Here is a 144,179-nt window from a genome sequence, read left to right as displayed (position 1 = left end):
TTGTAATCCAGTGGAAACGGGAGGTCAGTTACACAGTGTTACAGGTCAGCCTCTGGACGGTCAGAGCTCGTCTGCTTCCTCTGAGCTGAAGCTGCTCCTGCTCTCTTTGGATGCGGCAGGCGATCCGGCGGAGAGGAGCGGGTCGGTCCCAAAGGGCGAGAGAGGGTCGTCCATCAGGATTTCGTCCAGCCGTTGCTCTTCTTTCAAGGTGCTGCAGAAGAAGTCGGTGAAGTGGGAGAGAGGATCGGAGTAGGTGTTGGAGCCGTCGGTCTGTTCTCCGGCGTTCCCCATAACGATGGCCACCGGTAAGGGTGTCCGCTGGGTGTACTCCGGGTTGCTCATGTCCTCCTGAGGGTAGATGGGTGGCTGGCCTGGCTGCGGTGGGGCCTGGGTGCTCGGAGGGGCCGGTGTGACCGGCTGGTGCTGCTGTTGTTGCTTTAGGAGATGGGGTGAAAGTTCAACAGCTCCCATAGAAGCAGCCATACTGGGCAAACCATGAGCGCGAGCCTGGATTTCCAATTCCTGTCAATGATAACACACAGGCAAGTGAGTTAAAGATGAACTGACCAAAAAAATAATAATGAAGAACACTCTAATTTGGTCTCTTCCCTTCTTCTTTGTTGCTCTAGGCCTTCATCTGCCCCAGAAACACATGAAGGGATGCATTCAACTTCAAAACTTATTCATCACAATGCTATATTCTGAGGTAATGTCCAGCCAGCAGGGCTTCCCATTAAAACAGGGCAGCTAAATGCCACCATTGAGAAGGTTTTTGGCAAAATCATTCTTAAAAGCTCAACATTTCATAGTCTCATTTATTTTAGTCAATTTTATAAACTAAAATGGCATCTAATTATAGTTGGTGGAGAAAAAAATACTTATTTAAAAAAGAAAACCAAGTATTTCACATTTTCTACATTTATAAGACCTTTTGGTCTGAAACCATCACAAGGGTTTTTAGAGAAAAATATTAAATTAAACATTAAATAGGCCAAATTATTTGTAAATTTTACTCTGATTAATGTAGACTAATTTTTGTTGACAATTAACATCTAAATAATGTAAAAATATAATAAAAAATTTAACCAAATATTTTATACATTTATAAATATCTGATATGTATAGTATGCATTTGGGTGGGTTAATTTGCCTGATTACAAAATTAATATTATATTAATATTCAGAATTTTTCAATAATATCAGGCATCACTGTTGGGTGTTATTTTTATTTTTTAATACTAATTTATTTTTATATTTTAAAATATACTTATTATATGGTATTATTTTAGTCTTTATTCATATTATTTGTTTAAGTATAATGAAGATGTGTTTTGACTCATCTTCACTATCATTGATAAAATCCAAAAATAATAATAATGAAACAACACTTTTGTCACTTCCATTGTGGATGAGATGAGCACTGATTACTAACCTAGTACTCTTGTAAGTGTCTACACTAACAGCTATAGCTTCATATCTTTCTCTTTTCATTACTCCCACACATTATCTGTAGCGGAGACAGTTTAAATGAGCTATTGCATTGCCTCTTAACGTGAGTATCTTCAGACACTCAATTGAGGCATTATTAGCATTAGCTTTTGGATAGGGAGCCTCGGGGTAATTACTTTGAGGGCTAATTGCGATGTCTTCACATGTGTGAAGAAAACTCGCGCCCGGTCTGCGAATATGTCAATACTGTGGAAATGTAATGCATAAATTCAGAAGAGGAGCCCAGCTCTTCAAAGTTATTAGCCCTCATAATCTAATTCCAGGCCCATTCCGCTCCTGACGAAGCTGTAGCTGCTATTTATTAATCAGGTAATTACCTCAGCTCGGCATGTTTCAAGCGGGGCCGGATAGGCCGTTACAAGCATCAATAGGAGCAGGCCAGGCCGTTCAGCTGTCAGGTACATGGAGAGCTGTTTTGGTACCTTTGTTTTCAATAGAACCTGGTTTAGATGGTGATCAAGTGACCAGTTAAACCCACTAGTTACAATTATAAAGTATATTTGAGTAAATATAAAGTAAATATTTAGTTAAATGCTGCTATTTCTGCCACTGTTTTTGACTCAGTTATATAGTCTTTTTTTTGTTGTTTATTATAAAATTAAGGTTAATTCACTTCTGTCAGCCCAATTTAGATGTTCTTGTTTCAGATAAATGCTCCATTTGTAGAATTAAACTGTTTCATCTGCTAGTTTATGAAGTCTTCTAGTTGTTCTACTTTTCTGAAATGTAAGCTAGTCTTTTTTTCAGCGTTACATCCTCGTCGCTCACTCCTACAACCATCTTTTTCTGCCGTCTCTCATGTCTACATCTCATTCTCGCTCTCTCTCATGGCCATATTCCCCTCGTTCCCCTTGTTCTTTTCGTCTCTTTACCTGGATTCGTAGCAGGAGTCTTCTGTTGGCCTGTTCTAGTTTCTTCTGTCGGCTCTCGAGATCACGGGCGTGCTGCTGCTCTTTCTGCAGCCACTTAATGTATTCCACCGAGGCCTTGAGGATCGTCCCTTTGTTCCAGCGCATATCACTGCCAGAGAAACGTAAAAGATAACCTTTCTCAACACCGCCTTTGCATCAGCAGAACTTTCATACAGAGAGAAAAGCCTCACAAGGGTCTCCTTTTTTCCCAGAACTTAGAAACTGTGATTTACATGGCCAATTATTCATTCTCGGACATTACCTTGCCTTTGAATGGGGAATTTTAATGGAATAGTTAAGTACGTCTGTAGAAAGACCATTCTACGGCCCCTTGTACGGTAAAATTAATCCCCGAGCAAAAATAGGTGTCGGAAGAGGTAGAAAAAAATTGGAAGTAAAGTGCAGTCATTCCCGATACCATTACTTTTTAAAAGGAGGAAAGTGTCGTCAAATTGTCTCTTTCTTTGGAATAAGATGTTGGCCTGATCGCAGCTAATAATCTCCTTTATCTTGTGTTAATGGCAAGGTGACAGCACCAGCCTTCCATTTAAATTCGATAAAAAGTTCAATTAAGCTGGGGCAATGGACTCGCTGTCTGCACTGTACTTCATCTCTGGGTTCAGTTGTGCTTAAACTTTAGTTCAAATGCTCTATACTTTGCCTTGAACCTCATTTTCATCATTCAGATGGGGGTCTGTTCGCTCTGTAGGTATTTCCTTGAGAAATGAGCACTGTACTGTCATTTTCTCTGTACTTCAGTGTCATTTTGCCCTGTCTTCATGAGTCTATCTCTGATATGATTGTTTTTTTTTTTTTCTCAGACTTTTAGAGTTCAGCTCGACTGTTATTGCGTGAATCAAGGAACATTTTGACTTACGGGTCGTTTGACTTTGGTATCAGGGTTCCGAGCTCCTTGATCCTGTAGTTGATGTTGTATCGCCGTCGTCTTTCAACTGGCAATCGTGAAAAAAAAAAAGTATGTCATACACCACAAACCTAATATTAATATAAATAATGGATACTTTATTAAAGCATGAATGGCATATTAGTAAATATAAATAAATTAAATATATAACCCTCATATTTTCTTAAGAATTACTTGACTGTCTTTAAAAAAAATATATAAAATTAAAAAATTATTCTCAGAATATTAAAGGATATTTCTCTGACCTAGTCAGAATCCATTTGAGAAATTGAATATTTATTGTATCACAAAGCAACCAAGCATTTTTCAGGGACTGAAAAGCAGCTTTGCTTCATTTTGGAGTCAGTTTGATCCCCATTAAAGCAGAAGAAAGAAACTCATACATGTTTGGAATGACGTGGGTGACAGAATTTTAATTTTTAGGTAAACGAGCCCTAATTTTAAGCATTTTGGAAGCATTTACAGGACCTCTAAATAGAACATAAGGGTTAAATAACCATTTTTTTTTTAAGTGTATAAAATCCTTACTTAGATTGTGGTTGTCTTTTTTCTGTCTTTCTTTGGCCAGGAATCTGGTGTCATGTTCTGTAAGAGAAGAAATATGGGAAGGTTATTGCAGAAACTCATAAATGTATATCCAAAGGTAAGTTGAACACCTTGCTGATGCAAAGTGTGTCTTTAAAGAAAGCCGTCAGATTAATGTCATTAGTTTTGGCAACTTCCTCCAGATTTCTGACCCCTGCCTAACACTCACCAAACAACACTAACCTCTGTTGAACCCATTGCATGCAGCCACGCATCAATACAAGCCCTCTTTTTTTGTGAATAAGCTGTTTTCATTCACCCCAGACTCGTCAACACCAGATCTCTGTCTTAATGAAGAAAAGCTATGTATCTTCTTTTAATCCTTCCTGACCTTACCATTAACCAATCTGCTGACATCCCGGAGTGGGTGAGAGGAGGAAGGCCAAATGTTTCTGCATTCATATTCACATTCTTCCAAATTATATAATTGGGGAGCAGTGATTGGATTTCTCAATTCATTTCTGCTGATTCAATAAGGTCATTTGAGCCACGCATAACCAAACAAGAGCGCCGTGCAGCACGCTTCTGTGGAAAAGACAGTAATGCACTTATTTTCCTGCCGGAGTGAAGAGTTCTCCAGGCATCCTTTCTATTTCCTGAATCAATTAGCTTTACTTGATGCATGACACTCATAAGAAAAAAAGGCGCCCACAAAGGAGGCATTGTGCCGTGTCTATCCTGCTAAGAATACATGCTACCATATTCCGCTCATTGAAGCATTGATAAAGAATGAGAGCGACACAATGGTGAGCTAAACACAGAGCGCGCTGACTCTTAAAATAAGACAGCTGGATAATAACATGAAACATACAGGCTTGTGTTTGGCTGGGCCTTTTGGAATAGCACATGTGGAATGAGCCCATCTGGGTTTGCTTTGCTAGATCTATTTACAGTACGCTTGTTTTTTTTGGTTCCTGAATTTCCAGAATGGAAGACTATATTGTGTTGTTTTGATTTTAATACTCTTGCCTACATAAATCTTAAAAATACATTGTGTTTGTGTAAATTGCATTTACATGAGTGGATTTAGCGTATTTTTATTTTATTTTTTATCATTTTTATACTGAATTTCATTGTTTTATCAAATTATACTTTGTTTAAAGTGTAACCAAGAAACATATTTAGTAGTAGTATTGTTATATATTTTTATATTTATTATGGAAACATTTAATAATGTAAAATAATTATTTGAAATAAAAAAGAAAAATAAAGTATGCCAAATGCATGAACATACACTACAATTTTGGTAAAATAAGTACTAAAATGCTATTCATAATTTTAAATACAGTTCAGTTTATACATTGATACATGTTTTATAAATATTTTAAAATGACCTAATTATATAATATGGAGTTTGATATAATTAGTGATATTATAGGTAATTATTTTTTAATTACTGATATTCTCCAAATATTTGGATTATGATTATATTTCTTTTTCCAACATAAACATAGAAGCTGCGAATTTTAGAAGAAAATTTCAGACGGCACTTAGAGGCTTTTGCATCTGAACTCTTCATATATATATCTATAATGAAAATAAGTTAAATACGCCACTATGAGACCAGGTGATAATTTGAAATCCCAATAATCAATTTATTTAAATGTTATTTTATTTTTGTGGACTTCAGCTTGACATTGTCATTGCATACTCTACCAGATGTCTCAAAACTGCAGTTTTGTGGTTTAGATACATTTAATCATTTAGCAGATAAGATAACAGTAACATAACATACCCTTATACCTTATATCTATAACATAAGATACCCTTAACTGATTTCTCTTTAATGTGAAACTAAACTGCTCTTGTAAATGTTTCTTTCTGAAATGCCTTTGCTAGCAGCACAGGTCCTGTGCCCTTCTGTGCTCCGTACCTGTGACTTCCATTTTAACTGAGAGCTTTGTGGGCAATGAGGGTGTCAGTCCACCATGAGGGGCAGTCATACCTTGGTCACCGCCGTACACATCCAGCATGCTATTGTTCAGGGACACCTTCAGAGGAAAGACAGAAAGTAAGTCTAGATTTACACACGGACATTAAATCTTCACCATGTGTAGTTCTTCTGTGTGTACGTATCCAGTCTATTTTGCTACATGATTTTTTTGGATGCAGACTTTCTGTATATTCAGAGTAAGAACCTAAAACACCACCAGACATTATCTGTTCAACAGGCTTTATTTATAGACTGATTCTGAGGAATGTGTTGATTACAGCTGGGAGTGCTTCATTTTTCCAAATGAAAGCACAATCAAATTTAAAACATAACACAAGGATGTGTAGGGTGTTAAGAATGATGGGCGTTTAAATTCTGGATATATGCAGCGCTTATATGCACACACTGTAATTCAGTTTTATTCAAATTTGTAAATAAAACAAAGATTATTGGAGTGTATTTTTTTAGTGTAGAAAACACTATTTCAGTTTTTCTACTTCAAAATTTCACATATATATCAATGCCATTTACTAGCATTACTATTACATTTCTGAATTCATAAAATTGTTTCCACACCATTTTTTGTGCAGATTCTGGATAAGTTTTAAATGAGCAGAGAAAATCAGCAAAAAGATGCAGCACTTCAAGAGACAAGAGCAAGTGATTTTTTTATTTTTTTTTACTAAACAATAAATAAGTGCTATTTTAGTAAAACTGAGAAACTATTATAGTTTGTCATACTATTTTGAATTACTTTTTCTTTTTTTGTGTGATATTCTATTTTCATTTTAGTAAACGTTTTAGTCATTTTGTTGTGGTTTTGTAGTTTTTATTTATTTTATTTTTTTTATATCTATATAGTTTTATACATTCCAGTTATTTTAGTACAAGTTAAACTAAATGAGAAATACTGCCTTGGCAACTTTATTAAATTTAAGTTTAATGTTTTTTTAAATATATAATACATATATATTAAGGTAATGTTTATTATTATTATCCTTAACTATAATAAGCCTGAATTGAGTTTCATTTTTTCTTCCCTGACTACCAATCCCACTAAAGCCAGAGCTGTGGAAAGCCCATTTCTGTCAGCGTTATGGATGAAAAAGCGAAGTGTACAGGATTAAAGAGGAGGTCAGAGCGTTACAGGAAGACAGAGACGGCACGCGTTATAGTGTTTCCTCCGCTCGTACATGCTCTCCATTATCTCAGTGGGGGAAAGAGCTCGCTTATCAACATGAAAGATTGCCACGGCCCCTTGACTGTTAGCGTCGTAATCGCTTCAATCCATTCCCATCATGTTAGCAGATATGTTGACACGGGGAAGCGGCTTGATGCGTCGTGCTGTATGACTAATTAGAACGAATTGATCCGTTTAAGCATGCTATCATTTCTGAACAAGTCCACTGGGAGAGAAGATATTAGCTCAATCCGATGCTTGACTGCTTACTCGGATGCAAAACTCTTGCTCGCTCTTTCTCTCTCTCTATCTGCCTTATTCGTTCCCATCATGCTCTTTATTTTGTTCAATAGTATCACATACCTCTCTAGTGAGTTCAGGTGTTGCTGTAATCACGACTCAAGAGACCCTTTGTCCCTCCACAGACGTCAGTATGACCTTAACAATTTCATGCTGGTCTCACACATACTTGGGCCACTTGTGTGCGCACATGCTTACCGAAGGCTTTTCTCCTTCTGTTTTAGAGGAGTGATCACTCATTAACATAGTCGGGCTCTTCTAAGACATACCTCTCTGCATGCCAACATCATTACCAGACTAATCTGTATTGTTCCACTGTTTAAAGCCTGAGATTTAAGTCTGGTTCCCCTTTGACTCTCAGCAGGACTCGGTGTGACCTCACGCAAAGACAAACCCCTTTTCACAAGCATACCAAAAACCAGCACGTGTTTGTGTTATTAATGTGTTTAATTCATTATATATGAATGTAGCTTACATTTTGGATTCAGACATGATTTATTAATCTAAATATGTGTATATTTATCTACTTAAATGTACTTGATTTTGGCGTTTTCATTTCATTACATGTTGACACTTTAACGAAGGTTTATATGATGCATTTTTATAGTTATTATACTTTCTTCCAAAACTTTATGAATGTTTTATAAATAAAATAAAATGACAATGATATAATCAAGTATTTAATATAATTATTGATATTGATATTATTCTACAAATGTTAAAAAATGTATACTTGCAACTCCTTATGATTTCAAACAAAGTACATATTTCAGTGGTCATCAAGACTAAAATTATTTTAGTGATAAAATATTATTTCTTCGCAATAATATAGAACATTCTAACATTCTAGAATTAATATTTTAGAATTATTATAGAATTTAATACTTTGTCTACTTTAACAACTCTATATATATATATATATATATATATAGTAATATTTACTTGATATTTTGACTTTTAGTTCAGTAAAATTTATATTTAAAAAATTTAAATTTCAAAATAAATGTAAAATAGTTATTAATATTCTAGAATTATTCTAGATATATTAGATATAGATATCTTATTCTAGAATATTGTACAACTTAATGTCTACTTTGAGTTAATAACTCATTACTATATGTTTTGTATGATTTATATATATATATATATATATATATATATATATATCGACTTATAATAATTATAATTCCTTCCATACTTTTTACACCTCTATACACAGGTCATTATTTAAAACACTCGACGTAACAGTTCAACACAGTGAAGAGATGAACTTGACCTATACTTACATTATTTTGCATTATGATGCCTGGCTCCATACAATCCAAACCCCCATCTTTGAACCCGGTTTCAAGGCTAATAAGATCATCAATAACTTCATCCATTGGAAACTATAAGAAAACAGTGATTATAGCTGAATGTTTGAAGTTATTGATGAGTAAATACACAGACAGGTATATGAGATCACAGGAAGTACTCACCTCGCTGTCGTGGTTGTTGGCCAGCGTGAGCAGGGTGACGGGGCTTCCTGGCATGCTGCTGTCGCTCATGGGCGGCATGTGTCCGTTGCGCAAGACGGGCACCTTTCCCAGGGCCTGGCCCGGGTGAGGATGGGAGACCGGGTGGGCCTGGCTAGCAAGCTTGCTGCCCAAAGTTAGGTACTGCTTGACCTGCTGGGCCTGAGTCTGGTGGAGGTGGAACTTGGAGTTCTCCAGGTGATTTTGAACCTTCAAAATGAAAAAAATTGCATTTTTAGGTCTTATTTGTCTATAAATAATGTCTTTATGCGTAAGTGTCTTTCATATCACATTTTTCCCCCCAACATCTGTGCAACCAAAACCATCAAGAAAAAGGCAGTATTTTACAAAAATGTGCACTTAATTATGTATATAACAAACCCAACATCTCATTTTAAGCACATTACCTGCTTAAAACATTTTTAATCCGTGACTTAAAGGGATAGATCACCCAAAAATCTAAATTCTGTCATAATTTACTCACCTTCAAGTTGTTACAGAATTGTATGAGTTCCTTTCTGCTGCTGAACACACAGGAACACAAGAATTTTGGTAGCCAAACAGCTGACGGTAGCCATTGACTTCCATAGTATTTTCCCCCGCATACTATGGAAGTCAACTGTTTGGTTACAAACATTCTTAAAAATATATTTCATGTTCAACAGTTGAAAGAAACTCATTCAGGTTCAAAACAACTTAAAGGTGAGTAATGATGACAGAAGTTTCATTTTTGGATGAATTATCCCAGTAAAATCCAACATCAGCCAAAATAAAGCAGGACAGTTGACCCCAAAATCATAATTTACTCACCCACATGTTGTTCTGTACGACTGTGGAACACAAAAGATGTTGTTTTTTTGTCTATGCAATGAAAGTCAATAAGGCACCAATATTGTTTTGGACCCCATTGAGTTCCATTATATGAACCAAAGATCTTCAAAATGTCTTATTTTGTGTCCTGCACAAGAACGAAAAGGTTTGGAATAACATGAGGATGAGTAAATAATGACAGCATGTGAACTACCCTTCAACCAAGCGCCAAAACGGCCCCCGTCTTGCACAAGTCAAAGCAGAACATAGCAAGTCCTTACGTTGGAAACTCGAGCTCCGTCTCTCATCTTGTAGAAACTACAGTCAGTTAAATGTGGCATGCTCAATCCCTGTATGTCCACTAAAATAGGATCCCAAGCTGTGGAGAGGAAAGCGAGTGACTGTCCCCTCTTGTCCCTGTCAGGACTTTATAAGCAAGCAGGAGGATCTCAGTGACCTAATTAGCATTAAGGCCAGGCCTTTCCTTTTTATTGCAGGTCGTAGTAATCACCTCAAACGGAGAGATTACTGATCTGGCAGGTTTGATCACCACAGGGCCGAGGTCTTTCGCCTATATCGCTAATTTGCTGGGACCGCCCAGTTCTGTTTGCGTGAAGCGGCCAATCCCAGACTTCCCCCTTCTGCCACTTCTGCTTCAGGGGGTCCGAAACAAATACTGCTTGTTCTGTGCGGTTTCCAAATGACCCAGGGGCCCATCTCTGGATCAGACTCACTAGACAACATTGTCTTGTATCTTGTTCTCAAAAACTAACTGTCGTGAACCCGGTCGCTCCTCTAATTTTAGTCTATAAGATATCGTAAAGCTAAATATAGGAGGGAATCATTCATTCGGGGTGATGGAGGCGACCTCTAGTAGTCGTTATTATGTTGTCTACGCTCACAAAAGCACAACTGTTGAGTTACTTTTATGGCACTCTGTGTATTTTCGGAAAAATCCAAAAATGAACTTTTGCTGACCGCTGATCAAAAAACGCTCAATTGTGTGAACTAAAGTTGTGTTTAATTTGATCAAAATGGCTGTTTGCTGTAACAAAAGAGATGTTTATTACTCTTACTCATGCTCGTTGAATTAGAAACACTTATTGGATGGCAGATTGCATCACCCTTCAATGGAAATCTTAAATGGAAAATATTATCCCATACGCACCGAAATAGTTATTTAAGCCCTTGAGGGATGAATCCGAAGACCAAATCGGATCTTCTATACCCTTCTGACTGCGCATTCAACAGTTCAGTGGAGGTCTGTGTCCGTTTATCAGCCATTGCAAAGCTCTTTTCATTACGCACACTGGATTTGGCTTCAAGAGCGTAACTTCTCTCTTATCCCAGGCAAAGGTGAAAGAAGCCATTGTGTGTCTGAGGGCTCATCTCTGCAGTGTGGAAGGGTTATCCTGGTTGTGTTAGAGGGCCACGTCCTTGACTCGCATCTCCCCTGTCTGTTGTGAACGCAGGATATACGACTATTAACTAATTACAGCCTGTAATGTGATTGAAGTTGAAGTGATTTTGATCACAAATGCAGTGTAGACAATGAAAGCACTATGTGTGAAGATGCAATAGACACCATACATAGACACTCTAGGGTTCATTTACTAAACATTCAGCATGCAGATTATGAGCTGATTTTACATTAACACATCATTGATACAGTTTTCAGGGTAGGCTTTCCAGCACCCCCTGGTGTAAATGAGACTTGATAGTTTATAAACCTTTTGTTTTACTTATAATAATGTTAATAAAGTGTATTCATTATAACTTTAAATGTCTCTCTGTGTGTGTATATATTAAGATAAGCCCATTTAGATAAGAATGGCACATAATAGCAACATTAAATTAATAATTGTATTTTATATTATATTATTCAAAGGCACAATGACAGTTGACAAGCAATGACAGTATGGAAATACATAAAACTAACAAACAATTTCTTCTCCTTTTGCATATGGACACACAAATCAATTTAAAATTAATATATTTAAAAACAATTATTTACCTTAATTTGGACTGTAAGTGTGCATCTTGCTTAGAAAACCTGTAAGTGTGTCTTGAATGGCGATGTATAATCTATTGTGGTTGTTGATGTTGCTTAATTTTGTTTCAGGATTAGCCAAGTTCTGGTTTCACTTCAGAAAAATCTACATTTTGAAACAATGGGGAGGGGAATGATTTTTACCGGCTGTACAAATTATGGACAAAACCTTTTCCTGGCTAAAAGGTCAGGTGCTATAGTAAGTTGGAAAGAGGAGTTAAATCATTTCAATATAAACTTTTAGGATATGTTTTTACTTTGACAAATGGGAGTCAGTTTTTTTTACTTGTTTTGTTTCTGAAGAAATGAGTTGTGCTATACTGAATATTCCTCCTTAGCATCAATGCTGTTAGACCACAAAAGTTTCTGAAGGGAAGAGAAAGTAAAGCACACACACACTCACTAAAAGAGCAGAATCACATTCACATCAAGTATTGTTCTTTTACCTTCAAAAAACAGGTTTCATTTGTGAATTTATAATTTGATGCCGTCTTCTTGCTATTTTGATGTATGTTACAGCAGCAATAAACTTATTTGGACAATTTAGTCTAGACTCAAAGTTGCAAACCATCAAAGTACCATTAATTTTACATATAGCTTTTTTTGTTTTATATATATATATATATATATATATATATATATATATATATATATATATATATATATATTTTATATTCATTTTTTATATTTATTATTAAAATAATACATGCCATATTACATTTTTCTCAATAATAATTTTAAGAAATATAGCTCTAGCGTTATATTGACATGGGTTTTCATTCACAAGATAACCTACAAAATATTACAGATATCTATTAATATTTTACATTTTTCTTATATGCTTGATTATATAATCTTTGTCCATTTAACAAAGAACCATCCTAAATAAATTATATATATATATATATATATGTGTGTGTGTATATTATATAATAGATAAATACATTTATGCATTAAACAAAAAAAGTGTGCATTCAAGGTATAGATTTTATCAGTGTGTATTCACTGGGAATCGAACCAATGACCTTGAGTGCCATACTGTACTCTACAAGTTGAGCAACGGGAAGCAATCTCTCCAAAAAAACAATTTCACAGATTCAGAGTAATTAAAGCTCAACCTGAACTCACAAAGTTTTTCATTAAACTACAATAAGCAAGTTTCAAAACCATTTCCAAGCTTTCATTTAACACAAACAGTATTTGAACTTAAACTGTCATCCCAGTTTCTCTCTTCTGCAGCTACATACCGGCAGCAGTTGAATCTCAGTGAAAGAGATGACTTTACCACACAGCAGCGGCTCATGGTCCAAAAGAAGGCCTTCAGGTATCACGCAAGCAACATGCACATCTTGCCCTTAAACCACAACCCAAGAGGAGATGGAATCACTCAGTCCAGTGTGAATGCAACCCGGATGGGAAAGCAGAAGGATAACTAAGCGTGTGTGTGTGTGGCTTTCCTGAGCTGTGTGTGCAGAAACACTGGCCTGGAGAGGAAGGCATGACACATCAGCTTTCTCAGCTCTCCAGCTTCCTCTGTACGGGATCGTTCCTGCTCTAGTGGTCAGCCAAAGGCCTGACGGAGGCAGAATTTCAGGTGCTAGAGACTCTGAGCGTTTTGTTCTTGGTGTTTCCTGTCTGACCATCTTTAAAGCCTTACTCAGCACATTCCCCTGAGAGGTTATCTCTTTAGCGCACACACGATGTACATAAAGATTAATCAAACGAAACACAAGTGTGGACACCCTTGCTTGCATGTGCACTCGTAAGTAGTGTAGTGCACACGTTCACTACACCAACAAGTACACTCAAGGCCAAAGAAGTGCAGAGTGCTGCTTGCTGAAACCTCTTGGGTTAAAATTACTGAGCAAAACTTGGCTGAAGCACATTATTTTGACTGTTTTTCATTCAATTTTGTCTTCCAGGGCAATTTTTTTTATATTGCACCATGACTTTTTTTCCCCACAGTCTGCAGTAGTGTTTGTTTCTCTGTACAAACACTACAAATCTGCCATACTGCTAGTTTAAACAACAAAGTCAAACTCATGTTTAGCAGTGTCAGTGTTTTTGAGGCGAGGCAGATTAGAATTTAGAAGCCTATTTCCGCCTCAAATGAAAAATCAATAAATAAAATAAGAAATAAACATTGTGAATTAAAGTCACATTTATGAGATATAAAGTCACATTGTGAGATTTAAATTGACAATTGACCCTTCGCAAAACCCCGCCCTCCTTAGTTACTGTTGCTATGTCCGACAAACCATGCCACTCTCACAGTACGCATCATCTTCTCAAGCAATGAAAAATTGAGAAGCAAAGAGGAAACTGGCGACGCACCGACAGACAAGACAGAGCAGGTTACTTCTGGTGTTAAACAAGGTCTCCGCTTTCAAATTGTCATTTTTTTAAGAATTTCAAACAATAAATAATGTTTTGTGGCTCTTTAATGTGCCGTGACAGATCGCTGTACTGCCTCTGTTCAAGTGGCACGATCATCTTTTCATATTTACTTAAAGCACGAAATACATGAACATCAGGACGTATATTATTTCAAACGCAGAAAGATAGCAGTACACACATTTTCAAGTTTAAAGTCCACCAAAATTAATCTCCTCTCCTCTCTCTGATTTGTTTATTGGACAGGTTCGCCGTTATGATTGGTCAGAGTACCTGTCAATCAAGCTCTTTGCAAAGGGTCAATTATGAGAAATTAAGTTCCAATTGTGAGATAAAATGCACTTTTGAGATATGGAGTCATATTATGAGATATAAAGTTCAAATTTTGAGCATCAATTAGTACTTTTGTAATATAAATTTGCAGTTGTGTAATTTGGAGATTAAAGTCACAATTTGGAAATATAAAGTAACAAGTTGCAATTATTAGAAATTAAGTAGCAAATGGGAGATATTAAGTCACATTGCAAAATATAAAGCCACAATTGAGAATTATGGGAGTGGATATGGCAATTATGAGAAATGTCCATGCTTTTGTGCTACAATAATATAAACTAATCAGAAATATCAAGACCATTATAAAACGAGTATCTCAAATGCTGTAGATGGTTTGTGGCATCTGAAAGCCAGAAGATGCTTTGGAGAGTGTTGAAATCATTGCAGAGCTCTAAAGTAGACAGGATGTGTGTATCAGCATCCTTTTGTTGCCTTGTTTCCTGTGTTAAAGGAAATGCTGAGGAAAGTTTCTAGTAATGGACCAGAGTGCCTTTGAACCTGTGTGTGTGTGTTTGTATATTTACTCCTTACTGAAAGTCCTGGTTTGGCCATTGTTCCATGTTTTTCTCTGGGCCCGGTCTGAAATCTCACCTTTGTTAGTCCCACATACAGTATGTATAAAACATGACCTACTTCCTGTAAGAGTTGGTCTGCTTCTGAGACAAGACTTCAAAGTCCAGCTCACACATCTGAGAGCTGTTTTATCCAAGTAGAAAAGGAATGCATAATAACCAGAAGACTTTAATGATTCATATATACATTAAATATTACACTCATTTTAACTATGATAGGAGTGCCAAACTGTCCTCCCTGAGCTCAGTGCTGCAATCTAGTTTATCAACAAAAATAAAGTATGTGAAAGATACATTTATACATGAAATTCACCTGAATTCTCTTTCATTGTAGGAAACAGTGACCTCAAAAATGCACTTAAGCCGCTGTTAAAATTCAGATTTTTCATTAAGGTGTGTTATATATTGATATATAAGGTTGCCTATATTGATCTTTTCCTTTTCAAGAATTTTGAAAAAAGTATTGCAGTTTACACAAAAATATTAAGCAGAGACTGTTTTTAATAATAAAAGGAAGAAATGTTTCTTGAGCAGCAAATCAGCATATTAGAATGATTTCTGTAGGATCATGTGACACTGAAGACTGAAGTAATGATGCTGAAAATTCAACTTTGGATCACAGGAATAAATTATATTAATAAATTAAAAATTAAACAAAACATTAATTTAATATTAATTGTATTAATATTTCACAATATTACTGCTTTTCACTGTATTTTCAATCAAAAGCAGCCTTGGTGAATAGAAGTGACTTCTTTCAAAAATATTTAAAAACAATTAGCTCTCAAATCTTTAAATGTCTTTTTTACTTTTATGGTAATTAAAATGGTTATTTTATTGCATTTAAATATTTTCTTTTCTTTTAAAATGTTCTTGTTCTTGTGCTTGTATTCTTTATTATTATTCCTTAAAATAAATGCCGGTTGGTTATTTTATCAAATGCAATGATTTTCATACATTTTTTAGCAAGACTTCCATATCCAAATATTCACTATATTAACTATTCTAAAGGCACACTTTTGAATATAAAACTCTATTGTAAGCATCTTTACAAGACCTTGAGACAGGTAACGTCTTGCAGAAAAAGATTCAAATATTACTTGTTGGCAGTGCAAACATCCTCATAGGCTGCTAATAGGTTTGTGCATTTAAGAGTGGGATGAATACAAATTTGGTTCCCCCAGAAAAGATGTGATTATGTCTAATGCGATTAGCCTCTACTCCTTCAGGGACAACAAGGCAACCCGTTCACAGGCACACCTGAGAGGAATTCACTGTACCCCGTCCCATTCAGATCCACCGTCCCTGTGCGTGGGCAGATTTAATTGCAGACCCAATACAAACAGCGACTCTAAAACACATTCAAATACAAGCTATCCGCTTCAAATGCACCGAAAAGTAGCTGTAGTGAATCTGATCAGTTAACTGCTTTCATTAGAAAATTTATCCTCAATAGTTGGGGGCTGAACCACTTTTCGTACTCGTCTAACCGTATCTCATGCTCTTCTAACTCGGCCCCCCGTTTTGCACTGATCCCCTTAAAAACACAAAATGACCAAACCGAATCACATGACTTCCCTCCACACGCCAGACTCACAAAAAGGACCCAGCGCGCTCGGAGCAAGGGCTTATGGGTAAGCCATGATTTTGAAAGGCCTTCTTTATCTGGGTTTGGGCTAATCACTGGGATGAATCACCTAAATGGATTTGCCTGCACTGTTACTTTTTGGCTGTGGAGAGTTGTGTTATAACGACAGATCGTAAGTTAATTTCAGGGTTTATCACAGTGAGAGAAGCTGGGGTAAGGAATGCTTGAGGACATTTGTGATGCACAAAAACATCGCAAGCAAATAGAAAGCAATATAAGCATTAATGAACGTACATTATATAAATGTACATTACTGTTAAAAAGTTTGGAGTCAGTAAGAAAGTAATACTTTTATTCATCAAGGATGCATTGATCAAAAGTGACAGTAAATTCTGTTCTTCTAAACTTTATATTAATCAAAGAATCCTGACAAAATTAGGACAGTTTCCACAAAAATATGAAGCAGCACAACTGATTTTAACACTGATGATGATAAGAATATTTCTTGAGCAGCAAATCAGCATATTAGAATGATTTCTGAAGGATCGTGTGACGCTGAAGACTGGAGTAATGATGCTGAAAATTCAGGTTTGTATCACAGGAATAAATTACATTTTAACGTATTCAAATAGAAATCCCTTTTGATCAAATAAATGCAGCCTTGGTGAGCATAAGAGACTTCAAATCTTTGAACATTTATGCATTTTCCAATTTTAGTCAGATTTTTTCCACCGTTTTCTCATCCGCCACTGTAAACCGAACACTGAGGGATGTGTTACAACTCAAAGTTTAATACTTAATGTTAGTGATTTGAACAGAATCCTAAGCTTAAGTATGAGGAATATAGTAAAAGCAAACACCACTATTTATATTATTAATATATACTGATTTACCATGGCTGGAAAATATAATAGAGACTCCTCAATATCAGACCAGACTGCTTATTTTGAGTACTTAAGCTCTCATGTCAGTGTCTGGTCTATCTGTTGTAAAATAACTGAACACAATCAATCCATTTTACTTCAAATGTCATGAAAGATTGAAAGGGTACATTAAATTTGGCCTTTAAACACAGACTCTTATCTAAATGGAAGAATGTACATAAAGTGTCTAAACTCTTATTTATGAGTGCAAGATGAAAGCTGTTTCAAAAGTTTAACAGGTTGTCGCTCCAGATATCTGCACAATTGCTGAAATTTATCCTGAAATGTGAGTTTGTAATGCGAGTGATCGTATGGCCTGTGGTCTAGAGTAAAATATATTTCACTGTACAATCTTTTTTTCCCCAAGTGCACACAAAGTGCATTTGTGGGCTAAATTTGCAAAGCCCTGTTCAAAAGCTTTAGCTTGAGATATATTCATTACGGCTGGAATCTAATTGTGTAAAATGAAATAATGCAATAGCTGTTTAATGAAGACTAAGCAGAAAATTAGATCAACTTTGACCTTACCCAAACTAATAATACGCGGTTTGAAGAGTGACAAAGAAACGTTTGTGTCCACATCCTCTTTAAGTAAGTATCATTTATGAGTGTGTGTGTTGTGACTGTGGAGAATCTACACAGTGTCCATGTGCATGTGTGGACATACACAGAGGCACAAGTGTGTATCTGATTGTGTCATAACATGCGTGACACGTTAAAGCAGCCATGGCTGTCTCAAATAATGTAAAAGCCTTCAGTCATAACAATGAGGCGCATAAATCTACTGATAATCCACACACACACACACACATACAGTTCTGTTCATAATACACTCCATTTCTACTCAGACGTCACTGAATTGTTCTCAGATTCGGTTAAATTCAATGAAATGCACATTATTGCATTGCGTAGCTACTCGAAACAAAGGTTTATTCACAAAACCTATAAATATCAGCTCATTGACAGTGTTATCAAAGAGAGGGTGAACTTTTCATATTTCAGACCTCTTCTCTGTTATGACTTAATCAAATGAATTGTAATATCCAGACATTTCTTTAAAGATTAATATACAGATTTTGCGATTTAAATTGGATCATTGTAATTTCCTTCCATAGACCGAACTTTCCACTCTCTCTCCCGGGACAAATTGATTAATCAGCACAGCCTGAGTTGAATTTGATGGAGTAGAAGAACAGATGCTAGTACAAAGTGACCAGTATGACGGCCTCTCATGTTCAGGATTGAATGAAAGGCCTTGTCCGTCTGGCTGGAACTGAGGCTGATCTTCTGGACTGTCATGGAGGAAATGAAACCTCTGATTTGTGGTGTCAGTTAAGGTATTTTTGGGATATGTTGGGAAATTGGATACCGCAAGAAAGAGGTTTATTACGCAACAGGTGCATCAACTACAGCTGGCCCAAAGAGTATTTTAAGCCATTGTCATTGCATTCGGTAACAAAACATTAAACCAAGTGGCATCTGGAAAGAAATCCTAAAAGAGCTTTTCTCAGAATTAACTTCAGTTTTCAAAGCCTGTTTTTTTTTTTTGCATCAATGCTAACTTGTTTTCATTTACCAAATTATCAATCAAAAATACTTGATATTTTGTTTTCTAATGCAGTGAATTTGCATAGGCCTACACATTTATATAGAAGCCCATTTTTGCTTCAACAATAAATTCTCATAATTGACTTTATTTGTAGTAATTATATTTCACAATTGTGAATGCATGTCACAGTATGACTAATATCGCAATATAATAACTCTCAATTAACTGTTTCTCATTATAATGACTATCTCACATAATTGTGGCTTTATATGCCACATGTGCAACTTAATTTGTGACTGTTACTAAAACAATGCAAAAAAAAAAGGAATTTATTTCTCATAATAGTGACTTGTTCTCATTGCAATTTTATCTCACAATTATAACTTTGTATCTCATGATACGGCTTTTCTATCTTAAAACGTGACTTCACAGCTCGCAACTTTCACTGTTTCTTATTATTATGACTATTTCTTACAATTGTCATTTTTGTCTCCCATAATTGTGGCATTACTGTATATTTTACATTTGTGACTTACAATTACCATTTCTCAATTTTTTTAACTTCATTTCTTGTGATTGCAATTTTATAATTTACTAGTCTATTATATTAAATATTCAAGATGGAATACTGATATCATACTCTGCTCCGAAATCTCACTGAAATTCTTAAAGGGGTCATATGATGCGATTTTAAGTTTTCCTTTCTCTTTGGAGTGTTACAAGCTGATTGTGCATAAGATTCCTGAGGTTGCAAAGACTAAAGTCTCAAAACCAAAGAGATATTCTTTATCAAAATTAAGACTGCCACGCACCCCTAAAACGACTCATTCAAACACGCCCCCACATGTCTACATCACGATTTGGGGATATTTGCGTAAAGCCGCCCAAATGTTCACGCAAAGAAAGAAGGCGTGGTTTCAGTAACAGTGACAATCTGGTGCTTCTGAATCAGCGACTGTAAGTAGGCTGTTTTGTTATTAGTTTAAGTAATTACTATTGACTGTTCAAATGCGGAGTTTTTTGGAGAGACTGTAGAAAACGAAGTGTTTGAGAGAGGCGGGGCATAGAGGACCTATAATAATGTACAGTATTTGAAAAATAATGTGTTTTTTGCACATTAAAGCATGTCAACATATTCTGTTACACCAAATACACAACATAATGATGTTTAAGTAAACAGTTGAGAGAGAAACGGATGCGTGCAGCTCTTAAAGCGACAGAGCTAAATATGCTGCCGCTTGTCATTAGTCATAGAAATTAAATTTTTGGTTGAACTATGACCAAATGACTGTCATTATTTACTCACTCACATGTTGTCCCAAACAGGGCTGGACTGGGACAAAAAAAAAAAAAAAAATCAGGCCTGGCATTTTTTGGTCCAGGCGGCCAACCACTATATCTCATATATATATATATATATATATATATATATATATATATATATATATATATATATATATATACATACATCAATCGATTAAAAGATGTAATCGCGATTAATCGCACATTTTTATTTGTTCTAAATGTACCTTAAATTAATACTTTTCAAGTTTTTAATACTCTAATCAACATGGGCATGGACAAATATGGATGCTTTATGCAAATGTATGTATATTATTATTGAAACCATAGTCAACATAGAGCATGAAGAGTCGACATGTTTCAAACTTTCATAGATGTTTTTCAAAGAACATGTTCAGGTCTATTAGACACATGAAAAATTAAATACCAGGTTCCCATTACTTCTCTGTCTTTGCACTGAGCAATTTACTTACGCTAACCCGCAACATAATATCTGTGTTTAACTGAATTAAAGCGCTGCTCCTCTCTGGATTCTGGCGATTCTCAGAAACTAAATAAGGTTTGGGCGCTTTTTTGAAGGGAAAGTTGCTAAGTTGGCAACACTGTGCATCTCCATTTCTCCAACTACGGGTTGGGCCACGGGTCAAACAGAAAATACTCGCTGCGTTAATCGCGCGTTAAAAAAATTAGTGCCAATAAAATTAATTTGCGTTAACGCGTTAACTTTGACAGCACTTATATATATTTTTTTTATTTTGTTTTTGATTGATTGATAGATAGATACCAGTCAAAAGTTTTTGAACTAAGAATTTTACTGTTTTTTTTTTTTTTTTAAAGTCTCTTCTGCTCACCAATTTATTTGATCCTGAAAGCAGTAATATTGTGAAATATTTGTACTATTTAAAATAACGGTTTTCTATTTTAATATTTTAAAATATCATTTATTCCTGTGATTTCAAAGCTGAACTCGTCACATGATCCCTCAGAAATCATTCAAATACTGATTTGCTGCTAATTTTTTATTATTATTATTGTTGAAGACCGCTGAGTATAATTTTTTTTTTCAGGTTTCTTTGAATAAAAAGTTCAGACGAACAGCATTTATCTGAAATAGTAATCTCTTGTAACATTATAAATGTCTTTATCATCATTTTTGATCAATTTAAAGCATCCTTGCTAAATAAGTATTAATTTCTATAATTAAAAAAAAATATCCTGACTCCAAGCTTTTGAATGGTATAGTGTATAATGTTACAAAAGCTTTTTATTTCAGATAAACGCTGATCTTTGTATTTATCAAAGAGTCCAGAAAAAAAATTACTCAACTGTTTTAAATATTGATAATAATAATAATAATAATAATAATATGTAAAAATGTCTCTTGAACAGAAAATCACTGAAGACAGGAGTAATGATGCTGAAAATTCAGCTTTGGTCACAAGAATAAATTACATTTTAAAATATATTCAAATAGAAAGCAGTTTTTACTATTTATTTTAAATAGTAAAAATATTTCACAATATACTGTATTTAGGATCAAATAAATGCAGGCTTGGTGAGCAGAAGAGAATTCTTTAAAAAACATTCAAAATCTTAGGCTACTGTTCAAAACCACTTGACTGGTAGTGTAGATATGTAGCCTATCATTGCATCTAGTTGTTTTGGATAAGAATAAAACGTCAGGTCCGACAATATCATGTCTTTTTTTTTTATTTAAATCTAGATTTATTCACATTGGCCCATGGAAACCTCTATGAACACACTTGACTTGGCCAAAAAAATCGCGGGGGACAAATTTACGTTTTATTAAAAAGTGTTTGCATATTCTGCACTCATGGCGTGTGCACACATTAGGATAGGTCAAATGTCTGCCTCCGTTCCGAGTCCCTATCAAGCACTTTATCGATTCAACTGCTCTCCTCTCCTCTTTGGCCTGCATCACTCACAGAAGAGCAAGCCTGTTCTTGATAAAGCTGCTGTGAAAACGAGGGAAAAGTCGACGAGGAAGGAGTTGCGGTGAAGCGTTCTTTATATAGGCGGAGCAAAATACTTCATCGCTCCATCATATATTGCGCATTGTGTTTGGCTGGTTTACGGCAATACAGGAGACAAACAAATGGGTCACTGGCTGCTCACTGTCCCTGCGTGATGGTCCTTGGCAAAAAACCCAAAAAAACATTCTGTCGGTCCACTGGGAAAATGCCCGGTTACCAATCCAGCCCTGGTCCCAAACCTGTAATAACTTCTTTCTTGTGCTGAACACAAAAGAATATTTTGAAGAATGTGGGAAACCAAACAGTAGCTGGTCCCCATTGATTTTGATAGTAGGAAAAAATACTATGGAAGTCTCTGGGGACCAGCAACTGCTTGGTTACCCACATTCTTCAAAATAACTTCAACAGAATTATTCAGAATGTTCAACATAATGTTCAACAGAAGAACGAAACGAATTCAGCTTTAAAACAACTTGAGTAAATGATGGTATAAAAATAAAACACTGGCATTAATAGATGACTTTTCATTTTTGGGTGAATGTTAATAAAACAACAAAGCAGAGAAAAATCCCTCAATGCTCATGACTGATGAACTTTAGTTGCTTTAAAAAAAATGGAATTGATGTATTTAGTATATGTAGGGTTTTATTTTAATATTCAATAAAAAAATAAAGCATTGTCTGTTTTATTTGTAAATTATGTGTATTTGTAATGTATACCTTTGTTCTTATTTTCTATCAAAGATAAAATAATGACAAAAGATTTTTCATCTTCACCCACTTTGGCCTAAATGTCTGCCATTCTTTTTTTATTTTATAGTTTGTTACCTTGAAAGTGTTTTTTTTTTACAATAGGGAAATTAGTTTGGCTGTACTGCTCAAGCAAATTGAAATTAAATTAAAACCAACATGATATGGTGATATAAATGGTGATATGATATTTTTGCCATATCGCCCACCCCTTGTGCTACAACTGTTTGGTCTTTGCTACAAAACTTTCAACTTCTGTAGCACCAGCTATGTGCAAAAAAAGTTAACGTACAGCCCTGGGTAAGGATTTCACTCACTGTACAATCAGGCTAAAATCAGTTTCTGTTCTCAAAATTTGACTTTATATCTCAAAATTATAACTTTATGTCACATTTATAACTTCGTTATAAACTTCCTTATAAATCTGTTACTTTTTTATTTTATACTTTGAGGCAGACATGGGCTTTAATATTTTTTAACAGCTTTGACCCAATGAGATTGATATATGTTAAGTGTATTGATATCAATTATGATTTATGAATGCGGAGTCATTTGAGCTGAAGAACAATTCCTTTTCTAATTTCTTTCCTCGAAGTTCTCAGTTGGCATTTTCACATGCCCAGAAGTCTTTTGAATTCCTATAAACCGGTGTAATGGCATTAACGGCTGTCAAATGGTGAGAATGTAGCTTTCAAATCATGCCACCGCAATGACGAACAATAACACTCTCCGTTGGAGGGAATCCCACATTCTTGAGGGCTTTCACTTTTTGTTTCTCATCTCGTTTTTCTCTCAGCTGAGTACTCGGGTGACGTTAATATGAGACGATGCTTCTCTTTTCATCACTGCAGGGTGCTCCTCAAACCAAAAGCCTGACTTTAAGACCAATTAGGTTATTAAGTGGCTGATATGGCACACCCAGATATGGGAAAACCACCAAAGTCAATCCTGTACCGCGCTGTAGTGAGCTGGAGGATGTTTGGTTTGTAATGAACCGTTATGAGGTATTTTACCTCATCACGTGTTGGCAACTTTAACATTTGGACTCCAGCAATTGAGTTTAGCTCGTATGTGCGTGAGCAAAGCTAACTGCACGTGATAAGCAAGGACAACACTGGTCAGGACATTCTCTGCCGCTACAAAGACCATGAAAGCAGCGCTGCAAACGCACATGCTTTTATTTACACACTGACAAGCGATGCACAACATCAACTCCAAACATATGTAATATCTTATTTTCTCAGCTCAAAAACTTTAACATTCCCATCTGAATTCCTATCTGATTTTAACGGAAGGCTTTCATTAATTTTAAGATTAAGTAAATGATAAAGAGATGGCTTTTTTATTTTTGGGGATATTTATTACATTTATAGAAGAATGTTTGGAAGTGCTACTCGTCATAGTAAGTGTTTTGAGTATTTCTTTATATTTCTAATATATAACATCCAGTTACCTAAGTACCCCCTTTTTTTCAAAATGTTACGTAAAAATGCTCATCAAATTAAAGGACTGTAATCTTATGGCTGCTGTCACATTAGTTAAGGACATTTTTGAAGCCAGAAAAAATGAAGCGTAAAATGGGCCGTCACTGTACCACACGCAACACCAATGATACAATTATATGAATTACATTATCTAGATTGAATTTACTTTGTAAAATGTAGCATAACACTGACACATTACATATGTTTATCATTATACAGATAGTTTGTAATGCGATTTTTCATTGCAGTTTAATTTGATGCAATACAGGAAAGATTTGACGGATTAAAAAACGTTCTCTGTTCCCTGATGTTTGCACATATTGGCATGTTCTCCAAAATAATAAACTTTATATGACCAGCATATAAACAGTAACTCAATCTACTATGATTCTAGAATAGAAAGCATTAAATGCTGAATTGACTTACCGGACCGTGCCAGTTATATTCCAGCATTTTGATTTTACGAACGAGTATCGCTCTCAAAAGCCAAACTGTCGCTCTCTATGGCACAACAATATCACGCATTACTTGTGTAGACTCATCTGCGGGTACCTTGAAGCCATCGACACACACCCCGAGCCTGTTTAGCACTCCTAATCTTACTGATTAATAATGAACCTGAACCCATTATTTTGAGTCAATGAATTGAAAGAAATGTGCAAGGAATGAAAGCCACAGGGCCAATTACTGACGCGCTTTGATGTATTATTCTCCCTCACTCTCTCAAATGGCTCTGCACATTTTGTCTTCATCCTCTGTTTTTCATTAATTATTCTGTTGGGGTCAGAGTTCGGCCGGCTAATTGTGCAGACGGTCAAGCTTTGAGAATGGCAGCGATTCTCCAGAAGCTGACACCCTCTCTGCCTGTGCTCAGCCACCTTGCATTATGCCAATTAATCCAATTCTTTGATATTTTTTTCTTTCTTGTTCAACCTCTCTTTCTACCTCTTCCTTTGCAATTTATAATCTCTGAGAGTTATTGGGGGTCTTGGACTGACTGGGAGTTTGTTAGGTCAACTACAGTAACTAATAGTTTAGTGTGGTGACACATGAAGAGCTATATTATACTTACTGTATAACAACTCATAACCTGGAATGTTTAGGGAATTTATTAATTTATACTTATTTACTTTTTTTTTTTTAAATCAGGTCTTTTACAGAAATCTCACATTTTACTAAATATTCATCGCAAAAATTGCTGTTTGGGAGGACAACTTGGGGAAACATTATTAATAATAACGTATTAATTTTGCTACATTTCATATGAATATTTCATATTTTTATAAGACTATTGTTTACTATTCAATTCAATTATATTAATTAATATAATATTTTATAATTTACTGTTATATTCCCAATATTATATTGAATACTGAATATATTGAGCTATTTACAATGAAACAAATGTAAATAAATACGTTTTTAAAATAAATAAAATACTTATAGTAATGAAACTACTGATTCACAACTTTCCTAGTTTTACATTCATAATTACTGGATTATTCATTTACCATGAAATGAATAATACATTTTAATATCTTTGAGTGGAGCATAAATAGACATGTTTATTAATTAATTCCTTCATTGTTAATTAATTTTCAAGACCACTTCAGGCCTGGAAATTTGGATTTTTAAATATCCCTGGTATTTCTAGATTTGCATGAAACGAGGAACTCAAACATTTTAGGAGTGCTTTTAGATTTCAGATTTCATCACACCTGGATCATAAAGGACAACAGAATAATTTGATCGTAAATTTCCAGTCAGGTGCAATTCAAGATGCAGAGAGAATTGATGAACCAGTAAATGTGTGCTTTGTGTGCAGTTGTTGAATTTTTTTTAATCAGATTTGTGATCTAAACATGCAAAACACTGGCAAATAACACCAAATGGCTTTTCACACTATGCTTGACACCCTTGGTTAACGTGTTGACTCTGAGTTACAGTCACTTTTAATTAGCCATGTTTCACAACATTCACATCATCACAACAGCCATGCTTGTAATTTTGAAAGGTGCTTATCAAGGGGAGTAAATGGGGGGGGGGTGAGCCGGGAATGCAGTGCAACATGGAACAAGATAACCTCCATATTTCCAATCTCACTTTTTTAATGTACGTAGCCTTAAAACTACATGGCTTTTCCACAGTGTGAGCCAATTGATCACACATATTGACTGCTTTCACCCCTGTTATGGCTATAAAAGTGGCTTTTCTTCACACCAGGATAGTTCACTCTAAATCATTTGTATGGCATCTTCCATGTCGATCAAAACCGATCCCAGTTTCTCTCATCTCGCGTAAGACCTTTTCAAGTTTTTTGTAAGCATGGATTTAATTACTACAATAAAAAGCCTGTTGGGGACCTGTGGAGAAACTCACTCACTGACAAAACGGAGGATTCCACAAGGATTTAGAAAACAGAAATATTATTCTAGAGATTAACTTTGCTCAATGGGAAGAATGGAGTAATCTGAATGAGATTAGGTATTGCTAATGACATTCTCATCCTCAGATCTTGATTGGCATTTATCTGACTTCCTATAGGAAGCATTGGCCGTCTTTACTGGCTAATACTAGCCACTTTCCTGCTGGAGAATTTACACAAAATTCGAAGATTTATCACCACTATATGGTTTTATTTAACTGATTCAACAGAATAATTCTACTGTAATCATTCACATAATATGTTTTATTTTACATTATAATTGTATTTATTTTATGAACTTCATGGTCTATTATTCTCACAAGTGACTTGCTCAGCCTAACTGGAGACAAACTCCTGTGTCTCTTTCAGTCATTTTGTCCAAAAGACGCCGGCAACTAAACATTGTGGCCGAGCCATGACTCTGAGACGTCGCCCTGGGGTTTTTTTGCGAGGGCCCCTGGTGATACACCATATTAAGGGCCACAGTGGCCCTGTTTGATACATGTCTTTCCATCAAACACAGACATAGACTCACTCTGATCAGAAGCCAATGGTCAATCTGGACAGACCGATAGTATCTTTGAAGAGTCTAGTTCTCTTGCTTATTACCGTTTAATCAATACGATCAAAGCAATTCTATGTAGTGGAAAATCACAACAGACAACTATGCCACTGTTTTATAATTACATTAATGACTAATCACATTTTGTAATGTTATAATAGTTATTATTGTTATTACAATTATTAAAATTTAAAATAAAATAAATTGCTATTATTATTATATAGCCCTCTTAAATGCACGAAATAATTTTTTTAGAAGTCTTTTTAAACAATCATTTATGTGTGATATTGAGAAATTATTAGAAAAACAATATATAAAACTAAAGCTATTTATACATCATGGTATTAGGTCTATTTGTTAAAAAAAATTTCATGTTGCACATTATAGTAGAGCTTGAAATGTGATCTGCATGTTTTTGTCAGATTCACCCATTAAGAAATGATCTCCTGCTTGATTTCCGCTAAAGCACAAACACAAAAGTGGAAGTACACAAGTTTTATTTTCCTGTCAGGATTTTATTAAAAATGAAAATGTAAAAAAGTAAAACCTTTACTGCTTATAATTATCCCTGCACACCTAAATAGACCCCCTCCCGCTTAACGTCCCGTCTAGCCCTCTGGCCAGATCAGGCTCCGCAGGTGCCCCGGGGCACAGCGTTCTGCCCCGCTCAAGGCTAAAAGCCCACACTAGCATATATTCCATGCTCTGAACCTTTTTCCTTTGAATCCTATTAGTGGCTGAACTTGGTTTAACTGAAAAAGACTGCCGACTTCACTCAATTAGGCCTAATAGGATTACAGAGCTGGCATGGGATGGGCGGTTTAAATAAGACTGGAATTTTGGCAGACACCTGCTACATGTACTGCATTAATCTTATAAAGGAGAGTACGCTTGCTTGTTAATGTGGATTTCACATGCCAGGACTTCAGTTGCCATCTTTGAGGCAAGAATGAAGCTTGTGGTAAATTGACTGATCACTTTTTCAGGCCTTACTTGACACCAGTGCATCTGGTATTCAGGTATTCATTTTACGGGCATCTAAGCATGTGTGTAACATGTAATTAATAAAATATTTATTATCATTAACATTCATAATCATTACATATTTAATATTATGTATTCTATTGTTTTGCATTGTTCTAATACAATATTTAATTAGTGCTGTTGAATTAATGCATTAATTTGTTGCAATTACCGTACTCAACATTTGAAGTGGATCAAAAAAAGTTCATCACAGTTGTCCTAAGACAAAAACACATTTTGATTTTAGGACAACTTTGATGAAAGATTTTGATCCACTTCAAATGTTGTTGACCGTATTTTGGGAAAAAATAACGCATTTAAAAATTGAATGCATTTAACATTAATTCCCATTTATTATCATCAATGCTGATCTCATAACATAACTTTAAATTGTTTTGGCGGTAATTTCTCAATTTATTTCAGAAATTGCCAAAATGTATGTGATTAATTAGATTGACACATCATGTAATTAGTATATTTTTATAATCAGCCCTAAATAGAATAGAATAACAGATGCTACAGATTCCTTTTGAATTCCTTCTATTTCTTGAAGACGATGAAGGAATGTGTGGAGCATCTAGACAGAGAGGGTAATCCAGAGAGGTCAGACGGATAAACTGGTTTCTGACTCGAGTTTTTACACACAGTATATAGAATTTAAAAGACCGCTGGTTTAATCCTATTAGCAGGGAATGAGTCTGACAGATCAAAGAGACACATGGAAAGAACGAGCATCATCACCAAACCACAGAAGATGTCAGTCTTTGTTTTCCATTCGGAAATGTTGTACTTGATCAAGAGTGCTTCTGAGTCAGTCATTTCTAGAAAGGGAGAACAGTGACGATATTGGACTGAGTCACTCAGCTGTCCTGGAAAAACCCCATTTCATGTTGCAATTGATTGCAGGCTGTTTGTCATAATCAATGCTGCTAATTCAGTTTCCTCTCACTGCTGATTCACAACGATTGGATGAAGTGGATTTTGATGTTCATCTTCCTCTGCTTTTATTTCCATCATTCCTTCGTTCCATCTGTCTTTCTTTCGTTTCAGCCTTTTCATCTTGTCCTGGACGACTGAGTTCATCGGAGGTAGTTTTTGTGATGTATTTATAAACTCCACCATGTTCATGTGCTTCACCCACCCTGCTTTTGCAATGCTTCATTGCAAAATAGATTTCATACCGAGTGAGTGCATATATCAGTTTTACTTGCATATCATGCAAATATACAGTTCTATGAATGCATAATACCAAATTGGATACTTTTTGGTAGTATAAACATACACTTAAAATGGCACATGCGGACGTTGAATAAGCAGAAACGACACCAATAAATGCATTTATATAAATTAGTAGGAAAATACATAATTAGCAAAAAAGTAGGTGTTTAGGTTTGTTTAAAGTTGCAATGAAACATTTTCTTACATATTGTGACATCTCAGTGCGTTATCCAAAAAAAAAAATAATAAAATAAAATAAAAAAGTAGGATGAGGACAAGTGTTAGTTTAGAATCATTACTGTAGTTTGTTAATATTTTGATTTCCTTTTTAGATTTTCTCTTCATTTTAATTTCAGTTTTAGTCATTTTGTTGTCTTTTATATTAGTTTCTTATATTTTATTTAAACATGTCTATATAGTTTTTTTTATAGTTTATTTTTGTTATGGTTTCATAGAAAGGAGTAGAAAAAAAAAAGTTTGCATAAAAAAAAAAAAAAAAAAATAGCATTTTGCACAGAGCACTATTTTTCCAGTCATCCGCTATGCCTTTCACAGATATCTGTTACGAAACGCCCATGCTAATCTACGCTACACAACTGTCTGTCCCATTATACATCTGTTGACCTTGCCTCCTCCTGCCAGTGGCTCGCAGGATGTCAGACAGAGTTTGGGTCTGAGCCAGACGGGGTGGGTGGTCTCCCTCACAGTCTGCTTTGGTCCTATTAGTCAGTCAGGATCCAAACAGCACCCCCCCACATCTTCGTCTCCCTATAACACATCTTCCCATAACCCCTCAGCTCCACGATATGCCTCCGACACACTCAGGATAAACCTCATAGACGAGGGGCGTGTAGATACACGCTTATAGATTCTTGAGCGAAAGTGTGTGTGTACGTCTGCCGTAGCCTCAAGGGACAGCGCGCTTAAGAGAGATGAGACTCTTTCCTCCAAACACAGGTAGTGCTGCAGTGTTTGAAATACACAGCCCCACACCAAAACACAGATGCACACACACACTTTAACACATGAAAGGCCTCTTGTGGACCAGAGCAAATACAAGGCAGCTTTGATGTGCTCCAGCCTCTTCTATTCCCTTTCCACTCCCTAAATCTGACTGTTGCTTGGCTTTTCCGTCTGAAAACCGGATTTCTAGCTTTCTCCTTCTGACAGTTTTTAAAAGTGCAGCTGAAGTGTTTTTCTTCTGTCTGATCAATTTAAGCAGATCATAACTCATTGACAAATGATCACAAATTAGGTGTATTATTAAATTTTTTGTTAATTTTATATAGAAAGTTACCTGTGATAAATCTGAGTAAATTTTTATAATTAAAAAATAATAATAAATAAATAAGGGTTGGGCGATGTCTACAAAATTGGCATCGGACGATGTCTGCAGTGAAGCATCGCGATGGACAATGACATCGGGGGCGGGGGGGGGGGGGGGGGGGGTGCCCGAAGCATAAATCTGTTTTCAGAACGGCAAGGAAAACAAATCACGACTGGCAACGGTTGCCTGTTACAGTACATAAAATTTCACTTACCACATAAACAGACAGAGTAAGGGGAGATGACTGAAGCTGGTCACACACTGGACGAGAAGAGCAGCGTTGCACCACATCTTTAAAATTCAAACACATTTTCTATGAGTTTACGCACACCAGAGGTGCCATTCTGCGTCTGTTCACGGCACCTAGCAATGATTCCAAACAATGTAAAGACGTAGTGCGACGCGACTTATCCAGTGTGCGACCAGGTTGAGACGATGGTGAATGATTTGCAGATCCCGAGCACAACTGACAAGCATCTGATCTTGTAAAATGTGCGGTGAGTACTGCCGCTCCATAGTATAAACAGATCTTGAATTTCAAAAGTGAAAACTAAAAAGCGATCGCGCAAAAAGCAGTTTCAGTGCCAGGCATAATAGCGACTCCCTGATGCCCACAATTTAGGCTATATACAGTATAATTACCCAATGATATAACAGCCAGAGAAATTAGGCTACTGAAATAGTGTGTGGGTGGGGGGGGGGGGGGGGGGGGGGGAATCACGATGCCGGCTCAACATCGTGATGTCTATCAGCCAAACCCTAATTAATTAATTAATTAATTAATTAATTATATATATATATATATATATATATAATATCACTGTCAACTTTTGCCATTTCTTCATTTAAAAAAAAAAAAAAAAAAAAAAAGAAACCTCTGAGACAAAGTTGATGCTTTTACAAAACATAACTGAAAACTCAGTTAATCTTCGGAGCTATTCAAAAGCAAGCAACTCCCAAAACTGTCTTTTTCTTAATCCTTTGCAACAAACAAAGGTAGAAGTGACCAAAAATACATTGAAACAAACTCACACCCCAGTTCAGCGCCTTTTGCTTTTTACGGTCAAAATAAACACTTGTTGAAAGGCAGTAGTGTGGGTACAGTAACAGAGGTCTTGTGTTCTGTCAGCACATAGTGTGGAATTACGCTCCGAAAGAAAACCACCAGCAAATCCACAGCATCGGAATTCCAGACAAATGAGTCCTGCGACACAAAGGGCTGTTTGGGTGGTTTCTGACTCAAATGTGCGGACATAGGCATGCGTCTATAATCACATTACGGGGGTTAAGAATCAATCAGAATCAGAAAGGAGAAAAAAGACATTGATTTTGTACAATGCATTTCTCACACATGTTAACTATATACAGTATTTGCATGTGCAGGAGGTGCTGTTAATGAAATCTTAGCTGTTATTTATTCCTGGTATCTAAGAATTGTTTATTTAGATTTTATTGGAATTGAAATGTTTTATATCGCACCTTGGTTGTCACCCTGTCACTGAAATGACATTTATATTTTTGATATATTATTGAAGCTAATATTAATCATTGCCTTAATTGATTAAAATAGTCAATCTAATGAAACATTATAATAATAACATTGACATATGCCAAGTGATTAACACTCTCCGACTCTCTCTCTCAGATCATGTGTGAGTTCTTGCTCCCTCCAAGAGATCATTATAATTTGTGTTATGATGCATGCAACTAAATTAAGATCAGCTGTAATGATCCTGCCAGCACTCCTGTGTGCTAATGACTGCCAAATAAAGATTGATTTAATCAACACAAAACCCAAATCTAATATATGCTGTGAATGCCACTTAACTCACAGTTGCACTTAATATCAGTCAAGACATGTTTTCCGCGACATACTTGCCAAAAGCAAAACACGCTGCATAGCATTCAGTTTCATACATTGTAACAATGTTTTCAAGGAATAGTTGACCCAAAAATGACAATTTGCTGAAAATGTACTCTCCCTCAAGTCATCCAAGATTTAGATGAGTTTTTTTCTTCAACGGAACAGATTAGAAGAAATTTAGCATTGCACTCTCACCAGTGGATCTTCTGCAGTGAATGGGTGCCGTCAGAATGAGAGTTCAAATAGCTGATAAAAACATGATTCCAGTCCAACAATTAATTTCTTGTGAAGTGAAAAGCTGTGTGTTTGTACAAAACAAATCCATCAAGGCGTTTTAACTTTAAACTGTCACTTCTGCCCAAAATACCAGTCCATAATAACATTTCCCCCAGACCCTTTATCAGCTGTTTGATGGCACCCATTCACTGCAGAGGATACACAGGTGAGAAAGTGATTTAATGCAAAATTTCTCTAAATCTGTTGCAAAGAAAAAACAAACTATTCCTTTAAATGCCATCAAGAAAAAACAAAATGATGTGTTAGAGATTTTGCTTACCTCCCATCGAGTCCAGGGACAGGTAGAGGGCTGACTGCTGTGGTTGGGGCCCGGGTGTGAATTGGTGTTGTAGGAGTAGAGGCAGGAGGAGAACGAGGGCCCCGGGACCCACTGGTTCGCTGCAGGGGCCGACTGAACAGTGGAGAATGACTGGAACATTGCAGATCCCTAATGCTGCAGAGTGAAAACACAACACGAGAGATGAGTAAGCTGTGAAATGTGAATGTCACTGTATCTACACTTATTTATTGACTTTTGTTTAGTGTATCATTCAGTGCACATTTCAATCAAATTTAGTAACGTTCAGATCTTTTGCTTAGATTTGCATCTTGAATAAATCAGTGTCATGTGTAAGTCAAAATCCATAAAGATGTCTAAATGAATTTAAATAAGCCAGTTGAGCGTACTGTCCCTAGGGTTCATCTGAAATCACATTTGAGGGATGTTTTCTTTCAGTCGGTGATCATATTTTGCAATACATCTTTGTTTAGACTCACGTCAGCTCTGCATGAGATGACTGAAACAGATCTGAAATAATAAGAGGCAGTGTGTCGCATTTATAGTCTCTCAGTTCAACTGTCACACTCAATAAGTGATTTTAGTGTTTAAAAAAGCTCTTGAGCTAATTGGCCGTTTCAGTGTTATCTACTTTAACAGCAGCAATTTCTCATCTGAAAGTGACAGATGATTTGAAAGTGTTTGTATCATGTTGCACTGTCATTTACACATTGTGATATGAAATGTATTGCGATATGTTATTGAAGGAAATTAAGGATTTTTCTTTTATTATTTAATTGAATAACATTGTCATACTGTGTAAGTATTATTTACAGATCATATATGCAGACAATAATAGATCATATCAATACCAAGTCTAAATTATTGGCTTGGAAAACATGTTTACATTGTCTTTATTATTAGTTGCTCTGATTGTTTCAGTCTGTGTGTGAACATTTTTGGTCTATGGTGACGTAAAGAGGCCTTGCACAGAGCTGGAAAGTGGCTGCAAATAGTCTGTTGTTCTTCAGCGCCGATCCCACACTGGTCCTGAGGAGAGGACATTGTTCCTGAGACTGTGGCATGACCGGCTCAGATGGACACAGATGCCACTCTGAGCTCTCAGACGTAATGGGCTTATGAGAACATGTCTTTTCTGCAGGACAATGTGTGATTTGGGCCGTTTCTCCTGAATGATGAGGAACTAATGAACTTGACAGACACAGGGATGACTGGAGGGAGAATCACCGAGAGCTGGAAGTCTGAGAAAACTAGGTCACCAAACTAAAGTCCACTCAACATTTATCTGTCAATCTATCCATTTTACTATATGCAAATTGATGACGGTCTCATATTTATCTATCTGTATCTATGTCTGTCTGCCTATCTATCTATCTGTCTGTCTGTCTATATATCTATAAAACTGTCCGTCTATCTGTCTGTCTATATATCTATAAAACTGTCCGTCTATCTGTCTGTCTATATATCTATAAAACTCTGTCTATCTATCCATCTCACTCACTGTCTTTGTCTCTCCATCTATTTGACTATCTGTCGCTCTCACCCTGATGTAGCTACACTTCAAATGATACATTTTAAAAGCTGTTCGCTATCCATATTTGACCACGGTGCATATGCAAGGAATGATTCTTCCTTCTTGTTTGACTCTTCTACATGCTTTAATTTCAGATATTCGATATGTTACAATATGTAGGTATGATGTAGAGTTATGCAGCTTGAGGATCTCATTGTATCAGTGAGAGATCAGTGAGACAGTGACGCCTCACACAATCAGAGGGGCCACGCTGAGGAGCCAGACAGCACTGTGAAAGGAAAGAGCTCCATAATGGAGGAGCAGGAGGTTGAGCACAACGTAATTGGCAAGTCTTCCTCCTTTTTTGCCCACACCTCTCTACTTCCATGCATGGTGCAAGTGATGTTAAATTGCCTTCTCTCTCTCTGTATTCCCTCATTATTTCTCTCTTCCTGTCAGCATTGCCGAACAGTAGAATATGCAATCCTAGACACCAGTCAGATTCAGAGATGGACCGAAATCCTGCTAAAGAATGTTTCTGTCCATCTGTCAGCATTCCAGGGACAGAGCTGCTTTTAGCTTCCTTTATTTGAGACAATCGTTCCTGTCAATGCTTCACTTGGGTTTGTGTCCACATTTGGTCACTATTTGTGTGTGAGCCTCTCCATTATGAGGCGAGTAAGTATTCCTCACAAACAACAGGGGCATTCTATAAAGCTAATACTATAATGAGGGAAGGTAATGACACTAAACCAGGGCTTTTGTCACAGGCCTCTATGTCTGCAGCAGAGGCAATGTTTGACACATTCAGAGGTTAGAAATCCCAAGCCATTTTCCATTTACTACAATTTACCAAACAGTAGAACCCTATATTTGGCGTTTGGGATTCAAGGGGTATGCTAGCAAATGGGTTGTCATGCTAAACTGCAACCTGCTGCATTTGGCATTCTCATATCTTTCACATGTCGATTTAGATATTTTGTAAAGAATTTCTTACTGGTGTTTGCTAAAGCAATTGTTTTTGTGCATTTTGCCAGTATATCTCATACAAATCATACAGGTGATCAGGTGTTTTGCACTTAGGATTTAGGCCTTTTGGATAATAAAACAAAATACAATAAAATGCATTAATGAAAGATTCAAGCCATATCTAGAAACCAGAATCGCATGGGTGTAACTTGAGCCAGTAAGCAACAAGGTGACACGTTTTGCACTAAAAATCTGTTTTTTTGATAATAAATGTGGCTTTTTCCCTGTCAGTGATGTTGATTTGCAAAGGGGTCATTTTTGGATGTCACCAAGGTCAAGATGAGGTCAACGAGACACTGGTGAGCTTTAACTAGTGATTTACAGTGTATAGTAAAACCCTTCAGGCTCATTGGTTAGCTGGTTGTGTAGGTGGAGACCAGGAAGTATAAGATATACTTAGAAATTGTAGCCTCAGGTAAAATGCATATCAGTGCAAAATGCCCTCACAGGATAAAATCCTACCATGCTCTTTTTAAAAGTCTAGAGAAAGAGCTTTAGAGTATGTATATGTGAATGTATATTATATCAAATGTGTGTGTGAGAAAAAGAGAGATTTTAGAGGATGTGTCTCAGTCTGATGAGCTCTCCTTTCCCCCTGGGCTTCATTAAAAGCTTTCCCTCAGAAACGGCGCTTTGCCACCCCAGCAGCTCTGGGCTGAGAGACAAAACACTTGTTTCCTCTCTCGCTCTCTCTCCCTCTTTCTTTCTCATGGTGTCTCTCAGGTCCTCAAAAGGCTTTGTTACCGGCTTTTCAAGTAGAAGCACCTATTTATTTGCTCTTTTCACGGTTAATTCTTGGTTTTCTGCTTTCCTCAGATGACAAGCAGGGCTATGGTGCTTCTGCCTGTGCTCAAATCTTGAGTCACTGGGTCTGAATAATGGACTGACTTAGAGATGAAACAATGCATCTCAAACACACTCAAATAAAAGCTGTTGTAGCTGGGTCAGTCCTACAACGCAGTACATTTTCAACTACTCATCATATCTCTTAATATATTGGATAAAATATTAAACTCAGTTTTATATGATGGGACAAGTTTTCATTTATCAGAGGTGAACTTGTGGCAAATAGATGAACTAGTTTGATAGGATTTCAATATTTGTGTTTATTTGTTGTTGTTGTTTTTGGCAATTTGCCTTTTATTGTGACAGGATAGTATTTAGACAGGAAGCAAAGTGGAAGAGAGAGCGGGGACGGAATCGGGAAAGGTTCACGAGCCAGGACTCGAACTCGGGACGCCCAAAGAACATACTTATTATTAATTTATTTTGCATTTTTGTCTTTTGTCTAATCAAAAGGTTTCATGCAATTCATGTAGATACTTTAGCTAGTTACCCATGTATTCTGATAACTACTTTTTGTAAGCAAGTATTGTTTCAATACATACATTACAGAAATTGTATTATAGTAGATGTTAATTAACTTTTATGTTATTGCATTGCATTAACATGCATTTAAACGTTTCTTGATCTTGACTGCAAATGATCGAATAGTTCCTACAGTGCTCCCTCTGAGTTCGTTCTACATCGCTGTAGTTCATTTGTACAATGCTGAGGAGTTAGGTGTCCAGAGTGAGTTTATTTGCTTTGGTGACTTCTCATATTTAGTGTAATCTGGCAGCTGTAATGGAGCCTGTCTGGACAGTTTGACTGTTCAGTCTCAATCTCAGTTGTGTATCTCTGTTGTAATCCTGTTAGGAATACCCACTGAGCTGGCATGTGAAGTCACTGTTTGCATTCCCCACTCCTGATGAACCCAGAGAAGATTTCACACATTTTACTCACACTCGGGTTCACTACATTAGTGAGGACATCTCATAGAGGTAATGGGTTTTTGTATGTGATGTCACTTCTTGTTAGTGGGGCCATAAAATATATGGTAAAACAGTGAAGTACTTGCCATTTATGGAGTAGTTCACCCAAAATAAAAATTTGCTGAAAATTTACGTACCCTCAGGGCATCTCAAATTAATTTGTTTCTTCATCTGAACAGATTTGGAGAAATTTATTTCATCAGTTTTATTACATCAGCTCCTCTGCCGTGAATGGGTGCCGTCAGAATGAGAGTCCAAACAGCTGATATAAAAACATCACAATAATCTACAAGTATGCACACCACTCCAGTCCAACAATTAAAGTCTTAAGCAAAAAGCTGAGTCTTTGTGCTAAATAAATTCATCATAATAACATTTTAAGTCCTCTATCCTGGATATTGCTTTTTTCAGTGAAAAAGTCATCTTATCTGAATCTGGAGAGAAATATGCACAGATCAAGCACTGTTATGAGTGAAAACAGTTATAAACAAATATGTCAGTGGATTTTGATGTAAAAGGACAACAGGGGATGGACGTTTTCACTGGAGCAAGCGTTATTATGGATTATGGACTCGTACTTTGGATTTGCTTCTTACAAACACAAGATGTTTATTGATGGACTGGAGTGGTGTGGATTATTGTGATGTTTTTATAAGCTGTTTAGACTGTAATTCTGACGGCACCCATTCACTGCAGAGGATCCATTAGTGAGAAAGTGATGTAATGCTACATTTCTCCAAATCTGTTATGACGAAGAAACAAACTCATCTACATTTTCATTTTTGTGTGAACTATTCTTTTAAGTAAATTTTATAAATGCGATAAACTTCCCCCCCATTGCATATGTTTTCTTGTGCACCCCATTTAGGGAAGTTGTTCTTATTATCTATGTTGGCACGCATAGCTCAGATACAGAAGAAACAATATTAGCTGCTTTTCCCAAATGCACCAGACAGGGAAGTAAAGGCTTGTGTCTGTCTAGCCAGCGCTCCTCTTGAGTCGGTCTCATCTCAGACATGGAGTCTCGGTCAAACCCAAGAGCCACAGGCCAGGGAGAGAACAAACATTCAATGTCATCTCTGATTGGCCAAGGTTGAGCAGCGCCTCACCTTCCCATGAACCCCTCCGCTGTCACTGATTGGACAAGGTGAGCTGAGCCTCACTTGTGTCTGAACCCTGCCTCATGTGATACGAGAGCTGCTTTTTGGGCCTCAGAGATTCTGTAGAGGGACGGACTCAGGGTGGGTGGACGTGTTCTTGAGGGCTCTCCTACCATCGCTCGCTGTGGAGAGCTCCTTCATCACCACGCTGTCATGCTAGCACTACTCAAACAGCACAAAACCGCCTCTCTTCGACAAGGCAATTCAGACACCTTCCCTGTCATTAAGCAATATGAAGTCTGGAATGTGAATGCCAAGATGTTTGATTCCTGCCCTTTATGAACTTATCTGGGCTGGGTGAAGGTATTAGACTTGAATGTTGGAGGGGAACCCAGTGTATTACAGCTTTAACTGCAGTTCCTCTGATTCCCACAAGAGGTCACTGTGTAGACAGCATGGAAGTCGGCATTGAAAACTTGAGATGAGAAGTCTGACAGTTTGCATAACTTTCTTTTTTGCTTGCACAATGAAACTCAATCTATTGGGCAAACATCTTCAGCCGTTACACAATTTCTTAAAATGACTCATTTCTTTAACAGATTTATTTTTATTTTATTTTTTAAACATTTTGTCAGTAGTATCAAGACCATATCATTTTGAATATATAATAAAATGTGATGATTATGATAATGACAGTATATATGACCTCCATTAAACTAATGTGAGCAATTCAAAAAATTTTAACATTCAAATTTACTGAAGGAGCAGGTCAAGGTCATGTTTTTTTTAATAAATCATTCATTTATACTAAATATATCATAAAATGTGAAGATGATATGAAAGTATTATAATAGTATATATGATTGTTAAAACTTAATATAATCACATTATATTTTACAATCATTTAGATTATTTATTCAAAATAAATAATTACTACAACTACTAATAATAAAATTAAATAATTTATAAAAAAATAAATGTCATTTATTAAAAATAAAAACACTTTGTCAAACAATTAAACAAATAAATTACCATTATTTTTTTATTTATTAAAAATGAATGTCATTAATTTATTAAAAAATAAATTAAAACATAAATTAAACAAATATGGACTAATTTATTTAACAGATAATTTCTTAACATTTAAATTTATTGAAATGGGATGTCAAGATCATGTTATTTTTAATAAATCATTAGTTATTGTAATAAAATGTGATAATGCAGTAGTTCTCATCATTATTTGCATATTAATATAAAGTATATTTTAATATAACATTTAAATAATATATATAACTAATATATAAATATTAATATTAATCATTGTTGTCATGAGAGCTTTCATTTGCATATGTTATGTAAAAATGCACATCCTACATCTGTCCACACCTCTCTTTCTCAGGACCATGGTGATCTTGTGACCTCTCAGAGCTGGGTGGGTGTTGGTCAGATATTGAGCAAGCACAGCTGTGTGAATCAGAGGTGAGCAATGCCATGCTGGCCCTACACAAACACACCGCTCTCTGTCTTGCACACATCTCTCATCAGTTCTGTTACATTTCAAGTTGTTTCGAAAGAGGTCTTATACTTTTTTTTTTTTTAAATCATATATTTTTATATAATTTCTTCCCCTCATGTGGAACAGGACTGTAAAATAAAGTGCTACCAACAAAACTTTCATAAACTTTAGAATCTTCTGAAGGACTAATGGACTTATAATTTAATTGTAAATTGTAATTTTGGAGGACTTCTAAAAGTGCGCTTTTTTTGTACATCAAACTGAAAAACAAATCAAGATCAAAACAATTCAATTTCTAATAACATGATCACTTTAAAAAATATTTTGTCCTTTAATGGCATATTTTAAGCCTAGCTGTCCCTTTGTAGGATGTCTATGTGATACGGTATCCCGGAAAAAAAATAAAGAATAAATTTATGGCATATTATATTACTTATAAAATGCCTTGTTTTGTCAATTCAATTATTTTTTAATCATTTACTGTAAAATAATATGCTAAAATAATCTATAAAATGACATCTTAGAACTCTTAGCTAAATAAAAATCTGAACATGACATGCATAATATTTAATATTTGTATTTAAATACATATGTCAACTAGGGTACTCTTAACTCGTTAAAAAAAAAAAAAAAAAAAAAAAGTAAACTAAATGTGAAAAAAGTTAGTTAAGGAAAACAATACAGAGAAAATAGGACATTTTAGGGTTCATTTGGCGCTAAAGCCACTGGAACAATGGTGTTCTGTTCAGTTCATCTCCATGTCTCCTAACTTTATGCACACGTTTTTTCATTTTTCCCCCTCACACCTTGCGTCTCAGATTTTTTACTTATCCATTATCTCATTGTCATTCAAATGTTAGATACCTTTCCCTCTCTATTTTCACCCTCTGCGTGCCACCTGACACTGATCAACACCTGCGAATCTCAATCTCTCACTCATTCTCTCTTCATATAAATGGCATTAATCTTCTGCTCATCTATCTCTGATACCTCCATGTGTGTTCTTTCCTTTCTGACCATTTCAAGTAAAAGTCTGCGTCTTACAGCCATGTGCCTGTGGTCTCATGAAAGATTCCCATATGCTACTCTTCAGACGTTCAGCATTATCTCTCGTTCATGCCTGGTGTAGGGTAACAACTGCTAAATATGGGAATGTTTGATTTATACATTTTTATTATTTTTTGTTCTTTATTTTTATATTCATATTTATTTCATTATTTTATTCTGCTGTAAGCTTAAAGGCTAACCTCTAGTCCCAAAGTTTATGAATATATTATTATTTTTTATTATTTATCATCTTTGAATATATATGTTCTAGATTTTGTTTTTACAATTATTTTATATTTTATTGTGGTATAACATATAGTGGGGCTAAAGGATTTTTTTTCCTGGTCCCAAAGTGTAATAAATTATTATTGTTATTATTATTATTATTATAATTTCTTGTTCCTCTTTATTTTATAATTTTTTGTGTTTAGTTAAGTGAGGTGTACTCACTTCTGTGAGATACTGTATATATACACACATTTATATTACAATATATTATATACAATATATTGCAAGTAATACTCAATTTTAATTAATTTAAAATACATTTAAATTTTTTAACAACTAATAACACTGCACCCTGAACAAAAGTGAAAACCATCAGTATTTTGTCTTTAAATGCATGTGATAATTCTCAATAGTATAAATGTGCAACATTTTAGCATAAAAAAAAAAATGAAATGTTTGATCAGATTATTTCAAGCTCAACCGGTTGTCTTTGCACATACTGAAATTCTGCAATGCATAGCGACAGAGGTGTTTAGAAAAGGTTTTTTACACCTGGGTGTGTTCAGTCCATTGCACATCATTATCTTTGTACATGCTTTTCACCCACTCTTATACGGGTAATGGTTTTGAACAATCAGTTTAACTGGCAAATATAAATCAATGTGCTGTTTTTGCAAAGTCATACCCTCGTGTTGTGATTGTGACGGTCACTCATGTGCTCAATTAAAAAATGCCCCCGCCCCCATAAGTGGCACCCTTTAAAATGAGTGCAAAAGAAACCACATCCTGTACAAAAATCCCATGATAGATGGAATTTCCTGTATGTAAAACAATATATGTGATGAGCCCCAATAGAGGAAGTTTATTAAAGAATCTGGTGGAGGCTGCCACTTCTCCATTTTTGTTTTTTAATAGTTTTCCTTTTTTGCCATGTCACTTTGTTGCTGTAGACACTAATTTTGCAAACACAAAGCGATTGCTATAAATGCATTACTCAAGAGCAGATAGACCTACTTCAGAAAGCCCCTCTCAAAAGATCTGCTTCACATTTATACAGTCCGCAAAAACTTATCCGGATCAACTCTTACTATTTAAACTAAACATTTTATTAGTTTAAGCATTCTGGAAATTTAACCTATACCAACTGAGCTACACATACAAAAGCATATGCCTACTGCATAATAATATAAATGCTTCATTCATTCATTCTTTCATAAATGTAAATGTTTTAGTAACTTTGAGACATTTTAGTACCCTTTTGAGTACTAAACATCCACTACATTCAGTATACATTTTACTTATACTCAAAAAAAGACATTTTTGCCTTATAAAGTAACAGTAAAATGATAGTAAACAACTTCACTTTGTATTAAAGGACAAATCAGCAATACTAACTGAAATATTAAGCCTTAATGTGTCCCTCTTTAGACGTTGTCCTTAAGCAGGTTTGTTAGATTTGCTTCATGTTCTACGATGATTATTGTTTCAAAAAGTGATTCTGTGATAAACTGGCAAATCTGGATAATATATGTGTATTTACTGAAATATTGTTTAAATAAGACCATTAAATTACAGTATATCTCTGGTCTCTCATTACCATAAGCATGCCTCGTTACTGGACGTACACTTCTGTGTAACATTTCTTTATCATAAACACATAGCAGAAGTAGCCAGCTAGATTACTAGTTCTTGTGTGTGTGGCAGATTGAGTTTAATGAAAGATATAAATTACCTGTGATCGTCGGCTGCAGGTGTTTTTCTGTGAAGTCAGCGGTTGATTGATCTCTTGCTATTACTGTTGGCCAGCAAGACTCGATCCATTATAAATCTTTATCTATTTCCTCTTTTTCTTCGTCCATGGAACCGGGTGAAAATGGGAAGTCTCTTCACTTTCTGACATGCATCTTGAGCCTAAAAAGTGAGATATTGTTCATTTTTATAATATAAACTGATGTTCCATCATTATCAAGATCAAGAGTTGTTTCTGATTTTTGTGTTCAATGTACAATAATGTAAGTGTTCACACATTGAACAACAAATCACAACTGATGGAGATTTTATGCTTTTTGGTCTAATGAATAATAAAAAAATATTTTCTGGCATAAAAATATAAGTATTGAATTGAGTTTGTCCTGTGATGTCCAATGGACATCTTTATGGTGGATTGCGTTCTGACACCAGATTGTTGAGTGGACATGTCTCTGGTTTTCAAATTATATCCTTTTCTTTACTAATGATTTGTGGATGGCTTTGAGTGTTGATGTATATTATTTTAGTGCTATGTATATTTTTCTGACTGTGTTTTGTGTGCATGTGTTTGAGAGAGAACAATAAAACACATAATGTCCATATTAGTAATTGTTTTGCCTACTGTGACGACTCAAATGTCATATGAGTCGTTATTACTAATGTAACTTTATTTGCCACTTTAGAAACGTTTTGGAAAAGTCTCTTATGCTCAACAAGGCTTGATTTATTTGACTAAAATACAGTAAAAAAAACAGTTTTCTGTTTTAATATATTTTAAAATGTAATTTATTCCTGTGATGCAAAGCTGAATTTTCAGCAGCCATTACTTCAGTTTTTAGTGCTACATCATCCTTCAGAAATCATTCTGTGTTGACTTTTCTGCTTAATATTTATTTGAAAACTACGATAGTAGTAGTCAAGAACAGCTTGTATTTTTAAAACAAAAACCTTCTGTAACATTATAAATGCCTTTAGAGTCACCTTTGATCAATTTAATGTGTCCTTGCTTAATCAAAATTAATTTATTTTTAAAAACTCTTACTGACCCCAAACTTTTGAATAGTAGTTTATTAGTTTAATATTGATTTATTTATTAGATATTGTCCAATTTAAAAAAAAAAAAAAAAAAGGTTGTTACAAAATGTGTTAATGAACTAATTTACAGAAATATTTTTCTCTTTGAGGGACTAGATGTGAGCAGCTGAATGCAATCTTTTCTTCAGGTTGCAGTTTTTTCTATACTGTAATTTTAGTTTGACGGGCTAAATAAAAAAAAAAAACAGAATTGAAAGTTTTTAACAAGGTATTTGAAACCAGTGGAAACACCTTTGTGTACTTTGACTCAAACCTTGTATTTTGGTGAGACACTTCTCTTGTGACAGCTAGCCCCATCTATATACTTTGTGTGTGTGTGTGTGTGTGCGCGCGCGCGGGCATTGTCAAGAAATGAAAGATGTGTTTGACTTGAGACATCTCAGTGTTTAGAGGATTATAAGCAGGAAAAAAAAAAAAAAAAAAAAAAAACTTGAAGCGTTTTAAGTGTCCCTTTACCCAGTGCCCTCACCTCTGTCCCAGAATTCCCTTTGTCCAAAAGTTTCTGGTGAGAACAAACTTCCCCCCACATCTTCAAAACCTGATCACTTTGCTTTATTCTGATCAATGTGCTCCACGTTTCTCCTCTCGGTGTCAGAGTAGTCAGAAGATAAAAAAGCAGGAGGGAAGGAGGGGTGTGAGGGTAGACGGCTTACTTTTTTAGATGCCAATTGTATGTGTCTCTGTGGCTGCCTTACCTGTGTTCCTTTGATCATAGCGGAGCATGGAGTGGCGTTTGATTCCAGGGCTACTTTGACAGCTCGCAGGCTGGCAGAAGCCTCTCGGATGACTGGAGATCAGAGAAGATAGGCTGGAAAGCAGAAGTCCAGCTGAGAGAAGATCAGAAGAGGCACAACTTCAACCAGAGCTATTGTGAAGGAACGTAATGGCTTAGATAACTTTTCCCCCACCATCTTTTTTTTTTCTTGTGAAAACTTACCCTTCGGAATTTTGAATTGCCCACTTTAAGGTCTGTGGGGCTGTGTCTGGCTTTGACAAAAGAGTCATGTTTTTCTTTCCGCCTTATCCTGGAGAGCCCGATCTATTAAAACAGTGTCGCTTCTGCTTGACGTTCTCATGTTTTAAGCACCGCTGGTTCAGCCCTGTTCACGTGCTGTAGATGCACACACTGTGAAATATACAGTATAATTAAGTGTACAAACATGCATTGTTCATGTCTATAAATGTCTAAAACAGCTACATTACAGTCAAATGCTTATGTAGATTTTATTAAATGTTTTGGTTTATGCTGTTTTGTGTGCGTTTGTGACAAATGAGGACCATAAATTTGTATAAAGACAGGTATGACATATAGGTATTACAAGGTGAAGGTGACTTATGAGGACATTGCCCTATGTCCCCACTTTTCAAAACGCTTATAAATCATACAGAGTGAGTTTTTGGGGGGAAAGTAGAAATGCACAGTCTCCTGTGAGGACTAAGTTTAGGTGTAGGGCAATAGCACATAGTTTGTACAGTATATAACCATTACGCCTATGGGATGTCCCCACTTTTCACACAAACAAATGTGTGTGTGTGTTAGGAACTTTCAAATTAAAATTTTGAAGTTTAATTAGTGTTTTCTTAAATGTGTTCATTTAAATCAATTGTAAATGAATCCAGTGCCGTCTGTGATCCCGCAAAATATACAGAGGGCTCCTGTGGTGTAATGTCTCCCTCTGGTGGAGGATGTGATGAACATCTTGCACTTTATTAAAGACATTTTAAATATTAAAATGTTAATTCTGTTATCATTTACTCAAGTTGTTCTAATCGTATATTAATTTCTTTCTTCTGTTTAACACTAAAGAAGATATATTGAAGAATGTTGGAAACCAAACAGTTCCTGGTAGCCATTTTTTTTTTTTATTCCATATTATTCAAGTCAAAGGCTACAAGCAACTGTTTGGTTACCAACATTCTATTTCTATCTTCTTTTCTGTTCAATAAAATAAAAGAAACTCAAATAGGTTTGGAACAACTTGAGGGTGAGAAAATGACATAATTCTCATTTTTAGGTGAATTATCCCTTTGTGGAAGTGGAAAGCAACAAGTGGAATGTGTCTTAACATTAAATCTTATTAAAAAAAGATTAAGCTATTCCAAAAATGTTGCTGCTGTAAAACTGCCATAAAGAAATTAAATCAAATGTGATCCCATTTTGATCCCCTGATTTTTTTTTTTTTTAATTAAATATTTTTAGAACCCATATTCGTTTAATAATTGTAGTATGTTTATAGAATTCTAGTGAGTTCTTTTTTTTTTTTTTTTTACTTCGGCTAATCAATTCAGTACACTTTAAGCATGTATTCTCAGTGTTTTGGACTTAAGTTTATGATAATTAGACGTATTTTTATAATCTTCAAGCAGAAGAAACACAACAGATCCACATGTAGCATCACGCTGTAACAGAGACATTAAGAGTCTGTCGCTGAACTGTCATCTGCAGAATCTGTACTTTCATAACATTATACTACAAGAATGTGATCAAGTGTCGCTGATGTCACTGATCTAATGGTGTGAGGCGGATGGAGAACTACGCCTTTTTTACCATCCACACCACTCAAAAGAATTGTAGGTACAGGTGCACAAATATGCATTAAATAATGCTTAGCTACTGCACAGATAATCATGAGTTAATGTATAACTCATAATGGACTAAACCATTTATTAATGATTGCTGCATCAGTAACTAATGAACATTCGATACGATTCAAAGATTAAGTAATCAATAAATTGTTATCAGTTAAATTAGTCATAATGTATTAATTACCTAATAACTTATTTTATTAACTAATGAAGTAAATTCATATGTTAATTACCACATTGGGTCGAAGCTATGCCTTTAAACTTCCAGTTGTCTGCTTTAATTAATGATTTGCTAAGGTATCATTATGTTATGACTTTACTTGTTGAGGCACATAACTATTAACTAATTGTTAAGTAATATGTCATTGTGGTTATAGATTTTGAATTGGTTAGTTAGTCATGTGCCTCAAAAAGTAGTCACACCATAATGATACCCATGCAAATCATTAGCTAATAGCTAATGATCAATTAAAGCAGACAACTGGAAGTTGAAATGCATGCTTGAACCCATTGTGGTAATTAACATATTATATTAATTAATAGGCCTAGTGTAAATTCATATGTCATTAGGGAATTAATACTTTGTGACACATTTAACTAATAACAATATATTGATTACTTTATGAATCATAGAATGTTCATTTTTTGCTGATGCAGTAATTGTTAAAGGCAATCATAGAAAATAAAATGCTGTGTGTGTTTGTGTACAGGTATTACCTACATTATAGGGACCAAATGTCCCCACAAGTATAGTAATACCAGTAAATTCACTTTATGGGAATATTTTTTAGGTCCCCGTGATGAAACGAGCTTATAAATCATACAGAATGATTGAAAATGTAAACATGCGAGTGATGCCTAGGTTTAGGGGTAGGATTATGGAATATACAGCTGTGTATATTGTTATTTTTACTGTTATGTTTACATTTGTACTGTTTGCCATTTATTTTTGTAGTGTTAAATACTCGTTCCTGTTTTGTTTAACTGAATCTGAATTAAAGCAAATAAATACATTTATTTTTAAACTGTAATTTTGTAATTTATTGCATTTGTTATAAATGGTTAGCCAGCTTTAGAGCACTAAGAACGGGGGTCTCAAATGTACCATGCTACGGTTTCAACTGTACACCATACAGGTACAGTTGAAACAAAAATACACCATGTTTGAGCTAATTGTGGAAAATATGAACTATTTATGGCTATTATCAATTTATGATATTTTAGTACACAAACAAAAGAAATGTGAAAAATGACTTTCAGCATCTAGTTTTTGTGTAGTGATGAAAAAAGCAGAAAGTGTCTCTGTACTCAGTCTACTCTATCCACTTACATTATAAGCACAGACAGCTTGAACAGACACAGCTAATTAAATATTCATCTCCCAAAGCCAATCAAGTACTACCACATAATTCAAACTCGGATTTGTTTGAGTTTGCATAAACTATAGCATAGAATAAATTTCCTTTTGAGTTTGAGCCTAAGTAAAGCAAGTATAGGTCTCTGCAGCAAAGTAATGGGAGTTACCAGATCGGGGCGTTTTTAGACTATGTGTCCTGATTGGCTGACGTCATAGTGATGGTAGGTTTAGGGGTGGGGTTAGGTAAGGGGGATCATTTTGTTTGTATGATTGAGAAACTCCCAGCAGTTTGAAAACACCCACAAATTCAGAAACGCCCTCTTTTACTCTGCAGAGACCTCAATCTCAAGTAAAGTGGTCCTCCAGGAGCAGGATTGGATACACCTGCTGTAAGCAGACCATCCCTCTGAAGCCACAAATGTTCAATGACATGAAAAGTGTTCCTGCTCCCGGAGAGCCACTTTCATGTAGTGATAGCTGCAGCCCGGAGACCTGCAAGTGGGAGGAGCTTACGCCAAGAATAGCAAGTGGGAGGAGCTTATGCTGCAAGTAGACAGGATTTCATGGTAGTTTAGAATGACATAAATATAACATTTTCATAGTAGTTTAAACTGAAATTCATAGTTTTGTCATTGTGTTTGTCCAATTTCACTGTTAACAATGAAATTATGTCTTATTCTTAGTTTTGTCATTATTATTTGTATTCAATACCATTCACTGTCAAAATTGAAATCACGTCTTTACACCTTTTACCATGCTTCGTGATGGTGTCATTTTAAGTCCTTTAACTGTAGTAATTTAAGCATATTTCTGGTTATTACATTTTACTTCTACAATTCTTCTACAGTAGCCTTTTAAGGAACATTAAAGTGAGATACATAAAGAAAATGTTGAGTACTGTTAAGAAAATGTAGTTACCATTTGCCTGTACTGCACATTTTTATTTTTCATATTTTTTTAAAATCAAATTACAACACATGACAGACTAATGTTCTTCAGAACATGTTACACAAATCAATGTATTAATCTGAAATCTCAGGGTGGGTAAATTATTTTATTTCTGATGACTCAAATCATGTACAATTATTCATTCAGCACAATAGACTTGCATGCAGTGGACACTGCACAATCCAGGATGCATTGCTTCTGAGTAAATTCCACGGAGCCCGCCTCGCTTGTCCTTCCTAACATAACCTGGTGGGTACACAAGAAGCACAATGAGCATTAGGGTTAAACCAAATTTAAAACATTCTCCCCATGCCATCCAAGATATGCATGACTTTATTCTCTTGTTGAACATGTAACATTTCAAGAATAATTTCTCAGCTCTGTAGGTCAATGCTATGCAAGTTAATGGTGTCCAGAAATTTTAAGTGACGACATTAGGCCAAGTAAATTAGACTTTATTACTATTTTTATATGAAGTATTCCTTTTAAAAACCACTAGATAAAATGATAGTTTATTCACCATTAATTTACACAACTGATTATTGATTATTATTAGTATTAAATAAAAAAATGTTATTTAAACTATGTTTTAAATATATTACATTGTGGATTAGGATGTTAGGAGATGTGTTCGAATACTTTTGAAAATGTACCTTATTATTTAGAAAATTACACTGTAAAAAGTGAACAGTTGGATCAACTTAAAAAAACACTTCAATTGGTAACATCTAATAAAAAAAAAAATTCAACTTAACTTATTACCTTTATTTGTAATAAGTTAAGTTGAAAAAAAACAAGCATTTTTTTAGGTGTTACCAATTGAAGTATTTAAAAAAAAGTTTTTAAAGTTGATCCAACTGTTCACTTTTTACAGTGTATCTGTCATAGACTGTATAAAAACAGCTATCTATTTACAAACGTTTAAGACATTTACACTTTATAAATCAGTGCAGTCCAAAATGTAAAAAAGAAAAAAATTACGGTAACACTTTCTATGAAGCCCATATTTATAATACATTATAAGGGTATTCTTAAGGCATTATAATGAATGCATAATGCACTATAAACAACCTTATAATAATATGTTATATTGTCAATTTGAATACATTATAATGCTAACACATTTCTACATATAACTTAAGATTATAATTATTTATAACACAATGAACACCATATTAAATCTACTTTTACACTGATAATGGACTATATATCTTGACATTATTTAAGATCTGCAGTGTATCTTACTACAGTACATCTTGTAAGTGGTCAGGTGTGAAGTGTTATTTGTTCCCTGTGAGGCTAATATTAATTTTTATGTGAGCTAGTTAATAATTGCAACAGAAAAAAAAAAAAGCAGCAATGTTTATATGTTTGGTTACATTTTATTTTGATGTCCCCTTTGTCTATTGACTATATGCAACTTTGCAACTCTCATGTCAACTAGTATTAGTAGGTTTAGGTTAAAGTTAGGGTTGGTAGAATGCTGACGTACTCATAAAGTCGCTTAGATAGTCAGTTTGTCTGTTGGGGAACCATCAAAATAAAGTGTTAGCATATATTTAGCAGACAACATACTACTATACTCCAATGACTGCTAGTTGACATGTAGTTGCAGAGTTACTAAACAGCTGTCTAAAAGGTACCATCAAAATAGTCAAACTGATATTAAAATAGAAATAGTTCAAAGCAATCTGATCTGATATCTGATCTTATGGCTTTTTGAGAGAAAAAAAATAGTATTATTATTACTATAATTATAAGTGGTCATTGATGTCTTTAAGTAAAGTAGCATAAGAAAGGTGGCAAGATATGAGACTTATAATACATTATAACTGAGAAATATGAGCCATTGTAACTTAAGATGATGCAACGTGTTCACTGTGTGTTATAAACCATCATACTCTTAAAAGCTATAACCACTAATAAGTAAATATTATAATACTAATATAATACTAAACTAATCATTTAAAACTGTTCTTATATTCACAAGATGATATAACATAAGGTTGTTGTTGTTGTTTTTTTAAATAATGTATTATGCATTCATTATAATGCCTTAAAAATACCCTTATAATGTATTATAAATATGGGCTTTATAGAAAGTGTTAACAGAATTACAATGCCATGTAATTACATTACCTGCTCATGGTCTTCGGTATCCATAACCTGCAGAGAAATTAGTTGCATGTAGAAATAAACAAAGATATAGTCAGTCAGGCACATTACAGAGTGTAAGCTGTGTGTGGTATTAAGAAAACGTTGTACAAAAGCCACCAAGAAAATGCACTTTTCACAGCTTGTAATACTTTTTACAAAACAAAACAAAAAAATCATGCTTACCTCTTCCACTCATCCACCGTGCCGCCACTGAAAGTCATCTTCGTTTATTTGACGGATCGCAAAAAAAATGCACACTACCGCCACCAGGAGTGTGAACCGATACTACAACCTACACATTAAGCAAACCAATCAAAATCTTCTGTTGGTTTGTACAGCCCACTTGCAGCTTAAGTCCCACCCACCTGCGGCTGGCACCGACCTCCGTTTATACCCATCTCGCCACTTTCCTGAGTTTAGCTACAACCTTTGCAGAAAACACATCCGATGTCAGTTGCTGTTTCATATGGAAGGCCCTCTGGTGGTCACATTTGATGGCTGCGTATATCACCGAGGATGTCAAGTACTCCAGGGGACTCATTTATAAAATCATCTCTCGAATATGCGTAAGCTACGTTTGATTCATCGAATGAACGTATGAAAATAAAACGTGCGAATGTGTCAGATGTGAAATCTATGAATCGCAGATTTCTTGAACTTACACGCAATTGAATGGTTTCAGCTTTCAAATTCAGCTGTCAGTCGTTTACCTTGTAAAAGACTCCTAATTAATGTCATTGACGTAAAATCACCAATCATCGTAATTTAGAACAGCGAGCTGCAAGAACAGCTTACATTTTTAAAAACCTGCAATACTCCGACAATAAAAAGTGCGTAGGTTTGCTCAAACCCTGATGTGACGCTAAGCACTTTTCCACGTCAAAGACAGTTTTTATAAATATGAGCGCTGGCGTGGATTTGTCATTCTTTTCAGATTTTAATGAACTCAAAGGGGACCCATTATGCAAAAGTCACTTTTATAAGCTGTTTGAACAGTTGTGTGGCCGCAGTGTGTGAAAATAACCAGCCTATAATGTGCAGGATTTTAATGGTAATGTGTTACTAATGGTAACCGTTGAGACTGTGGTCCCAGCTCTCTTCAGGTCATTGACCAGATCGTCCCGTGTAGTTCTAGGCTGATCCCTCACCTTTCTCAGGATCACTGATACTCCACGAGGCGAGGTCTTGCATGGAGCCCCAGTCCGAGGGAGATTTACAGTCATCTTGAATTTCTTCCATTTTCTAATAATTGCACCAACAGTTGTTGCCTTCTCACCAAGCGGTTTGCCTATTGTCCTGTAGCCCATCCCAGCCTTGTGCAGGTCTACAATTGTAGCCCTAGTGTCCTTAGACAGCTCTTTGGTCTTGCCCATAGTGGAGAGGTTGGAGTCTGACTGATTGAGTGTGTGAACAGGTGTCTTTTATACAGGTAACGAGTTCAAACAGGTGCAATTAATACAGGTAATGAGTGGAGGATAGGAGGGCTTCTTAAACACAAACTAACAGGTCTGTGAGAGCCAGAATTCTTGCTGGTTGGTAGGTGATCAAATACTTATTTCATGCAATAAAATGGAAATTAATTATTCAAAAATCATGCAATGTGATTTTCTGGATTTTTTTCAAAATATTTTTGAGGTGTACCTACGATGAAAATTACAGATCTCTCCATTCTTTGTAAGTGGGAAAACTTGAAAAATCGGCAGTGTATCAAATACTTATTTGCCCTACTGTATACGCTCTGGGGACATCAGAGACTTATTTTACATCTTGTAAAAAGGGGCATAATAGGTCCCCTTTGCACTTAAATTGGTTGCACCCTCTTGTGGTGATTTTTGTGAACTACATTGCTGCAGTCGTGGCCTAATGGATAGAGAGTCGGGCTTATAACCCGAAGGTTCGAGTCTCAGGTCCGGCAGGGATTGTAATGGGGGGAGTGAATAACCAGTGCCCACAATACCACGACTGAGGTGAGACCTTTGAGCAAGGTCTTTGTTTGTTTTAGTTTTAGTTTTGAAGGGAAAATGAAGAGGAAAAAAACACCTTTATGTTCACTTACACAGCAGAGGAGGGGTTTGAACCCACAACCCTGCATCAGAAGAAGAGAGTACACTATGAGCTCTGACAACTCAGCCACACCAACTCACACATATACAAATATTCACTTACTATAAGAAATAAACACATTTACACACATTCAAAAAAGGAAAAAGAAAGAAAACATTGTCTAGACCAATTAAATAAACATTACCAATTTTAAAGTAACAATTTAGAATTACAATATTAAAATCTGTCTTTTTCCAAACGTTATTAAATAAATGCATGTGAACAATTATGCATTTATGTTGTTACACTAAATAATAAATAAATCTGAATAATATTACAAAAAAATATTTAGAATGATATTAGAATCTTTTTAGAGGATGTTAAGAAATAAATACATTTAAACCTTAAAAAGTTTGTGAATAATAATAAAATAACATCTATTTTGAATTAGAATATTAAAATTGATTAAGGCTGGTTATGTCTTGCATTACAAGCTAAACATGAAACACTGCAGCCCTACAAACCACAAACACATGGGTGAGTGTGCTCACATAGCATTACCTGTCTGTCCATGATCAGATTTTCATTATTAAAGCCATTATCTGTCCACACATCCTAACTAATCATTCCAACATCCCTTATTCTGTACTTTAAAGAGACAAATAAAAATCCTTATGCATAGTGTACTCATTTACAATAGAAATGTTGTCTTAATTGAATCACACATTTCAAAATGTTTCCTAAAGGCTTTTGGTCGAAGAGAAAACAGTAGAACAAACGCTTCATCATCAACTTACAGCATCTGTGTCACAATCACTTTCTGAAGGGATCTTGGAAAATCAGTGTCAGGGAATATGAAGATTAGAGTGTTTATGATTTTTGAGGCAGTAAAGAATACATTTTTTTCATTAAGTTTGTTTAAACTTTAACATTTCTCAATTTTTATGATGTTTATGATGTCTGGTCTGGTCCAGTTATGGTCACTTCTGTGTTTAACTGCACACGACCCACACTGAACATTCTGACAGGAGCATTAAGCTTCTAACTGTGGTCCTCTACCCTAAACTACAGAGCAGTCTTTCTGCATTGGATCATTTACTTGAGACCACTGTAAATTTTACAGTGTAATGTAGACAAGTGAACTCACCTGCTGCACTTCTAAATCTGGTGGTTCATATTCCAGATGTGTCAATAGAGAGCAGCATCAATGTGGAAAGACTGCAGACAAGAAAAGGAGACTGTTATTCTGAAAAATATACAAAAAATTTATATTTTTTTCAGAATAACAGAACTAGTGCTGTTGCTTGGTCATTTTGTAAAGAAAGTAATCTATTAAACAAGGCTGATTTATAATAATACTCAAAGATGACCTCTCTTTTCTCATGTTTTTTTTTTACTGTCAGCAGCTCATTATTTCATGCTAAAGCCTGTGCTCATGAATATTAATCAAGTTGCCTATGTTCCCCAACACGATTTTTTGAAATCAAAACATAGATGGTGAAAGCTGAGTATCAGCCAATGGGATTATCATTTAACTGCCTCTAAATTATCAACATGCTCAAAATTTTGCTGAAAAATCTGCATGCCGTCTGTTTAATAGATCATATTTTTACTTTTATATTTATATGCTTTTTATGTAAGTAGTCTGCTAAACTGATCTCAGTGATTTACAATTACAATTATTTTTTGGCCATATAAATATCAGCAGCTGCACCATATTCTCACAATATCAAACTATATGAGCCATAAAAGCATGATGTCAAATATGCAAACAAAAAATGTCTATAGGGTCAACAAACTATATATTAATTAATTTACTTATTTGCCTTGACTATTATTTACTATGTCTATAAATAACTGAGATGAGTAATTATTAATAAGCAAATAATATCATCCATGCTCAATACATTTATAGCAATAAGCGTTGGTGAAACATAATTACACCAGTAGGTGGTGACAAGTGTATTTTGTGTGATGTTACATAATATGATATGGTCCAGTAGCACAAACACTGAACTGGATGAGATGCTTCAAGTCATTAATCAAGCAAAACACCAAAAAATCATGCTTACGCGTTAAAAATCACATACATTTAAACTGCTTAAAATATTTATCCTGTTGACATGCCATAGAGTCAAGGCATGAACGTGTTCAATTTGACAATGCGGTTTCTGCAAAGATATAAAATAAAAAATAGTAGTCATAGCTTTTAAGTAAATGCATAGAAGTACAGCTGGGACATTACATCACTTTAGTAACGTTTAATGCACTTTTGTCAGCCGTTTGCACAAATGTATGAGAAAATTGCTCAATATTCTCAATTAAGCTGGGATAGGATAAAATAAAAATACACACAGAGGAAATTACATAATTCAATTTTTACCAAATGAATCAAACACATTGGCTGCACCCCAAATGATGTAGGCCTACTACTCTGCATTGTGCACACTCTATTTCTGATTTATTTCATTTATTTTGGATGAGTAGTGCATGTCATCTTGGACTTTCTTGGAAAGAAAGGCACATGAGAATGAGCAAATGCCAGTTTTCATGTGTGGTGAACTAGAAATTCTGTCCATTGAATTGTGAAACCTAATATATATATTATATAAATAATATTTGTTTGTGCTGTTCACCATGATACATTTTGTGCTGGATAAAAGCGCAGAAACCTCTTGTACAGATGAGTTTATTACAGACCATTACTTTGGACATGTCATATAAAAGGATATAGTGGATCCTTCGTATCAAGATATGCTAATTTTTTAACACTGAACTACATGATACTAAAAATGCTTGTTTTTTGTTCTAAGCCCTGAGACTGAGACATTAAAAAAAAAAAAAAGCAAGCTTTGGCCAACGAAGAGAAAACCATTCTACACAATAACCCGTCTGTTCAAGGTGTGATGTGCAGTTTTGTATCTGAGTACTACGTTGAAGCATAGAAACACTGCATGTATAATAAGATCAGAAAGCAGCATTTTAGCCATCAATTTTCAAATCTTTGGCCACCAGCATGGCTGTGACTGGGTGCAGCGCTCCACGGTGCTCCTTAAATGTCTTCACTGCCTCCTCGCTGTACTTGGAGAAGTTGTAAACTTCCCTAAATGAGAAGGAGAAAAGGAGGTCAGCAAGTGCACTTTGAAATGGTCTTGATGAGCTCTGGACACTTGAAAACAGAAGTGTGCACGGTTGCTTTTTTACGAAATTACAAAACTCTCTGTAACATCCGGTTCCTTTTGGTCCTTCTCAAAACAAATGAATGCATTTACTTGAAGAGTGGGCGAGTGAATTTCATTCTGCCCTGTTCAGTAGCCATCTTCAGCGCCAGGGGAACGGCTTCCTCCCAATGTGCCCTCACACAGATGCGCAACCACCTGCATAAATAACCAATTTGTTATCAAATAATAAAAATAAAAAAAAATAAAAATAAAAAAAAAAACACAACAGCAGGGTGCTTACCTGAAGCGGACCTCTGCATTTTTAACACTGTTCAGCTGGTAGACCTCCTGCATCTTCTTCACACGCGACAGAAGAAGGGGCTCCTGGTAATATGCAGAGGAAACAGACATTTCAAGACCACTTCTGCTTTCAGTTCCCGTCTTTTGATCTGCAGAGCTAAACGTGTTCATCATTTGCATAGCTCTGCAACACATACGGAGGCATTACAGACTAAATTAGATTTATACATTTGAAAAATGTTCAATTAAATGAAAAATTAAATAGTTATTTAAATAATTAAAAATAAGATTTATTATCTAAATATATTTGAATAATTATATTTGAATTATTCTGAATAAAATATATTTTTAAAAACCACATTTATATAAAAATGTAAATAGTTTATGCTTAACTGCTATGCACTGAAAATTATGTATGTATATATATATATATATATAGTACAGAGTACACCCCTCACATTTTTGAAAATATTTTATTATATCTTTTCATGTGACAACACTGAAGAAATGACACTTTGCGACAATGTAAAGTAGTGAGTGTACAGCTTGTACAACAATGTAAGTGTGCTGTCCCCTCAAAATAACTCAACACACAGCCATTAATGGTCTGGGGCACTGGGGAGCTACAGTTCATTGAGGGAACCATGAATACTAACATGTACTGTGACATACTGAAGCAGAGACTGGGCCGCAGGGCAGTATTCCAACATGATAACAACCCCAAACACACCTCCAAGACGACCACTGCCTTGCTAAAGAAGCTTAGGGTAAAGGTGATGGACTGGCCAAGCATGTATCCAGACCTAAACCCTATTGAGCATCTATGGGGCATCCTCAAACGGAAGGTGGAGGAGCGCAAGGTCTATAACATCCAACAGCTCCGTGATGTCGTCATGGAGGAGTGGAAGAGGACTCCAGTGGCAACCTGTGAAGCTCTGGTGAACTCCATGCCCAAGAGGGTTAAGACAGTGCTGGAAAATAATGGTGGCCACACAAAATATATTGACACTTTGGGCCCAATTTGGATGTTTTCACTTAGGGGTGTACTCAGTTTTGTGGCCAGCGGTTTAGACATTAATGTCTGTGTGTTGAGTTATGTTGAGGGGACAGCAAATTTACACTGTTATACAAGCTGTACACTCACTACTTTACGTTGTAGCAAAGTGTCATTTCTTCAGTGTTGTCACATGAAAAGATATTTACAAAAATGTGAGGGGTGTTCTCACTTCTGTGAGATACTGTATATATATATTTTTTATTAAATATTTAAAATCTATTATCAAATAAATATTTAATATTTTAAATACAAATGAAAATCACATTTAAGCAAAACTGTCATTTAGATTTTTACATTGAAAAAATAAAAATTTAAAATATAAAAATTGTAATTAATTAAAAATAAATATTTAATTAAATCATCAAATAAAAAAAATCATGTTTACATAAAAAGATGTAAGAATCAATAATGAAATTCCTTTTTTTTTTTTTTTTTTACATTAAAAAATGTGAACAGTTCTTGCTTGTGATTCGGTAAGTGTTAAGGTCATTGCTAGGATGTTCTTGACAAAAACAAAATATTGTGGTCCCTCCTTAAATTTAAGGAATTTTTCACCCATTTCAACTTATTTAGTACCTCTTGGAGCAACAAAGCCATAAACTCAATGAGCTGAGGAGAGTTGAGTTTCTTCACGTCTGCCTCAGTGAAACTTGCAAGGTCCTCTTCTTTTGCCTTGATAGATAAAGAGGAGACTTAGCCTTAAAACTTAATGTTATTTAGAGAAACTTTAAAACTGTGAAAGGCTTTGGTGTTCTTTAATAGGCGAAAGGCTCACTTTCACCCATCTCTGGCACAGAGCAGTGCAGGCGTCTGCCATAGTGGTATCATACCTGTGCACAAAGAGGACAAGTTAAAATCAAATCACACACACACACACACTCCAAAACATGTGCTCCAGTGCTCACTGTGGTTTGACGGGGGGCATTCCTGGAGTGTGCATCCATCCATTCCAGTCCACTTTATTCAAGATGTCCACCTGACATAGAAACAAACAGACACATTTAAACAGGAAATAGAATTTTCTTTAGAATTCTCACAGGATATTTGTTCGATCCCATCATGAATGGTTCCAAAATACTATTATTATTTTTTTATTTTATTTTTTTGACAAAAGCCTTATAACGAATATACAACAATGTGTGTTCCTATATTACTGGGCTTTATTTGGCATCGTGCATACAAGAATTATGCATGTATATGTTTAAGTAAAGAGTGCATTAGTTCTCACCTTGTCTTTGAAGTAAGTGAACAGATAGTTCTTCCATTCCTCTGTGGTTACACTGCCATAGGCAAACAGCTGAATGTAAGACTTCACAAAACCCATGAAGACCTCTATAATTAAAGGCAGAGAAAGACTATTTTCCTTATACATTATTTTTAAGTTATATATGTTATACATATAATTATTTGACATTAGTGCTGTTAAACGATTAATCGCATCCAAACTAAAGGTTTTTGTTTGCATAATATGTGTGTGTGTTCTGTATATATACAAATATGCACAGCACACATACATATATTATGCAAACAAAAACTTTTATTTTGGATTAATCGTTTGACAGCACTATTTGACATATAGAGTCATATAATAAATATTATAACAATTAACTTTTGGCTTACTTTAAGATATTTTTTAAATGCATTTAATAATATATTTTTGATTGTATATTTATTTAAATATTAACCAATTTTATTGTTGATAATATTGTAGTAGTAGTATATTTTTATGTAATGCCATGTCAGCATCTTAGGCTATTTTCATGACAAAAACAATAAAAAAAAATACAAGTATAACAACTACAATAAAAACCAGCAAACAAACAAACAAGTTATATTACAAACTATTTTTTACATTAATATATGATAAAAATTCAAAACCTTTTTCTGGCAAAATTATCTTAAATAAGTGAGTTCACTTCATAAAAGAGTTTTCTACATGCATTAAAAGCTAGACAGTCCAATAAAATATATTTGACAAAAAGGGGGATCTTCCAAAACATGCATTGAGTAGGGTCTGTTAATATTGTGTATACATTCTGTCATCATGGAAAAAATACTATGAAAGTCAATGGATGCCATCCACTATTTGGCTACCCACATTCTTCAAAATATATTATTTTGTGCTAAACCGGTTTGGAGGTTTAGAAAGTCATGACGGTGAGTAAAAGATGACAGAATCTTCATTTTTCACTTTAACTCTTGATCGACTTTAAGCAGTATTGGCACTTTAACCTGGGAGAGGAGAAATCATTTTGTGTGTGTACCTGGACCACCCATCAGTTCCTCCAGATGATAAAGCAGAGCGAATCCTTTCTCGTAGGGCACAGAGGAGAAAGCTTCATCCGTGTCTACCTCATGCAGATTCGGGACCAGGTTTGTGAGCACATTATTCGCTCCAAACTGTTTGACCTACAAAACGATACAGCAGTGACTTGCTTTGCCAGTAAATTGCATCAGGAAATCTAAACAGAAAGTCACCAAACAGACACAAAAGTAGTTGACACAGCAGCACAGTGCATAATTTGCATGATTTATTCGGATTTGAGAATAATTTGCTGTAATTTCCTGTGAGAATCAGATAACGGTTAAGTGTGAAATGTATGTGTGACTTACAGACTCTTGAAGCTCTTTCCACCCTCCGATGCCTTTAAACTGCCTGAGCTGTTCACTCTCCATAGACCTGGCAATCATTCTCTCAATGTACACCGTATGACCCTCATTCAACCTGCAGAGAAAGACTTCATTTGTTACAGCGGTTATATCATAGAAAACAGAATCTTTCTGACCATTTTAAAAAATAAAAAGTTCAATACAACATTGATCGATCATTACAGCCAAAAGACGCCTCTTTGGCATATTCTGATTGGCATATTCAGGGTGTCGGACTGACCAGAAATGCTCCCAGGTCCTATTAGTCACCAGGTTCCCCGTCCAGCTGTGGGAGATCTCATGAGCAATGACCTGCAGCCAAACCAAAAGCACAGAGCGCATTCACATTAGCAAAGGATATGTGATTTAGACCTTAGGTCATTAACCTAAAAATGTTTTGATGCACAGATGACTTACACCAGCGAGGGATCTGTCTCCAGCCTGAAAAACACATGAAAGAGTAAGACCATTAACAAACACAAGTTTTAAATATTTTATGTGGTTCTGGTATATTTTTCTGTTAATTAATTAAATAATTAATTATAAAAACAGATGTGTATTCTATAAACATGAACAAAACACAAGGTTATTACACTGTTTGACAAATGAATTTGACCTCTCCAGTTGAACAAGAGCAATATGTAGTGATTGAATATTTTATAGAAGAGAAACTTTACACAATTACTATAGAAATATGCATTGCTTAGCATTAAAATATTTTATACATAATAATATATAATATAAGTATCTTGCTTTTGGCTGCATTTTTAACAAAACAATCTAAAACAACTGTTTTATACTGTATTGTAATGTGTTTTCAATGTCCTGTGATGCAAAGCTGAATTTTTATTAACCATTACGCCAGTTTTCAGTGTCACATGATCCTTCAAGAATTTTTTTTAATTATTATTTGCTGCTCAACAAACATTTCTTATTATTATCATCATCAATGCTGAAAACAGTAGCGCTGCTTTATATTTTTGTGGAAACCATGATACATTTTTTCAGGAAAATAAATAGAAAGCTCAGATGAACATCATTTATTTTATTATAAAAGCCTTATGGTCTCTTTTGATCAATTTACTGCGTCCTTGCTGAATAAAAGCATTCATTTCTTTTTTTTCAAATCATCTTGACCTCAAACATTTAAAAAAAATAAGAGTATATAATGTTGTAACACATTTAAGTTTTATACTGCAAATTCACAGGAACTGTTCAGAACCTTCATGGACCGCGATTGAAAACTTGTTACTTTCAGTCTCTAAATGTGGCTTTGTATGTCTGTGTGAACACATCTAGTTGCAGATGTCTGCATCAATCTATGAAGAGGAATTTTACAGACCAGTACAGTGGGAGTGACAAATGTGATGCAGGGGTTCTCCATGCCCCCGTAAGGAAAAGATGGAGGAAGCACCAGGACATCATATTGGCCCCACACATACGGCCCTGCCAGACTCTCAGCCGTCTTCAACATGGTTTCAGTCTGATGACCAGAAAGAAGAAAACAGAGTTATCTGTTAGTCATATCAGATTGCAAATGCAATTAATGCGTGGTTACTGGTGTAAGATATGTTTATCACATTCAAAGTGCTGAAAACACAATCTAGTGCATCAGAAAAGAATCCTCTCACCTCTGAAAACTCAAAAGCTGCCGCATCTACATACTCCTTCTCAGACCAAACTCTGGATCGGGGGCCGATTTCCCTGTAAACCACAAACAAAGATCATTTACCCCTCATCTGGGAGGCGTGCACATAAATCTTAAATGTTTGGAATTATTAAGATTTCTCTCTTATGCTCACCTAGTGCAGATAAAAAGTGCAGTGAAAATAAGTGGAATATTTTTACGATTTAAAATAACTTTTTCTATTTTCATATATTTTCAAATCTCAAAGCTAAATTTTCAGTATCATTACTCCAGTTTTCAGTGTCACGCTGACCTTCAGAAATAAATCTAATTGCTATTTCTATTTGATGCTAAATAAACATTTCTTATTATTATCAATGTTGAAAACAGTTGTGCTGCTTAATATTTCTGTTGAAGTATGAACTCTAAAACTGTTCTTTTTATTTGGTAAAACATTTATGTGTTGAAACGGCTAATAATAAAATGTGACATTATGTAGTTTTATCTCTCATTCATCTTTTAATCATATTTGCAAATGTCTTGACTCCACAGCCAACAGAGCAATTTTGTCTTTATTGTTCCAATTCTTTTGGAGGGCACTGTAATCAAGAAACGGCTAAAGACACATCTCTTCCATCTAGACTTGACCCTCTAACACAAGAAACATCTATAAAATTTTCGATTAAATCTACTGATTTTCTATTTATTTAAAAAAAAAACATTGCTATATTATGTACTGCTAACCAGGACTTGTCACAACACATATATTGTTGCTCTTTTGTGGATTTGCTTCCAATCGCCCTCATTTGTAAGTCCCTTTGGGTAAAAGCATCTGCTAAATGATCAAATGCAAATGTTTCAAAAAAAGAATCTTCTTTCAAAAACATTAAAAAAAAACTCTATTCCAAACTTTTGATCACCAGTGTACATGACCATTTTTCCACCATTATATGGCCCTTTTGAATTAAAACAAGCTATGTTTGCTACTGTACCTTTCCATATATAAATGACTTCTGATTGGCCAACCAATGTGAATGTGAAATATAGCCACAACTGAATGCTGAGTGCTGAATATGTAAATATGGTTAGTCATATGAAAATATGAGCGTGGTTCTGAAATCGAAACAATGACAAAACAGAAGGAAGACAACAGAAAGAACAGCAGAAGAAGGATCACCTGCTTTCCAAAGCCCCAACAACAATAGCAATGAGGTAAGAGGGCATTGGGACCTGCAAGAATGAGAAAGGGTAACACTTTAGAATAGCGAACCCTTATTCACTATGAACTATGTCTTTTCCCTCAATAAATTCCTAATTTGCTGCTTATTAATAGTTAGTAAGGTAGTTGTTAAGTTTAGGTATTGGGTAGGATTAGGGATGTAGAATAAGGTATTAATATATGCTTAATTACTACTAATAAATGACTTATATTCTAGTTATATGCATGCTAATAAGCAACTAGTTAAGAGACCCTAAAATAAAGTGTTACCAGAGAAAGATATGAAGACAGCATTTGGAAAAAACAACTCTTCATTAAAATAAAAAAAGAGGATGTGATGCTGACCGGCTGCCTGAAGCGATAGATGACTCTGCTGGTATCACTCGGATCTGGTTCCTGACCATCACGCAATGCACTCATCAATGCCACCAGCTCTCTGGGGACAGACACCTGAGACACAGAAAAATGTTCCCAGTGTTACCGGCAGAACAACTGGATTTTAATTAGTTTCCTTTCAGTTTAGATTGTTTATCTTGGCATGCAATTCAGTGCTGCTTCGTTGAGTATATAATGAGTACTTTGAGCTATTCATGCATGTTACCTGGGCATAGTAAGTGTGCTTCACTGATGGACTGTCCTGACAAGGCACCATGGTCCTACAGTGAGTGGCCTGTACGGACAGTCAGAGTAGATGAAAAAAGTAAGAAAAAAAAATGGAAGAAGAAAAAAAACATGCAATAGTTTTAAATGCAATGTAATATGCTCATTAATTGAAAACAACTACTATAAAAACCCTGGCTGGAAAGTTTTCAGCCACAAGCTGGTGTGAAGTTCTTCCTAACAAGTAAAGGCTAGAAACATTTGTTTGACCACATTGCAAATGCATAAAAGATGCATTATAATGTAAGTCAATGTTTATTACACCAAATCTCAAGTAATGTAGTTTTCCTGGCCTTTAGAATTAAAACAAGCTGTTTTTGAAACTGTAACCTTTAAGACTTTTATATGTAAATGACCACTTATGATTGGCCAACCTCCTTCGAAGAGACCAAAATGCACATTTGATTTAAAATGTATATTGAATAGCACCCAAGAAAAGTGGAAAACCCCCTGTGGTTTCCTCATAAATTGAAAACTGCTATTCTGAGAACCCATAGGAAAGGCTGGAAAGTTTTAGGACTAAAAAAAAAAAAGCACTCAAGCTCTAGACGGACTCTTCATGATAAACTAGTGAAGAATAAGGACTGTGAAACACTGTGGTTAGTATTGTAAGATTGCACAAATGATAATATTTCAAGGAAATTGCACATGAACCACAAGTCTTCAGACACACATGCTGTGTGGTTGTGGAAAGATGAGAAATGGCCACGAGTAGGGGTGGGCGATAAACTGAATTTGAGATTTTGGATGATTGTGATATCGTAGTGCTACGCCATCACAAAAGTTTAGAATTTGCATTCACTTTTAAGGCTTGTGGTTTAAAATGAAGTTATTTGAAAACTACTTTCTGATGTGTTGTTGCACTTGAACAATCAAATGCATATATTTTTGTATCAAAATGCCATTTTGGCAAACGTTAAAGATGCCATAGAACAAGCAATTTTAATGCTCAGCATATTAATAGCGGCTCACTAATGCCCGCATTTTATTTACAGTATAATTACCCAACGATATAACTGCGCGAGAAAGTATTGAAATATATATTTTCCCTGTGTATCCTTCCTGCTGTGTGAGCTACTGAAATGAGCTGCACTGTGAAACAGCCAATCAGAGCAGAGCTCAACATTATTATTCATGACCCTTCAACATAAGGTAATAACAGACCATTTCATTCTAGGGAGAAATCCTAGGGTTGTAAATGGACATGTAAAACCATTTCTGGATACTTTTTGCCCTTACCTAAGCCAAATACCTACTATGTAGATATCAGAGAACAATTTAAAATATTGTATCAATGCATTCTATGGCACCTTTAACATAAACGCAGTCGGTTATGTCCTAAGTGAACATAAACAGCAGGGAGAAAATTGGATTTGTGTCAGACACATTTGTTTATCAAGTCTTAAAGTGACAGCAGCCTAATAGACCTGCTGCTGTTTGTGTCATTTAAAGCCATCTCTTTTTGTAAACCTGGAATTGCAGCTGTGTGCGGAATTATCTTCCTTGCATGGGTTGTGAGTCGGCACAGCGCGGATGAATCTAATGTTCTGAAGAGTATGTGTGGCAGTCAGTCACCGCACCGGTGTGGATATTTACTGTACTTCGCAATCACAGATTCTAGCCTACGTCTTGGAATATATGACCCAAATAAGAATTTTTCACCTTATATTGCCATCTGAACAAGTAAGTAACAAGTCTGCCACGTTGGTTCAGGCCAACTGAGAAAAAAAGCATTACCATAAATGTCGCTACCAATGGTGATAAAACATGTCTCATATCACATCAAACTGTGCAAAGTATTATTATTGTTATACTTTATTCTCAAATTGTTAAATGTTAACATCAGCATTGCGTGACTATGAGTGTGTATTAGCGTGTAGATTTCAATTTCTGTACAGTCTAATTTCTAATTGTCAAGCCATTTGAATTTCATTTAAAGAAATTATTTTAACCCAAAAAGCAAACTATGCTCTCTTCGAACTGGTTTTCTTTAAAATACAAATCTTTTGTAATCCAGGCTATCTGTAATCAGAAGCACATTTAAAACTGGAATATAATCTAATTTCATTCATAAGTGTTTCATAAACACATAATCCTTTCTGGATTACAATCCGCCATTAAAATGATACATTTAATTATTCCAGCTGCTGTGAGAAAACACTATAAACGAGCCGCCACCTACAGGATCCTCACATGCGATAGCCTAGTAGCCGGGACAGCTTCTTTATGTTTACAGATGTGACGTAATGACGCAGTGCCACGCTCGAATTTCCCATGAAAATCTACCCATACCATTCAAATTAGAAAATATTATTATAAGCTAACCTTTGTGAATTGCACTAAAAGTAAGGCGATAGTTTTGAACACTGGCAGGTAATGTACTTGCTCAAACACTGATTTCGGATCATTTTTAACCCAAAAAAAAAAAAAGTTACGGACTGCAGCTTTAATGTTAATCAAAAAACCAAAGACAAACAAACACACTGTCTAACTTTAAAAAGCATAATATTGTACATTAAATTTACACAGGTACATTATTGTTGTTGTTGTTGATTCTCTTTTTTCCATTTTACGTGGTATTTCTTATTTCTGGTAGACAAATAGAGCTTAAGGTTTCCAGTTAGGTCCATTTCATTTGTGTCTTTGTTCTATTGTATTTATTTGTCCTATTGCTTGTAATTATTCAAAATTGTAATTAAGTAATTCACCCACCCCTAGCAAGGACATACCTGGCACTGGCTGAAAAGGTATGGATGTTTTTTCCCAGCAGTCTGTTTGGGGGTCAACCACTGCAGTGCTGTTGCACTAGGAGACGTCTCATATTCGATTTCCACAATCACATGTTGCCCACTGAAACACACAGAGATCGTTTAAATACAAGTAGGAAACAATGAGGAAAAACTTTGCATTAAAATTAACAGGACTGTCAAAGTTTTTGAGATTATTTAAAGCAATTAAGTCTATTACAAAACCGCATTTTCTGCTGGCAAACTGCAAATAATAATAATAAATCTGTTATATTTTATTTAGATTTCTTTCCTTATAAGAAGTAAATTAATTAAATAATGATAATGATATTAAGCAATATTATGGATAGAAGAAACACCACAAAAAAACAGGTTTGAAGTTAAACACGGCATGATGATAGATTTGTTTTTTTTTTACAAATACACATCTTTACACAAGACATTAACTGATGGACTGGAGTGGTGTGGATTATTGTAATGTTTTTTTCAGCTGTTCTCTCATTCTGACGGCATCCATTCACTGCAGAGCATCCATTAGTGAGCAAGTGATGGAATGCTAAATATCTCCAAATCTGTTCTGATGAAGAAACAAACTCATCTACATCTTGGATGGCCTGAGAGGGAGTAAATTTTCACTTAATTAATTTTTCATTTTTGGGTGAAATATTCCTTTAAACTGAATGCATTAAATTAAAACATTGCATTTTGTATTAATATAATAGAATTTGCATAATTCATAAAAAATATATATATTAATTGTATAATAATTAAATATTTTTCCTTTGAGGAACTTTGTCAGATTTAGCTCACTGGTGATAACTTTGTTCGCAAAGCATAGCATGCATTTGTATGCCTCATGGTGCATTTATCTTGGCAGTGAATTACATAACAGAAATACCTTAAATGTTAGAAGTAGAAAAACAAACTGCTATCCCTTAGTACATAAGTTTGTGTCAGTACCGTGAGAGTTCAAAAGGCAGAGTGATCTCTAGTGGGGATCCCATAAATTTATGCTTAGTCCCCAGTGCAAACTGCGCAGCCTGGCCATTTGCAGAAACCTTAAAGATCTTCAAGTCCTTTGAGTCCAGCGTCTAGAAAGAAGGATCGAAAGTGAGAGAGAGAAAGATCAGATATAAATAAAACAATACATACCTAAATCTGTAGGTTTACGGTTGCAAACTTCATGTTTAAATAGGCGTGACTTTTGATATTTAATAGTAGGTATTTTACAATGGTTGATGTCACACATCTTGTCAAAACAATTCATGGAAATCCATGTTTGGTGTATTTGTTTTCACTTCACACCTCTGAAATGCAAACTGCATAGCAGTTATGCAAGCTTAGATTTATCTGAAATCTTCTGACAAGGTGCACCTGCACTACAAGATCAGGTAAAAGTCTATCGATGTGATCTGGAAGGCCCTGGAATCAAAGTTCAGGTCAAGTGCAGTAAACCAGGTACACATTACGTGACTAATAAACCTCATTAATGATGAGATACATTTTACATTATTGACAATATGACAAGCAACGCATACGCACATGCATTTGCAAATGCTGATGGTTAAATAAATGTATCAAATTGATAAACAACACACTTTGAATGCGATTACAAGTCATCAGGTTACGCTGCGGATATCATTACTGTATCACGTTCAAGTAAATATGTAACCCGGTCCAGCTGAAACTACTGTTACTGTAAAACGAGCTTATTTAACATGCAAATTAACATTGAACTAATGAACTAAAGCAATAAAACAATGTAAAAGCATACACCACACTGCATCTTATGCACACATAGGTGTGAACGTGAGGTGATTAGTCAAGCAAACGCAGATTTCACAGATTTGATGAATCAAATGAAAACTGTACCAGAGAAGAGAATTTATCCTCCAGAACTTCCACAGTCAGGGCGACTTTCCCTTTGAGCACGTGCCTGTCAAAGTCAACATGGTAAATGAGATTTAAGTGCTTGGTAGTGCACTTTGAGAGAGAGGAGAAAGAGCTGGGGTCTGACACAGGAGTCATGATTGAGACAGAGAACACTCCGCTCGCGCTGCGAATGGATTTTAACCCACACGCAGTCACGTGACACCGGCCGGGTGAACGGCATCATGGGAGTTGTAGTTTTATTTTCTTCTCAACGAGAACCATGGCGAGAACGATGAACTACTGTCCTCTAGTGGCTGAGGGTGTTCATACAACTCACAAAAATCAGTCAGACGTCGCACAGCAATATTTGTAGCAATAGCCAACAATACATTTGGTTGGGTCAAAATTATAGATTTTTCATTTCTTTGCCAAAAATCCTTAGGATATTAAGTAAAGATCGTGATCCATGAATAATTTTTTTACATTTCCTACCGTAAATATATCAAAACTTAATTTTTTATTAGTAATATGCATTGCTAAGAACTTAATTTGGACAACTTTAAAGGCGATTTTCTTTAATTTTTTTTTTTGCATCCTCAGATTCCAGATTTTCAAATAGCTGTATCTCGGCCAAATATCCTAACAAACCATACATCAATTTATTCAGCTTTCAGATGATGTATAAATCTCAGTTTCAAACAAATTGACCCTTATGACTGGTTTTATGGTCCAGGGTCACAAAAAGAAAAGAAAAAAAAAACAGTTGTATAATTTTATAATGATTTTTTTTCTATATCATAATACCCCTTCTATAATTATATTATTAATATTATTTCTACATTAATTGTAACTGTTAAAGATTGACAGGCGTCAGTTCTTGTAAAGAGGTTCACAGGCGCTTGTTGTAATGTCTTCACCCTCCACTAGATGACGGAAAATGAACAGACATTATAAATCATAATTGTTTTCATATGCCCCTTAAAATGTCAGTGTGAGAACATCTCAAGTGGACAGACTCAGGCCTTTTCATTAATCAGCCATTCAGTTATTACATAAACAACAGTTAAATCAGAATTTGAAGAAGAGGTTGAGACACTGGTCAATCGTGTGTGTGTGTGTGTGTGTCGGTGGATATCCCTGCAGGAAATCTGAAGATGGTTCCACCCCCTGTGGAGCCCTATGCCACTCATTTACTAAGAGAGAGCTACAGAAATATAGATATAGGCCTGCGTTTTATTATTTGAGAGACAGTTTATGTGCTAATATCACTTGTTTATTTGCATTGCACATGTCTACAGTCTTTTGATATGCCAATAAAGAATACTTGACAAGTCATTTACTCATTTATATAATTAATTAGGATATTATTTATTATAATTATTTTTGAAATGTGCATATTTGTGGAAAAATAACATTGTAATATTTTTAAGCACTTTTAACAAGCTGGCAAAGCATCCAGTACCGTTCTGAACCATTAACCATATTCTCACTACAAATTAAAAGGTATTAATTTAGCTTGCGATGCCACAATATAAATTATTAGGCTAACTTTTTTACAAATTGCAACACTTTTATTTATTTTTTATATTGTTTAAAAATTTCAAAAGGAAAATCCAGCCATTTCACAGAATGACCTATTTATTCTCTTTAAGATTTTTTTCCCACAATTTTTTTCTCCCTGATTTTGTAAAGTTATGAGGACATTTTCTAGCAACTTGATCCCCGAACGTCAGAATCACTCACACACACACACACACACACACATACACAAAATGTGTGTAGAGGAAGGAACACGGCTCCTCCCGACGGGTCCCGGATAGGAAGAGGGTGACGTCAGTGCGCTCCACTCTCAGCAGATTCAGATTACAGTATACTGCGTGCGCGCTTGTGTTCTTGAACGTCGGATGGTGGCTGGAGGAGAAAAAGCGTGTTTACACAGACGGGCCGAGCGCCTGGGGAATAGCGCACGGCGAGAGGAAGTGAGCCGGCTCGCTGTCTGCCTGCACCAACTTCCTGCTCAGAGAGAGAGAGAAAAGGAGAGAGAAAACAGTCGGGATCCCATTACAGTCCGACTGAGAGCTGCCGAGACGGCCGACAGCATGGAAAAACAGCGCATTATACGGAATTCTTTTTAATAAAGCGAAAAAGGACCCCAAAAGCCTGACCATTACTCACAGGTATGTGAATAATCCATCCACGCTATTCGGACGTTTTATACATGTTTTTAAATGTGTAATTACTTCATAATAACATTGAAAGGAAGAGCCCTTCCAAAGTACACGACTGAAACTTGATATCCCCCCCAAAAATGAACGTATCCAAACGACAGAGCTGTTTTTGAAATGTTCAGAAGTGATGTTTGAGACTTAAATGTGTACAGTTATAAAGTAATTAATGTTTAAAAACGAACAGATCTCTTTTAGCAATAACAAACACAGAAGACACTTCAAGTGCCCACCGTTCCCGTTATTTACGCGCAATTGACCCTTTACGCACGGCTGAGGAAAGTTTGAATACCTGTTGAGCTCAAGATCTCGGGATGTATATTTTAAAGATTTTGTCGGCGGTATTTTCGAAAACAGGGCTGCTAGGAAAGGCTGAAATTTGGCTCCTGGCGCTTTAAACGCACTAGTAGAGTTTCTGGTTTGTCTGGAAACAGCAGCAGACTAATTGCCATGCGCTTCCGGATTGAAACTTGCAGCAGACAGCATCTTGAAAATGAGTCATTGGGGCAAACAAAGAAACTTCAGTTCAGCCCTAGAGCTGATTTTACTCCTGCATCTGGATATGCCCTTGGATATTTAATATGATTGGAGGAGATCGATGCTTGTGAGCCCAAAATGTGTTTGGAGACTTACTGTAAGTCATACATGTATGGACTTCAGATAGCAGATGATGCTAGAGTTTCCTCAGATCTAACCCAAGATGTCCCCAAGTTCACCACAAGTGTCCTAGCATAGTAACCTGGTGTAGTTTGTCAAGTTCAAAGTCTACAGTCACGTTCCTCCTGTCTACTTCCTGTATGGTTTGATGGGTTGGATAGATTTCAATTATGCCAGTGTTAGAGTCTTACATAGACATTATTGCAAACACAACACATTTAAAATGCTCAGTGGTAAAACAAATAAACAATCAACTGTGGTTAGTAGGATTATTATTTGCCATTTCAGTATTTTTTAGCCTTAATATTACTGTATTTGCCCTGAAATGGGTTAAAAGAGGAACCATCTTTTTGATCAAACAGCCAGTTAGATTCAAAGAGTTTAATGCAAAGAGTACAATTTTAATGTAATCAAGGAATGCTTTCCAATCCCTTTTTGACTATTATATTTATACTTTTATGCCATAATATTTCTGTATTTTCCATGGAATTACTTAAAAGAGGAACCATCATTTCAATAGAACAGCCAACTAGATTTAAAAGTTTAATGCAAGCATTCCAAAATCTAGTTTAAAGTATAAGGAATGCTTTCTTTTTTGATATTTTGGAACCAAAAACCATGACATTTTAAAGTGTCCGCACTCTTTCTGAAGCCACTGTATGGACACAGACACGCCGCCAGACGTTCTCGGATCTGTCTGAGTAATTTCAAGAGCTGCAGCTCTCTCTGGAGAAATGTGGTCGTGGAGAGAAGTCCTTCACGGCTCTCTTTTCTCCCTCTCTTCGGCAGGAGCTCCCTGAATTTTCCACTGCAGTCTGTGTGCGCAGGAAGAGCGCACATTTAGTCATGGCGAAGTAATGTCTGCGCACACCAACTAATCTCATTACGAGTTTCCGCTGACACTACAGTGGAGGGGTTTCTGAGCACGACGGCAAGTTTGGTGTTTAAAAGCTGTCTAGGGGCCATTCAAAACACTGGGCTTGGGGTTTTGGATCCAAACTGTCCCTGCGTGTCTGTTGCATGAGTCTTGAAGGGTGTGAGCGTGTCATTTTACGCTGGAGAGAGCCTGGAGTGCATCTTCTCACCTGAAAGATTATCCTCTTTCCCCTGTTATATACACACACACTCACACATGCAGTGCGTGAAACTTTAAAAATCAGCCTTATCATACTGTATGTTGCCTGTTAAGCCACTGACAGACTGAGCTGTTGCCTGGTTCTGTGTCTACAGACATGTTCCTCCTGTCTACTTCCTGTATGCTTAGATGGGTTGGATAGATTTGATGTGTGCAGGTTTTCTTGGTGTTTTCCATTGGTATTATATGAAACAAGTTCCAAATAGAGTTTCTCACCTATGGCAATCTGGGAAAAAAAAGTTCACCTGTACACTGAATAATGACTCGAAAAGCGCAATTTTAAGTAGTAAATTTTGACTGTATAAAATGAAGCAAAATCTACTTTGTAAAATAATATTAAATGCGTATATTTAAAATTCAAATATATCCGCAACTGATATTGTTTTGGAAACTAACTACAACTAGCTCAATTTTTGAGCTAGTTACACAAAACACAATTATGGTGGGTCATTTTTGAGCAGTAGAAAATTAACTCAAAACGCAAAACAAGAATATAACAGCAAAATTAACAAAAGTGCAAATAAAACTGGCAAGTAGTGCAAAAACATGCCCGTAATGAATCATTCCCCAATGCATTATGGGAACAGTGCTTTGTAAATGTAGGTAGTTTGAGGTAGATTATATTAATGTAAGGCGTACTGTCTTTCTGTTGCACTGTAGAGCTTCTGTCACTATAACAATTTCCTCGTATGTGTAAACATACCTGGCCAATAAAATTCTGATTCTGATTCTAAATGTTATACTTTTTGAAACCTATTGCAAAGTTTTCTACTTTGAAACGAGACACCGTTATAGATAAATCAAAAAAGTAAATAAGGATTTGAGTAATTTTAAAGTTCAGATAATTTATTGGAGAAAATGATAAATCTTTCCTGCTGTATTTACTTCACAACAAAACATTTTTTTAGTGTATCTTCTACAATGTAAACTCAGAAATCGAGTTTTCTTTGGCAAATAATCATTTAAAGTGGTAAAACAGTTTATTTTCTAACTGATGCTAGGATTAGATGGTATCTGTAGACTTTTTTTTTTACATTTTCTGCACTATTTGGAAAAAACATGGTTAAACAGAACTAAAAAGTACTACTCTTATTGTTAAAATATTTAATAAACATGATTGATTGACAAGCGGATGTTGAGAGACAGAATCCCTGTGGACCTACTGATGCCATCTAAGTGTGAAAACTATGGATGATTCATTTATTTCATCCCAAATTTCATGCAGTGTGTTAAAACATCTTTAAACCCAATGACCATGAAGCTGATGCATGCCAGACAACGGCAGAAGAACAGAGCCAATGCAGCGCTATGTTCGAGTGTGTCTTTTTGTTTAGCGCACAGTCTATTATTTATTTGTGTCTTAGAAAATCCTGGCTAAGGATTCAGACTTGGCTTCTGCACAGTTTATGTCATTGCTCATATTGAAAGATAAAAAAAGAGACTTTGCATGTGCAGTTGTTTTTTTTTCCCATTTTTCCCCTCTTGCGATAATCTAACAATGACTTTTACAGCCACGTTCCGTGCAGAAACCTCTCCAAACTGCCAAGAGCTTTTGAAATCAGCTCCCTCTGTTTATTCCCTTTGATTAGGGCAGTAAATCTGGGTATCAGTGAGTCCATTGCTCATGTCACACACAGTTTGTCTGTCTTTAGACGTCCATATGGGTGAGAGGTTTGTGCCAGCATAAAAAGAGAAGAGGAAACCTCCCATTTGTGCCTTGTGTCCGTGTGGTCCCCGCGTTCCCGTGTTTGCTCCCCGCAGCAGGAATTCCTACCTTTCAATTCAGGATCGGCATTCCCAGGAAGACGCCCTTCAAAGGAGAATTGGAGGAAGTCCTGATAAAGACAGTTTTACGGTCGTTTAACGCAGATGCTCCGCTCAGAGGATGCTGGAGCAGGAAATGGTTTTATTTCGCTTCTTTGGGGGTTTGGAAAAAAATAACTGGGTATGTGGCGTACGGCGAGCTTTCATGTTTTGCCCAAGAGTTAAGTATGAGATCTGACTGTAAATTGCTACATGAATATGTATAATGAGATCTGTGTCACATATGTAGAAGAGTATTCAATGAGCATATGTGTGTGTGTGTGTGTGTGTGTGAGAAAGCACACAATACTTCCTGATAAATATCTGTAGCCTGTATTGGCAGCATTTTCTGAGCACTTCCTCCTTTGTCACAGGTTTGGCTGAATCTTGCTGTTTGTGTTTCTTTACACTCCCTCTGGCTGATATTCCAACCAAAAGCATCTGAAATGACAAAAATAAAAGTCTTGCACACCAACTTATGAAGCAGAAAGTCAACATAACATCAAAATCTTATATAATAATATATTCACTCATTTTGCAACCATTTTTAACATTACAGAGGCATGTGTCTCAAACACCATTTCATGCTGACTTCAAGTGTTTTAGGTTTGATTGTAGCCTGTCCTGTTAGAGTTTGGGGTTGTTTGCTCCTTTCGGCTCATTATTCGATCAATCACTCGATGACTTCCAGAGCCGGCAGTTTGATGAGCGAAAACCAGGGTGAAAGTTTAAGCTTGTGTGTCTTTGTCAAAAATATGACAATGACTTTCCCAAAATAAGGCCATCTGCAACCAGGGAGTTCCACTTGGCCAATAAAACATGCTCCGTGTCAGAGCTATCCACACTAGTGAGTCAGCCAGCCTCGTTTCTCCATCTACCACTCTGTCTCATTCGTTCCCTCCATCCGTCTCGGGAGAGTGTTGGCTCAGACAGCAGGAAGGCTGCAGTAAACGCCAGCCCGCCCTGTTTGACTGACTTACAGTTACCAAAGGGCATGATGTAACGCTAGTTAAAACTGAGGAGTGTGTTCAAACACACACACACACATTTGACAGCTTTGAATTGGAGTCAAACTGGTTTCCTCATGTCTATTAAATGCCTCTCAGCCCTCAACCTGAGGTCCTTTACTGTTCCTCCACCCAGGTCTTCCTGCTGTCCTGCATCCCAACACTCAACACCATCCCCTCAACTTCAATTCAGTCTTATGCACCAGATATCAACTGAAAACTCTGTGCTACAACATATTAAGAATATGCATGTTTCTTAAAGGGATAGTGAAAATGAAAATGAAAAGTCTGTGGTTGTTCATGAGCCATCATGATGTTCCAAAGCCGCTTAATTTTCTCTATTCTGTGAAACACAAATTTTGAACAATGTTCATGCTGCTCCTTTACATACAATGAAAACATGCACATATTAAAATGTGTGTTTTTATGTGATTTTAGAAGACTTGATAGTGCACAAATCATAGAAGAAAATGATCTAGACCAGGGGCGCGTCAAGTGATCACAAGTGAGACTATGGGTGCTCCAGAGCCGGAACAAAATGTCAAAAACAAAAAGTGGATTCCATCGCAAAACAAAAAAAAAACACATCCAGGCACTCACATAGCAAACGAAGTACAAAAACGTTTATTAGACAGAGCTAGATATTAAAAAACACCAACGAGTGCACACATTATATTGGATTACTTTTATGATCATTTTATGGTGCTTTATTTATTTGTTTGTTTATTTTTAAGCAACTGGTCTATTTCTATTTATTTATGTTTGTTGCCATTTTATTTTGATGATTTTTCATAATTAAAAATAGATAGACAAGTAAAAATTAAATAATTAGATAGAAAAATAGATAATAATAAAGTTATTAAACATATATATTTAAATTTTTTATATTTAAGTTAAAGATTTTATAACTGCACTTGAGAAAACATTTCTAGAAATATTTAGTAAGTGTACTGAAAATACTTATTTCTAATTTATATATAAATGTATTTATTTATTTTAGTTATTTTTCACTTGTTATACGTTCCTAATTATTTAGTTCCTAATTATTATTATTATTATATTGAATTTTATTTTCAATTTATTTGAACTTGTAACAGGTTAACTTGCCTGTTGTTTGAAAAGTAAACCGTTAGTCTTGTCACCATAAAAAGCTCAATAAAACAATGAAAATGTCGCATCCCCTGGTCAAAGTGTACAGGTTTTGTAATGTATATATAATTTCTATATTTCCTAAACTTTAAACAGGGATGTAGAGGAAGAGGTTATGAGAGTACACTAAGGGTAAGCATGTGGCTAAAGGGCATGACGACAGCGGTCACAGGAAGTGGCCCAAGCAAGATTTAAACTTCCTGTACTGTTGAGCTTTTAACATTGAACCACTTCCTGTTGGAGTCAATCACAGAACGCATGGATGAAAAAACTCACTCCTGTTCATTAGAAAATCATTCTTTTACACCCAATGGATCCAGATTAACTTTGTTGTCTAAATCTAAGCGTGCTGAAAAAAGAATTAATTTGTCTTTTTTGTAAGTTTTTTTTATTTGTCTTGTGCAGGACAGTTTAGCATCACTCAAATCATGTTGTCCAAACTAAAAATGTTACAATGAAAGGCTCTGCTTATGTCTAAGGTTTCTTGAAGGAATGTCAGCAGATCCCATTCACAAAAACTGGACGATCTATCCGTCTTTATCTTGGGCGGCCATGGTGTATAAAGATTAAGTATGTGTCTGTGCATGTTGAACTTGGCATTATTAAAGTCTGATAATAACGGTTTGGGTGGTGTTCAAGGATTACGTGTGTTTGACTTCATGTTTTTTATTACTGTTATTCTGGATCAGCTGTTATTTTGATCAAATGGAACTCAGATATATGCTATCGTTCAAATATTTGGTGTTTTTTAATGTTTTTGAAAGTCTCTTATGCTCACCACGGCTGCATTTATTTGATCAAAAATACAGTAAAAACAGTAATATTGTAAAATATTATTACAATTTAAGATAATAATTTTCTGTTTTCATATATTTTAAAATATAATTTATTTTTGTGATGCAAAGCTGAATTTTCAGCACCATTACTCCAGTCTTCATTGTCACGTGATCCTTCAGAAATCATTCTAATATGCTGATTTAATGCTCATTAATTTATTTTGGAAACCAATCGAAGGTACAAAACAGCATTTATTTGAAATAGACTTTTTTGTAACAAAATATTTACTGTCACGTTAATCTAATGCATCCTTGCTGAATAAAATAATTAATTTTCATTTTTGAGTTACTTATACCTTTAAGAATTCCCTTTCTGCTTGTTGTAGGTTTTGGCTCTAGGTTTGGGACATTTGAACTATTTTGTGCCCCCTTAACCCACTTATCTCTACCTGGTCACTCTAATCTATGTTCCTAAACAGGATCTTGTGGATGAACTCCATGTTTACCCTGTTAGTAATTTCTGTTCACCATGGGTGTATTTGCCCACCTTTGAGCGGACACCTCCGTCCTAGAGAGTTCAGCAGCACGGTCGATGCTGGAACATGTTGCTTATTTGCAATTCATTCCCATGTCAGTCTTTCTGGCTGATAGCTCTTTGTTGTTTATGAGCCTGTGCGTTAATGTACAACAGAACAGGAAATGCTTGCAGAGTTTGTGGGAGGGCACTCGGGAATGACGTTTTTTGTTCATGCGAGAGATGAAGAGTGCAGAGGGAAAAAGGGAAATTAAAGGAAGAGGATGAATTCAGGAGCGTTCTTTAATGTGGCCACGTTTGTATGGCTGATGCTCTGGCCTTTCCCTTTCCACCACTTCCTGTTTGAAACCTGCATGAATATGGTTAAAGGATGGTATTTTTACGAATGCAGTCAACTCCTGGAAGGATGTCGGATTATCAGATCAATTGAAACAAGGCGCCGGTCCATGCTTATTCACAGACATATACTAAATTTGGCTACCACAGCATCTTCCTTCAGACCCTTGTTAGGGTCATTAAACATGTCCTCAAGCCACCTTTTCTTTCCAAATAAGCACACAACGCATGCAGACAGAGTGTAAATTTGGCTAATTTGAATTAGATTTTAACTCTTATGAAATTACACCACACTCTCACCTCAGTTACAACGATACACACACGTTTTAAATCAGAACAAGTAGCAACAGTTTTGTTACAAAACACCAACAGTCTTAAAAATAAAGGTTCTATATTGACATTCCATGAAGAACCTTTTACATCTATGGAATCTTTCCTTAAAAGTTCTCAAAAGAAGCATTTTTTTCTTAGTGTGAAGAGCATTTGTTAATCAAAATTAGATTTTTAATCTAATCAGTCAAAAATAAACACACAATTTGAATTGGTCTACTGACCCCACACTCTTAAAAATAAAGGTTACAAAAATGAAGAAGAAGAACCACTTTTGGTTCCGAAAAGAACTTTAAAGTTCTTAAAAAAATAATTTAATTAAGTTCTAATTAGGTTCTGGAAATGAATATCAGCCCGATTATGATTATTAAAATGTAAACTGTTAATGTTTATAATTTTACCTCTCTTGTCTGACAGATATGGAGAGTGCTATCACGCTGTGGCAGTTTCTGCTGCAGCTACTGCTGGACCAGAGCCATAAGCACCTGATTTGCTGGACGTCCAACGATGGCGAGTTCAAGCTGCTCAAATCGGAAGAAGTCGCCAAACTTTGGGGCCTGCGCAAGAACAAGACCAACATGAACTACGACAAACTTAGCCGAGCACTACGCTACTACTATGACAAGGTTACACATGCTTCTATTGGATAAACGCTACAATTTTACGAGGTGGCGACTTCGTAATGAATTCATACAATGTGATTTGTATGGAAAAGTATGATTTTCCGTCCCTACAAATAACCGTCAATGGGGCATTAGCAGATCATACTAAAATGTACCTCCAAGATTGTGCAAATTCATACGAATTAGCCACCATTTTGGGTAAAATAGTTACAAACTGCCATTTGAGTGTATTGTAATAATCCCTTTTCTTTTGCAGAACATCATAAAGAAGGTGATTGGCCAGAAGTTTGTATACAAGTTCGTCTCGTTCCCTGATATTCTGAAGATGGATCCCCAAGCGGTGGAGCTCGGTCGGGATGGGGGTCACGTCGCAGGGGGCGTCATGTTGCAGGAGGTGGAGTCAGATTGTGGCGAGGGGGAGGAGTCTCCAAAGCTGTCGCTGTCATCGCTGAGAAGCCCCGCCTGCAGGAACGAGTATCTCCACTCTGGTCTGTACTCGTCCTTCACAGTCAGTTCCCTCCAAAACCCGCCTCCTCTGCTGCGTCCAATCAAAGTCGAGAAGCAGCGAGGGTGTGAACGAGGAGAGGAGGGACAAACGGTGATTCGCTTTGTCACTAATCGATCAGAAAAGGTCATTCCCCTGGCTTCCTCGCCACCACCTGCATCCGCGGAGGTCTTCTTCGCTTCAAAAACCTCCCCTTGTTCATCCCGTAGTCCCTCCCCTTCTCATAGCCCTGTCTACATGCTGCGGCCGGAGCGCAGCCCGGAGGCTCGCATAGACGAATCAGAGCAAAGCGCTCAGCCTCTAAATTTATCATCCGGCCACAGGGAGCGAGCCCAGAATCGGGCCACGCCAATGGAGAGGAGGACCGGTAGCAACGGACTGCCTCCCAAAGCACGGAAACCCAAAGGGCTGGAAATCTCCGCCCCTTCCATACTGCTTTCAGGAAGTGACTTGGGCTCCATCGCCCTCAACAGCCCAGCACTGCCCTCAGGGTCACTTACACCAGCCTTTTTCACTGCACAGGTATTAAACTATGTCATTTTCACATGTATATTTATGTCACACATACATCTGTTTCCTAATGATCAAAGCAAATGACTTTTCTAAAATATAGAAAGAATACACGGTGCCTTCTTTTGGCTAATAGCAAATAACTCCACACCGCATAGCGACACACTTAGTCAAAGAGAAAGAAATGTCAAATACATTTCATTCAATACCAAAAATTACTGATAAAGTAAAAAAAATTACTATTTTACACAACATTTGTGAGCTATGTAATTTTATACTACTGTATTAGAATACAGTGTAGTTAGCTTAGCAACATGCTAACGTAAAGCTGTATTTAATTGACAGTGAACAGTTAAGCTAAACATAGCCAAAACCTAAAATAAATGTCAAAATGCTTACGTTTAACTTAATATCATACATTATTGATCAATATTGTTCAAATTTAAATAAGAAATGACATTATAGACAATACTTTTATGCTATGCTCAATAGAATATTGTGTAGTCTGCTAAACAACTAAATGTAAATGTGTAGTTAGCTTAGCAACATGCTAATGTAAAGTTCTATTGGATTCAGTTGTGAGTAGACAAGGCTGCTATGTTTTTAACAAATAGGTAATATTGGTCTGATTATGTTAGTGATGCTATAGTACAATATAAATGCAATGTATTTTTATAAATTTTTATGGCAGAGTATCATGTTGTTAGCCTTGCAAGAAGCAAATTTTACACTAGTATTTAGTTGCTGCCTGTGTAGAGCTTTCGGATTAGGTTTCATTTTGTTGTAGGAAGCTTTCTAGGTTTTGGAACTGAGCTATAAATGAACACAAAAACATCCTCTCCGGCACTGTTTATAAGCCTTCAACAGGGCACACACCTATACTGGTAATACAGCTATTCTATGAGACGTTTCGGTCTTTACTGGGTGTGTTGGGAGAAATGCGTGACAGGCAGACAGGTTTTTAAAAGAGGTAGAGAGAAACAGGAAGAGGGAAAAGACAGAGAGAATGGCATAAGCGAGAAAAGAGAGACCTGTAAATAAAACCATATGTCCGTAGTCTCACACACTACAGCATAGTGACACAGGACAGAGAAAAACTGAGCGAGAACGAGAAATTGATTTCACATGCTGCCCTATAGCCACAACCTGGTGATCCAAAGTCCATGACCCATGGGAAGCTACATGCTTGTGTGGATTTTTCTCCCACTTTCGGTTTTAAAGGGACAGGTCACCCAAAAATTAACTTTCTGTCATCGTTTACTTATACTCATGTCGTTCTAAACATGTATAGCTTAGTTTTAATGCAAATGCAAGAGTATGCATATGCTGTTCGATAGGTTGCATGAACACAGATGTTTCATCCTTGTCCAGTGTCTGCGCTATTTCTCTCTGAACGTTTTACAAATTTAAACTAGAGTTTCCAATATCTGTTAACCCTGTTCGTCATCGCAGGTGTCTATAGGGGCTTTCGCACCGGAGGAACCTTTTCATAGTTCCTAGAACTTTTGGTGGAAGTTCCCACTTTTTGGTGTTTTGGCACTGCAGGAACTAGGAACCTATTCAGTTCTAGGAACTCCGTTTGGGGGAACTAAATTAGCTCCTACAGTCATGGCCAAAAATATCAGTAAATGGTAAATATGGTAAATATGATCAAAGGCGGCTGTGAAAATTAATCTGCATTGTTAATCCTTTTGATCTTATATTAAAAAAATTCACAAAAATCTAACCTTTCATTGGATAATAAGAATTTAAAATGGGGGAAAATATCATTATGAAATAAATGTTTTTCTCTTATAAACGTTGGACACAATTATTGACACCCCTAGAAATTCTTATGAGTAAAATATCTCTGAAGTATATTCCCATTCATATTCACAATTTTGAGCACTCCAGAGTGATTACGAACATGAAATTATCCAGCCATGGCTTCCTGTTTCACAGAAATATAAATAGGAGGGAAAACAAAGCCCAAATTCCCTTAATCATCCATCACAATGAGAAAAACCAAAGAATATATTTCTGATGTGCAGCAAAAGATAATTGAGCTTCACAAATTAGTGAAGTGGCTTTAAGGAAAGAGCTAGAGCAGTGACAATTCCCATTTCCACCATCAGGGCAATAATTAAGAATGTCCAGTCAACAGAAAATGTAATGAAACTGCCTGGAAGAGGACATGTGTCTATATCGGCCTAATGCACGGTGAGAAGGAGAGTTTGAGTGGCTAAAGACTCTCCAAGGACCACAGCTGGAGAATTGCAGAAAATGGTTGAGTCTCGGGGTCAGAAAACCTTAAAAAAAAATTGTCAAACAGATCCTACATCACCACGTTGTTTCGGAGGGTTTCAAGAAAAATTCTCCTAGCTCATCCAAAAACAAACTCCAGCATATTCAGTTATCAGACACGACTGGAACTTCAAATGGGACTGGCTTCTATGGTCAGATGAAACTACAAAATTAGCTTTTTAGCAGCAAACACTCAAGATGGGTTTGGTGAACACAGGGATAAAAAGTAACCCATGTGTACAATGAAATATACTGCTGTATTTTTGATATTGTGGGCCTATATTTCTGCTGGAGGTCCTGGACATCTTGTTTAGACACATGGTATCATGAATTCTATCAAATACCACCAGATATAAAATCGATAAGTGACTGACTCTGTTAGAAATCTTAAAATGGGCCATGTTTGGATCTTCAAACCAGACAATAATCCAAACACAAACCTCAAAAACAACACATAAATGGGTCACTGAGCACAAAACCAAGCTTCTGCTGGCCATTCCAGTCCTCTGACCTGATCCCTGTAGAAAATGAGTAGAAGAGAAGAAGCACCAACATGGAGCTGTGAATCTGAAGGATCTGGAGTGATTCTGGATGAAGGAATGGTCTCTGATCTCTTGTCAGGTGTTCTCTAACCTCATCAGGCATTATAGGAGAAAATGTAGAGCTGTTAAACTGACAAATGGAGGTTTCAAAAACTATTGAATAAAAGGGTGCCGTTAATTGTGGCCAATGTGTATTAGAGAAAAACATTTATTTCAAAATTCTTATTATCCAAAGAAAGGTTAGATTTTTGTGAATTTTTTAAATAAAAATGAAAAGTCTTTGATCATATTTACCAAGGGTGCCGATATTTTTGGCCATGACTGTATATCAGAGTAGGATCTAAAACAGTTCTATAGGAACTATAAGTGACGCAGTGTAGACTGATTGGCCAAAAGCATACGAAGCACCGACTACCCAGCATTTTTAAAAAGCCATTTAAAAATATTTACTCCACGAACATGGAAAACCACGATAACGGCATTTACCTGTCGTCTGCGGCATTGTGTTCTTTTCTTTTCTGAGTTCCTAGAACTATGTGGTGCAAAAGACCCTTACCAGACCCTTGCCATCACCAGTACTTTGTTATTGTTGTTGTAGCATTTGCTTCTTTTTTGACTGTAAACAACGGGTCATGGAGTGTTGTCACCTTGTGGACAAATTAATTAGTGCAAAAACAATACAAGGCTCTTGTGCGAACTGAGCTTACAAAGTATGAAGGGTTAGAAATATCTAAAAATGATTAAACTTTCAGCAGACAAAAACTCCATAAAACCTTTTTGAAAGTTGGCGGTAATTACGAAATCTAGGACCTTCATACACTGTGTGCCATTGTAAAGACTGTGATGGTGTGCACACCAAAAACAAATTAAATTATTTGCACATAAATAGATTACATACAAAGTCAATTCAAAGACATGGATTCGCGCTGTGCACTGTGAATGACGCAAATTGGGCAATGCGATTGCCACACTGTATATGCTTCAATCGCATCTTCTGCACAAGTTACAAAATTTCAAGCAAGCGAGCAGAAAATTTGCAAGACGCATTGTTGCGCAAGACAATCAGCGAAGAGCTTATTGACAAGTCCAGTTTGACACGTCCGGTTTTATCAGATAATGTAGGAGAGCATTATGGGATCATTTTATTTGTGCGATTGAAACAAAAAACCGCAAGTAATTTAGAGTGATAACATGATGAGAATATTCGCTTTGTGTTTGGTGTGTGCACACCATAAGTCTATCCATCACAGCCTCATTTATATTCAATATGGCGTCTAACCTGACTAAGTTCTATTGCATGACTTTAGAAAGATTGAAATATATTGCTTAAGCCATATGGACTAATTTTACGGTGCCTTTTTGGAGCAGTGTTGCCAAATCCACAGTTTTCCCGTGGAATTGGGCTATGTTAACGTTGTTGTCGCGGGTTATTTTTCATGTCAGCGGGTTTAAGCAACACCAATACCATGATATTTATTTCCTAAAATGAAAATTTTACCAGGGGAACCCCATAAAAACAGTGTATTTTAACCACCAGAACATAATTGGGATAGTTTTGAGTAGCAATTAGTTTTCAGTTTTGTTGTGAAAACCTGGCAACCCTGTTTTGGAGTTCAACAGTCCCTGGTCACCTTTGGAAAATTGAAATTGGGACAATTGTCCACAAAAGACAAAGTTAAACAGATTTTGAGGACATGATGGAAATTTAATTGGGTGTGAACTGTTGCTTTAAACATACTGAAACATCTACAACAGACAGTTATTTCATAATGCCAGATTGAGCAAAATGGTCCATCTGCTTGGACAGATAAAACAAGCGTCATCTATGTCCAGGACAGTCGTCCTACTACATGCATTGCATTTGTGCTACATACCATTGATGCTCCAGGTTTGTCCTGTTCAGGTGAAAAACTCTAGGAAGATTTTTTTAAAGGGGTTCTCAGACTACTTGTGCATGACAGGCTTCACATGCTATCGCCTGCAAACTGATGCAAAGACGTGTCTGGACATGCAGAGACTTACATTTGTCTTTCCAAAGTTTCAAAAAGACACTGGGATTTCGTGATCCATGATTTCAGTGACTAATACAAATAACATCTCATGTTCCTGTTCCCCCCTTTCACAATACCTCCCCTATTCCTCTCTCTCTTCAGACTCCCTCTGGTTTGCTGTTGACGCCCAGTCCTCTCCTGTCCTCCATTCATTTCTGGAGCAGCCTGAGTCCCGTAGCCCCTCTCAGCCCCGCCAGGCTACAGGGCCACGGGTCACTCTTTCAGGTACACACAAAACATTCTCAAACCTATAAAAAGAGGAATCTGAATGTGAGGATGTGTTTTAGCACTGACGTGCGAGTGTGTTTTAGAAAGTGATTCGCTTGTCTGTTTTGTGAGTGCGTTTGTGTTTGGTGTCATGTTTCAGCCTTCATGTGAGCGAGAGGGGAAATCCTGTGGATACTTCCTGTTCTGGAATAGGGGAGAGTGAGTGTGTAGGGAGGTGTGTGTGTGTGTGTGTGTGTGTGTGTGTGTGTGAGAGAGAGTGTGTAGGGAGGTGTTTGTGTGTGTGTGAACAAAAAAGACAGAACGCAAACTGTATATTTATGCTCATCTTGCTTTTTGAGGGGAGGGTACCAGTCTTTACTGTAAACATCGCTAGCCAGCAGGAAACCATTAAGGTAACCACGGGCGACTGCTTGACTCCGCCTTTACAGGAATAGTGTCATTTCGTGATGTGCACTTTTACTACCGCACACACACACACAGACGTACACTCACTCCCCCACTCTCACTTCCTCCCTGGGCGGCCGTAGTGGGAGATTTCTGGTTGGTCACATGATTGTCGTTCCTGCCATCATTGGCTGCAGTGGAAAACTTTTGTGGCACGTCTGGCTTTTTCTTTCACAGTGCAATTCTTCTTTGTGTTTTTTTTTTTGTTGATTTTTCTATACCTGTAAAACATATACCAGGAAAAATAGAAGCTTTTGAGATGTTTTTGAGTCAATCCGGGAAATGGATTTACTGGTGTGTGTGTGTGTATTAGGGTTTGGACATAAGATACAGATGTTTCCTCTCTGCATTGGATATGGGGGAAAACTGCTTCCTGTTAAAAAAGGGAGGGGTGATAACTGAAAAAGACTGTCTGTGTGTATAGTCAGAACAGGAAGTTCCTCTCCTAGCACTACTGTGATGGACTACGAGTGTGTTTATTTTTTCCCCTCACTGAGGTGTATTAGGGAGATTTTTACAGAAACTGTTAAGAAATGCCCAGGTATTCTTTCAAAAATCAAAAGTAGTAAATGATATGGCTTTTTTTTGCTTTGTTCTTTTTTGAAGCCCAATTTTAAGGATACTTTGGTGGCATATGTTGTACTGAATTCAATTTATGGTATTTTTAGAAATGAAAGAATAAAAAAAATAATTGCCAGAGAGAATGATATTAATTTCTGTATTACAGGAATCAGATTTCTGGGGAAAATGTCCTGAAAATGTCATCACAATGCCAAAATCAGTCCCACAGCCTCATTTATTTATTTGTTTGTTTATATTAATCTTTATTAGGTTATAATAAAATAAACATTTAATCATAATATAATAATTAAAATAAGAATACTGCTACTACTACTACTACTAATAATAATAATAATAATGGACACGTGTCCATTTAACCTGAAAATAATAAATAAATAAATGAAAACAAACACACGTTCAGGTAGTATCTAACCAATAAATAAATAATACTAATAATGAAATGACGGTAGTATTTAACCTCAAAATCTAAATAAAATAAATATAATGATAATAATAATAATAATAAATTTTACAAAGAAACATAAGGAATTTCCCAGGTAGCATTTAACCTCGAAATAATAAAAACCAATAATAATAATAAAATATATCCTAACATAAGGAAATTCCCAGCTAGTATTTACCCTCAAAAATAAAAAAGCAACAACAACAATAAAATATTATTTATATCCCATTAAATAATACCTAGACATTTCTTGACAAGATTTAACCATTAAGATGTGTAAACTATTATTTGATCTGTTAGATGACATTTCCTGATACAATCATATGAATGTTTTTTCCCCCCACTATAAGACTGTATAGTTAGTAAACAGCAAATGAAGACATTTTGATTCAGTATGTGTAGCATTATCTCAATGTCTTGTTTGCTTTCTGACTCTCACAGTTCCCCACCCTGCTCCCGGTACCCCTCCCCAACCTGGACTCCTCTTCATCATCCTCCTCTTTCCTCCTGTCCTCCAGCGCCCAGAAATCCTGATTTCTGGACACTCCACCGATCCCCTCCCCAGAATTATACCTGTGCTCTCAAACTAAGAAGGAATTATGGACCTTCATGTCGTTTTTGAGCCAGACTGCACTTCACCCCCTTGTGGCCACCTACACCTATAGCACCCTTCAGTTCAGTTCTGAATTTTGGACCAGCAAGCTGTGTGTTTCTTCTTTAACTCAGGCTCCAATCCAAACAGCTCACCAAAATTCCTCTGCAAGCTCTTAAAATAGGGAATTATGATGAGGTAATGCCAAAGAACATGAAGTGTCCTTTTGAGAAGATGGTGAGTCATTGGAAACGGAGCCTCAGAGAATCTGTATCCTGGAGGACGTGTTCAAGACTGGACTCTTTGGAAAGTTATTTTTCATAATCTCAGTTTCAGATATAAACAAATGATGCTGGACGACGTAAAACAGCCTAGACTTTCTAAAGCAAAACTTCAGCGTTCCCTACTGTTCTCCATTCCTAAGGTGCTTCAACTGGAAAGATCTGAGAAATGTAAAGAAGAAGAAATGTTTAAACCATATTAAAGGAATCTCATTAGCATTTAAGTCTCTTTTTTTAATCTTTCCGAGGCTGTGAACCGGGTTTCTGTTCGTTTGTCTGGTATTGTATAATATTGTATGCACTGTGCTTCAAATGTAGTGCCTTTTGTGTAAGAATTGTGTATTTGTATTATTTTCCTGCTTAAATACGTTTTTTTGTAATAGACGAAATTCCATTTAAATATTGGAAAGAAAAGCTTTGTAATAGCTTCCAGTTTTTTTCATTAATTAATTGATTTTAAAAAAAAAAGTGTATTCTCCTATTAATTTTATATATTTTTTGCTTTTCAAGAGTCAAGAAAATGTGCCTTGTGTTTTTAAAATAAAAACAAGCATTGAATGCGACGCGTCTGAACGAACACCTTGCATTTATAATAATAATAATTAGTTACATTTATATAGCGCTTTTCTGGGTACTCAAAGCGCTTTACATAGTAAGGGGGGTATCTCCTCGTCCATCACCGATGTGCAGCATCCACCTGGATGATGCGACGGCAGCCATATTGCGCCAGAACGCCCACCACACACCAGCTTATTGGTGGAGAGGAGAAGCCAATTAGTGTAGATGAAATGCACACAGACACACAAATATAATAAACAGACCATGTTTACTTCACTGATTAAGAGAAATAAATATCTGCAGTACAAAGAATTAATCGGTCAATTCAGCCGACAGCTGGGAGGCGGAGCTTACAAGACACCACGCACTCCATGCGTCACGTATACACACGCAATCACGCACACACTCACGCACCTCCAGAAACAATCGACTCCGATTTGACAATATTAATAAACATCTGTCAGTTAAAAAAAAAACAACAGTCATCTAAAATCTGTTTGATATCTTCTGCGTACTTCATGTTTATAAATGCTGGGAAAAAGAAACATTGGTCCAATGCTGCTGTCAAAAGTTTTTTTGTTATTACTTTTTTCTTTTTATACACACAATATTGTTTTCTCTTCTGAATAAAATCAAGCACAAATGTGGGACAGTCGGGCTCCAACATGCCACATTATTCACAGAAGGGTCAATATGTAACATTAAAAAACAAAATCTCTTAATACTGTTAATGAAACTAGCTCATCTTCATAGCCATCGCTCGCATGGAGCCTTTAAAGGGCTTTGTACAGTTACAGCTCTCCATTTTCACACATACAACCTCACTTTCTCGCTCTTTTACAAGCGTCACATACACTCAGAAACTACAGAGGAGCTCTATTAATCGAAGAAACTGGTTTTGATGATGCATCAGGAGCTCTAAGGGTCAAAGAAAGAATAATAATTAAAAAAAAACATCTGGTATAAAAGCACTTCAGCTCCAATAGGATCACTGAATGAATGCAAAAGGAGAGATGGTCCGCTTCTCAGTTCAAAACGGTGAGGTCACAAAGTTCCTGCTGGTCCAGTGTTTGTTTTTTCCACCCTCGTTATGCAAGTCCACCTGGTCGAGATGGTCCCTGGTTCACGTTACGTGGCCTTTGAGGAACAAATCCACTTTTTCTTGAAATGATACATTAAAATTTGAGGTTTTGGAATGAATGTTTGGAGTCTGTCGTTCGGTTTGAAGTGCAATCACCATACCAGAAAACCACTCGCCTATGCATTCCACCTCTGTAAAACCAACACCATGTCAAATGGACAGCTGTGATATCAACATTTTGTTTCAACAGAATTATATTCGTTCTTTTAAAACAAAACAAAAACGTGGGACTGATGTGTCCACGAGGGTCGCCCCGAGAGTGAGGAAGTTACGTAGAGACAGTAGTCAATTAGCAGCAAAATAACCCCTCCGTTAATAAATATATACACGTTCACACACCCTAAGCGTCACACAGGGGAAGGGGGCGTCCAGACGAGGGGCCGATGGGCGCTCTGGCTCAAGGCTGCATGCTGGATGGCGGGACACTGGGGGGGTGGGAGAGACAGCGGGTTCGGCCGATCCCCTTCACCACGCATGCACACGCGACAAACACCCCTCTCTCTGTGAGTGAGGGGGGACTAAGTCTGTTAGTCTATACAACACAGTCACGGAGTAAGAGCTGTCGAACTGATCCGTCAAGTGTGTGTGTGTGTGTTTGTGTGAGAGAGTGCGAGAGCGATGGGCAAGAGTGTGAGGGAACGCAGCTTAAAACAGCATGCTCTGCCGTCTGTTCTTGCTGTTGCCTGTGAGGAGAGACAGAAGGATGAGAGTGAAAAGGAGCACAGAACAAGGTGTACAAGGTTACAAAATACGTTTCATAAAAAATAATTTTAAATATTCAGTTAAGAAATACATTAGCTTTATATAGAGGAGAGAACACGGTGTACAAGATTACAAAAGAGTTGTTAAAAATTACATATAATTAATTTAAAATATATCTTTAGTTAAAATATATTAGCTATATTATTAGAACAGAGAAAAAAATGCTAAATATTTTATTTATCTTTTTTTTGTAACTTTAAATATTTCTTTAGTTAGTCTAAATATATTAGTAATATTACTATGGGAGAGAAAGTGTGCAACATTACAAAATAATTCAAATATTTTAAATACATAATTAATTTAAAATACATATTTAGTTATAAAATAATTTAGTTATATTATTAGAGGACAGACCACGGTGTACAAGCAAACAAAATAATGCTTTTTTAATTTATGCAATTAATTTTAAAAGGTACACTATATAACTTTTTTTTTTTAAATTTACAAAACTGATATAATAAACAAGTACAACATGAACCCAAAAAGGTCCCATTATTCTTATAGTATTTTTTATATAATTTAGAAAATATATTTAGTTATTACACACTAATTGTATTGTTAATATATAAGAGCACAAAGCATTAGAGGTTACAAAATAATGTAAAAAAATATTATGTATAAAATATATTACATTTTAGGACATTTTTACTTTGTTATAAATTTAAATAACTAATATATTTACAAAAATATTTTTTGAAATATTTTAAGATATTTATTAAATATTATGAAATAAACAATTTTACAATATTATTTGATCATTTAATTTATTGAAATATAACATTCATTATATATGATTTATAAACCATATTGTAAATCAAAGAAATAGCAATTTCACTTATTTTACATAACATTTAACTCATTTATTTATTGATTCCTTTTTTTTTTATAGACTATCTCTTTCAAGACAATGCATTATCAAATCCATTGACAGTGCTATTGTCATGATTTTGTTGGCATATAGCACGTCTGTTAATCCACCAGGTGGTCACAGGTATCAGTTAACCTTAATTATACATTATTTAAAAATTGTTTAATCATTTTAAATAATGCCCAAATCTAAATACAATCACATTAACCAACCTGTTCAACAGATATTGGTCTATACGATCATCGCCACCTAGTGTCAGTTCCCAAAACTACTGACACAACTGACACTGACCCATACTGACTGACTAAGAGTATCTGAACATAAAAACATGTATAAAACAAACACACACCTGTCTCTGGGTACAAGGAGTTCCGGTAACCGGGGTCCCTCTGAAGCTGCACTTCCTTCAGTGTAAATATGGATATGTCTGCACAAGCACAGCAATATCATGAGAATGAGGACAAATGAGTGATTATGTGATGTATATATATGTGTGTGTGTGTGTGTGTGTAAAGACACTCACTCTCTGGCAGTGTGTGCACACGCATGCCCAGACTCTTGAAGTAGGAGTGTTTCATTGATTCATCTGCAGAGATCCTCCTCTTGGACTCATACTATGGAGAAAATATAAATAAATAAAGGATGAAACCCTAGTAAGATTGATAAAGGGTAGTTTAAGTTATCATAATGGTTGAAAAGGGTTAATGAAAAATAAAGTGTGTTCATGAGATGGAAAAGATGGAAAATCATTAACAATTGTTTTTGTGTGTATTTAATGCAATCCATTGTTCTGGCACATTCTTACCCTTAGAAAGGACAATAACAGCTCTATTCCTTCAGTATCCAACCTGTAGATGGGAAGAGGGGGAGGGAGTGAGATGTGACCATCGGCAGGTTGACAAATTAGACTGGCAAACGTAAGGAAGGAAGCAACCTCAGAAATTCCACAGGATATCCTGCTTTACTGGCACACAGCTTTCTAACATACACAAGAACACACACACTTTCCCACAGCAGCATCCGCACACTCAGGCTTTGAGGTCATGGTCATTTGCTCTGTGTGGCCACCGCAAACACACTGCATCAAACAGCAAAGCAGTAGCTGGAGAGACACACAGATCGAGTGCAGGTACCTGGGCGCATGATTGATGAAGGGCTGAGGCTTGTATTTGGGGAAGTTGTAGGATTTGAACTCTTCGATGGACAAGATGCCGGGCCAGTTGTCGTCTGTAGGTGTACCTGTTTCACACAAAGCCAAAACATCCATTCAACACTTTATACTTTAGAGCCTGTCTTCGTATAGCATATATTTAGCATGATATTTATATTTATTTGCTTCCATTATGGGAAGATTACAATAATAAGTGAATAATAAGTAAATAAATCAAATATATTAATATAATAATTTATATATATTAATACAAATATATGAATATAATAAAATTATTTATTATAGGTTTATTATTTAAATTATAAAACATGTTAATAAGCATTGATATAATGTACATTCATACCAATTCAGGTACTGAAGACACATTTTGGATTTTACAGAAATTAAATTTGTGGATCCCTTTTGATCATGGTCTTTCTGTATTTAATTCAGTAGGCCTATTTAGAAAAAAAAAAAGATTTTAATATATATATAAAAAATAAAATGTATATTTAAATTATATTATAAAATAACATGCTACACTACTTAAACTCATGAATTAAAAACATGTTTATCATGGAAGAGGTGTAGTACTGTATGTATAAGTTTACATTTGAAATGTACTTAATGTAACTTTTTTAAATAATTTTATAGATATAGCAAGAGCTAATCTCTAGCAAAAGAAATCTGTGATAATGAGGGAAAAATGTAAAAGAAATTTCCATAAATGTTTATGTTCTTAAGGATTTCCACAACTTTACCAGGACTTAATACAACTATTTTTTCTAAATTGATTATTTCAAGTTCTCTATTTCTAAGCAGTGGAAAGCCCATAAATTGCTTAAAATATGATTTACATTTATGCATTTAACAGATGCTTTTATTTAAAACAACTTCCACTGCATTGAATACCTTTTTTAATCAGTTCATGCTTTCCCTGGGAATCGAACCCATGACCTTAGCATTGTTAGAACCATGCAGTACTGTTTGAGCTACAGCTTAAAATTTTTTTTTTTTTTCGAGATAGTTCCACACTCCAGGATGCACAGTTAAAACACATCAGGTGAGTGTCAGCAGGACAGGATTTCAGCTGAACTGTGTTAACCTACCATGTGATCTCACAGTTTCCATGCAAAAGTGCGTGTGTGTGTGTGTGTGTGTGTGTAAGCATGGTAGCTCAGATGGTTGCAGTTTGTTTTTAAAGCAGGTGAGAAGCACTTCTGAGACTGAACACCATGACACATCTGGTGTGACTGTGTGTTTAAATGTCGTAATGTCTGGAGTTGAAGTGTGCGTTTCATCACACAGGCTCTGAATTGAATCATTTAGTTGGAGAGCTGGGTGTGAGTGTGTGCGTGCGTGTGTGTGTTCGCTCACCCAGTAATCTGAAGATTAGATGCAGCTCATCTTCAACGGTGGATCCTGGGAACAGCGGCCGACCTGCAGCCATTTCATAAAATATACATCCAACACCCCTGAGGCAGAGAGAGAGATGGAGAGAGGATAAGACAGAGCATACAAGACAGGACTGCATGTAAATGATGAATGTAAAGGAGACATCACTCACCACATATCGATCTGTGTGGAGTATTCTGAGGATCCCAGTAGTACATCAGGAGGTCTGTACCATAAGGTCACCACCTCATTAGAGTATGTCTTAGTGGGAACCGACTTGGCTCGTGCCAGACCTACAAACAAACAAAAAAACATTTTTTTATTTTACTTAAAAAATAAATTATATATGCTGAATGAATCATATACATTTTATGAATAGCAAAAAAAGTTAAATAAATGTATACTATATGTTAATAATAAAAATAAATTACATATGATGTAAAGTTAAATCCATATTTTGAACATTAATATTATAATATAAAAAATATATAACGGCACCATATATAGTCCACAAAATATATAGTAAAATTTACATACATTTGAAATTACACCTAGTATTTATATGAAGAATAAAATAAAACTTAATTAATACATTTGTAAATTAATACATTTATAATACATTAAAATGTATTATTAATGAAAAACAAATTACATAACTTTTTATATATGTATGTATTTGTTAAAATACATATAAAACTCATTGTATACAATTGAAATTTATAATAAAGTTAGTACATAAATTTCAAATTGATGAAAAGTAATGAATTATAGGAATTAATGAAAAATAAAGTACATACCATTTAAAAACTTGTAAAAACAAATGTATATTAAAATAGATTTTATCAAATCTTAGTTTTAAATATTAAATAAACAATATTAAATAAACTATAACTATATATATATATATATATATAACTATATATATATATATATATATAACTATATATATATATATATATATATAACTATATATATATATATATATATATATATATATATATATATATATATATATATATATATATATATATATATATATATATACACACACATATATACACATATATACACATACATACATACACACACATATATACACATATATACACATACATACATACACACACACACATAAATAAAGCACTCAATGGTGTAATATACAGTATAACTGAATAGATTCTGAATATCATTTCCTTGACAGCATAGTGCTAAACATACCAAAGTCTGCCAGTTTGAGTTCACCCCTCTCATTGATGAGCAGGTTCTGTGGTTTCAGGTCCCGGTGCAGGACCTTGCGTCTGTGGCAGTACGCCAGTCCTCTCAAGATCTGGAACAGGAAAATCTACAAGCACACATGGACTACAGGTTAGAAGACCAGAAACAATGTTTCATGTGTTGCATTGCACTAATACCAACAAACCAACTATATTTTGTTAAATCCATTTGGTGTAGAATAAACAGACACGGGACTGACCTTAACATTGTGCATGCTCATGATGTTTCCACAGTCGTCCATGTACTGCTTCAGATCCTTATCCTGCAGGAAGCCATCAGAGAACAAATGAATAAATAGAGCAAGAAGCAAATGGATCAGAATGAGAGTAGCAGCATGAGACGTTCACTCACCAGATACTCAAAGACCAGAGTGAGGGATTTGTCCGTGTGGACGATATCATGAAGCGTGACGATGTTGGCGTGCTTTAAATCCTTCAATAATGACACTGAAATAGAGAAAATGGCAAGATCGATCAGGGCAATATCAACATCAGTATCTAGGCATCCAAAGGGGTTTTGAGGAGAGATGAAGAGAAAGAGACAGAGAGAGACTCCTCACCCTCTCTAATAGCTGTGCATGGAGCGCCCTCCTCGTGCTCCAACCGGATCTCTTTCAGAGCTACCAGGTTGTCCGTCAGTTTGCTCCGCCCCTTGAAAACGGTGGCATACGTCCCCTATAACACAATTATAGCAATGATTAGATTTCAGAATGCAAAAAGTCACGAGGTATGTAGCAACAGATTAGTCATTTACAGAGTATCAAGCAATGTTATTGTAGTAAAATTAATGAATTAATAAATATTACATCCCTACAGTAGAACTAAAAAAAACCCCGAAACAATTGTCTGAAAAATGTCAGTCACACAAGTTTTACATTAGGGATGTACGTAATGGATAAATCATTTCCTGACAAGAATCAACCAACGTTATTGGTTAAAAATAAAGTTATCTAACCGACTAACTAAATAAAGAAATAAATGCATTATGAGCACAACTTAAAAAAATAGTACTTAAAAGTGCTGTATGTAAGATTTTGACTCTACTAAAGCATAAAAATACCATAATATGTTTGCAGATATTTAAGAAACATGTTAGGTTAACATACTTGTTTATCTGAAAAACAATGCTACAGTCAGTTATTCTCCTTTGAAAATGTGCGTTCCAGCCCAGAATGTCTGTTTGCTATGGTTTGTGAAACCCACCCACTGCCAGTTTACCCAATTGTTTTTCGGCACGCCGGGTTGCCAGTTGGCGGAAAACACAGCATATTTCATTTCATTCATTGTCATGTGCGCTCGTTACTGTTGGTGTCATTAATCTGGCAACCTGTGTGTGCTCAAATCTGAGGAGGAGGGGCCGGGTGAAAAAACCCTCTCCAATATTTTGAATTTGGAATGCAATACCTAGTCAATCCTACATACAGCACCTTTAAAATAATTTAAGTATAATCACAGAAGTTTTATGCTAATAAATAAATACATACAGTAAAAAAATAATTAACGAATGAATACTAGACACCTACAGTAGAAGTAAAAAAAAATTAAATAAATACTTTAAAAAAATCTTTTGTACAGTCACACATCGGTTTAAAAAAGTAAAATAAATAAATATTATGTCCCTACTGTAAAACTAAAACTAAAAAATAAAGACAAATAGTACTAATAGAAAAAATATTGTGTGTGATTTAGTGCTGTCAAATCGATTAATTGCGATTAGTCGCATCAAAAATAAAAGTTTGTGTTGAGATAATATATGTGTGTGTAGTGTTTATATTTATAAATATAAATATATATTATATATATTTCTTAAACACAAACTTTTATTTTGGATGAGATTAAATATAATAAACATTACGTCTAAAAAAACCAAACAATAGTAAAATATCTTATGTACAGTCAAATGATTAGAAGACTGCCATCAATGACCAAGATCATCTCAATAACCCCCTTATTATTGAACATGTTCAGTTATGGGATAAATCCAATGGCAGAAACACCTGCAAACAGAGTATTCCTATAATGGTATCAGTTAATGAAAACTTCTGTGTGATGTGAAAGTCCGAGACTTCTGTTGCATCATCCATTAATGACTTTTAAATGCACTTTTCTGACAGGGCAAAACAATGATGAAAGGTCAGAACTAGACTCATCGTACCTCTCCCAACTTGTCCAGTTTGATGTAGGTCTCTAGTTTCCCAAAGCCGATTTCTGACTATAAAACGAGAGGAGGAGAGAGATTGTTTCATTAATGTGATCTGGTTAACGCTGAACAGGCCTGCATGTGTTCAACAGACCTTATCAGTGAGAAACACGTGTCTGGAGTGTTGCTCGCTGTCTCTGATATCTGCAGCCAAAATCATTTCCCAGACAAAGCCATTAATCACACACAGTATTCAGACTCCCATGGGCACCAGGGGGCACCAGAACGCCAACATAAACCCCCTCTCCTTTACACACACATTGAGGGTTGGAGGTAGGGACGACATAGACGGATGACAGATAAGAACAATGGATGCCAAGAAACCCAGACGCAAAAGCAGGGGGCTTTTCACATGCAAAACCCCCTACATATGCGGCCAACAGACAAAGAACATGGTACGTGTCTTTGTGCTCAACTGAGAGTACAACACAATGTTTGTAGCGACACACTGGGTTTCTCGTTCACGGGCCGGGTTTATCTGCTGCAGTCTGTTGTTTTGAAAAGCTTGCTGTGGACTGTGGACTCATTAACAAGAGCTGAATATCCTTCAGGCATAATCTTTTACTCTTAAACAGCTCAGCTAAAAATGTCCTTTACTCACTCATGCCATTCCAAACCCATTTCTTTTAATCATGGAGCTCAAAACCTGCAAAAAATCACTTTAAAAGTTTCCCCTTTGGCTTGTGCACTATTTCTATTCTCATATGAGTCTTATAAAGGCATGATACGATAGTTTTGTGCGAGCTATTCACTGTACTTCTCAAATCTGATTTGATTAGATCACATTTTGTAACCAATAGTGGCCCACAAAGTCATTGCACAGCTTCTGAAAACTTACCATATAGTGCAAAAGCCGTATGGACTTCATATTACACATTACATTTTTTTATTATTTTTAAAACTTTTAATCAAAGCTTGTAAAGCATTACAAGCTTTGATTAAACATTAGCAACACTGGCGTTTGACAGACCGTGGTTATTGTATGATTTCATTGCATTGATGACTAAAAACACCTTAGACAGGCGCAAAAAGAGTCAAATGGATTTGGTGCAACACGAGGGTGAATAATCTACATAAACCTTTTTGTTTCAAACACAATGTGGGATTTATTCATCTTGAACACCATGATCCCACAGCCATTGATGGCAAAAGAGAAACTTAATGTCGAGTTGTGTTGCTATGCAGCATGGTTGCTAGGTAGATATCCCATCATGCTCAAACAAAGAGACGCACGGCATATGAAACGTGATTTATTTACATCTGAGATAAAATGCTATTTCAGTGAGGAGGTGCGTCATGATTATGTGGCTTATAGAAAGCACAAACACATAATTAAGACTAGTATGGGACAAATATGACGGCATTAGAAGTTAAACTACCTTTTAATGTCGTTAAATCTTTATAAAAGTTTATTCACGCAAACTCACCAGCGAGGCTCTACGTGACCGTCGGCTGAGGGGTTGGTCAAACGTTGGGCTGCTCAGCTGCAGCTTTTCCAGGTAACCGTCAGGAATCCGGATATCAGCAGGCAAAGACAAGCGTTTATTCAGGTCCTGAGAATCAAATCACACACACATATGCAAACAAGTCAGTCGCGAGGGACAAAATTAGCTCAGTTCTTATCAAAGTAGGAATCAGATTAATAATTGATGCTTGGTGACTATTCATTTGGGATGTGCGTCTCGTCGAAGAGCAGCGTGTGTGTGCTTGTTTTAAATAAGATAGCATGACTTTACAAAGCCGTTTCAAACCAGAGCATTAGCATCTTCCATAAATAACCCTCCATCACGCTTTGAATCTCCTGCATTTACATCTCTCTCTCTCACATGGCTTTTCTCTCCACCCACAGGCTACTTTTAGAGACGCGCTCAGCATGATATAATCTCATTGAGCAGCACATCAGTCCAATACTTGTGTACAAGTACAGTCTGAAACTAAAGATCTAGAAAGAAAGAAACTAACACCATATAAAAAGTAGAATGTGACCTGACACCTCATGAGATTCACCTATACATTATTAAATGATATCTACAGGCTTTTAAACTGTGCATGTAGCTGCAGTAACCCAATTCATACAGCAGGGGGCAAAAGAGCACCGGACACAGAGGGAGAAAAGAACACATGGCCAAATAACTAGTTTGGACTGAGGTTTGCAATTAAAACCCCAGAATAAGAAGCTTTAAACGCTTTATGTAGCAAGAGTGTGACGTGAATGTCTTGATGTATTCAGGTTAATTCTGATTTTAAAAAGTAGTTTTTGTATTTCAAAATCCTCTAAGTGTTATTCAAACCCTCTTTTTAACAATGTACTGTAGAGAAAAGTATAGAAAGTGGAAATGGAAGGAGCAAGTAAAAAAGCCATTCCTTTCAGATCCTTGTATGCGGTATGACAGAAAGCCAGTTATTAATATCTTACAGCAGCCCAACCTCGACAGACAGACACAGATGTATATGATTTGAAAATCAGTCTGACAGTATGAACCAAATGTGACGCCTGTTTACAGTGATTTTTCTGTACTCACAGGAAACGAAAACCATGAGGCATCAAATCACAGCCAATCAGAACATATTTGATGTATAATACATAGTTATAGGAGTGGGATTTTGGACCAATGAGAATTCACAATGGGCAGGACTACATATTCTAATAGCCTAGACATAACCAAACCGTACTGACAAAAAAGAAACTGCTTTGATTTACAAAATGTTAATTTGTTGTGTCTGTCTTCAAAATCTTCAAAACTTGACATTTAACACCTGAGAGTTCTCGAACTGCAGGCATTCCTCTTATAACATCTGCACCTACCCACAAAACCTCCAGATTTCTTGAGATCGTTTCAGCAAAGAGGAAGGGGAAGAGAAAAGCCGACTAAAAGGACGTGGGAGAAAATAGGAAAAGATGAGAAAGAAAACACACCAGAGGAATCCCTCCACCTACCCAAGGCCAAAAATAAAGCTCTCAGTAGTGACACATCACCTAGTCTGAAGCTTTCAGGGTAACACACGCACGCTTTCTGCCTCCTCCTGTGAATAAGTGAGCGTGTGGCAGGTTTGTGCTGCTGATTAATTTATGGCCACACGCGGTCTGTCTTACCTCCATGGATATGCGCCGATGACTTCTGGAGCGGAGACACACGCCGGTGGGTGATTGCACTTCGTCCGAGGATGTCCCTGAGGCCTGATCGCTCTCTCCATCCGAACCCATCTTCAGATTCTCATGAACAATGTCTGTGAGAGAGGAAGAGGAGGTTAGAAAATCAAAATGTGTGATATGTGTGGCACGAGACGCTGCTGTTCTAACAGATGAGCTATGGAAAGGGTTTCTGGGAAGTTTTGTTAGGGCATATACTCGTAACACACCCGAATCCCAATACTTAGAATAGTTCCCCTATACTTAACACTAATATGCAATAAAATAATGCATGTTTGATCATTTTCATTTTATCTTTTATACTGAATTTTATTTATTCTGAAAAAATAAAATGGAATATTTGGGTTAAATTAAATACATTTTTGGACATTTTTAAACTAAGGTACAAAAAAAAGGCCTTAATAAATGTATATGAATGATTGTCATTATTATTATATTTAAAATGATTAAAAAATAATTAAATAATAAATCTGTTAAATTAAATGATTATAACTTTTAAAAACAACAAGTAACTTACTATAAGAAAGCATTTACCAATTATTTCTTAATCCAATTTTGATACAAAGTCAACAAACATGATCACATGGAGACTTTTGAATTAAATAATTTTAAGATAAATCCTTTTGACACAAAACAGCAATCAAAAAAGGCAAATGTTGACAGATTTTAGGCCTAAGATGCACTTTAAGGACATTACTATTACATGACCTTATGGTTAAAATCTGTTAAAACGTACATCTGAAATACAATTTTAATATGCTATGGTTTGGGACACACTAATCTGACTATGTAGGATAGATAGTGATTCGGGATTCAGTCTGTGTGTGTGTTGCAAAAGCATCATGTGATTCTTTCATTTCAGTGAAGGACCTTATTTATCCTCTTCTCTTTAAAAACACAAACACTCATGCCGGTGTACATAAAGCGACATATGCACAGCACATCAAGCTGAACGTCTGTTAATAATTTTCCCGCAGTTCTTGATATTCATGAAAACCAGTCAAGCATGACACTGACACACATGCTATGTTCACATTCACCTACACCACGGTTCCTGAGAAAGGCACACGGATTACACCGAAAACAAGAAAGGTGTGAAGAGATATGCATTATGCACTGTCCCATGTGCTTTTTGTTTACACAGCACTTGTGTGTGAACTATGTCCTCTACTCTTCTCTATTACATAAAAGTATGATCCGGCTTATCGGAGCTGGCCTATGGGCCAAATCATGATGTAATCAGGGTTTAAAAACCACATGCACACTCACAAATTGAAAACCAGTGGCCGGGAATTAAGAGTCTCGTCCAGTCAACACGTGTTCATGTACATGTGCATGTGCAGTCTTTTAGTGCTTGTAGTACTTGGAAAAGGGGCGGCCTAAAAGCAACGGAAAATAAAAGCTGTTCCGGAAGAAAAGAGATTATATTACCGCATAAAAGAGTGCTGGGGACTAGAAAAAGAGTCTGAAGATGTGGTCGTGGCTCTGTAGTTTTATGGCAGGCTGTTTGCTGCTGTACGGCCCCCTCCTCCCTCACCTCATAAGGAGGAGTCCCCCAAGGGTGACACATCGGCCCGCTCTTTTATCTGGGCAAGGCAGCAAAAAGTACCTAACCTGAGGGCCATCCATTACGGCACAGCTGTCTGTCCACTCTGATATCTTCAGACCAGAGGGCGAGAAGTTAATGTTCAGAAACTGTCCAGAAATGTCTAAATCATATTTTATGCCAAAACCACAAGAAAACTATAAATGTATTTTGCATAAAGAATGAAGCAAAGACAATGAAGCACATTATCCTCATTAATTATCATTACTGAAATGTGAAAAAAAAGTACTATTGGTGTTAAGGTAGCGTTTATGTATTAATTTATTCTAAATAAAATAAAAATAAAGAATAAGAATTTCATAAAAATTATAAAAATAAAAAAACATTTTTTAGAAACTGTGCCCAAATTGTCTGGGAACAAAATTAAAGCAATTGATCATGACAAAGGCAGCTATTCTCTGGACATGCATTTGTTGCCCAATAAAATTAATTATTGGATTTAATTAAATTAATTTTTGACTAACTTGGGAGGAAATGTCCTCAATTGTCTTGAATAAATAAATAAATAAATAACCGGATTTAATTAATTTCATTTTTGAGTATTTTTGGACTTTTTAAAACCCAAGATACCAGTCCTCTGTTTGGCTTTTTGATAACGAGAAATAGAATAGAATAGAATAGAATAGAATAGAAAATTAAATAAAATAATTTGGGGGAATTAACAGAAATAATGTCAGTGCAAAAAAATCTTAGGCGTCATGTTTCATGCAGAATATAATTTCTTGGTAATTCTTTTCTATTTTGACTTTGGGGTGAAACATGACCTGGACATTTCTTATTAGAGAGAAACGAGGAGAGATCCAGTTTCATGACTAGTAACCACTGTGGCCTCATTTCTGCATCCCGTTACACCAATGAAGTCTTTGAAACAGCGAGATGGAGTGTGTGGAAGTGTGAAAACGTGTGCAGTAGCAGGTAATGTGCCCTATTTTTATTTTTTTTAAATCCGACATACTGTGAGGTAACGAGTCGCTCTGTCAAATCACGCCACTTCCCTCCGTTCACTCTCCCTTTTCTGCCTTTCATCTCCTTCCACCACCTCCTCTCAACATCAGAAGCACTGTGCCCTTTCATTCCGTCAAGCCTGAGACAACCTCGCTTGTAATTTTGACGCGTTTCATCTGTCTGCCTCACCCCATCTCTCTGTCTTCTGCTCTCCTCCGGACGTCTTTTACACACTAGCGCTGTGCAAGTCTAGAATGCACAGTTTTCTAGTTTCCCCCAAAAAAGTGTGGCACGGAAAAATCCTGCAAGAATGAAAGTGGGTCAAACGCTAATAAACTCCAGACTGTCTTTGACTTGGAAGGCGTCCTATTCGAGGAAACTCAAGACGATCAACAAATGCATTTACATCACAGCTTTCAAATTCCACAATCGGTGCCAAAAAAACAAACAGGCGCTCGCTGACATCACTGTGAACGGATAAGAATGAGGGAATAGGGGCCGGACACGTCTGGACTTGTCTGAGAAGCTGGTAAATAATAACCTCATGTATGGGAAACACCACATAAACACACACTCACTCTGAGAGAAGCCGGACGGAACCGTTCAACTGTGATACACTTCTTGTTCGATCACCTCCCACTAACCTTCACCTGACTCACTTCCTGTCAGTGTGTGTGTGAACACCCACTCGCGCGGTTGCACGCATGCACACCGGGGTTAGACATGACTGCTCCCATAACGACAGGGAGATATGGTTGAGCGGCTCACATTCAGCGCATAGCAAGATTTTGCAGAGCTGAATTTTTGACTCGTGACTGATCATTTCATATAACAACACACTTTTAGAGAGAAGAACTGCTTGCCGGCATTCAACCTGAAATAGCCAATTAAGTGAAAGTGGGCATGGTCTTGGCAAATATGTGAGTGCGAATTGAGTCATTCACAAGCGTCATGTGTGCTTCATCCACACCACGCTCCCTAAAAATGATCCATCATTAAGCAACCCAAAGCATCAAGCCAAATATTTAAACCATTAATACATAATTAGAACAATTATTAACTAAACTAAATGACATTGAAGTATAATATGAATATTTGTCTCTTTTGACGACAATGTTTCTTTATTTTCTTTAAAAAAATGGTCTTGAATTAAAAATATATAAATAATTATAATAATAAAAGTAATCCTAAAAAGGTTTTTAAAGGGTGAAAAGATTTACCTAAAATAAAAATATTAACTGAATTTAAATTCTAATTAGGAAATTACAACTTATTAAAACGAACAACATTCTGCTGTAACTGTTATATAAATTATGAAATTAAATTAAACTATAAATAAATCTATATATATTTATGAAAATAGCAACATTTTATTAATCCTTAAAAACTGAAAAAAATAAAAATTACAATAATTTCTAATAAAAAAATGCTACTCAAATAAATAACAATACTAACAATATTAATCATTAATAAATTATTCATAAAATTTATGAAATGTAACTAAATTCTAATTAAATATTGTACTAAAATTATTAAAAAAATATTAAAAACAAGAACAACAAATATCATAATTGTTATTAATTAGGGCTGGGCGATATGGCTGAAAACTGTATCACGATATCAGTGTTTCATATCGGTCGATATCGATAATTATTGATATTTTTTTTTAAGGTGGTACATCAAGTTCGTGGTATTACCAGTCTTGGCGGGGACGACGGTCTTGCATAATTTGCAGACGACATTTGGTCTGACTACGGTCAGACTTATAATATCCAAAAACTGCCATACTGGCGAGCTGACTTTCTCTTTTATTTACAATTTCCTCGCTCGCTGCGGCACTCATTTTCTGCTTATGAAGAGGAATCCAGCAGACCAGCCAATAGGGTCTGGCTGCAGACGTGCACTCTCAGCCGCGCGTGCGCACTTTTTTTTTTTTTGCGCGTGCGCACTTAGACACGAGACAACGATATGGCGCAACCAAACATGATACTGTTGCATGATTGGCTGTTAGCGTGTCACTCCCTACGTTGCTAGGTTACCAGAGAGCGAGTGCCTTTGTTAATGCAACCAAACTTGCTTCGCAGCCTTTGTTTTCTTCCGACGAAGAATAAAAAATATCGAACGTTTTATCGAACACATTTTTTATTGATATCGTTCACGTGTCTATCGCGATACATATCGTTATCGTTTTATCGCCCAGCCCTATTATTAATCCTGAAAAAATTTAACAAAAGTTAATTAACATTAAAATTATTATATTAACAAATATTAAATGTAATTCTAAAAAAATATTTATAATAAAATAATTAAAATCCTGTAATACCGGTCTAAAATTATTAAAATTGTGTAACAAGTATTAAATTAAAATAAGAAATGAAATTATATTACAATTAGTTTAAATATTACGACAATTCACATCCATTTTTTGCTGTTTTGTCAAATCCAATGCAATGGATTATTGCTACACATTATATTGAACAGTCCAAAGATATGCATGATGAATTTTGTATTTTTAAAGAAACATGTTTAATGCGGAATACTTCTGAATAGGTCTTTAAATGAAGGCTCTTCAATACAGCCTGCAAGTGTGTTATGAATGGCCACTCACCGAGACGGCTGCCGTTTCGAGGCATGGCCATGAAGGACCCCAGACTACCCCCGATGACACTGTGCGGTCGGCGCAGGGGAGGCTTCTTAAAGGAGCCCGTGTACTGGTGCAAAAACGAGTGCATGCTGTGGGAGGAGGGCGGCCGGCCATTCCTCACGATGGGCTCTGAAATAACAACGAGACCTCTATCAATACACACACAAAACATCAGTGTAATTGCATGAATAGATTTATATCCTCATAGGTGCGAAGCAGTCAATAAAACTTTATTAAAAGTATCACTTTACTACATGAGGTTATGCTGAGGTCAAAGAGAAGCTACAGCAATAAAGGGAAACTGGCAACTTTCTAGAAACCGGTGATGTCCTGACATAATCACCCATATCTTTCACTTTCCATCAAGCTGAGTGATGCTGGGAAGGCAACACCTGCTGTGCTTTTCACTTTTAATCAAAAGACAAGCCAATCATTGCAAAGGTGTTGCTATAGCAACATTTAAACCAATAGGAAAGCAGCTGTTAATACCGGAGCCATTTGAGCCAATCAACACAAGGCATGATAAAGCATCAATCAAACAAACTAAAGTTTTAATCAAAAGGCGAGTTAAGTATTAAATAGCTGTTGATATGACAACACATTATCAACCAACAGAACCACTGTTGACACTCGACACCAATGTGCCTTTCAGATAAAATATACACTGCATATATTAACTTTAAATCAACAACTGTAGAGGTTATATGACCATCGCACTGTGTGTGAGTGTGCGCACCTGTCCCTCCCACCTGTTTTTGCTCACACCACCTGTCCAGTCAACCAACCCCTCCTTGAGCTCGCACACACACTCATATACACACACATGAAAACAAACACACAGCACCGCAGTGGTACTGCATTACATAAGGAGATAAAGAGCTGCTCTCTGGGACGTTGTAATCTAAAAGTCATTCTACCGCAGCATGCTCCGACATACAAACACACAAACAGCGAGGCTCTCTGTCTCTAAATAACCCAAGCTAAAATGTCTCTTATAACAGTATTTAACCCACCAAATGTCCTATTAAATCACATCCTCCTAGGTCAAGTTTGATCCCTGGGTCAAATATTGAAAAGCATTAAAGTGCCCCTATTATGGGTAATGAAAGGTTCATATTTTGGTTTTGGGAGTCTCCAACAACAGGTTGACATGCATGCAAGGTCAAAAAACACTTTTATTGTCTTATAATATGCATTTATTTTTACCTTACTTGCTCAACGACTCCCAAACAATTCGCTCAACGATTCATTTTTCCAAACCCCTCCTTTATGTGACGCTAATCTGTGGTGATTGGTCCGATTGGTCTCATTTTCATTTAATCTTGCCTGTAATGCCTGATAAAGCAGCGTCTGTGAGCGCAGTGCTGCTTTGTGTACGGTGTTACAAAGAATGAATTTGCATTTTCATTCAGACCAACACGAAAAGACCAACAAGTGGGCGGGCAATATGCTAATTTTTCATGTTGACGTCAAAATGAAACGGCTTGGGATTCGTTTTAAAAACGACTCGTTTCAATGATTCAGGGTCGACTCTTTCTTTTGAGAGACAATATCTTACACGGTGCACTTTCAGATTTAAAGCTTTACAGGATGTTTTCATTCACTTAGAGCTGCGTTACACTCTGCATGAAAGGTCATTTTCAAAAATCCATAATAGGGGCACTTTAATATCCTGAACACTTGATAATGGTACCAACAGGTCTACAGGCTCCCTAATAGAAAAAGTTTTTTTTACTTGGCTTATTATAAAAAAATTGTATATTGAAGTTCAGAATTGAGTAAAAAAAATGTAGTAACTTGTTTATTTCTTGTTTTATTTACAAAATCTTACATTATAAAGCTGAACTCAAAAAAGGAGAAAAGTATGTGTAAAAGTCTTAATGTAATAATTTTTGGTCAAATTTGATTTATATATTTACAGACAATTTAGAATTGCATCAAAAAATTGCTTTTACTGGACTTGTTTAAATATTTTTGACAATGTCAGATTTTAGTTTGCTGTATTTTATTCAGAAAATAAAGACAAAACAAGGGGAAAAGTCAAAAAGCAACTGCGGCTCCAAACCATTTTTAAAAAACAATAACAAAACACCAAAACAAAACCAAAAATAAGAAAAAACAAACAAACAGGTGTTAAGTGGTAAAGTCAAAATGCAGTTGTGTTCGATCTCTTTATTAAGTTCGGAGGGGAACAGGAGGGCTTGATGATGTCAGCAAAAATGGAAAGTCATTTCATAGGCAGAGCGAGTTATCAAAGGCATTTTTTTTCTTCGCAGTAATAGGTGGATCAATAGACCCAATTCGGATTCCATGTTAAACAATGTTGTTTGCGGACTCTGTTTTGATGCCGGAGCATGAAATGCTGATGGTGTCGTATCTTCATTTATTCAGAGCGCGCTCTCTTTTTCACTGTGGCCACGCTCTCTCTCTCTCTCTCTCATATCTTCCCACGCCACAGCTGTGTCTCTCATTACAACAGGCCTTTCAACCTGCTTACTAAGGACAATCCAACAAAACTCCAGGCTCACACACACCCACCTGGCGCAGGTCTGATCCACCCGAGCCCATGTGGTAAAGTTCCACTCATGGCCAGCTGCGCACAGGGACTTTATTTCCATACAAGCATCATGGAAACTCTGGAATGTTCCACGGCCAACGCTCAACAGGTCGGGCCGAGACAATATGTCATGCTGTCAGATGCAGGAAGGTCCCGCCGACAGCATCGGAGGGTGTGCGATTACGACAAAATAGTGGAATCTGGACAGACGTGAGATTTTTCACACTACTGAGAACATTTTCATTTTTCAGTGCATACGTATAAAAATGTAAACTCTATGCCTATCCTGTCTTGTTGCTAAGCAACAGTGCTCCTGAGGAAAATATTTCATGTCAGCACTCAGCAGAAGCTCTTGGGCCCAAAGCAAGGTTGGGTCTATGGTTGCTGTGCCGACAGTCTCTGGTGACGGGCTCTTAGGGGTCTTTGTGCAGCACCCCGAATGCCAAAATGAACACAGACATAAACTCACTCTCTTTCTTCCTTATCAAGATGGAGCATGTCTTCAGAGAGCCTTGAAATGTAGGGGAACTACGAAGCACAAATAAACACAAAACCACACGCATGACTAAAGAATAAGTTTAGCAAGGCAGATGGTGCACATGACTGCTGTTCTAGCAGCACCAGACCACAAACATGAAAAACAAAGACTGGCTGATTTTTAAGGAAGCATTACAGAAAACAACTGTCCATCTATCCTCTTTTTTAGTATATAGTATCCATGTCTTTCTTGAGGGCAAAGGACTGGTTACCACTATAATATTGCTAATTATTAATATTAACAAACAAGCAATAAATAAATAAATAAGAGCATTTTTATACAATAATAAAAACAATATTATATTAATATATTATCATAATACACATACACACATTAAATATTGATAAATTATAATATAAATATCTGTTATATATTTTTCAGTTATTAAAAATGTTACTGGTTAATTTTTTATTAATGTATATTTTACAATATAAACTAATAATTTAATATAATTTCATTTCATTTAATGTAGAATATAATATAAACAATAGATATCGCATTACCTTACAAGTTATAAAAATGAGTTCTTAAAAGTGTTGCTATGTAAATGGTTAATGCTAATTTACAAAAAGCATAAAATAGCATTTTTTTAAAAATCCCAGTTACCACAGTTACCAGTTATTACTTTCTATGGGGACAATAAAGAAAAGAAAATATTCAACACATTTGGACATTTTTTTGTTAAAGAAAACACAAAATATTTGTGTGTACCATCTTGCACACGTGGACATATTAAAAATAACAAAAAATAAATATATCAATCAGGATTTGGCTTCCTCCAAGCTAAACTGTGCCTCCTGCATCTGACATTTATTTATTTAGTCATTTAGCAGACACTTATCCAAAGTGACTTACAAATGAGGACATAAGAAGCAATCAAAACCAACAAAAGAGCAACAACGTGCAAGTGCTATTACAAGTCTTGGTTAGCCTAACGCAGTACAGATAATTCTTATTATTATTATTATTATTTTTATTTCTTTTTATAAAAATACATAGATAAAATAAAATTAGAATAGAGAGTGCTAGGGTCAAGTAAAGATGGAACAGATGAGTTTTTAGCCGTTTCTTGAAGATGGGTAAGGATTCGGCTAAACGGATTGAATTGGGCAGGTCATTCCACCAGATGGGAACAGTTAATGAAAAAGTCCGTGAAAGTGTTTTTGTGTGTCTTTGGGATGGCACAATAATGCGTCGTTCACTTGAAGAACGCAAGCTTCTAGAGGGCACATAAGTCTGAAGTAATGAATTTAGGTAAAGGGGTGCAGAGCCAGTGGTGGTTCTGTAGGCAAACATTAATGCCTTGAATTTAATGCGAGCAGCTATTGGTACCCAGTGCAAATTGATGAACAGAGGCATGACGTGCGTTCTTTTCGGCTCATTAAAGATTAATCTTGCAGCGGCATTTTGGATTAATTGTAGAGGTTTAATAGAATTGGCTGGAAGACCTGCCAAGAGAGCATTGCAATAGTCAAGTCTGGACAGAACAAGAGACTGAACAAGGAGTTGTGTTGCATGTTCCGAGAGAAAGGGCCTGATCTTCTTAATATTGTATAATGCAAATCTGCAGGATTGGGCAGTTTTAGCAATGTGGTCTGAGAAATTCAGCTTAGCATCAATCACAACTCCAAGGTTTCTGGCTGTTTCTGACATGTTGCTGAGAGCATCTATGACTGCACAAAAAAAGGTTAGATCTTAAAAATTTGATGTGAAACCTGAAAGCAGAGTGTAATTTTCTTCTGAACAGTCTTCAACATTAATGAGATGGAAACATCCATTCATCTGCTCTCGTTTCCATATTGCATGCACATCTTTCCTGAGGGTAAAGTGAGACTATAAATCAAATGGCTCACTTAATGTATAATTAACACAGAACTTTTAAATCTTTAAATTAAATAATGATTTTTTTCAGATGTCCCAACAAACCTAATGAAAAATAAATTAAAAATACAAAATAAAAATAATCGAACCCATGACCTTGGCGTTGCTAGCACCATACTCTACTATTTGAGCTAGAGGAAAGCATTTTACAACCATCACAGTGCATAATATTCCTTTGAACGTTATTCCAGATGGGCTGCAGCGGCTGAGGATTCACCCTGACCTAGATGAAGCCGGCAGAAGTTAGAAAACCTTGCTAATATGAGGATTAAAGGAAAGAGAAGAGAGCGGCATAAGTTCCTTACGTAATAGCAGGGTCTTAAAACATTCATTAGTCTGCCTAAAAAAAAATAGCTGGGTCAACAGCACTGCCATTCCCCACATTCAACATACAGACCTAAAAACATCCACACTGTCAATGTGTGTATGCTGAGCTGAGTGGGCATGTTTAGACCACTGAACTGGTGAAAGAGTGCAACATTCACAAAAAAATAAAACTGCATTCTCTGGATGCTAGTGTTAGTGTTTAGGGCACGAGTGAGGGAGGATGTTTTTACTGCTGAAAGGCCAATGTCCACACAGTAATAAATGTTACCAGCTGCAATGCATCAGGACATACAGATCAGGCCATGTTCATCCAGATATAAAGATAAACACATACACAGACTCTGAGCCGATCTAAGCGGTCTCTATATCTACATAGAAAGCTTATTTCTAAGGCAGCAAAACAGAATCTTATAAATGACTAAACTGAAATGTTAACACTCGCTAATAGGCACAAACAGGGCTCCTCAAATTAAAGACATGTAAAAACCAGCTATGTTCACGTTTTATTTAGATTTAACCTAGTGGTAGACCAATATATCGCCAAAAAATATTGGCCAATATTTGCTAATACTTCAATTAAAAATTTTAAATAAGATTTATTTTTTAAAAGTAAATTTTTTTCCCTCAGATTTTTCCAATTATTTATATAAATATTATGTAAAACAACTCAATTTAATTGCCGATGTTGGCATCAGCCATAAAAAAAAAATCTAATCAACACTGGTCAGTAGTTAAGTTAGTTTAATCTGTGGTGAATAGATTGGATTGCTATATTCTAATAAACAAAACAGAGAGCATACACAGAAATTGGGTCATTTTTAGTTAGATTAAACTATTTCCAGTACATGGTCATTTACGTTTAACCCAATGCATTCTGGGACGGTGTATATTTCAGAAGAATGTGTGCATTTCTACCTATATTTCAGGTCAAAGTGAGAAATGCAATAACGCAGCATAACTTTGATGCCTACGGTTGTGATTTAATGCATCTATAATGGTTAAAAATGCTGCAATCAATAACTATTTTGTGTTTTGGTCAATTGGGGGCTACTATGTATGAATTCGTATGATCTCTGCTTACATCCCATCGACGGTTCGGTTTAGGTGTAAAACAGCAAAAACTGCATGTTTTTAATGTGAATCAAATTGTACGAAATCACCTTGTAGTTGCTTCTCTTCAGGGGATTAGGTTGGGTTTGATTCAGTTCATTATATAAAGTTCATGTTCAGATGTAAACTGCAAGCTCACCCTGAGCTATTTCAAGGGTGATTTTCGATTCAGCACGAAGTTTGAGGCAAAAAAGCTTGAAAACCATTTCTGTACCCAGTTACCCTACACTCAAAAACATTTTGACCCGCTTGCATTAAAACCCTCCCTCATAGGTGCTCCGAGTCTGGGCCGAAATGGCCATGGTAGTTGAATCTGTGCTTTCAATAAGCGTTGTAACTGTTTTACCTCAGTCGAGCGCTCGATACGCACAGCGGGTGCGCTGGGGATGGAAGGTAAGCGGGAATGCACTGGAACTCACACCACACTGGCTTTCAGTTTACACAGAGTCTCATTGTACAGTCTAAATCAGTCTGTCTGATTCCAGTCCATCCGTCAGGTCGGCCCGAAGGCAACGGAGCTAATTTAGCCCATCTCTCACAAGCTGTCACATGCTCCCTTCCTCTCATTCTCCTCACAGGGGTGTCATTGCTGTTACGTAATTACTAGCTAGCTGAACATAGAGCAAGGAGAAGAAAAAGCACTTTGAGGAAGAGGACAGTGAGTGTTTTGCTTAGTTTCTTTTCAATTGAAATTGCATTGCTTCAGGCATTCGGGCTGACTGGAAGCATGACAGCAGACTCTTTCACATCAGTCCTGGCTCAGCATTGTTTATGGTCACAAAAATGGCACAGGCTTCAGTTATGACAGATCAGACTGACAGGTTTTCAATGCACCTTGAAATGGTTGTGTCAGGGTGACTAACGCGAGCTAACGTGGTCAATACAAGCGACCCAGAGAAAAAAAACTCTAGGTGTAAATACTGTGAGCAAAGAGAGAGACATGGAATATTTTGGGTTCAAACTCAAGTTAAGACATGAAGTTACCAAAATAAATTAATGTCGCTCATTTTCTTTAAATAAAACTCTGGGTTACAGTAAGACACAATGGAATAGAATGGGGTCAATCCAATAGTACAACTGTTATTTTAGTATCATTGAGATGCTAAATTAACTAAATTTATATATTTCGAATATTAACGAAATATATATATTTCGAATATTAAAATATTTGAATTTTATTTTTAGGTTAATTTTGGTTAAAGCTTTGGTTTTTTTGTGTCTGTGTTTTTGTCATTTTTTTTTAGTTGTTGTTTTTAATGTGCGTTTAGAAAATTTGTATAAATTTTTTTATGTTCAGTTTCGGTGTGTGTTCACGGTGTGTGTGTGTGTGTGCATTTGTTCACTACTCACTGCTGTGTGTGTGCATTTGTTCACTACTCACTGCTGTGTGTGTGCATTTGTTCACTACTCACTGCTGTGTGTGTGCATTTGTTCACTACTCACTGCTGTGTGTGTGCATTTGTTCACTACTCACTGCTGTGTGTGTGCATTTGTTCACTACTCACTGCTGTGTGTGTGTGCACTTGTTCACTACTCACTGCTGTGTGTGTGCATTTGTTCACTACTCACTGCTGTGTGTGTGCATTTGTTCACTACTCACTGCTGTGTGTGTGCACTTGGATGGGTTAAACGCAGAGCACCAATTTCGAGTATGGGTCACCATACTTGACAATACGTCACGACTTTTTTACTTTACTTTAGTTTAAATCATTTTAGTGCTCCAAGTTAAACTAAATAAATATGAGAAATGTTGACTTGGAATTTAGCTGAAATCATTTTTTTAATAAAAAGTTTTCAATATTTTATTTCAGTTAACATTTATTTAATTTCAAGTAACCCTGAATGGTACAGCCACAAGACAAACTATGTGTATACATGAATTTATTGTGAAAAAAAAACCCCACTTTAAACCACTTCACGACAACATAATGTTTAAAAACCAAAAATGACCGTAAAATGAGTGCAAACATTGATTTAAACAGCTGTACAGAACAAAAAAAGTGGTCCATTTTAAGTGCCTCAATTTTATTATTTTGTGTAGATATTCATTATGCAATCAGCAAACAGTTGATTGAGCTCAACTTGTACTCCTTTAACATAAATAAAAAATATTAAAAAGGGAGAGTAAAGTATCCAAAGGAAATAGAGAATTGGTAAGAGTTCACAAAAACACAAGCTTGTCATTTCGGTTTTAAACACTCACTCCAGAATGACTTGACAGGTCAAAGTAACTTCTACTGAAACTGAAGTAGTTATGAAACAACAAAGTACACATTCTAAATTATTTTAAGGGATTCAATTAACTGCCCTGGATTTATTCCTATAAATTTCAAAAAGAAATACAAGGGTCCAGTCACTACCCAAGTGAAAATCTCAGAGGTCATGCCAAAGCAAACACAAAGCCGTCTTTCACATATCTGCAAGAATGCAGAATATTCGTGGTCTTCAAATATTAGTGTAGTGATACACAGTGTGTTGACATAGCAATACATAAGTAGATGAAAATGTGGAAAAAAGTTACAACATGAATGTTGAATGCATGCAAAACAGGTTTTCTACGCTGCAGTGGTTACATCATATAATAGACTTTACTCAATTAGTTTTGTAAGAAAATCTAATAATCAGTTTATAGAGCCCCTGCGTCCCGAGTCGTAACACAAGAGGCCTTTTTTCTGCTCCCGTGGACCTCTTCCAGGTTTCCAGTGCTCTTGTTCCACAAGCTAATCAAAGTGCTAATAAATCAGCCTCTAATCTGAACTACTTAACATCTACAGTGACCCTGCACACACAATATAGACACAGCAAACAAAAGGAAAGGTACAGTGCACACACTCACCGCTGTCCTTGCTGCTGTTCTCCTCGATGGTCATCTGTTCCGCCAGCTCTGAAAGCGATTCATCGATTGTCTGGCTACCACGCAGAGTGAGCGATAAACGTCTCTTAAACCTCTTCATCCTCTCCATAGGCCTCTGAGGCAGGGGGGGCCTGCAGGACGGACACACACACACAGCATTAATCAATCATCACCGGCCTGCGAATATCTGCAGGTCATGCAGCGCTTCTTTTCATTAAAAACTGAATTTATTACTTTATTATTAAGTTCTGTGGCATTGTGGGTTGAGCGCACCCTATGATATATGTATCTCTGACTCATTTTTGAGGACAAAGTGACCGAAAAAAAACATTTGTTCACTTGTACAAATGCAAACAGTTTCAGAGTATTTCATATTTGCATTTTAGAAATGGTTTAAGCTACAGCATGGAAATTATAATGATCTGAAATTAAATTTTAATTAGAGTTGTGTGGCTTTCAGTGCATGCCAATTAAAATTTACTGTACTTCTCTTCCAGGAAAACAGACCAAAAGACTGATGACTCAACTAGTACGCACAGGCATACCAATAAAATACTAGAAAGAGAACATCTCATCCCCCAAATTCTAGTCTCTGATTAACAAAAAGAAAGAAATTATGGTTTGCTGGTGCATCTTCAGCAGTGATAACCCTCATACTTTCACATTTACTTTTCCAACCAACAATTGCAGGAATGAATACATTTTGAATGAGATTTCATTGCTTTTAGTGTGGTTTTAAATTAAGAGTCCTTCACTAACTTCCTGTTTCAAAAGGGAAAAAAATGCTTGTCAAACCATTTCATGGAGTCTTAAATATCTACTGACTAATAGGAAGGCCTCATTTAGGTATGTGTGTGTGTGTGAGTTAGTAAGTTCCCGTGGGATAGTTTTTAAGCTACACAGCAGGCCTTTAAAACTTCCACGTGACATGCACAAATAAAAAAAAAAAAACATTAATAATCCATAGGCTTTTAATCAAATATTCATGAGACTGTATTTTGTTTTTATAGGCACTTCAACACACGGTTGTGCATTTTTAAAACACACTCCCACATACACCATAATTCCCTTTAAACCAATGCATTTTCTAAATATAAAATGACAGCAATATGAGACACTGGGTCTATTAACAGTAAAACAAAAAAAACTAAAAAGTAATAAAAAACTAATGAGAATGCTAAAATAAATTTCCAATATTATTCATTTATACGTTTATTTATAAACCTTAAAATAATATATTTTAAAACAATAATAAAAATAAATTAAATAGAAAAAAAAAAAAAAAAAAAATTTTTGATTGAATGAGAGTTTGAAGGCAAAGTTAGTCTAAATGTAAAAATAGGACAAATGAAAACACTAAAATAAATATCCAATATTACAATTATTTATGAATACATTTAAATATATAATACATTTAAAAATGTGGATATGTGGAGAATAATGCACAGCAATCAGCTCCTTTTTTTTAAGCGGCTTTTATCGTTTTTTGCAAATAAACTCATTTAATTTATGTATTTACTTTTATATTATGAATATATAATAAATAATATATATAATATAAATTAATATAAATATATGATTGAAAGGTCTAAATGTAAAAACTGGAAATTTATTTATATATTAAAATAATATGTTTAGAAACAATAAATAAATAATTTAAGTAGAAACCATGCTAAAATGTAAATAATAAATTTAACAAGTGACAATGAATTGAAAAATGTAAATATTAAAATACACCTCATATCTTGCAATCCTAATCATTATAAATAAATAAATCCTGTCATCCTAGATTTGCACTGCTGTTGCCATTTTATAAAAGCAATAAACTACGCAAGGCATGCATAATGGTGATATTAGCATGATAACAGGGATTAATCGTCATGCATAAAAACCCTTGAACGTAAAATCACTCATGCATGGTTTCTCTAAAGGCTTTTAATACAGCTTTAAATGTGTGTGTGCTCGTGTATTTCTCTCAATACATGCTGACTTTGCACCGTTTTAGGCAGGAAACACCTTGCTATGGAAGGCAGCGGGACTCTTTCTGTCCATTGTGTTTCACCGTCAGACTTCACACACCCAAGTTTACACAGGACTTGAAGGTTTGTTGTGTTCACAAAGCGAGGAACAAATTAAACCCTCCAAGGTTCTCCTAGTGACTAGTCTATCCAAAAGTACACATACTGATAACATTCGCCCCTATGCGATCATACAAATACACAGAGACGCACAAAATAAGATCAGGTTACAGCGAGATGGCTTTACTCAGGTGGTGTCTGATTTCAGGACGCCGCAAAGAGGGAAAAGTGCATCCAAAAAACACAAATCTGCCCACAACTACAGGAAATGGCCGGCCAGAGCATCTGTGATTGGTCCCTCTCGAATACAATCATGCACACGCATGCACGCCATCTGTCTATCCGAAACAGTCTAAAGAAAAGGGGGCCACGAGCTCTCATATGAAGGATTAGACTACTGCTACAGGCCAATATAGCACCGATGGACAGTTAAATGTGCATGCTGACAGAGCACATCTTCTCAAACAGCTGGTATCTCACTCTGCTATGCAGGACGGCAGGGTCTGGACACACCCTGTGGCCATAAGCGTGTGTTTTCATGGGTTCGTGTTTGAACAGTTGGCATTCCTGTGTCAGACCTGCCAGGACAGGGCACAGCCAGCCCGAACACACACGCACACAGACGCTTTAACACTCGCCAAAGTCACCATCCCGTTCATTACAGACATGCAGACATTATTCAGTGTCATATCATTCAGTATCAGACTTTGATGTTTGGTCTACAGGGACTTTACGTCATAATACATTTATAAATAATAAATAAACAATACATTTAAACAGAAAATGTGAGGCAAGACACCTTAGGTGAACAGGGTAAAAAAAAAAACAACAACTGATAGACAGTTTTATATTATTGATTTATTAAATTTAAATATTCACAATTTTTACTAAATTTATATAAAAATAAATTGTAAGCTATTTAAATAAATATAATACTTAAATAATATATAAGTATTATTACATCATAAATACAATATGTAAATATAAATCAACAGCCAGAAAAAAAAATAAAACAATAAAATCACCATGTTTTTAGTAATTTAATTTTGTATAAAATCAGGCAAATGATGTAAACAAACCTTCAGAATATAGGAAATAGGATAGGAATAAAGCTGTAAAGTCTGGTATACGCAAGTGCTACTAAAGTGGAGATTTCCAGCTCAGTGCAGGAGAAAATATTAAATGAGAAAACAGCCCTTAAAGAGATGTATTTAATTGAAACAGAAGGATGCAAACAGATGATGAACAATAAAAAAACATTTAAAGTGTGTTTTGGATGTTTTATTTCCACTCCACGAACAGCTCAAAATCTCAAATCTCACCACTGCACTTAAAAAAAATATTAAAAATTTCACTGTGTCTTGCCATAAATATATACATATAACTTACCAAATGTAAATGCATTTAAATAAATACATTTCAAAATAAATACATGAAATAATTTATATAAATTAGTGCTGTCAAACGATTAATCGCATCCAAAATAAAAGTTTGTTTACATAATGTGTAAACTGTGTATATTTATTATGTATATATAAATACAAACACATACATGTATATATTTAAGAAAACGATGCTATGTTTACATATGAAATACATTTATATATAATATAAAATATAAGAATATAAATATATAAATGTATATACATGTAAATATTTCCCAAATATACACTGTATGTGTGTGCATTTATGCATACATAATAAATATACACAGTATGTAAACAAAAACTTTTATTTTGGATGTGATTAATCGCGATTAATCGCTTGAAAGCAGTAAAATAAATCAATAACCTTGCATCCGTAATAATTAATAAAATACATGTTTGTCTTATATTGCTGTTGCAATTTTTTTAAAAGCAATGAACTACTCAAGCATGATTATAGAGCATGATTATAAAGGCTAATCACTTTGCGTCATGACTAATAACAACCCTTAAAATGTAAAATCACTCATGCATGGCTTCTCTAAAAGGTTTTTCAACTCCTCTTGAGTCTGCCTCAATAAAACAACTACAAACGCATCACAAAAGTGAATGTACAGGCCATTTTCTTGTTTCCTCTCTCAGTTTGTCCACTTCTTATTCGGCGTAGGACACTGATACTGTTGTTACAGTGACATGCTGCATTGTTAACCAATGAGTGAATGGCATTGCGACAGTGCTGTCTATTGTCACCCCGCCCCCTCCCGTCATTAACCCCCCGGCCTGGTGCAATATCCGTCCCCAGACAGCAGCTCTCCGGGGGATCACGCTGATAGGAAAGTGGGATGCTGGAGGGGGAAAGCAGGTCGCATTGAGACAAATACTGAAAAATCTGCAAAAACGGTTATAGGTCATTTGATATGCATGTTGTAGATGGGGATATATATATATTTTTTTTTTTTTATGTTCTTATGCTCAACAAGGCTGCATTTATTTGGTCAAAAATCCTGTAAAAAAATATAAATTTTTGAATATTATTACAATTTAAAATAACATTTAGTTTTTATTATATATATTTTAAAATGCAATTTATTCCTGTGATGCAAAGCCGAACTTTCAGAATCATTACTCCAGTCTTCAGTGTCACATGATCCTTCAGAAATCTAATTGTGTTGCTTAATATTTTGTAGAAACTGTGATAATTAAATTATGATAATTATATAAATAATTATATTATAATTAAAATTATATAGACAAAATTACAAAAAAAAAAAATCAACTTACAAGTCTCTATAAATAAGTTCACATGAACTTTAAAAGTTCAATTTCTGTCCGACTAAAGCATAATTTTCTTTTAAAATGTAAATTCTTTAGTCTGAATAAAATTGTACAATTCTGAAGTTAGAATAACAAACTAATTATGACCTAGACATAGCAAATAAAGATTCTGTTCAATTTACGAACACAAATTATGAGCAATAATAATAATAACAATATTGCTTGACTTGAGCAATCATAAGCCCCTTTCACACTGCACGTTAGTCCCGGAAAATTGCCGGAGTGCCTTCTGTGTGAATGCAAACACGTCCCGGGATTAATTTCCGGGATTGATACCGGGTTGGGGACCTAGTAACATTACCGGGTTCAGTCCCGGAACGAGCTCGGTGTCAACAAAAGCCAGAACCAATGCCGTAAAGGCTGATGACGCGCATTATCATGCGACTCTTTTACCGGGTGTTTTGACGGCAGATCAAAGTTCACACGACGAAAAATGTCTAAACTGGAATGAAGCAGCGATCAGGGAGCTCCTCACTATCCGCGCTGAAGCTGAAATTATACGCATTATACACGTCACATGAAATGTCACGTGTCTTTACAGGATGTTTACGGGTACCAGATTCTGGAAAATCACTGGCAGTGTGAACGAACCAAAAATCAAACGATCCCGGGATGATTCCCAGAACACATTTCCTGTGTATTTTCCAGAATCTCTGTGTGAAAGAGGCTATAGTAATGCATATTATATATAATATAGATTATATAATTAGTAAGTTAAAGATCTATATGTAGCTAACAGAATCCATGATTAAAGCACAGTTTGTTTGGTTCTGCTATTGTCTCTTTTGCTTTGCTCTTTCCATCTTTCTGTTTGTCTCCACATGAGTAGTTTTACAGTCGTCCAATCATACGCGAGCACGGGAATCAAACGCCAGGAGAGAATCTGTTTACATCCCCCAGGCCAGGGATTAGCCCACCTCGCCTGTACACACTCCTCTTGAGAGATAAGGCGTCTTTGTGTGGGACTGAGAGGGCGTATTACCCACACCATAACAAAACCCTCATGCGCCTCGTGCGGGCTAGGGGTGGCACGGGAGCGGATAATGCATCCCAAACTCACAGCATCTTCCCGAAAACAAACACATGCACTTGCACAAACCTGCAGAGCATTAATTAAACACAGAAACTGGGTTAGCCAGTTAAACAGACACACTGAGATGTACACAAACACAATCGCTAAGTATTAAACCTGCGGGACGGTTTGTGATGAAGACACATTGAATCGTGCGGTTTTTATTCAAGAGAAGTGTACAATTACTTCTTTTCCAGATTATTTTCATCCTGCGATGATTAAAAAGGTAAAAGGATCCCAAAGACAAACATTTTGGGACCAGAATAACGGATATTTAGCGGTGGGCTCTTTTGACTTGGGCCAGTCAGGCATTTTTCATGTTGCAAAAGATTTCCATTTCAAATAAATGCTGTTCTTTCAAACTTTCTGGCGGGAAAAATCCATACAAATATTAAGCATGAACTATGAACATGAAGGATCATGTGACACTGAAGACTGGAGTAATGATGCTGAAAATTCAGCTTTGCATCACAGGAATAAATTACATTTTAAAATGTATTACAACATAAAACTGTTATTTTAAATTGTAATAATTTTTCACAATATTATTGTTTTTATGAAATAAATACAGCCTTGGTGTGTCTGTAAAACCATGCATTGTTTTACTGACCTCAAACTTTTTAAATTACATTTTACCTATATGTATACATCATCTATACTAAAAAAAGGGAGAAGAAAAAATGGTTATCTGAGCAAAGATTGAATCAATAAGCAGTATGGAAAAAAACTGTCCCAATACGGAAAAATTTTGATTAAAATAAAGTTTTAGAGTTAGTGTACTTGATGACCAAGCAATATATGCTGGAGATGAAAATGAGATGCAAATGTGAGAAAAAATTTAGCTAAATATAAATTTATTGGTTTTACTATGGGTCATTTTTTAAAATGTCAAATTATGTACAAAGTTATTATTGCGAGTGTTCTGTTATATAAATGCTAGCTATGAAACTAGCCTTAGCAACGAAAATGTGTCTTTATTCCAAAAATGCCATTTCCATAGAATACTTTAAAAAAAGCCCTGATATTATTTGCAACCTATATCAGACTAATCTGACCGATAATAAGTATACTTAAATACTGTTCATTCTGATATGGGCACAGATATATCAAAGCATCCTAAATGAAAAATCCCCCAAAATCCACAGAAGTCTATTTTTTATATATATATATATATATATATATATATATATATATATATATATATATATATATATATATATATATATATATATATATATATATATATATATATATATATCCCCTTCAAAATCTACCCAAATGTTTAACCTTTACGTCACTCATAAATCATAAGGGAAGTCTGGAAAGCACATCTCAAATCTCAAATGAATATTGGAGGAATCTCTGTTTAGGATTGGCAAGCCAGGGTATTTTCAATTCTCTTTCCATCTCTTCCCACATACACACAAACAAAAAGTCCATTCCCATCGCCATGGCAACACGTCTTCCCTGGGACTTCTCAGCATCTTCTTTCTCACAGATCAGAATCTGTAATTTACCCCTCCGTACGCCCAAAGAGAGCGAGAGATGGAGCGGCTGACTGAGTGGGTGAGCGAGCAGCACAAAACAGAAGCGAGCGAATGAGAGAGAAAGAGAAAGAGACATAGAAGAAGCAGAATGATGTCTTTGTGTTTGACTACAAAGCATGAGATCTCCACGGCAACTCTGCTCGTCTGCGCCAAACTGCAGGCAAGTGAGACTAAAATGACAAAAAAAAGGGCAAACAGAGAGACAGCTAGTAAGCTTAACAGCGAGTGAAATTAGGCATATCACATGCATGACTATACAAGCTGCTTCATATCCGTCCGTTTCAATCAAGCATGCTTGGTGAAAGCATCTGCTAACACCCAATAAGTGAACTTCACTTTTGAAAAAGCCAAGCTCCAGAGATCAGATACTGATGTCAGAAAGGTATCAAGGCCTGTTGACGTGTTCGCTTTGACCTGTTAGTGTGCATTAGAACATCTGCCCTCCACCCAATGCAGGACATCAAAGATGCATCGTCGCTGGCGTTTACACAGCGTAGCGTAATTAGAGCCGCAGAAAGAGGAGCGCGAGCAGGAGATCTGGCGGTTCTGAGCTTCTTTCATCTGTCCGTCCACTCCACGATGCTTAAAGCACTTCAGCGCGTCATTAGCACGCTCTTCAAAATCACTCTCGCCCCCAGCTATAAACAAAAAAGCAACATTCATGCAATGACTGATGGGAAGACGGACGGAATAAATGCATTCATACAGACGACTGCCTGCAGGGTCGCAGGACGGCTAATGTCAGGCACAATGACAAAGTAGACGACAGACGTGTCGCTTTGTGTTTGTGCGTGAGAGAAGTAGTATTGGTGAACGTAAATGATCCATGTAATATGGAGGAAAATCTCCAGTAGTTTTTGTTTTACCCTGGTATGGTTTGGTTTTAGGTTGCCAGGACTTTATGGACTTCAGATTGCATATTAATGTTAGGAGTGTAAAAAAAAAAAATTATATAAAAAATTATGTTTATGGTGAAATGTTGCCCAAAGTAACGTTTTCTCAAAAGTAATTGTGTTAGAAAAACCTGATGAATATGTATTATATTCCAAAACTACCATTCAAACGTTTTTGGGGCAAGCAAGAATTTTTTTCAATACTTTTATTGAGCAAGAATGCATTAAATTGATCAATACATATGTAATGTTAGAAAAAAACCTGAAAAAACAGTTTCCACAAAAGTATTAATCACTACAACTGTTTTCAATATTGATAATGATAATAAGAAATGTGTCTTGAGCAGCAAATCAGCATATTAGAATGATTTCTGAAGGATCGTGTGACACTGAAGACTGGAGTAATGATGCTGAAAATTCAGCTTTGCATCACAGGAATAAATTGCATTTTAAAATAGATTACAATGGTAAACTGTTATTCTAAAATGAAATAAGATTTCACAATTTTACTGTATTTACTGCATTTTTGATTAAGGAAATGCAGCCTTGATCAAGCATAAAAGTGACTTCTTTAAAAAACATTTTTAAAAATGACCCCAAACTTTTGAATGGATTATTAATTTAGGCCTACCTGAGTATTTATTCCTGAATTCTTTCCACAAGTCCCTTTGGTTGCTGAGTGTTAATATGTTGAGTCACAAGTTCATTAAACAAAACACTCACACAAACACTCCATTAAGCGCATTAGTCAGCTTACAGTATCAGTCACAATGAATCTTATATAAGCTCACTCGTATCAACACAAACACTGAAATATTCAGCTGGAAAATCTCAAAGCAAGCCATCCATCAGGACAGACCCAAAACAAGATTAATTCATCATGAAGACAGAGTCCTGATGGAGACGTCTTGTCAAATGCTGCTCAAGACTGGCTCCAGCTCTCTTAAAAAACTCAAAGACCTTCTTGAATTCAAATGTCATAAGTTAGAAGAGCTTTAGCACACAACTTAATTACTCGAGTCTCATATCAGAAATCAGAAAAACTCAATCCCAATCATTAGGAGTCACAACAGCATCTCCGTGTGAAGTACCATCCTCCATTCCGGCCGTCTCTCTCACACAAACAAACAAAAATCCTTGAGACAGGAATGTGGCGATACACAGATAATGCAGTCTGTCAGTCAAAAGTAAACAAAAACGCATACGATCTCTAAAATCAAAACATCTCAGCTGCAGGACCGAACGAGAAGGAGGTCAGAGGACATGAAACGAAGAAGCTTCACAACAACAGACCATCTTTGCCCTTTTGTCAGCAGATTCTTACACAGAATTCTGAAAATGTTATTTCACATTATTACTATATTTTGGATCAAATAAATGCAGCCTTGGTGAGCATTAGAGGCTTCTTTCGAAAACATTTTTAAAAAGCCTTAGACCTTTGAATGGTCATAGCAATTATTAAACAATTACTATACAAAACATCAGTATTTTTGATAGCATTTTTACCATTTACTACAACAAATGAAGTGCAATCAAACTGTGACTTCCCTACTATAAATATAATTCTTATATTTAATTATAATTTAATATATTACATAATTTAACAATCTAATTTAAATTACTCTATTCCCAATCCTGTTTCTAAGGTATGACTAAGTATGATTCTCACATCAGTAAACTCTCAGGTGTCCGATACGGTTCATGGAAGCATCTCAAGATGCAAATATCCAGATCATCTACACAAATGCCATCCAATCATATTTCGAAGTAATACATATCACACTGTAATACAACTGTCATCAAATGCATTGTCCTTTCGTACTGTATAATAAATTATGACTACTAGACAAATATATGAGATTACCTATGAATGAAAATACACAAAACCTTGCCTAACATCCACTCACAGCAGTCTAGAAAGTAGTTCCATGTTCGTATTGTGCTCATAAGTGTGTGTCTGCAAGTGATTGTGTCTGCAAGAGATAAGAGGATGATCACACACAATCCCCCATGACAAATGAAGCACCGAGCAGCACTGACTCCAGCAGGGAACTGCTTGTTCTCCGTCTCCGATACAAACACACACACACACACACACACACACACAACAGAAGGTCAGACCAATATTACAGTCTGTGCCCATATGACCAACAGGGATGAAAGTTTGAAAGGAGCATGTACAGAAAGGAATCCCATGAAAATGAATGAATATATATTCATGCACCAAGGTATTTGCATAGTACTCCCAGATACTTCACAAATATCCATAGAATTCGAAGGCATGTATTAAATAAATAACTTAATATTAATTAAATAACACTAACATGTCCAAAATATAATACATTATTACTATTAATATTATTAAGAAAAAGAAGAATTAATTTGTTTTTGCAATATTTAAATGTTTTATATATTATTACTAAAACATGCTTAAATATTGTAAACAAATTGAAATAATAATACTAATATAATAATGTATTATTAATAATATTATAAAACACATTTAATATTGTAAAAAATAAAACTGAATTATTAATAATAATAATACTTATACATGCTCAAAAGCATGGTACAATCACAACTGAAATTCAAACAATGCAAACAAAAAAAGTCAAAAGAAAAAACATGTAAAAATTGCAAATTGTAAAAAAAAAAAACATTACAAATATAAAATTGGCTGTAAATATGGTTTTAATATAAAACTATATTTAAAAAAATATATTACCATGGTACATGTCAAGAACCACGTGGTATAAATATAATAATTGTTCAAAAGGAATTACCAGGCAATTAAATAAGTATAAACAATTACACAAAACACGGCTTGTTTATCAGTATGTGTCCAAACAAGGCATTGTAATGAAAGCTGTGTCAATACAAATATAAATCAACTTAAAGCTATTCTTTTTTTTCCCTCATAATATTGAATGCATATTGATCCTTGTATACATATTTTTTAAACCGTTCAAATCATCCAGAAGCAGGTCATCTCAAGTTGAAACTGTAACGGGCAGGCCATCAAAAACACCTGAGGCAGTGTACTGGACAAAAGTAAAGTGAATCATAACATGTAATCATCTTGTTTATTACATTGTGTTGTCATTGTACTACAATGGTACTTCTGGTTATTAACTGTCAGGTGAGCGATGAAGAGTTTTAAGAGGGAGAGTACTAACAGGTCAGTGAATAAGAACACCCGTCCCTTCCTGTGTCCCAGAAGCATCTGCAATGTCCCACATTCGTCTCTCTCTCCGCCCAAGAGATGCTCCATTACTCCACTTAGCCTTATATTTTTAGCCCGTAGCCCAGGCCAGCTTCCCTCCATCACCCAGATGTGTCACTCCGGCACTCCAACAGCAAAACAAACCTTTCAGCAAAACACACTGAAAGACAGAGGTCAAAATCGACATCGCTGCAACAGGAAGTGCATATTTGGCACTCGCTCAGAGCTCTCAGCTGATATTGAACGCCTCCAGATATGGGTCGGGCGACAGTTCATCTGACCGTCCTGACACCCGAATGGCTGAATCAGGTTCCTAATCCCACGATCCTCTTTTATGCCATGACAACGCAAACTTCCTGTCATTGTCCCCACAGCAGGTGAGTAACATTCCAGTGCAGAATCACAAACGACAAAAGCATGCTAAGCCCTCAGGGTAATGTGCCAAAAAGATTTCCCTGAATCCTCAGTCCTAATGTTCTGGAATATAAAAATAACTACAAATAAATATAAAAAAAGAACACCTACACGTATTGGTTTGACGCTATAAATATATTAGGAACTGGGAAAACTCAGTGCATGTGGGAACTTGGTTGATTTATGAGGAATGGTGGCACTGCAGTGCGCTAGCTGCTTTAAGCATGTGATGCAATCTAACCAAACTTTGGACGGGGACTTTAAGTTAATCATTCCTGACTTTCTCCTGCTCTCAATAATAAACAGGTTTAGCTAGCAAAGACCTGAACTAGCAACTCAAACACACACTTGTAATCAATAGACCAATGTACTTTTAACATTTGAACAATTCAATTGTTAAATTAATTGACCTTAATTTCCAATGACTGCTTGGTAGTGTGACTTTAAAATTATTTATATACTGTTATATAGATTTTATTTTATATTTTCAATTCGAGTAACTTTATGTGCTTTCGTAATTTGCATTTGTTTTTTTAATTTGCATTCGTTTTTCAGTCTAATATGTATCATTTATTTTATTTCAATTAGTGAACATATTTAATGGTTTTAGTTTAATTAACAATAACACTGTACAATGTAGGAAAAAATGCAGATATTCATCATTCTCCCCTAAATAGTGACCATCACTATGCATTTCATGTGTTTAACTTTTAAACCATATGTGACCCTGGACCACAAAACCAGTCATAAGGGTCAATTTCCCAAAATTGAGATTTATACATAAAGCAGAAAAAATAAGCTTTACATTGATGTATGGTTTGTTAGGATCGGACAATATTTGGATGAGATACAACTATTTGAAAATCTGGAATCTGAGGGTGCAAAAAAAAAAAAAAAAAAAAAATCACAATATTGATAAAATCGCCTTCAAATTTGTCCAAATGAAGTTCTTAGCAATGCATATTACTAATCAAAAAATAAGTTTTGATATATTTACAGTAGGAAATTTACAAAATATCTTCATCGAACATGATCTTTACTTAATGTCCTAATGCTTTTGGCATAAAAGAAAAAATAATAATTTTGACCCATACAATGTATTTTTGGCTATTGCTACAAATATACCCCAGCGACTTAAGACTGGTTTTGTGATCCAGGGTCACATATATATTTCACAGGACCAAAAAAAACAGTCATAAGGGTCCATTTTTTGAAATTGAGATTTATACATCATCTGAAACCTGAATAAATAAGATTTCCATTGATGGGTTTTTTTATATAGATTAAGTAGGGATGGATACAAAAAACATAGATAAACTTAAACAGTCATCTGATGTATGCATCATTTAGCTAAAGCTAGTTTAGGACACTTGTCCCTAGTAGGGCTTTTGGTTAAAAATAAAAATACAGATTAACATTATTAAAAAATAAGATAGAGATGAAAAAAAACACTTGACAAAATGATGTGTGTGTCTTTCTCTTGCTCGACAGCAAATTGATAACTCATCTTGTACTAGTTTTTATCCAATCAAATTCTTTCTGACAAGCAAAAGCTGTAAATGGATAGAAACTAATGGTTTTGTTGTCCTAGCTGTGCTATAAAAAAAAGGGTATTTAGCCTATATAATCGCACCTAAACTTCCGGTTTCAATAGGAAATGCATTTGTCAAGTCAACAATCAACCACATTGAACAACTAATGGGGGATGGGTGGTCTACATCTTCTGACCTACTCTTCACCCAGTGCACCAGCCCACTTTACTAACCACAGTGCTAACTAAACCATTAAAGCTTAAAGAATCATTCACCCAAGAATGAAAATTGTGTCATCATTTACTCACCCTCTACTTGTTCCAAACCTATATGAATTTCTTTCTTCTGCTGAACACATTTTGAAGAATGTTGGTAACCAAACAGCTGACAGTGGCCATTGACTTCAATAGTATTTTTCCCCATACTATGGAAGTCAATGGCTACCGTCAGCTGTTTGGTTACCAACATTCTTCAAAATATCTTCTTTTATGATAAGCAGCTGAAAAAAAAACTCTTACAGGTTTGCAACAAATTGAGGGCGAGTAAATGAGGTTCATTTTTGAGTGAACTATCCCTTCAAAGACATCTCCAGACATCTGCTCAAATCCTGCAGCCGTCCACCTCGTGTCCCACACTGAGGGTCCTGATGTGAGGTCCTGATACGAGCTCTGTTCCTGTTTGACTCTGCACAACACAGGGGTTGTGAAAAAAAAACCCACAGCCCGGCCGGTTCCCATGACAGATCATATGCACAGATATTTTCAGACATCAGCTAAATCACCCAAGACCTGGGGAACAAAACAAGAATGAACTACTGCAATTGATCACAGCTGAAGGAAACAGCGAGGACAGCCCAGGCTAAACGGAATATGCTTGGAAAGCAGACCTTGCACAAAGAGGGAATTATGGGAATAAGATCTTTTTTTTAAATTGAGAGGAGAAAAAAGGATTACATTTTCCAGGTTCACTACATGTTAATAAGCATGCTGTTATTTTCCACATAAAATCTTGAATTATAAGTTTTTCAATAAAAAGCTATAAAAGCCATTTAAGATTAATACAAGACAAAAATTCTAAAGTAATACAAGTAAAATACAAAAAAAAAAAAAAAAAAAAAAGTTTATGCAGCTAAGCAGCCAAATCCTAAAAGGACAGCTTTCCAGCTCAAATTAAGCACTGAATTAAATATAAAATAAATTTACAATCAAGATAAGCACTGACTGACCTTCAGTGTCATTTTAGTATCACCGAGATACTACAGTTTTATGAATATTTTGAAATAGTATTTTTATGTTTTCATTTTAATTTTAGTTAAAAGTTTTAGTAATTTTGTTGTGCGTTTTGGTTATTTTTATTATTATTATTTATTATTTAAAAACATGTTTATATAGTTTTTATTACTACTATTTAAGTTTTAGTTGATTTTGTGATGATTTTGATTTTGAACTGATTTTATTTCAAGTTACAAACATTTGATCTCTTAGATTTTCATAACATACTGATGGAAAACAAAAACAAAAAAAATTATATTTCTGTGGTGACACCATGTCAGAAAAGTTACAAAAGACATTCCTTTAACAGAGAATTTAAAATATTACAATCTTTTTTATATTATTCATATATAAGAGATCATAGACAGTACACAATCATTCATAAGAGTGAAGACATCTGACTCACAGATGCCAAACTCCAGGTAACTTTATCAACCTATGCACAAGAACAAAGTGTGCTTTACTACAGAAAAACCAAGGGGGGGGGGGGGGGGGGGGGGGGGGGGTGCAGAGACCTGTGACGCTCCGCTGTTGCTTAGAGATGCTGGAATGTAAACACCATGCGAGATGAGAGAGGCAATGAGATCACTGTGGGCAACACACACACACACACTCCTTCAGTCGAACGTGAGTGACACCAAATCGTCTGTTCCCTATCAATGTGCCTTGCCATAAATATTTTAAAGCTAGAGGGATGAAAGAAGTCTCAAAGACTCAAAGACACACTCTCACTCTATCGGAGTCACACAGACAGAGTTTTTGGAACAGGGTCCCTAGGGGGCCATTCACACAGAACGTGTTCTTGCGCTCCAAAACAGCTAAAACGAAATAGTGCAGGGTTTAAGACACGTTTTTTAACACTGAACTATTTATCACACTGTGGCTTAAAAATGGCACATTCATGGTTCAAGATGTCTAAAGAAAAATACTGTGAAACACAACCCTACAGCCAAAGACGTCCATCTGAAGAAGCAGTAGTTCCCCAATCATATATTTCACTTACAGTTAAGCTTTAAAAACTAGTTAACAAATAAATATTACAAAATAATATAATAATAAAAAAAGTTATTTTTCTGGCACAAAAAAGTTAAGCATTTTAATTGTTAAAATAAAAAAAATTAACAAAAATTTATCTAATAAAAAAAACATGTATAAATATAATTAAAATCTTTTCTTTTTTAAAGTTACTACCAAGCACAATTGCAATACTCAGTGCAAAGCCACTGCAAACAGCTTAGGGAACAGATGCACATCATTTCAATATATCACTTCATGAGAAGTACAGAAGGAAAATTTCCCACCAGTCATTGTGCAAGTATTGTCACGCAGAACTATACAAAGTTTAGGTAAAATAACCACAGTGACAAGACGTCTGGCATTTTTATTCAGCTCAATTCACCACAGCATGAGCATAAAACACATGAGATGTGACCTTTACAATACAATTATGTCTGTGGGTCACATAACGGTGAAGATGACACATACACATTATAAATGAAATAAGTTACATACATTTTCATATTGAACACCAAAAAAAAAGATACTAATCAACTTATTTATTTTTAATTTATTTAATAATTTTAACCAATGAATTTCTGCTTATTGAACACTACATAGGGACCCTGTCAATCTCGACCCTGAATCTGATCCAAAGAGATTATCAGCCAATCAGAGTGTAACGCACATACAGATGGACACGCAGGGCACAAATGATGTCAAAGCGATGATCACAGGGGAAAGTAGGCCACTATATGGCACAGAGAGTGAATGTAGCACAATTGGCCCAAATGTGAGATGGGCACTGGACGGTACTGTAGGAATTTAGTGTGTGTGTGTATTTGTGGGATGTTGAAGCAGTATGGCTCAGTGCAGCACTATACAAAGAAACCTTTCAGCATGTGGAGTTTGGCGAGAGAGAGAGCTGAACCAGGAACAGAAAACACACACACACACAGACAGAACATACACTCATATTACAAGCTAAATGCACTGCTTACATTTACATTCATTTATCTGGCAGACGCATTTATTTATGCATTCAACGTATACCCATGACCTTGCAGTTGCTAATGCCATGCACTACCATCTGAGTTTCAGGAACTCCGTTATTAGAAGTGATCTACACACCAGTACTGATTTTTGGTTAAATGATCAATGGCCAATACTCAGTTCCAATTTTTAATACTATATTAATTTTAGTCTTAAATTATAATATAGTGCCATATTAACGTAGGTTTTTTTTATTACTGCTACTGTTATTATTAGCGTTCGACCGATGTTGTTTTTTTGACAACCAATGCCGATATCTTGAAAAGCAGGGTGGCCGATGGCAGATATATAGCCGATATAATTTTATTTTTATTAGTATTTAAGAAACTTTAAACAATTTGAAAATGAATTAAAAGATATACGTGTAAAATAAATATACTTATACTTTAGATGACAAAGTATTTTTCACAAACACATAAATATTTAATAAAAATATAATTAAAAAGGAAGTAAACACAGTAACTAATAGAGCACTCAGTATTCTGGGAAGTTTGTGCGCATTGGTAATCATATTGTTCAAATAAAGCCAAGGTAACAGTTATTTTACATACAGCACACAGTGAAAATGGCATGAACATGAAAGTGAGCAAATGCATAAAGCGCAGCATAATTTGAAATCACGAGTTTAAAGTTTGTTGATCGTGCGTTTCCTACTGTCCACATTCAGTTTGCACGGACCGACTGTCACGCACACCATATGCAATCTTGCAGGATATAAATGCACACTTTATAAGATCTCACAGCTGGATTCGACTAAGTTTGCAACGTTTGTGAAATAAAATGTTCATTAGTTATTCAAAGATTTGTTTAAATTATATAAATGTGTATTTTATGAATGTTGATGGCAAACGAAAAAGTATTATAACGTTTGCCTTTCTGTTACTAATAATATAAATACAATCGTTATAACACTTTTTGTATACAATTAATTCCTTTGTTTAACAGTTCTATCTTTTTATTAGACAGACTTCTATCCATAGACGGAACTGTTAACAACGCCAGAAAACTAGGGAGAATGCAAGCACACTTTGCTTAGTCACTGCTGCTCTCAGCGCCGTCACAATAAAAGTCCCGCCTTGAATGCATCGGCCAAACAGAAAAATTTATCGGCCGATGCCGATATTTGAAAAATGCCAGATATCGGTCGACCACTAGTTATTATCATCAAATTATATAATATACTAAATTATATATATACTAAATATATTATATATATACACTAAATATAAATTGATAATAACAACAAATGCATTATTTTAATAACTTTCATGTAATAACAATACGAATAAAAAAACTATTATTACTAAATTAAACCGTCATGAAAATAATAATAATAATAATAATAATAAAGTAGTAGTAATAATACTATTTATTTTATAATAACTTTAATGCAATTATTATCAGAACAATTCATGTATAACAATAAATATTATTATTACTAATTTATTAAACTATCATCCAAATATGATGATAAAATTATTAAATAATATTTAGTACTAATAACGTTCATGTAATAAAATATAAAATAATAATAATAATCTTAAATTAAATTTATGAACTTATTAACTTTCAGTATTCTTACAAATAAAACATCTAATAATAGCACAATGTAAATAAACTTATTAAACTATCACCAAAATGTAAATTACTATTATTAAATAATAATAATAATATTATATTTATTGTTTTTTCATGCAAATATTATTTAGATAAATAAGTAACTTTTACTTTTAAACACTGTTTCTTACCGAATACACAAGTAATTCTGCCGTTTGGTGATATTCCATACCATTTTTTTTTTTTTTATATTTAACAACTGATATAACCAAATAAGTAACAAAGTGTCAATATCAGCGAAACATTTCTCTAGTTAATAGTCTACCTCTTCAAACCAAACTGGGGCTTGAGGGAAACGACAACAGGACTTGCACACAAATAAAAACACACACACAAACACATACATTCTTTGCATGGCTGAAATATCTCTCATTGTGTAGGACAGAGGTCACCAACCACCGGGTCGCGACCCACTACCAGGCCGTGGAAGAATTCCTACAGGGTTGCGAGAAAGTTCTGGGGAAAATGTGTATAGATATGACGCTCCGTTATTTATTGCGTAAATTATTTTTCTAATTGTTCTGTATTTTTGTTGTATGCGATTGATATCGAGTAGCAATTTGACGATTTCATGTTAAATTAGTAAATAAAAGATCGCTCTGATCTGTCATGGCTAGGGCTTTAAACGGATCGCAGTTGATACGCGATATACGGACCAGGTCCAGACCCCACCGTTCGGCATGATTCGCAAATTAATTTGCCAATTTACACGTTCAAGCTATTTAAAACCACAAGAAGAAACTAAACAGAACTGAATTCGTTACTTGCGTGCTGTACTGACACACACCTGAAGCGCACACAAGCATAGAGACGCGTTTCAGACAGCGCGGCATACTGATTCGATTCCTCTTTCATTTATCCCTGCGTTTAAGATACATATGCATAGGGGGTTGCAGTTACGTCGCAATACTGGAAATATTTCTGTTTTAAACCATGAAGGCGAGCCAATGGATATCACAAAAGCAACGTGCAAACTTTGCGCAATAGTTATGCCGGTGAGCGTCTTAACTTCAGTCATACAGAAAGTGAAAGTAAAAAAAAAACTGATGGAGTTTTCTAACGCTGCATTAACAGCTCATATTCTCATGTGCTGATAACAGTATAAATTAATAGACCTGTTTTAAAGACCATCCACAACAACAAGATTCACACAAAAAAAAAAAACCCCTGTCCACAAACAAATTTTCAAACCGTAACCGGTCTGCGGTGTAAAAAAGGTTGGAGACCCCTGGTGTAGGGTACAGGGCTGCAGGGTTTAGACAGTCAGGTAATGGTTCACCCCCATAACACCTGGATCACACAGCAACATTCAGGTCCTGTATTACACGCCTCTCTTCCTGTGTTTGGTAGCCGGTGGTTTTTCCTGAAAGGTTACCAATTGTTCAAATAGCTGTCGGCAGTTTAGAGAAATGTGTGGGGACTGAAGTTTCTGCATGACTTGTCAAAAGCTGAATGTCAATCCCAGCGCAACATGACAGCATTATGATGTCATTAAAGCAACAAGACGGACATGCATAAAACCTGTAATTAGGTCACTTCCTGTGAGGTCTGCCACTTCCTCTTTAAGGAAGGCAGAAAAGAAGGTTCTGAACAATGTGTGCTCACCTCCAACTAGAACAATAACTGTCAATACACACTAAATGTGATGGCACCTGATCAGGGTCACATTCTTGAGAATTAGAGACGAGAACCAGAGCGGCAGAACGAGGCAGAGAGAAATGGAGCGAGTTCTTGTTGCCAATAGCAACATGCCCTTTCCAGAAGATGTCTACTTTGCTAACAGGGTCCAAAAAGTGTGAACCACTTCAAGAATGTGAACTAACCTACATTCAGCATGGAGGAAAAACAACTTTTATATCAGTCTCAACTGTTTCACCTGTACCAAAAACAATTTAAATAATTAAATAAATAAAGGGGGAAAAAACATAACGGATGCCACATTTTATAAAAAAAAAAAGAAGGTCATAACAGTTAACTTTTTTCTAAATAACTGATATCCAAATTAATGTTAAAATATTCTGATAAATATATAAATTATAATATTTATATATCCTATAATGATGGTTCATGATGGTCGACCAAGAACGGACTAGTTGATTAGTGAGACTACCAGCAGTTTATAGGAACAATTATATAACATATACACTAATAACAATGACAACAATAAAAATAATTTATATTATTAATATTATTACACTTGCAATTGGTAATCATTAAACTTTAATAAAATGTATTATTGTGTTAGTTGTAACAAAAATGTATATGAAAATTATTTAACATATACAATAATAATAATAAATAAATAATAAATATTTAATTATTTACTATAAATCAAGTCAATATTATTTGTATAGTGCTTTTAACAATGCAAATTTTGTCAAAGCAGCTTTACATCAGCTTGATATAAAGCTGGGTGGCTTTATATCAGCTTTACAGTATTTAGACGGGGAAACCTCTGGCCAGACAAAATCAGCAGTTTAAATCTAGGCTGCAGCAGAGTCAAATAAATAATCATTAAATATTCATATAATTTAATATTTCATTATATAACAATAACAACATTTTATAACAATTATAAACAATAAGTATATAACCAGCAATAATAATAATACATTATATACTACAATAAATCATTATTATTAAAATTACATAATATAATTTAACATTTAAGAACATCAAAATAATGTAAAAAAAATAATTGACACTAATAAAAAAAAAAACATTTGCAGCTGTATTTTTTTAATTATTTTAATAGCATATTTTTCCACTTTAATTAGTGTGCTGATAGCATATTGTCCTTTATCTGATACACAATTTCCCAAAATCACGAGTATTTTTTTTCTCCACAAAACATTTCTTTTAAATATGTGCCTAATCAGCTTTAGAAGAACCCGAAACTAGCCTAATTATAATACTGTGCCTTTGTTTCAACCATTTCAGATGCACTCAGAAAGACACAGGACATTATTCTGGGTGGCTTGTATGAGAAAGATAGTTATCAAGAACAAACACCAGAGAAAGACCACCACATGGAACAACGCTGACTTTTGTATCTGGTTTGTGTGACTAGGTGTGTATGGAAATAGTGTGGTGGGACGAAGCGTGTGGGTGTGCAGTCAGAGGTGTCTGTACTGTATGAAGGGCAGAGCATCAGCTGTTCTTCAACTAATTAACTGTATCCATCATGTCCTTGACCTACTGATGGTATAAGAACCCAACTGCAGAGAGAACAAGAGACACGGGTTCTCATATAACTCAACCCACCGCCTGACTGCTAGCAGCTCTGCACAGGTCAAGTTACATTAATGCCTGCAACAATGTGTTTCCTCCGCCTCGCTCACCTTACCCACAAACACACAAGAAAGCAAGAACAATTGCTCTGCAAAAAAACCATAAACCAAATCAATGCATGACTCCAGAGTGAAAAACACAGTGCTACTGCATTTTCTCACTTTTACACTCAATTTGTTTCTTTCATCATTGTGTTTCCTTCCCACAAACCCTTTTTAATGGGAAAGGATTAAGTAACACTTAGCTGGAAATACAGAATTAGAATATCTTGCCTATACTTTGAAAGAGCGACCAGACTTGGGGATGGACTCTTTTGACTTGGACTAGTAAGCAATCATCTAGTGACTAAGAAGAACACCTTAGCAACCACATAGCAACACATCAGTAACCACCGACAACACTCTAGCATCATGGCGATGGGTTCCTAGGGCCCTATGAAATCCCAAATCCCAATTTATTTTTTCCATTTTAATTTTAGACACTGTTTTAAATGCTTAAATTCAATTTTATTCATCAAAAAAACATGTCTAATTAATTGGAATCATGAAACCTACAGTAAAAATGAACAAAAATTAAATTTTCTAGACTCTGTTTTAGCGCTTAAATTCACATGACCTGCATGTCATGTGACCATAACCAGCGCGAGAACCATGGACATGCAAATGTAACACCTAATTATTAAAATATTTATTTTAAAATCTCAGGGGTACTTTAAGTAAATATATTAGATGAAAGAGTTTCTGCATGACTTGTCAAAAGCTGAATGTCAATCCCAGCGCAACATGACAGCATTATGATGTCATTAAAGCAACAAGACGGACATGCATAAAACCTCTAATTAGGTCACTTCCTGTGAGGTCTGCCACTTCCTCTTTAAGGAAGGCAGAAAAGAAGGTTCTGAACAATGTGTGCTCACCTCCAATATGATCAGTGATGCAGTGACACTGAACAAGTGAGAATAATCACAACTGGAACAATAACTGTCAATACACACTAAATGTGATGGCACCTGATCAGGGTCACATTCTTGAGAATTAGAGACGAGAACCAGAGCGGCAGAACGAGGCAGAGAGAAATGGAGCGAGTTTTTGGCCTCTCAGATTTCTGTGTAATTATATCCACCTGACTAGTGACTGGTCTTTGTGTGAATATCTGCAAAACTGAAAGACTTTGACTGTATAAAGGCCTAAGTGGTAGGCTATTTTAGAAAGGAAATTTTGAAAGACGAAACAAAGGAATTAGCCAGAATCAATAATTTATGAATAATTTATTGCTATTGAGTGGTTAATAATATGTAATCATGTAATCAATTAAAAAGTAGGGTAATTGTAGTCTGATTCAGAGTATTTTAAAATGTAGGCCTAATTTAATCTAATTACAAGTACTTAATTTTTGGAATCTGATTACGTAATCCAGATTAAATGTAATCAGTTACTACCCTGCTCTGCCAACCAACACTTACAGCAACTGTATAGGAACACCCTGGCAACAACCAAGCACACCCTAGCAACATGGTGATGGGTTTTGCACAAGCAAAGACTCAATTAATTAAAAAAAAAAAAAAAAAAAGTAGAAATCTAGTTTCACTAGACTAGTAGTTCACTAGCAACAGTGTCCAGTTTGATGGATTGTCCCACTTCAATTCTAGATTTCCTGAGCTTGGAAATCCTTCAACATGTTTTGAAGATTACCGACCAACCAACAAAACGGCTCAACCGCCAAAAAAGACATTTACACTTCACGTTATCAGACAGTGCATTACACAACCACATACTATGGAAAACCTAAAGGGGGGATTAAATAATATGGATACGAACAGTTTATTAGAAAGACAAAAATAAAAGCGCAAAGTGCGTGTGGGTGTGTGTGAAAAAGCAAGTACGAGAATAAAAATGAGAGACTCATTTTTCGTGACGCCTTTTTATGGGCCATGCATAATCAGCATGATCCACCACCACAATAAAGACGGCCAAGTACAAAGGGCCCAGAAGCGACAAAGGCCATGTAACCCTGCTCCTCTGTCACAACACACTAACACAATGTGAAACTGTATCATGAACTTCATCTGGGTGAGGCATGGACCCATTGTCCTCCTGTTACACTGACTATCATCATCAAACGCTCAACTAGAGCACACACAGAAACAACGGCGTGCCTATATCTCATATACCCAACATTCGTCCATCACCATGTGGGACACATTACATGCAGCCGCCCAGACTGAGAACAGCCAAGCCACAGTCCCCAATTTGGGTCATCCATGCAACAGCTGCATCATGCATGCCAGGCTGTGGAACGCACCCTCATTTCCATCTCAAGAGCCCCTGATTGAGAAATAGGCATCATCCCGGGGATGGCAAACCCCTAAATTGGCCACCGGCCCATAATCGCATCCAAAGAGGGCACATGCATTCATATCCATGCATCTGTGCTCATTTGCAGAATTCAATGCATGCACGTCTTCATCCTCTGCATTTGCTTGACTCACAAATAGACCAGGCATAACAGAGGGCATGTGAAGTTGGCATAACAATTATGTTCTCCACATTCACGTTTCTTTTAATGCAACCCCCTTTGCTTTGCTGGAGGGCGGAGATACATTTGTCCACGTTCACGATTCATTAAACCCATCAACACATTTCTAGATGCTAGGCTAAATGTTGACATTTAAAGGGTCTGAAAGTGTGAACACTTAAGTCAATATTAAAAGGATGTTATTCATTATTACGCAATCTCTGTCTCATATAAAACAGGATCATAAATAAGTGTGACTGTTTAATTAACTGGTTGTTGAATAAGTAACTGCATGTTACATTACTTTAAAATGTTTAACAAAAAAAACATTAGCATCTATTATTTGTGGATGATTACATATACATACATGCATGCATGCATTCATTAGTACTTCAGTTTCTGATAACAAATAGGTACTTTAACTAACTTTTGGAAACTTTTCCAGAAAAGGCATTTTACATGGAAAATATGCTGTTCTTTGCAGTGCACCGACAAGCATGGTGGTTCAACCTAACAGCTTTTATAAATGATTATTCAAAACAACAACTGAATTTCAGCATTATTATGGATTACGTAAAGACAGACGTGAAACAAAACTACAAAAACAACTCTACAAAGCCTGTCAGGGTTGTTATCGACCAGGTGGTGGAATTCAGTACTAGTCAAAGCTTAAATAAACACTTCAAAACAACGGGTTTGCTTTCCTTTCAAAGCTAAAATCAACAACACAGCGTATAAACACGACATATAGCTCGTGTTGACAAACCAACCGTCGATTAAACATTTAATCAGATCCAAACACTCCCCAAACCTGGCAGTTTGGTTTGTTAAACATAACTGACAAACATTACACGAGCGTCGCGACTATCTTCCGCCTAAACGGATCGTTACAAGACTCACCAGAGACGGTAAACGGTGTTTGGACGCGAGTCCCTGCCCTCGCCTGCTTCTCGGAGGCCGGATGCCGTCTTTCCACTCTCCGCCAACACACACAAACACAAGCCGCCTTTTCCGACGCAAAACACGCAGCTTCGGCTGACCTTTATCGGTCAAACTTGCGCTGGTATCCTCAGCAGAGCTTCGCGTGCGGTTCACTATGGCGGTGCTCGAGACCGGGAGGGGTGCTGCTGCTGCCCGTCTACTGACGCCTCCGCCTAGGGGTGACATCGGAGGAAAACCTTCTTCAACAATTATTTGAACATCGCAATCATCTGAAAGTTGACAAACAGCGCCACCTGCTCTATAACAGCCGCTATGACACATCTGCTCTCGTGGGTGATGTGGCGTCGTGGTTACGACCCAATTTAGCAGCCAAAAGGTTGTAGGTTTGAATCTTATGAAATCGAAAAGGTTCTTCAATGGCAGCGGTAAAAGACTACTGGTTCTAATTAGACAATTTACTAGCTTATATGTGACCCTGGACCACAAACAAGTTATATGGGTACATTTTTATTTATTTTTTTGAAATTGAGATTTATACATCATCTGGAAGCTGAATAAATACATTTTCCACTGATGTATGGTTAACATGCATTTCCACCTGTCAGGGATAAACTAGGAGTCCTGTGATAATTTCATTATTTACCCACTTCCTCCCTGATCTTATATGAATTGTTGTCAAAGGCTAGATGCAGCTTTTATAAATAAAAACTGATTTTGGTGTAAGAATCTGATTTTTTTTTTTTTTGCTTAGTACTTAATCTGTTGCAGATTAAATCATAAAATAAATTGTAGATTCTCGGGCAAATGTGGCGTATTTTTAAACTTCTAATTTCAAACCATATGCTAACTAAACATTGGATGACAGGGGTGGGGTAACACAATTTAGCATTCCCTTACATAGAACTGAACTTTCATGTTGTATGGAGCTTTTTTTTTGGCAGCTCAAAGCCAAAACTCAAAGTGTGGGTAAAATGTACCCTGCGGGTTTCTGGATCCACCAAGCTTGCACTACAGGGTTAAAAACATTGGTTTGACACCATTGTGAATCTGATTGAGAAAATTACATAGACACAATCTCACACACAGATTTACACAGCTTTTTTTGTTAGATCTACATGTTCTTTACCTCTTGAGTGTTCAGCAAGCATAAACACCATTAAGGAGGTTGTTCTAGTAGTTTAATTTACACACATGCACACACTCCTGCATCGAACAGAAAGCTGATTGGAGATGTGGTCATTCGTAGAAAGTTGTCTTGTATTGTACTTTTAGATTGTTTCAATAAACCTGTTTTTAAAGCAAACTATATGAGGTGGCTGCTGTTTTTGCTTCTTTTGTCTAACTGTTACAACTTACCCCACCAGCAAGGTACTCCATGTATTTGACATCAATTTATAAGGGCTGTGATATTCATGCAGAGGTTTGAATTGGTTCCTTTTGTAGTGAACAAATGTGGGTGCTTGGTATTTGTGTTGTCACGATACTGGAATTTCTAACTTCGATACGATACCTTGAAAAATATCGATACTCGATACCATTTTCGATACCACGGTGAAAAAAACTGCCACAATATTAAGGGGGTAATTTTTTTTAACTTAAAGATAAATGTAACAAGTCGAGAACATGCAGTATATTTTACATGAACAAAAAAATGTCTTGAGGTAGTGCATTCGTTGATTTGTTTATTAATCTTTTATTAATCTTAGTTAAATGTTAATTGAAACTAACGTTTACTAATACATGTACTAATTAAAATCCAAAGTTCTATTTGTTGATATTCTCATTTGCTTCATAACCAAAATATTTCCAGATATAGGGCCCTATGAAATCCGTTTTATTTTTCCCCAAATTCCGTTTTATTTTTTTCTACATTCAATTTTTTCCATTTTAATTTTTCTGGATTCGGTTTTTTTTCCGTTTGAATTTTTCTGGACTCTTTTTTTTTTTTAATGGTCAAATTAAATGCTATTAATCTAAAAGCATGTCTAATTCATTAAAATCATGAAAATTATACAATTTAACATTTAATTTATTAAAAGTGTAACAAAAATGACACGTTTAGGGCCGTATGAAATTTTTTATTTTTTTCTCACCTTGTTTTATTGTTACCAAATTCTTTTGTGTTTTAGCATGTCTATTATTTGAATGCATACAAACTATTTTTATTTATTCTTACAGTAGCCTTATGAAATGTGTTTTCCCCCTCAGAAATTCTGTGTTGTGTATTTAAATTTTACTGGATATCAGATGAAGGCATAAAACTATTTTAATTAATTTATATTTGAATTAATGAAAATTAAACATTTACATTTTTGGCAAATGAAGGGGATTTACTATTAAAATAAAAATATTTTGTGATTACTTCTTTAAAAAAATTAACAGTAGTAGTAAGTAGTAGTATTATGTACATTCTACTAAATAATAGTAATATAGCCTATTTCTATTTGCACACGGTCTTTAATAAGTTAAACCGAACTTTTATTTTGACGGGTTGCCGTGAATACTTCTAAAGTTCTGTGTGTGTATGATATGACGCTAGTTTTACTCAAATTAAATGGTAAAATGCTGGTAAAGTGTCTTTCAGATCAGTTCTGGAGATATTGTTGATGTATTTATGTCCTCATTGAGACGGCAGACGCTGAAATCACCGCGAGCGCGCCACATTAGTAAACAAAACCGCACGTGCAGCACATTCACACAGAGACGCGCAGAACATAAAGGATTCATATTTAAATCCACTTTTTCAGCTTAATATTTACAGATACTAGTCCATATCGCGATTTGATTTAAGTGTAATGACCTACTTTTGATTAATTCATCCAAACTTTGACAAATTCCGTGACATTCCGTGTTAAACTGTAAATTCCGGTTTTATGACTGGATTCCGTGCGCGTTCTCTGCATCGCGGAGATCATAGATCCCTACAGATAGCGCTCCTGCTGTGTTCTTTAACAACCAGAGCAGTCATCTTTCTATTCACTTCACTTTTGCTATTTAACCAGAGCGAAGGAGACGAGTGCGGTCACGTGTGGTGCTTGTCCACGCGCCTTTGGAGAGAAGTGAAAGTGACAGCTCGGCTAGTATCGGTGTATCGATACTTCGGGAAATTAATATTGGTACCGTTCAGATATTTCAGTATCGATATTTATCGAAATATCGATATTTTTGACAACACTACTTGGTATAAAAGTTTGAGCACTCTAACGCAAAAATTCAGCGAGTTACAGATGCTGAAACAAAAAATGTTACAACCATACCTGGTCTTTAGGACAATATTTGTCTGAGATACAACTATTTGAAAAACTGGAATCTGAAGGTACAAAAAAATCTAAATATTGAGAAAATCATTTAAAGTTGTCCAAATGAAGTTCTTAGCAATGCATATTACTGATCAAAAAGTTTTGATATATTTAAGGTAGGAAATTTATAAAATATCTTCATGGAACATGATCTTTACTTAATATCCTATTAATTTTTTGGCATAAAAGAAAAATAATTTTGTAATGTTGGCTATTGCTACACATATACAGATGCAACTTATGACTGGTTTTGTGGTCCAGGCTCACATATACAGTATGTTTTTTCTGTGTGTTTTTTTTATTAATTTAGTTAATGTAGCCTATGAAGATTTAAACATTTTAGTTTGGGGGTTGATGGTTAATGAAACCAGTCATTAATCAATTTTGCATCTCTTCTAACAGATTGTATGTTCGATGGATAAAAAGTGCTAAAGACTTACATTGTTACAAAAGATTTCTATTTTGAATAAATTATGTTCTTTTTAACTTTTTACTCAACAAAATGTTGAAAAAAGTACAACAGGTAAAAAAATAAAAAAAGTACCACAATATGTTTCCAACATTAATAATAAATCAGCATATTATGATTTTTGAAAGATCATATTACAC

General features: G+C 35.7%; 4 protein-coding genes and 1 long non-coding RNA gene across 7 annotated transcripts in view; 2 read left to right on the top strand and 3 right to left on the bottom strand.

Annotated features, from left to right (window-relative positions):
- Positions 1–43,681, bottom strand: part of LOC306861147 (transcription factor EC-like) — a 44,106-nt gene extending 425 nt beyond the window's left edge. The window contains exons 1-9 of one of the 2 annotated variants that reach the window (XM_079403254.1): positions 43,578–43,681; positions 33,581–33,754; positions 8,822–9,067; positions 8,630–8,731; positions 5,804–5,921; positions 3,874–3,930; positions 3,298–3,373; positions 2,382–2,529; positions 1–522 (exon numbers count right to left, since the gene is read on the bottom strand). The exon at positions 1–522 is cut by the window's left edge and continues 425 nt beyond it. In XM_079403254.1, coding sequence (XP_079259380.1) covers positions 61–522; positions 2,382–2,529; positions 3,298–3,373; positions 3,874–3,930; positions 5,804–5,921; positions 8,630–8,731; positions 8,822–9,067; positions 33,581–33,739 — 1,368 coding nt within the window. In that variant the 5' untranslated portion in view covers positions 33,740–33,754; positions 43,578–43,681 and the 3' untranslated portion in view covers positions 1–60. The remainder of the gene's footprint in view (positions 523–2,381; positions 2,530–3,297; positions 3,374–3,873; positions 3,931–5,803; positions 5,922–8,629; positions 8,732–8,821; positions 9,068–33,580; positions 33,755–43,577) is intronic. The other variant, XM_079403255.1, reaches the window with a different exon arrangement.
- Positions 630–6,673, top strand: LOC306861148. The gene is made up of 5 exons (XR_013783451.1): positions 630–706; positions 3,242–3,396; positions 3,914–3,988; positions 5,770–5,941; positions 6,454–6,673. It is a non-coding gene; the product is annotated as an uncharacterized lncRNA (long non-coding RNA).
- A 12,347-nt stretch (positions 43,682–56,028) lies between the features above and the next one.
- LOC306861268 (leukotriene A-4 hydrolase-like) lies at positions 56,029–69,287 on the bottom strand. The gene is made up of 19 exons (XM_079403452.1): positions 69,073–69,287; positions 68,161–68,291; positions 67,183–67,303; positions 64,395–64,463; positions 64,139–64,243; positions 63,752–63,804; positions 62,579–62,651; positions 62,290–62,430; positions 61,365–61,388; positions 61,189–61,259; positions 60,912–61,023; positions 60,563–60,707; positions 59,527–59,630; positions 59,204–59,274; positions 59,074–59,128; positions 58,875–58,970; positions 57,243–57,325; positions 57,053–57,157; positions 56,029–56,883 (listed from the first exon to the last, which is right to left on the bottom strand). The coding sequence occupies exons 1-19, from the start codon at positions 69,226–69,228 to the stop codon at positions 56,763–56,765; spliced, it is 1,836 nt and encodes a 611-aa protein (XP_079259578.1). The 5' UTR covers positions 69,229–69,287; the 3' UTR covers positions 56,029–56,762.
- A 1,548-nt stretch (positions 69,288–70,835) lies between these two features.
- LOC306861582 (ETS domain-containing protein Elk-3-like) lies at positions 70,836–89,317 on the top strand. The gene is made up of 5 exons (XM_079403946.1): positions 70,836–71,249; positions 79,443–79,651; positions 79,905–80,675; positions 85,642–85,764; positions 87,677–89,317. The coding sequence occupies exons 2-5, from the start codon at positions 79,445–79,447 to the stop codon at positions 87,767–87,769; spliced, it is 1,194 nt and encodes a 397-aa protein (XP_079260072.1). The 5' UTR covers positions 70,836–71,249; positions 79,443–79,444; the 3' UTR covers positions 87,770–89,317.
- Positions 88,917–140,517, bottom strand: LOC306861580 (cyclin-dependent kinase 17-like). Of its 2 annotated transcripts, XM_079403943.1 has the most exons (17): positions 140,230–140,517; positions 115,052–115,200; positions 105,767–105,931; positions 100,551–100,684; positions 98,884–99,009; positions 97,412–97,468; positions 95,817–95,931; positions 95,609–95,703; positions 95,457–95,519; positions 95,201–95,324; positions 94,155–94,275; positions 93,965–94,062; positions 92,571–92,676; positions 92,243–92,285; positions 91,961–92,051; positions 91,787–91,864; positions 88,917–90,490 (listed from the first exon to the last, which is right to left on the bottom strand). In XM_079403943.1, the coding sequence occupies exons 2-17, from the start codon at positions 115,176–115,178 to the stop codon at positions 90,453–90,455; spliced, it is 1,581 nt and encodes a 526-aa protein (XP_079260069.1). In that variant the 5' UTR covers positions 115,179–115,200; positions 140,230–140,517; the 3' UTR covers positions 88,917–90,452. The 2 variants fall into 2 exon arrangements, with proteins under 2 accessions (XP_079260069.1, XP_079260070.1); XM_079403944.1 differs by lacking the exon at positions 105,767–105,931 and having other exon boundaries at positions 140,230–140,491.
- Positions 140,518–144,179: the final 3,662 nt, after the last annotated feature.

Source organism: Barbus barbus (assembly GCF_936440315.1).
Source record: "Barbus barbus genome assembly, chromosome: 42".
NCBI classification, from domain to species: Eukaryota; Metazoa; Chordata; class Actinopteri; order Cypriniformes; family Cyprinidae; genus Barbus; species Barbus barbus.
Note: the sequence above shows the minus strand (reverse complement) of the source record. Positions and strands in the feature narration are given on the sequence as shown.

Excerpts from the sequence above, each read along its gene's own strand:
- LOC306861268 (XM_079403452.1), bottom strand. The coding sequence starts at position 69,228 with ATGACTCCTGTGTCAGACCCCAGCTCTTTCTCCTCTCTCTCAAAGTGC. Across the intron at positions 64,244-64,394 it reads AGCACACTTACTATGCCCAG|GTGTCTGTCCCCAGAGAGCT; the intron begins GTAACATGCATG and ends TCTGTGTCTCAG. Across the intron at positions 59,275-59,526 it reads TCACTTACTTCAAAGACAAG|GTGGACATCTTGAATAAAGT; the intron begins GTGAGAACTAAT and ends TTTCTATGTCAG.
- LOC306861582 (XM_079403946.1), top strand. The coding sequence starts at position 79,445 with ATGGAGAGTGCTATCACGCTGTGGCAGTTTCTGCTGCAGCTACTGCTG. Across the intron at positions 79,652-79,904 it reads TACGCTACTACTATGACAAG|AACATCATAAAGAAGGTGAT; the intron begins GTTACACATGCT and ends TTTCTTTTGCAG. Across the intron at positions 80,676-85,641 it reads CAGCCTTTTTCACTGCACAG|ACTCCCTCTGGTTTGCTGTT; the intron begins GTATTAAACTAT and ends CTCTCTCTTCAG.
- LOC306861580 (XM_079403943.1), bottom strand. The coding sequence starts at position 115,178 with ATGGAGAGGATGAAGAGGTTTAAGAGACGTTTATCGCTCACTCTGCGT. Across the intron at positions 105,932-115,051 it reads GAACAGCAGCAAGGACAGCG|AGCCCATCGTGAGGAATGGC; the intron begins GTGAGTGTGTGC and ends TTGTTATTTCAG. Across the intron at positions 95,932-97,411 it reads AACTGGACAAGTTGGGAGAG|GGGACGTATGCCACCGTTTT; the intron begins GTACGATGAGTC and ends ATTGTGTTATAG.